At 28.6% G+C, this 144,179-nt stretch overlaps 5 protein-coding genes across 5 annotated transcripts; 1 reads left to right on the top strand and 4 right to left on the bottom strand.

Annotated features, from left to right (window-relative positions):
* Positions 1–8,535: 8,535 nt before the first annotated feature.
* LOC129989334 (acetylcholine receptor subunit alpha-L1-like) lies at positions 8,536–22,080 on the bottom strand. The gene is made up of 7 exons (XM_056097800.1): positions 21,924–22,080; positions 18,984–19,117; positions 16,491–16,535; positions 15,126–15,235; positions 12,909–13,113; positions 12,304–12,526; positions 8,536–8,669 (listed from the first exon to the last, which is right to left on the bottom strand). Exons 1-6 carry the CDS (start codon positions 21,985–21,987, stop codon positions 12,353–12,355), a joined length of 732 nt encoding a protein of 243 aa, XP_055953775.1. The 5' UTR covers positions 21,988–22,080; the 3' UTR covers positions 8,536–8,669; positions 12,304–12,352.
* Positions 22,081–40,420: 18,340 nt separating this feature from the next.
* Positions 40,421–52,624, bottom strand: LOC129961974 (neuronal acetylcholine receptor subunit alpha-5-like). The gene is made up of 7 exons (XM_056075626.1): positions 52,469–52,624; positions 50,175–50,308; positions 48,735–48,779; positions 48,344–48,453; positions 44,842–45,061; positions 42,673–42,831; positions 40,421–40,539 (listed from the first exon to the last, which is right to left on the bottom strand). The coding sequence occupies exons 1-7, from the start codon at positions 52,527–52,529 to the stop codon at positions 40,516–40,518; spliced, it is 753 nt and encodes a 250-aa protein (XP_055931601.1). The 5' UTR covers positions 52,530–52,624; the 3' UTR covers positions 40,421–40,515.
* Positions 52,625–57,832: 5,208 nt separating this feature from the next.
* LOC129961947 (acetylcholine receptor subunit alpha-like 2) lies at positions 57,833–68,068 on the bottom strand. The gene is made up of 7 exons (XM_056075593.1): positions 67,913–68,068; positions 65,624–65,757; positions 64,430–64,474; positions 62,805–62,914; positions 61,034–61,253; positions 60,058–60,216; positions 57,833–58,042 (listed from the first exon to the last, which is right to left on the bottom strand). Exons 1-6 carry the CDS (start codon positions 67,971–67,973, stop codon positions 60,058–60,060), a joined length of 729 nt encoding a protein of 242 aa, XP_055931568.1. The 5' UTR covers positions 67,974–68,068; the 3' UTR covers positions 57,833–58,042.
* Positions 68,069–73,416: 5,348 nt separating this feature from the next.
* LOC129961565 (acetylcholine receptor subunit alpha-L1-like) lies at positions 73,417–84,000 on the bottom strand. Its single transcript, XM_056075061.1, has 7 exons — positions 83,774–84,000; positions 80,771–80,904; positions 78,645–78,689; positions 78,404–78,513; positions 75,699–75,918; positions 74,909–75,067; positions 73,417–73,516 (listed from the first exon to the last, which is right to left on the bottom strand). The coding sequence occupies exons 1-6, from the start codon at positions 83,838–83,840 to the stop codon at positions 74,909–74,911; spliced, it is 735 nt and encodes a 244-aa protein (XP_055931036.1). The 5' UTR covers positions 83,841–84,000; the 3' UTR covers positions 73,417–73,516.
* Positions 84,001–97,647: 13,647 nt separating this feature from the next.
* Positions 97,648–135,717, top strand: LOC129961858 (uncharacterized). Its single transcript, XM_056075456.1, has 7 exons — positions 97,648–97,997; positions 124,459–124,588; positions 125,289–125,383; positions 128,519–128,611; positions 130,671–130,733; positions 131,215–131,295; positions 134,894–135,717. The coding sequence occupies exons 1-7, from the start codon at positions 97,824–97,826 to the stop codon at positions 135,026–135,028; spliced, it is 771 nt and encodes a 256-aa protein (XP_055931431.1). The 5' UTR covers positions 97,648–97,823; the 3' UTR covers positions 135,029–135,717.
* Positions 135,718–144,179: the final 8,462 nt, after the last annotated feature.

Genomic DNA, 144,179 nt, shown 5'->3' with positions numbered 1-144,179 from the left:
GTGAAAGAGACCTTTATTCTAAATTGTCTTTAAGTGCGAAATCTTCTGGTATTATTAATAACAGAACTTTGAAGAAATAGGATGGATATTATGGGGAATCACTTGGATGTAGAATTTTGAAAAGCAATGTGAAGGAATTCCGATTTGCGTTGACAACCAGCAGGACAAGATTGATGAAAATATTACAAATTTGGTTTTGGTTCATGTTGTCTTAAACCAGATTTCCATCTTTAACGTATGGGTTAGAAATTTCAAGACAAATGATGCCGAAATATTATCGATCTGCCAACAATCGGATATGACAAAGCGCTAATATAAAAGCATCATTCTCTGTACATTCATAACGGATATGCAATTTCAAAAATATAATATCAATTTTAAGATACGGAAATCATGCATATTGAATATTTGGCGACGATGGGTGGCTAACCCATATATTTATTGTTATTTCTGCCAATAGTGGGAAAATGTGGTTACTGATTTTCCTCATGAAAAGTGAAGCTGAGTAGTTCTACAAACCTCTACCCACTGTATATGGCATAAAGCATGCTGTTGCGAATTAATAGTTTAATATTAAAATATGGCTCGATATTTGCGCAAGAATCCAATGTTCAGGTTTGAACTCACTACTTCTCACAAGTACGTTTGGTGGTACTGCTACTATTTATAGCTATTCATGCCGTATTAATTTAATCCCATAGATCTTTTCGCTTTTCAATTATCACCAATGATTTTCGATTTCAAAATTTTAAAAGGAAATGTATTGAAAGCTTTCCCTAAACTACAAGGGCTTTCGCTTATCTTGTGCAATTTGAAGTTGAACAATCCTTGCTGTTTGAATATTGTTCGAATTAAAAATCTTATTTTCAGGACATCAAGATCATTAAGAGATGCATTCAATAGATGATCTTTCTCATTCTTTGCAGTTTCATTGCAATTCTTAATTTTATCAAGTTTAGTAGTTTAATTTTATATAGTTCGTACTTAATTATGAGTGTGTAAACAGTTTTTTAGCTATCAGTTGCTTGTCTTTCTGAGATCGAGTAGAATCACTTCAAATATTACATAAGCGTGTTGGAAGATGGACCTAGTAATCTTGTGCCTCGGTCAAACAAGACTTTTACTAGGCGATTCTTCTCTATTAACTTTCATGGATAGCTAAATTGAAATATAATTATCAGAAAAAAACTAAGTTTAGGGAAATAAGTCTTCTGAGAGATTTTACGCTGTATACAAAGAACTAATCTAGAAATAAAACTTAATATAACGTATAATTACATAACTAATCTCTAAACTATAATTGCAAACCCTTGTCTATAGTATAATTTGGAGTGTTAGTCTCGTAAATCCATTAGGCAGTATGTCTTAAAATATTTTAACTAATATAAGAAATGTTTGAAAATTTCAGGCTATGTTGAACTACAGTCGAAATTTAAAGAACATTAGTTGGAGGAATCCTACCAGTAATTACTGGGATAATAAGTTTATTCTAGGAGCTCATATATCTGAGGTCGAAGAGCCAACTTTCATTGTGAAGTTAGGTAAAGACTTTGTTCTTACAGGGAGGGTTCTCCGGTGAGTACTGGAGCTAAAGATGCTTTAGTTTAGTCTTTAACTCGTCACAGTCCAGGAATCTTTATATTCAGAATCAAAATCAGATTTAAATCAAATTCTCCAGAGTTCCGATTAGGTTTTCAGCAGTCTCGGTATCTATTGAGGTATTTTCGGAATAAACAATGGGCCTTAAGATATCTTTTTCACGAAGTGATTCATAATTTGACTGCTGAGATATTGGGTATTAAAATGTATGCCACAGTTCTTATCAGCCCTCCATGAAGGTTTTAAAGAATCGTTAGATGCAACTTTTTGGAAGCTTTACATTTTGAAGGATTCCGTTTTCGATTGCTTGTTGAGCGAACATTTTGGCTATTTCATAACTGGCATGTGCTTTTATTCATATGAATTTTATGTTAGATGCTTCAGAAGCCCTTTGTTCTATTGCGGACTGTTCTATTTACTTGTTATATAATTTCGTTTCTGGGCTTGTTTGTCTGCATGAAAATTATATTTTAGGCTAGTTTTATTAAATATTGTATGTGGATGAAAATGACGTTTTATAGTTACAAACTGAGTGATTAACAAGACAGAAGATCACACAAATTTCATGAATATTTTTATGGTTATCTGTATACATACACCTATGAATATTTCTGGTTTTTCAGTTTCTGCGAATTTTTCCGAATGTTTTTGATGGGTATTCTATTCGATTAATCGCATCTTTTAATTGTTTGTGGGGGGGGGGGGCAACGGTATCGCAACTGTAAAACTGTCATTACATTTTATACTTATAGCTACGAACTTAGTAGAGTTTTTTACTCAAATTGCCTGCACCGCATTTCTGTGTGCAGTCTATTAACCTAAAGTAGTCAGAAAGAACTACTGCTTATTTCTTGCGACTTTTCTACAATATCTGACTTCTGGATTCAGGCATCATACAAATGAGCCGTGGGTTAGCTTTATTATGGTTTCGTAGCTTTATCTTTGCTTGTTGAAAACACTTTAGGACATGCTTTCAATCTTTTTGAATATGGCAAGTCTTTGATTTGACGTATAGTTGGGTGTTGCAATCGAGTTTTCCCCTTCAGTATGAACAGTCAGATGCTTGGATTTTAGCTTCTGTTATCTGAATAAAATAAACCAGCATGCAATGTGTAAAGATTTTATTGAAAAAGTATATTCTGAATTTTTAGGCAGAAAGTTTGTTTTTAGTGGTACAGCTAATTGAAAAACTTCTGCTTTAATCCTTGATCTAGTTTTGGTGTGTTCTTAAATAACCATGACTACGTCATCTTTATCAGCCTCTATTATATTGGACAGTCTGGATGTTAAATGGGGCATTTCAATCTAGCACCCATGGTTTTCTCATCCGTCTGAAGATGCGTTTGCTATATAGCCGGATGAATGCGTGTTTGTGATTTGGTATTAAATCCAATTTAAATACTTACAGAGGACCCCAATCCGAGTAATCAGAAGTGCAATAATTGGCTTCCCTGATTTTGCAATGTTACAGATGACACTTGTTTCTCAACTAAAAGTACCTGCCAATGATGACTTACTTCAATAGGTTGCTTAATAAGATTTGGTTAGTAGAATAGTAGATACGTGCATCAACCCAAATCTTATTCTGCGGTTTAAGAATGGAATCGCTTATTCAAAGAGTTTCAATGTTTTAAATTCTTTCCGCCCATTTTTTTTTCTTCTGCATACTCTTTAATGATCTGAGCGAATTCTTTGCGAGACTCGATCTGATCTAGATTCTGGCATGACAAAGAAATTATCTTGAGTTTCTGGAAACATGATACAATTTCGAAATTATCTGTATATTATTCTTTAGCCTTAAACATCTAATGTAAAGCTCTTCTCTAGATTTTCATTGATTCCCAGAATCTTGTTATTTTTTCATCTGTTAGTATGATGAAATATTATGGTTGTACAGGTTATTTTAAACTTCGAACAGTTTAGACATGGAATGTTGGTTTATACACAAGGCTGAATCTCGTTTCTGTCCAATTCGCCATATAGATAGAATTGGGATTATTTGAATAATCTCCATTTCAAGTCTGAAACTATTTTGGCCTTTTTGATGTATTGTTCCTAAAGTATGGGCAAAGTTTAGCTTAAACCTCTCCAAATTATGGTACTGGTGTTTGGCATAGCATAGCCAAATACCCAGTCACGATTATAAAAATCAAGTTATGGAATTCATAGAATTGTAAACATTGCATATGTGTATATATATATATATATAAAGATAAAAACATCAGTTTTCTGATAATTCACGGCTCTTTTAAAACATGGATTGAGCAGTAACTCTTGATTTGGCTTTTCTATTAAGGCAAACTAGTTTTACAATGTATTATGCACAAGCTTCCTAATATTGTAGTTTTTCAATTCTTACGCATGTATTGTTATCGGGAATGTAATTTAAATATTACAAATTGACTTTTTTATTTTTGATTCCATGTAAAGAGATGCTTAATGTTAAATTGTACTCCACATTAAAAGGAAAATTTTTATTTTGTATATTAATATTTTAGAAACTGATTTTGATTGTATTAATTAAAATCAATGAGCTTTTGAGCTTAGTTAATATTACTTAAAGCAGCAGTTTAATTTGTCAAGTTTTACAGAACTGGAACAAACAAGTTTTATATATGCATTAATGACTTCTGTAGATACTTGTATATGCTTTATATTGCGCATTTCATTTGTACATTTGTATGTTTATACTATAATCCTTTTGTAATGAACCGTTTCCAAATATTGTATTTATGCATTTAATCTCTGCTTTGTATGTTCTTGCAACTAATTCATCTTGTACACTGCGTTTATGAACTCTAATTTTCATTAAGTCATTTGTATACTTTTGACTCAATTTAAAATTAAAATAAAGTTTATTTTGTTTTGATTAATTTTGAGTGTGGATTTATTTAATAAGTATTTATTGTTCCCATTAATAGGTTTGTTTTGCGTATTTGATATTTAACACTTCGGTTGTAGCGTGAATATCATGCGATTTGTATCTTTCTAATTAGACGATTGCTTCCAAACCAAAGTCGCATGTAATTGGATGCTCCAAATTACAATTGCAAGTAATGGTAAAGAATGTGCTAAATCTTATTTTTTATCCGAAATTAATAATATCAGTTTATCTTCATTTAAAAAAAGTGAATCGGATTATTTAAAACGTTGTTTTAAAGTTTTCAGGTAGTTTAAGTGTGGTTGATCCAAAGAGTGGGACAAAGTTAATATCGAATTACAGTGAGTCAAAAGAAAATAAACACCCATGATTGATATAAAAAAATGTTTATTTCAAATATCTTATTGATTTATAGTATAAAGTGCATACAATTGTTAACTTATTCATATAGGATACAACTTGCAAACGTTTAATTGAATCAAAATCTAGAAAGAAATAATTCAACTAAAACAGAAAAGCATCAAATTTCAGGCGCCAAAAAAAAAAGCATTGACATCGACAAAAATAATGAAAGCTATAATATTAATATTTTGTCTGCGTTCCTTTAGATTTCTATCATTGCATTTAATCACCTAGGCATAGCTGTGACAAAGGTTTTTTAGTTCGTGATGGATTTTGTCCTCCTATGACAATTTGTTTCAACTCTTCTCAATTAGAAACGGTTCTTTGGCTGCCATTTTCTCTAGATCATAAATTTTCAATGAGATTTAGCGCTGGTGACTCGGGAGGATGGTCCAGAGTCTTCGCAAGACGTTAGAGTAACCATTCTTTCACAATCTCTGTGTATTTGGGATCATTATCATGTCAGTCAATCTAGTGACAGTCTCAAATTCCCTACACTAGGGGCAACATTATATTTTAAAAATATTTAGATAGTAACTTTGTTCATTTTAGATTCGATAAATACTAAATTACCGACTCCGTCTACCGTCATACGCTTCAGATCATAAGATCCAGCCCTATGCTTAATTATCTTAACTGAATACTTATTACTGGATTCTGTTACAAATAATTCATTTTTTTTCTCAGCACTAAATAAAATATTTCAAAATTCTAAATCCTTATTAAGGTACTTCTTGGCCAACGCTTTTTCTGATTCTATTTCGTGATGGTTTCTTAAGTGGAATCCTGCCATGTAACCCATGTTCATGAGCAGTTCTCTTTAGTGCCTGCACTTATTGTCTTCGTTGATCTTTGCGACCTGCTTTGAGGAATTTTAACAGTACTTGCAGCTGGATTAACATTGATCTCTCTTACCATTGCTCTACCTTCTGTATCAGTAAGTCGTGTTGGTCTTTCTGTTCTCTACACATTTTTAATCTGTCTGTGTTTGCAATATTTGTCCAATTTTCTTCATTGTGCAGAGGCTTCTTTTAATTTTTTTTTTCACGTAAGGATTTATCGTTTTTTTTTTTTTTTTTTTCAAGATTATTATCAATTTTCTCGTTTCTGGTGTTATTTCCCCATCGCAAATTATGTAAATTCCCAAGAAAATCAAAGATATTTCTAGAAATTTATATTCTACTTGAATTTATATAAGACTTGAACTTATATCACCGCATTTTTTTCCTTAGAGGATCTTGATATAACTATAAAATTAAAACATTTGAAGGGGAAAGAGTTACGAGTTTACTTTTTTTGACGAATAAAATTTGAGGCTTTTAGGTTCATTTTTTTGTATTTTATTTTAACTTAATTTTTGCAAGTTGTTCAATTCTGCTTAAATAAGTTAATTGTATACGTCTACTTTATATTATATGTCAATATATTTGAAATAACACATTTTCTAAATCAATCATGGGTGTTTACTTTCTTTTGATTCTCACTATACAAACCTTCTCCATTAATAAAGGATATTTTAAATACCGCGAAAGCTGTTTAAAGCTTATGAATCTAAAATTGTTTAAAATATTTTTTAAAAACTGCAGTAAATGCGAACTAATGTTTTGTAAAAGACTATTAGTTTTATTCAATCATGAATCACTAATCACAAGTATTAAATTTTGAAAATGTAATGATTAGAATTCAAAGAAACCCATGTAATATTAAAATGTACGATAAACTTTTCAGTGAAAAGTTATTTATCTTCAAAATTTATTGTACTTCTCTGAAAGCTCTACAAACTTAGAAAAATATAAATTAAATTAATAGTTTAACTTGTTTATAGTTGTAAAATAGTCTGTTAATTTAATAGTTTAGCACTTCCTTCCTATGATTTATTTTCCTTATTTTAGTCCATTCAGTACCAAAAAAAACTTCGTGGAAGTTAAATACATTACTTTGCAACAAATAATTTATTATAAAAATAGCGATTATATTTTAAATACAACACTTGGAATGCTACAACTTCTTTGAGAAGAAAGCATCTTCCTATTAAAGTAAGTAGATGAGCTGCAAATTGTTATTTATCAATTAACACCACTGTTCTCAATTTTCAAAATACCACAAAAAAACGAATCTTCGCAAACGATTGTTTTTTTTCTAATCGTTAATGAACATGCTTTTTCAGATTCGTTCTAAAGTGGCAACAATTCAGAAATTTCTTGTTAGCCTTGAAAGATTTTTATTTGTTATTAAATTGAAAAATTCAGGTAGGTGATGCTTGTAAAGAAATTCTTTGATTTTTTTTTTCCATGAGTGTTGTTGAATTCAGCAAATTAATGACGTCATTAGGTGAACGATAGTTAATTTCTTTTAGCCTTCTGTAGCTATGTTGAAAATTTTAAATATATTTGAAACACGGGAATATATATAATTTGGGCATGAAAGGGTTGTATATCGTTCTTGAAGACGCAGTATTTGACGTTTTTTTCATTAAAATGAAATATTTTAATGAATCTTCAGAGAAACTTAACGCCCATTTCTATACTTTGTAATCCCTCCGGCTAAATTAAGCAGTTACGCTTTAAATCCAATTTTTATACAATTATCTACTGATCCGGCTCAACCGGCTGTGCAAATTCTATATTAGTGGGCCAATTTCTGTCCTAATCATGGAATACCGGATATAAAGCGAGTTATTACAAAAGATGTCATCGCTTTACAACTTGCACTACTCGTTTTAAGCAGACTAAACTGCCAGTATGGAATTTGTACTGTCGGTTGGGCCGGATTAGTATTGGGAGGGTTGAGGTAACTAATTTATAAAAGGAAATGTTTGTCTGAACACCACATATATGCTCACAATCTGTTACTTTTACCACTATGGAATTTGGCACATATTTGGTAATGAAAAGTCAATGCACCTCGAAATTTGGATTAAATTTTGTCCTAATGTTCTGAGTTTTGGATGTTTTTTCACATGTATTTGCCAATAGTATAGATTCTAATAGCAGTAGAAAAAAAACCAATGTACCGCTAGAGGACAGTTCTCATTCTCATGAAATTTGCACTAATTCTGACGTAATTTGGCTGAATTTTGAGAAATTTCTATTTTTGAATTCTAAATATGGATAAAGAACGAAATGAGATTAAAAAAAAGTTAAAACAACTTCTCGAAATAATTTCAGGGAATGGGGCATGCAGTGATATTAAACTCCTAAATCAATTATATTCATTTTCAAATCACTTATTTATAGACCATTGAGATAGAAGTTCAAAGTGTCTGGGAAATACTAACTGATGTTTAATTATGCACTATTTTGAACTATTTTGATATCGCCTTCAATTTGTCTCGCTTCGAGCCTTACAACACTCGGTTTGAATTTGCCTAGTATTTAGACCAAAAAGCTGTCAGTGTAAATCATTGTTCAAAACAATTTTTCAGGAAATTTGCTGAAAGTTATTTCATTGCCTCCTTCGCATGTGCCAATTTTAATCCAACAAATATTCAGAGATATTTTTAAAACCTATTTATATAATTCTATCGACCAAATAATGTAGAAATTAAATGCACGAGTTTTTCATTAAAGGTTTATTAGATAATTATTGCCTAATAAACTTTTGGTTATTTTATGTCGGAATCCTATGAACTTATTTCACCATATTAAAGGCATTATGAGACATTACTAAAATTTTTTATAAAATGAGATTTATTTTATTGATACAGTTAAAAAATTCAGAATTTTTATCGAATAACACTTGAGCGCTCGCAGCCACAGGTTCGGTCATTTTATTGAAATCAGTCCATCTAAAAAAAAAAAAAGTTGTATTTTTTTTATTAGTAAGTAATTAAAGAACTTTACTTAAATGTAATTTTATATGCAATCTAAGGCATCAAATATCTTGGTTATCTTAAATAAAATATATTCAGGATCCAAAAGATACAGAAAGTGTAATTCGTCTCTCAGAATGGAATCGGTGTTTTGGGTTTAATAAGTAATCGTAAGAATTTAACCAAAGAGTTAAACCTAATTTTAAGAGAAATTGATTTGTTTCCCGACTATTGTATGCTATAGTTCGTGAGATCAATCGATTAATCATATTATCAAATACTATTAACCGATTAACTCGCATGGCTACGGGAAAAAAATTGTTGCCAATTGTGATCCTTGAACATTTTTGACAGCCTGAAAGGATGTTTCGAATTGAAAGATTTGACCAATAAAGCTCAATAGATACATTAGCTCATCACCAGCCGCAATAATAGAACTGCTGATAGCTCCGCAGGTCACGTGATGTCTAGGAGACGTAAACGTGGGAAAAGAGAGGGACAAATGGATTAGTGTAATAGCTTTTTGTTTGATGTGAACTAAACTGTCTGCTCGGGCTTTATTTTCTTATACATATTGTTTTGAATAAATGCATTGTTCATAAACATACAAAATGTAAAATTTAAGTAATTACAAAGAAGCGATAAATTTCAAACATGGATAAATTTGGCTCTTGAGCCATTAACTAAGATACGGCAAATATAATAATTGAACAATAGGTAATTTTAAAATTTCAATATTGGTCTGTTGTATCAAGTAAAGAAAAAAAAGGCTTGAAAATATGTATTTAAAAATTCTATTGTGCTTTAAAAACTATGAAAAGACATCATATAAAATATTAAAAATCTTTAAAAGAAAGGATGAAACTAAACATAGAATTTAAAACTCATTATGTAGGCGCATAAGCAGCAATTCCTTTAAAAACCAGAGTATTAAAGTTTTAAATTTTGAGATTATATATAATATTGGATTTTTGGGGTTCATGGAGATATACAGCACAAATTCAATGTTTTCAATTCCTCACTGATATCATATTCCAGGATATCTTCAAGGCCACCTGGTAATGAGGTCTTGGCTTCACGACCAAAGGCTTACATGTTCGTTATCCGACTCTGCTGAACTGCCATGCAAGCCAGTCTAATGTACGTTAAATCCGAGGACGTTAAATATCCTTCCGCTAATATAATATAGAAGTTGGAAGACAGTGGTGCCAGTTCAAATTCTTTCTTCGTTATTTGGCAGTGGTTCAAAATGCTGAGTCCCATTCCAAAATAGGCCTAGTGTTGCTTTAAAACGGAATGTTAATATAATTAAACCCAGTGTATCCTCTGAAGCATTCTAAATATTTCCGGATCATAATCAACCACTATCAGATTATAATATGGAAGTATTTTCTGGCGTAGAATGTAACGTAGAAGTCACTTTGTTAGTAAACAGTTAGCCTTTTTTCTTCAAATAAGAAAGCAATCTCTAACACAGTTGTAATTAGTTTGGAAATGCTCTGACATTATCCAATAGCGTATTTCCGGCAATCCAAAGAGCCGCTAAATAGAAATGGTGTATCTGCGCGGGGTGGGGTCAGGTGGTCGATTAAAAAACGTTATTAGCTTAGCTTTCAATTTTAAAAAAAAATCCTAATATATTATATTGACAGTTGCATACATTTTGAAAAGCTGAAACTATTAATAAAAGTATAATCACATTTTCATAAAAAAGATTGGAATATTAATAGATAATTAACTAATTAAATTACATTGACATGTCCCGCAAAATATTAATTTTCAATCTTGTATTTGCTTGAAATTTTTAATCTTTTAAATAATTTTTCAGAAAGATGAAATTATACATGTCTGTAAGATAATTAATAATTGTGCTTAATTTTCATGATTTCTCTTAATTACTTTTCCATTATTATTAATGTATATATTTTCATAAACGTATTAAGATAATATGTTGATAAATCGGGAATTACTTGTAAATTAAAATTGAATTGAAATAATTGACCATAAATTGGAAAATTATTAGAAGAAGCACCATGTAATGTGTATTATTTAGGAACACAAAATGCTTGATTCGCTTCTGAGATTATTTAAATTAAAGATGGAAACTTAAGTAAGAAAAGTAAGTATTGAACTAGCTTACACTACGAGCTCTCTGATTTTCTCTCTTGTTCAAAAGGTATAACTTGTTCCTTTTTACTTTCATGTATACGTAATATAGAGAAAATATAGTAATCGTTAAAAAATTCGAATTCACGATTTTAACGAATTTCCACGTTTTAGACCTACCTGAGTTCGAAAAACGCATTTTTGAAAAATGTCTGTCTGTCCGCCTGTGACAAAAATAACTCAGAAACACTTTGAGCTTGATGGATGAAATTCAGTCTGTGACAACGATAACTCAAACGATTTGAGGTAGATTGTTGAATGTTCTTATACCGTCTTTCCACCGAATTTTCAGATTTCTGTCACATTCTGAGTAAAATCTGTTCAATGAAATTACGTCTGTCCATTAATTGAAAATTAACGCGATTTTTAAGAATTTAGTTAACCACGTGGTCTTCCTGGGCGGAGCTAGCTGCCAATCATGTAAATACCATGTGGTCTCACTGCTGATGTTATAGTTCAGCAACGGATTGTAAAATCCTCCGCATTTTTGCACATGCGTTAGGATGGGTTTAATTCTTCAAAATAGATGTGAAAGGAAAGATGAAAGGGGATGTTTACATTTACTAGTATCTAGTAGGCGAAATCCAAGGTCAAAGGGAATACCGGAAATGCACTCATCGTTCCGCGTCTCACCCTTTAATGAGATGGAGTCTTCGAAATGGAATCGTCTCAGAATCCGTTCACGAACTATAGTACATTCTCTTTTCCAGTAGAAGCGAACTGGACTTGTGTACTGGGGGGGAGCGTGACCTTGGCTCTCTCTCTCTCCCGAGAAATTTTATTTGTAGTTCTCTAGGCCTGCTACACTATGACGTAATCATGTGCCTTTTGTTGTTGATGTTAAAAAATAAACCACATAAAAGACAACCGGTGTCCCAGGCAACAATCAGTCTGTGGCAACAATCTTCACTGTGAATGAGTTATTGTTTAATCAAGAAAAGCAAGAATAATTTATTTACAGCGATAATTACAAAACGAAGAGAGCTAGATATAATTTGGTGCACAGGTTGAATTTTGAGCCAAAACCAAATTAGGTTGACTGTCTGTCGGTCTTTACTTTCAGAAACGAGATAATTCAAGAAAGCAGTGACTTCATTATATCAAATTTGCTATGTAATTTTGTGATTATAAGTGCAGTTTCGTGTCAAATTTTTGTTTCAATCAATTGAGAAAAAACATATATAAAATAAGAATTCAATTTTTGGAAACCATTAACGCATGCCAGGGATTAAATGCCAAATAACTCGCCAAACATAGATTCGGTAAAAATGTAAATTCACGCCAAAAGTTAATATTTCGTAAGTATTGTACACCAATGCCATGCAAGACATTCTCTGGCTTGGCAGATTTATTACAGACTATAGGATAAAGTTTTGTGGAGACTTTTCCCGCTGGCTTTATTAGCAAAGCAAAATTTAAGATGCAAGAAAATGATTTAACTCACCTATAACATTGACTGAAACTCGGGTTAAATGACTGGAGTTTCCTTGATACTAGACTTCATTTTCCATGGACACGGAAGGCCAGCGTCTTTTCAGAGTTACATTGAAATGAATTGCGGGGTAGTCTTCTCCTGGGCAGCAGGGATAGAATTGTGACTGTCTGTCTGATTTTATGGTCACGAGCTTCCAGCTAGGATTGGAATCTTCGAAATTCGAAAGGTCGACCTACATAGTAAAGTGATTTCATTTTTTAATAAATGCTTTTTTAGAGCTCATAAATTTTTACTTATAATGTTTGTATGCTTATATTGGGTTTCTAAGGACTAGACCGTTTGACCTAGAACTACCAAATTTGGCACATACACATTTCCAATTTTAAAATATATATTTCGGAGAGTTTTAGGAAATTTTCATTAAAATTTGAGCAAACCTTTTGAAAATGTAACAGTACAAAAATTTCTACATTTTAAATCTCAAAAAATTATTTTTAGTAATAATTTTTTTCTGCAAAAATTTTTCAATATTTAATCCATTTTTAAAAAAATATATACTTTCCGGTAAGAATATAAACAACGTCGCTGAAAATAAAGTGTAAATGAAACCTTACCTCAGATGTATCGAGTTGAGGATTCAATAGTTTCCCGCTGTAAGTCCAGGAACCAATCTTGATTACACATTCGAAGTAGTTTTTCCCTTGTTTCTTTAGAGGGCATCGGCTTTTGATAGTGAAATAGGGTACCCAGAGGACAGATCCATTGTGGTCCACGATGACGTTGGTGGGGGAAGTTGGGAACAAGGCGTCGTCTCGGGATCTGAAATGTGGCGAAAATTTTTTATGTTTGGGAAAAGAACAAAATTTGAACTTTCAAAAAGGTGGAAATAGTAGTTAATTTATGAGAAGTCACAACTGTTACACTTCCTTTTTTCGTTTTTGAAATTGTTTTCAAATTAAAAATTTGTTAACCGATGAATTGGGTGCCAATCGTGTTCTACTATTAATTGGGTTTGCCCGTGGTACCACGATGAATTTTTTAAAATCCGATACGTATAATGTTGAAATATTATCTACAACAAATATATTACAATATAATCATGTTTTAATTGATTTATTTGATGGAAATCATGCTAACCAACATGGCGACACAGCCAAGACGAGTGCTGATCACTGATGATCCCCATGACATTGAATGTGTTAACAAAATGCCATGATGATGAAATTGAGGTTTGTATTTATCCGCGTGAAAGTTTAAGAAAACATGACACAGAGTAAAAGCAATGCTGAGAAAGACTAGTATTATGTGAAGATTTTACAAAATGTGTTGTCAAAAAAATCCAAGCAGCTAAGAAGGAAGACCTGTTCTGTGAAAACCTGTCCTACAAAGTAGTGACATCTACTGCCTCGGTTCATCCTTTCTTTGTTTGAAGTGCTTCAATACGTCATATCGCAATATATATCAATCAATATATCAATACGACATATCGCAATGAAAAATGGGTCTATATTTTATATAAAAATAAAACTATTTTTATACATTTTAAGCTGCATTACTTTCTTTGTACCATTATAGTGGTGATGGTAATGTGCTGAAAGCTTATAAGCCAGTTAACAGCTACGAAACACGGGCAATTGCTTTTGTCTTGTGGTCTTGTTACTCGGCTGCGAACATTGGTAACCTCGGACGATGAACCTTCAACCGTCGTACAGCTGTTGTGGCGCCATCTACCCACAGCAACCGAAAGTCGTCAGACTCACTTGACGCAGCAACACAAAGCCGTCATACTCACTAGGCGCAACAGCATCAGCAACTCAGCCACACACGCTCGACGCTTCTCAAATGCTCAAATGGGTACAGACACATTAGACTTAACTACTAAATACATCACCAATTAACAGCCATATCGTTCATCTCACCTCCGACTCACTGGAGGGAGAGTACTGTGGTGAATGTTTATTAGCCAGTTAACAGCTACGAAACACGGGCAATTCCTTTCGTCTTGTGGTCTTGTTACTCTGCTGCGTACCACAAGGTCCCAGGTTCCATTCTCGAGCATAACAATCCGCTACAGTAATAATGAAAAGTTTATAAGTATTAACTTTTGTTCAAATTATGCTTTTTTAGAAATCGTGACGTGACGGTCATCGGAGGTTCCTATGGTGTCACGGTCGAGTCCAGTGCCATGACATTAAACATTTTAACTAAAATAAAATGGCATTTTAAAACATCCTAAAGTAGCTGAATTACTATTACTTGTGTTAAATTTGTAAAGATCCAAATTTCTATAAAAACTTTAAATCATGACTAATATAATAGTGTTTTTTCAGACACAAATGAAATTTTTTTTGAAACAGTTTTACTTGTTCTCTGTTTCTAATAGCTGCTTTCATTCCCAATTAAATTCGCCTATTTTAAACAATTTGAAGTATTTTTATTGATTCATTTTGAAAAAGATAAGTTTTCCATTGTTATAAAAAAATGAAATGATTAAAAAGCCTTTTTCATTTTTTTCCTTAGATAGAATAATCATTTGAAAATGCCAGTTTTTAAGTTGTCTCTAATAAATAAAGTTAATATTTATTATGGTTGTTGGTTTGGTTACTTTGGTTGAGGAGAATAAGTAGTTCGTAAATACATATTGACAATTTTACTGCATCATTATTTTATAAAAAGAAACTTGTACATTTTACTAAATCATAATAACATCAAAGGATAAGTGGCAATATCATCTGGGATTATGTCATATTATTCCTTATTAATCCTGAAATAATGTAAAATAAGGAAAAAATCCACAACAGCAAATTTTAAGGATTAAATACAGTACTTACGCTGTGTAAACTGACAAGTCTGGTTTCCAAACCAGGCTGTTGGGCAAACGCAGTTCGGTAATATTGTTAAATTCAGAAGGATCCCATTTCAAAAAGTCATCATTCCATTTCTGGAAAAATAAGGTAAATTCTTTTCATTTCTATATAAATATATCAGGTATTCTTGGGTCATATATAATACCTGATCTGAGTACTTCTGAATTTTACCATACTTTCTTTGCGACTCGTTATTTGTTCTTTTACAGAATTCTTGCAGAATAATGCTAACTTATTTTAGCTATGTATAAAATTATTGATTGGATTAATTATGGATACCGAAACAAAAAAAAATCCCATCCGGCAATATTGTAATATTCATTAATAATTAATATGGAGAAAACTGTAACTAAAGGAAAAGGAACAGAAAAGAAATTCTAGTTCTTCACATAAGTGTAATTATAATTTGGTCAATACGTTTGACCAAATATGATTTCTTGATTTCTCTTAAAGACAATTTAAACAACCGTGGATAGATTGCTCTTCAATTTTAAATTAAAAAACACTTGGAAATTTAACTTTTATTAGTATTTTTATTAAAGATATTTATTGATAATAGTAATTTTTATTTAAAAAATAGTACGTTATTACACTTATGAATTATAGAAAACCCAAAAATTTAAACCCTAATTTCATTACAATCTTATTCTTCTTGGTTCCATTTGTATTTGTGTGAGATCAATCCTTAAATGCTAAATAAACATGCAAACATATCGAAGAATATTCAAATATATATATATATATATATATATATATATATATAAAGAAGTGCTTTAATTACTTTATCTAAAAACTTGGTTTCTGAAAAGAATTTCGTGCATCGATTAGAAATTGTCAATAGATTAATCGTCAAATTACAATAGACGTTTAAAATTAGTTAAGAGAAACAACCAACAGAGGTGAAGTTATTAAAAACTGGACAGTAGAAATCTTCAGAAAACTTTAACTTATCGGATGGTTATTGATTTCTGCAATGATTGTTGAAAATATTAAAAAAACAGTATTCAAGTTTTCAGAGCATCGTTGATAAAAGCACTGCAACTAACTAAAAGTAACTTCCAAAGGAATATAACTACTGCGAGATATAGATAAAACTGCATGCTTGTTAGATACAGCTTGTTTAAAAACTGAGTAAAAGCAGAACTGTGATATTCCTAAACAGCGTGATATTAAAATTTCATCAACTTTTGTGTATGAACAATCATTTTGAGATACCTTGTATTATTAAAGCGTTATATTTCTGTATATTATAATCTCATACTTGAAACGATGGAAGAAAATATAAATATATATCAGTTAAATTTTTATAGATAGAATTGTTACACTTACCATTAACATATATGTATCCATCACCAATACCTGAGTCTTTGTATCCTAAAAATATAAGAACACTTTATCACTTTTGCATTTTTTAAGGATTAAATTCACATATTCATTAAAGAATATTTTTAAAATTTAAAGGGATTTTCGATGAAGAATTGAAAGCCGGTATGCAACAAGAAACCAGCAATCATTGCATAAATTGTTGGTTGGTTTTGTTCAGTATTTTCAGTATTATTTTAGCACAAGAGTCACCTATGCAAACATTTTTAGACACATAAGGAAATTGATTCAAAGTTTGTATTTCTTGTCTTGGAAAGTTGAAACAACAATAATGTATTCATTATTACATATACATTACGATTTGGAAGTTCACTTCTAAGAATAAGCGTACAAGAAAATAAAGAAAGAATAAAAGAACAGAAGATAGAAGACTATGAACATGAAGTCACAAAAGTAAAAAGTGGCTGCTATATGAGGTTAATTGCCTGTGGATTAAAAGAAAGGGAGGTACCAAACAAAGAAAAACTCAGATTTAATGGAATACGAATTAAAAGCAAAACAATATTAAATTTCATAAATTACTGCATTAAAAGGCGTAATCGAAATATCCCTTATCCTGGAAGTTTGTGTGTAGAAGCTACAAGCCATCCTGTAAATGCGCCTTTTAAAGATAATATTCATATTTCTAATATAAAGTGCTATGAAAAATAAAAATGGGTGGGTGGGTTGGTTCTCTACAAGTAGACAATTTGACCGAAAGCTATCAAACTTAGCATAATTATATTTTAGAGGCTGAGAATGTGCAATTCCGAGCAATATTTTTGAAATTAACTTAAATTTTAACCAAAAATTAAATTTTTTTTGATATTTTCCTGCAATAATTTCTGAAAATACTTTTGCATAAAAATGATTTATAACTTGTTAATTATTTTTTAAATTTCCTTTTTAATGGCACCGATTGTTTTTCGTACGATTTTTTTGTTTAATCAATTTTTAAACCTATTTTAAGCATGATTTTCCAATAAGAACATAAAGATGACAAGAATTCTGAAAGAATATTAAACTTGTTACGAATTATAATAAAAGGGCATGAAAATTCTGGAAGAACACCAGTGTTATTGATAAAGGTCATTATTAAAATTACAAATACTTTTTTTTTGTTTTTGTTTTTTTATCCTAATTATCAATGATATTAATACTCAGGATAATGAAATATGTAAAACAGAGATTTAAGCTTCTGTTCTTAACATAAATTGTTATTGACAAAGTAAATTTGAAGATAGTAACCGAATTAAATATTTAAATTTATACTTAATAACATAAAAAATAACTTAAATACGAATCACATAAAAACATTATACTAATAACATAAAAAAACGTCAAATTTTACAATGTTTTATATTATAAATTGGGTTACGTTGTTAAAAGGCTAGAAATAACAGAGGGTATTCGTTTTGTGCGAATTTAATAGGAGTTAACAGAAAATAAAGGAAATGCATAATAAAATAAACAGAAAGACGTAAGACTTTTAAAATAGTATGAATTATATATATATCAAAATTTGAAGCACAAAAATATTTTATTAAAGAAAATGTTATAATCAAGTAGTATAAAATATTTCATTGAAAATTTTGGTGAATATTAATCTTAGCGAACTAGTTGGTCGCTAAATGCGACTAGTGACAATATATGCGAAGATATATACGATTCTGAGAGAATACACAAAATGAATTTTAAAAGCCACTCTTTGCATTGCAGCCAATTCTTTTTATCTTCAGACTGGCATTAATTTCTCTCTCTCACACGCTCGCTCGCTGTATATATATATATATATATATCAACTTTGGTATGTAAAAAGTTTGGATTCGCCTGGGAACCGAATCATACAATTGTAGTGTCTAGAGGAAGAATTTACTAAAATGTTAGCGAATTTTTGGCTTCTTTATATTTTTTTGTACACTATTATTTTACGAAGTCAAAACTTGGAATTTATGTCACTTCTGTTCCTTTTCAGATTTTTAAATATTATTTGGTAAAAATCATTAATAGTAAATATTTAGCAATAATAGATTGTTAATAGCTAAAAAATTAATTTATGTTAATTGTACTTAGATTAATTGTAAATAATAATTCATTCCCGTTATTCACAATTGACTTAGATGTATTAACTGTTAATAATTAGTAATAGTTAACTGTTAATTGTAGTTAACAATTAACTTAAATGGTATTGTAAATTGTAATTAATGTTGTAATAATTGTAAATTGCAACCTTAATTAGTTGTAATTGCCAATAATTAATTAATTATAAGCCTTCATTGTTAATTATGATTGTCTTAATTATGATTGTTAATTGCAACCTTAATTAGTTTTAATTCTTAATAATTAATTAATTGTAAGCCATAATTAATTATCATTATCTTAATTGTAATTGTTACTTCACCTATTAAAAGCCTTAATTAAATAACTATTAGCCATAATTGAAAAAAAAAATAAATTTACCAGCTCTCTAATGGATAATGGTGTGATTCCTGTAGACACGGTGATGGTACTGTCAGGATGCGCGGCCGGTCTCACGAACTTGTCATAATCAGCAAAGATATGGCGTCTTAGGTCCTTCTCACTATAGACCCTTTCTGGAAATGAGAAGGCATTATTTTATATTTATCAATAAAACAGGCAAAAAATATAAACGATTACAAGTGTAAACCCCCACCACCACCACGGCTTCATTGTGTATATCATATAATCATATTATATATTGACTACTTGATCCACGATGAGGCATACGGAAAAAACTGAATGAGCGGACAGCCGCGATAGCAACACTGGCGGGAATGATGATTGAGTCCGAAGAGCCATCACGGGCCACGGTACAACCCTTCCTATCTGAAGTACGTTCCATCATCGATAGGAGGTAGCCAACTCCCACCATTTCTATGTACAGAAGGGTGGCGAGAACCAACCACCAAACCGGAAGCTTCTAATTCCCATTTTTGGGGTGTCTCTCGGTGGGAGTGTATATTCATATAAAGATGCTTTGGGTATTTGCTATTGTATTTTAAACAGGGTGATCTCGAATTCATAATTAATCTATTATTGCATAGGAATGTATGGTCGCAAGTGACACGTGGAGGTGGAAATATAGGAAAAAAGAGATGAAACGAAAGACGAACTTTTTATTGACTGCGTTGCTGACAAGTGAAGTGTTTACAATAAGTGTTCAAAATTACATCCATAAACACTCTAAATTGTCATACAGAAGCTGCATTCATCATGAACATAAATTAAGACCACTACTATTAAAAATATTAATGTCCAGTTCATTTATTTTCTAATTTTAAAAGTATTGTAATTTCAGTCTTATCTCATTTTATTTTATTAGCTATGTGAATTCCACATATATTAAACAGATATCTTCTTTATTTTTCAACAACGGAAAAAAAATCCCTTGCTTAAATACTTGATGAACAATGAAAAAGGTTTGAAATTCAAAGCAAAAATGTAATGTATTGTTGAAAATTAGGGCAAAAGGGAATTAAAAAAAATTGCCGGAATTCTGAGAAAATTTGAAATTATTGGATTCATATTACAGAAAAGATATTTTTTAAAATTTGAAAGTAGGGTAACATTAATTTTTAGGCGATAATATTATCACAGGTTACTGCAAAAAAAAAATCAATATATAACTTAATTTTTAATTAATTAAATTTCCAACTCAAATTTCAAAAAAAAATCGCTCCTGATTCCTGATCTTCTGATTTTGATGAAATTACTCCAAAAGGGAATTAGTCAGCGATTTTTTTTATTTGTTATTAATCGTGTTAGGCATCCAGCTGATTCATCAAGACTATGAATTGTATGTGACTTCGGATAAATCATTTATTATATCGCATGTTCATGATTCCACTGAATTGCCTGATATTAAAAATTTGTTGTTTTAATTGCCTTATTTAAGTTCGTTTTATCCTGTATATGAAACATTTTAATGGGTCTGTCCCATGGTATCAAAGGGATATTGAAAATACAAAAATCCGGTGCATCTGTCTTCTAAATTTTGGGATATTATATATTCATTTTTTTATTTTTTTGTAAATTACACAGATATTCTTTAGCTTCCAGAATGAAAGAAAATCACGATATTAAGTATTTGATGAAACAATGAAAACGGTTTGAATTTTAGATCAACAATGTAATTAATCTATTGCGGGAAAATATGTAAAAAAATTAATTGTAAAAATTCAACAAAAATTCGCACGCTTATTAAATTAATATCATTAAAAATAATTTTTTAGATTTTGAAATTACAAAGTTTAATCATGTGCAACAATAGTTTTGAATGTTATAGCAGTAAAAAAAACAAATTCAACTTAATTTTTAATTAATTAAAATTCGAATTAAAAAAAAATTTTTAAATTGCTCGAAAGAACCCATTTTTGACTTCCAATGTATACAGGAGCCAAATTTGGAAGCTGTAGATTAAACGTTCTAGCACAAAGAGTGCCAACATGCACACACATATTCATCTTTACTATTATTATAGATATAGAAATTAGAACCGTCTCATGGGGTAAATTACAAACTGTGTTTGTGTTAGCCAATAAGTTTCAATATTTTCGTTATAAATTAAAGTATCGAACTCAAATTATTAAACCAAACGAAAAGGAATATACAGATTTCTCTTAAATGAAACTTTAAAAAAATGTTTTGTATGCATATTGTACAGCTGTATGTGTCTTTCAGACGCTATTTGTTGTTGTTGTTTTTCAGATCCTAGAATCTTTTGTAAATTCTATTTTCATTTTCTTTTATCGTGGAATCGGAAGAAAGAGAGAAAAGCTTGTTGAATTAAATAAAAATTATTTCGAATTCCAACCAAACTATAACGACATGACTTTCATCAATGTTTTCATTTTTATTGAATATATCAAGGGAAATTCTACCTCCATATTATTAAAATTGATTGCATTAAAAGAACGAACTATGTCATGTTTCTTTCGCAATTATTATCTCCATATTTTTTCAATCAAATTATATCATGAATTTTTGTTGTTTTAATCAAATTTAAAGATTATTTTTTAAAAATCAATTTAAAGAAGATTATTCATTAACTTAGTATTGGCAAAATAATTCATAAATAAATTAAATTTTCATCTGAGAAAGGCAAGGAACAATATTGATCTACAGCAGAATTTTTAAAGTCCTTAAAAACTTATTTTCTTAAATAATCATAAATAAATCTGCATTTATTTTTATGTCCTCTTAAGAGAGTTTATTTCGCAAACCATTCATATTTTCAATAAAACTCTAAATTTAATTTTTCATAATTTTAAATTTAATTTTTAATTTTGCCCAATAAAGAAATTTTTTGTCAAATTTTTCTCACTATTCGATTCATATTTTTAACACAATTTGAAGGAATCAAGAGAAAGTAGCACTTACTTGCTGATATATTTGTCACAGACGAGGCCACAAGGCAGCCAAGCAGAGCGAAAAGAAACATCATCGTGGAATGACTTTTGCTCCCGTTTGTTCAAATGATATTATTATCTCAATATTCGCCTTTTATAGAAACTCCAGTACATGATTTTAAACGGGAAATGCGTAACTATGAAGTCCTGGATCGCAATTAATTGCACTATTACGAACAGTCATGTGGCTGCTAGATTGTAACTTCCTCGACCATTAATTTGATTTTGAACTGGACTTGAAGAATTGCCACTTCAGACGAATTGACGTCAGATGCAGTGGTATTCTTTTAATTTAGTAAAACGTTCATGAGAATTGAATGTCCATTATAATACCTCGATTTGGCATTGGTTTTGTTCAAGATCATTGGGTTAAGGAGAGGATGGGTTGCTACCGATTCAAGCATTTGTTTGATTGTTTGATGTGAATAGAGGAGTGGAAGAAAAAAATTTTAATGACAATATAATGTCCGGTTTACACGGAGAAGGGTAATAAAGTAGCAGAATTTCATTAAGGTTGCAACAGTATGGACATTTATTCTTACTGAAATATAATAACCTTGTGAAAAAAAAAGTTTAATGTAATGTATCGAAAATTCATAATGTTTCAAAATACCATTTTTGACTTTAGCATAAAATATTTTATGCTTATTTCAAAAGTGGTACATGATTTTAAATTTGACTTGAGCATAAAATATTTTAAGCTTAAGTCAAAAATGGTATTTTACCTTTTCATTCAGCATAAAATCTTTTATTTCGTAAATGTATAACCATTTTTGAAGCTGGCAGTCAAAACAATATATTTGTAGTCTATGATTCAATAAATTACTTTATAAAAAGTTGTCAACATCGTAATTAAAGCGAAAAACAAAAAAAAAACATATTAATACGATATTAGTTATATTTGGTTAGTAAGTTTTATATAATGTTTATATTGTTTGTTATGTTGATATGTTTATTACTTTAAGTTGCATAATAATTTTCTGTTTGAAATTCCATAAATTTAAGAAAAGAATTTTATATTTATATATTATCTGCCATGGGTTGTAGGAAATTTTTTGATAAATACAAAATAAAATATAACTTTCAAAAAGTTTTATAAATTTTAATTTTTGTTGAAGTTTAGTTAATTGTAGTTAAACACATTCTCTTACGAAAGATTCAAAAATTGACTTTTTAAAAATTTTCATAATTATTTTTATTCGATATTTTATTAAAACTGACCAACATTTTATAAAATTTAAAAAAACTAATAAATATATTTTAATTTTCAGCATTATTTCATATTTTAGAGTCATTCATTTGGCAGAAAGTCACATTAGTTATAGAGGGTTTCTGATGTATAAATTAATAAAATTATCTATGTTAAACATAAATAGCTTTAATATTTTTCTATATATAATACTTGTGTATACATAATACTCACTCATTTTAAGGAGATATAGAGCATATTTAACGGTATCCGGTTGTATTAATCCATTAGAGGTTGTAAGAGAATTGTTTGCATCTGCTTTTATTGCATTAGCAAACGTAATAATGAAACTTCATAGCAATATACATATTACTGTGTGCTAAAATGGTAGAAAAAAGTGCAGGGAAAAGTAGGTTAATTGATTAGTTGAAGTTATTTTCTATACTAAAATTGCGCGGTAGATGATTTTGGACCACCTACATATATAGAATGTAAAACATGCAGAGTAGAAAGTATATGTGTTAGAAAAAGCCTTCTCAATCTCTAATGTCTCATTTTATTAAAGTATTGTCAGACATTGAAAGGAATCGAAGTTTTCCTTACAATTTCGGGCCTAGTTTTTGTGGTAAAACTCTCTTTCAATGCAATAAAAATAACAAATATTTTCAGTTGTGGCATTTTCCATTCGAATACATCATTTTAGTCATTTTATTCATTTTTTAATCGAAATAAAATCCATTGGATGAATTAAATTCTGTGAAAGGTAACTCCGAGCAGTATAGAAATATGTGCTTGATAATATTTCATACATAAAATGCTTTACCTAATAGATATTTTTCAAATTTTATAAAGCCTAACATTACATGTGACATTTTTAAGAGATTTTCGTTAACGAATCTATATCATCAAAAAAATGCCCAAGCCTTTAATTATAAATCATGCTGCTGATTTAAAGAAGAAAGAAGTAGAAAACTGCTTTAAAAATTTACAAGCAAATTTTGAAAAGAGCAAATCATTTTTTTAAAAAAACCGAATTTACGGCATAGGAGAAACCAAATAACAAAGATGCGAAAGCTTGCGGTATCATCAGCCGTAGAGTGTAATCTTGCGCAAGCTTTTGAAGAGCACTACAGCTATGTAGCTTTTATGAAAAGCCATCATTCAATATACGTTATGATTTCAATAATAAAAAAAAAAACAATTTTGTTGTGCTTACAAGCAATTTTTTAAATTCAGAATCAAACAACGGGGAATTTTTTCTGAAATAGGTTTATTTTTTGCAATTTCTTGAGATACAATTCCGTGTTTAAAGATGTAGATAAAAAAAAATACAAAAATGCAAAATTCAAAAATGAACAGTGACAGGCTTCCAAAGTAGCATGAGTTCTATATTATTAAAAAAAAATTTGTATAGCAAAGTTTCGCATTTGCTTAAAAAGTTTTAAAATATTTTGCCGAGGAAGCCATTAAGTCATAGTAACACAAAATATTTAACTGAAATTTTAAGTAACATTAATCCCAATGGATTAATTGATGACCAAAAGCCGTTAATAATTATTAAATTTGAAATCTTTTAGTATTTTAATTTTTTCCATTAAATTTAATGAATTATTATTTCACTAACGCTTTATTTTTATATCTTAATTCCTTTATTCTTTTATAAATATGTAAATCTCTTATTTTAACTCTATATTGGTAAGCCAGTTTTCACAGTATTTTATGGCGAAAATTTTAAAATCTTTAACTTATCATGGCTTTTTTACTTTTCAGTATGTATGATCATTGACTAATTTATCTTAACACCATTAATATTTTAACAACTAGTGCATATTAATATTAATTTTTTAAATACAAATAATGAATGTCAAAAAGTACATATCAGAAGAAACAAATAAGAGACGTGTTTTAATATTAATAAAATCATTTTTCTTATCTTAAAATATTTTTATGTAATTTATTGAAATATATATATCCAATTAAAGAAATAAATTCATTCATTTTTAATTAATATATCAATAAATTATATAAAAGTATTCTAAGATAAATATCCTTCATTAATATTAAAAAATTATTTATGCTTTCTGATATATGTTTTTCTACATTCATTATTTGTTTATACAAATTAATATTAATAATGCTGTTCTTTACAGTTATTTGTTAATGAAATATACAAATATTGCTTTTTGATTTATGATTACAGATTGGTATATTTTATTTAAAAAATTGCCAAGAAAAAAATCCTCTTTATTCCAAATTTAGATCATATTCTGATAGTTGTTCTGAAATGTTCTAATTAATATTTAAGTTAGCTATTTTCAGTGCCATACGAACAAACTGACATTTGAACTAGCAGTTGCATTGTATAAGAACCCTAAACTCTTGATCTAAGAACCGTTGTTCGCACCCGTTGGCAGGTGTCACATTCCAACGGTCACTAGAAAACTTATAAAATACCGAAATTTTTCACACTCTGGATTTTTGAAATAAGTCCGTGTCTTTATAACAAACATGATATCCGATGAATTAGCCAAAGCTTTAGTTGGATTGCCGTTTCCTCGGAAATTGTATACACTTGCTTCAAGTCCCGAAGTGGTATCTATAGAGTGGGCCCAGAATGGCAATACTGTTCGGATTGATAGTATAATCATAAAAAATGAATGTTTTAATCCGCATGTCTTCAATGTTAAAAGTAACCAGCACGTTTTGAGACAACTTTCGTATTACAACTTCGAGAAAATTGATCAAAAATCAAGGCAAGTCTATCTTTTTTGGATGATTCTTTTTATTTGATTGTAAGGTTAAATTTTATGATTGATTTGATTTCAATGTTTCTTTGATAAAGGTTGTAAGGTAATTTTAATACATTAGAGTTTAGATTTTAGTGTTATAGTAATAGTAAATGATACTTGCAAATGAAGAATATTTGATTATCGCCATAACGCGTTTTGAAGAGGGATATTTTCTTCTTTTGAGGTCATCATGTCTGGTGTACACAACAGACAACGCCGTTATCTATTTCTATTTCTTTTATATTTTTATGAAACCATAATATTGCACTTTTTATTTTACTATTAATATTAAATAATAAGACAGTTGTAGTTATATCTAGAAGCAATTAAGAGCAGGCTCATTTTACAGATTTTGGATTTACAGTTCCTAAATATATTTAAGAATGAATTAATTATAATGCAAAGCTGAATTAATTTTACATTTTGTATGTCAGCTTTTTAACATAGTAATATATAATGAAATAAAAGTTGTAACAATGTATTCATTGGAGTTGTTTCCTAATTGTGTAACTAACTCCATTTAACAATGTTATGAACTAATATTTATCAGAACTGTTTCGAATTAAAATGTTGTATAATAGATATCAAAATAAATATATATAATTAAAATTTTGTATCATCGTATGAGGTTTTGAAATTTTTTACTTATTTCAGCTAAGCCAAAGTTGTTGTAGCTTATTGTTCTTTTCACTTCTCTTCTGCAGAAATTTATATAGTTATTTTTGTACTGGAATCTTTCAACATTGTATATTGCTTTTTTTTTGTCGTGTTATGATTATTTCATTTACTAAAAAATTGTGCAGTAAACATTTAAGTTGAAGAAAACAACGACCGTTTTCTGTATGTTAAATTCCTTATTGAAAACTGCTTATGTGTGTGTTGTTTGTTAATTAAAATCTCAACACACTGTTTAGAATACAATTTCTATTTTTATAAACATTCAATACTAAATTCTACGATAGGGTTTCGCAAATGTTTCTATATCTCGAAATATACAAGAATAACCCTCCATTAACTAACTTTGCCCAAATAGAAAAGCCATTGACTTTAGTTCTGGCGAAAAAAAAGAAGGTTACTTTAATAATTTAAAAAAAAATGTGTGCGGTTGCTTTAGAGTTTTCCCCTTGTCACATAAATCTGTTGAATTGGACTTCTATTTTGTTTTTAGTGTGCACACTACTAACATTTTTTTTTTAGAATCAGCTATCAGAATTGATGTTACTTCTATCACATTCACAATTTTTTATTGATGTTATGAATACTTTATATGATATGAAAAATAAATGTTAAATCATTTCTTTTGTAAAAAAAAAAAAGACCTTCTAATAATCAGAAAAAAATTCAAATACTTTGCCAAAAATCCTTTTTTACAAATTATTTCTTTCACTTTATTGTTGCAATTTAATTTCGAATCATACTTCCTGTGTTATATTCATACTCGTATACAGAATAAAAATGCAGCCTTTAAAAAAAATTTTGAAAGTTGAACATGGTTTTTAAAAATCTGTAATTATTTTATCTGTTTAAATTTTTGCAATCTGTATTTTTTTTAATTTATTGAATGTATATGTTATTTTCTAATTTTTAATAACATCATTTAGTCGATAATTTCTGAAATTCGAATTAATTATTGACATAATTGGTAAGATCAAATTATTTTAAAAGAAATAAAATGCTTTAACAATTAGTTTAACAAAGCAAACGAACATTTTGCTGAAGAAATCTAAATGCATTTCTCAATAACTTTTTCCGTTCAAATTTCATGTATTGATTTTATTTTTATGGAAAATTATATCAGTATTCATGCATATTTTGTTTACCATATTGAAGTTCGAGTGGCGTGAAATTTTAATATACGATTATGTAAAATCCAGCATGTTAAAACTTTAACTTGAAGCTAATGGTTTTTGTGATCGTGATATTTTTAGCTGTGTTTTTTTCTCGAAAGTCTCCATCCATTTGAAAATTATTTATTGGACCAATCTGGCGAAATTTTTATTTTTATTTTTTAAAAATTGCTAGGTCTAGTACTATAAAAAATGAAAAAAAAAATTCGAAAGAAATTTTATTTTTTAGGGCTCAGAGATTCTCTCATTTTTTAAACAATTTTTATCTTCCCTTTTTGTAATTTGGAACATTTTTTTTCCTTTGGTTTCCCATTGAAATATCTTTACGCATATTAAGGTTTGTCCTCAATCACATAGTAACGCGAAGAATAAACCACTTAAGTTAGGATCTTAGAATTGCTTCTTAGATATTAGAGGTTACTAAGAACGGGTTTTTCAAATTTTTAATTAGAAGTTTAATGAAAAAAATAAATTAGAATTTTAAATATTTCCGTTATAACATTAAAGCATATTATCGCACAAAAATTATTTTTACATTGTTTTACGAGTTAAAAAAATTGCCTTTTCAATTTTACCAATTTTTAATTGAATGATTGTATATTTTTCTTTAATTTGTAACTTGATTTTTATTTTAATAAAATTCTAATGAATTTTAATAAAAATCTAATTTTGACTCCTTCATCGAGTAGTTGAGTTACATTAAAAATGTTCAGATCGTGATTAAAAAGCGATACTTTTTTTTTGATTTATTTAAATTGATAATTTTTAATGCGCTTTATTAAATAAGTTTCTTTATTTAACGAATATTGTAAATTTTTGATGCAGTACCTTGCACTGGTTTCAAAAAATACTTATAAAAAATCATCAACTAACATTTTTTTTATTTTCATTTACTTCTAAATATGGAGGTGGCATCTTTTTAATTTCATGAATTTATTTCCGTTATTTATGAAAACAAGGACTTATAAACAATTATTTATTTTATTTCCAACGTTAAAGCATTTTAATTTTTTCGTAAAATAATTAATCAAATTTTTCTTTAATCTTTATTAAAACCAAATAGGAAAATTTTTATTTTCCCATATAGGTATAAAACAGTTTTTTTAATTAAATTTTTGAAATGCAAAACAACCGGAAAACTGTTTACTAAAATTCAGAAATAAGAAGTGACAGGTAATTTTTTATAGTAATTTTTTATATATGCTTTTTTTTTCTTATTATTATTACGGAAGCGCAATGTTCTGGGGGGGGGAGAAGACAGGTAATTTTTTATAGTCTAACCATTTCTAAACGCAGCTCTTATGTTTAAAAACTTTAATCTAAAAAACTCAATTAGAACATGGCATTGCTTTATCGTAACTTCCTTGGTAGTTTTACCGTTCTTACGATGATATCCATCCTGGAATGCTTTAGTTTTATAAGGTTTAAGGTAAAAATAAAATTTACTAGATTTCTAAATATCGTGAGATAACACAGAATATAATTTACACTTTCGAACCAAGACTTGTCGAATCTTATTTGTTACTGCATATGTAAAAATCAAAAACAAAATTTTTAGTCATGCTATGCATCTATATCAAAATCGGTATTTTTAGAAATAATATATTCATACAAATATGTAAATTTTAAGAAATATTGTAAAAATCACAGTTTTTTATTGTTAATTTTATGAAAGTTTACTTGATTTTTTTTTATTAATGAGGGTTTTTTTCCTTTTTATGACATTTTTTTTATGTTTTTGTCAAAACCGAATAGACATATATTGTTTTACAGTAGAACATGTGTTTCTACAGGCTACAAAAATAAATATTAAAATTTAAGAAGTGCACATTTAAAATTAATTTAAAAAAAGTATTTCAATAAAAGCAATGCATTTTTATAAAACAGTAAAATCCTAAAAGATACTTAATTGGTTTCTGCTGAAGTGCTTAATTTTACTCACCTTGGATATATATATATATATATATCAGCTGTTCTCCTTACAACGTTGCTTTCGAATTCCGAAGGGAAATATCATAGAAAGTCGCAGTCCATAGTATAGTGAGATTTTAACTAACATGTACCTTTATATTAGTCTTTTTCTTAGTGACGTTATGTGATTTGATTCAGATGTTAACTTCTTGAACTGGCTGTGAATCAAATGATTTTTTTTATTAGGATTCATATTAAATTTTTGTATTTGTGAATGATTAATGATCTTTTTTAAAGTTGAGGAGACAGTTCGAAGAAATAAAAAATAAAAAAAAAACGTACAGTAAATACAATCTCAGCTCTATGGTAAATACTTTCATTTGTCTTCCCCCCCCTCAGAACATTGCGCTTCCGTAATAATAATAAGAAAAAAAAAAAAAAAACAGATGGTCTCGGATCCCTCAATGTGAACTAAACCGGAAACGATAGCATTTTGATTCGCTTTACGCTGCTATTTCATTTTTTTTTCTCCTTTGGATTTTTGCAGATTCACAACTCTTTTACAATCTCATTCAAACAAATTTATGTTAAACAAAATGCTAATATTCTTAAACAACTTCACTCTTAATGATGCATGCTACATCAACTTTTATTTTCAATGTTTTGAAAATATATTTGAATAATTTAGTAAGATTATTTTTTAAAACTTTTGGCTTGAAGAAAAAAAAATTCAAAGACATTAAAATAATTTTATGGTTTATAATAATAAAGTTTTATAAAAATAAATTAATTTCAGTTATAAATTTTAAGTTCAAAATTATTTTTTTCTATATTCTTTACAATTATTCATATATAATTTTATGAATGCAGCTATATAGAAGTTCGCAATATGTTGAAAGGTTTGAAGTTGTGCTTCAAAAGAAGTTTTTCATTGGCACAGGCTTTTTAATGGTTACTTGCTTTGACTTTTTTATCTCTTTAATTTTCTGAAATTCCAATAATTTTTCAATGAATCAAAATAGCATATAAAAGTCTCTTTTTTCTATCTTTCTTTCATTTTTCTACAAGTCTAAGAAATATATTTATTTTCTCATTCAACTTTTTTTTTCTCTCTAACCATTCCAATTTCAATTATTTCGTGCATTGGTTTGATCATTTTTAAACAATTAGAATGCATCATCAAAATAAGTTTCTATGCATTGTAATTTTTATTAATGGCATCCAAACTTTTGAAGTAAAAAAATATATATATTTTTAAAAGTAAAAAGGAACTATTATGCTTTCCATAATGTAGTGAAAATAACTACATAGTATGAAAATTTATGCTTGATGTTATATTTCAAAATCAGTTTCATTTTAATGAAAATTAGTTTTTATAATTTCCTTATTAAATTGTTGTCTTTACTAGACTTTCATCAAGAAGAAACAGAAGCAAAATTAGAATTTACGTTTTTAAAATTAAAATATTAAATAATTTAGTAATAGAATTTATAAGGAAATGTGTTGTTATAAAAATTATTTTAATTACTATTACTTTCAAACCTTTCTGATAAAAATATAAACAAGGACGATATAATTATTATGTTTCACATTTGTGTTATTATCAAAATATTAATGAAAAAAATCCCTCATTAAATAATATGAAATCCAGTTAATATTAATCCAATTGATCCTTGTTCCTTCAATAAATTAATTCAAAATGTGACACGATTATTGATATGGAAATGTGTTGTTACAAAAATCATTTTAATTAATATTACTTTTAAAACTTTCTGATAAAAATATAAACAAGGACGATATAATTTACAGAAACAATATATATGTCATAATTATTTTCTATTGCCTCTTAAATGTAGATGTTTTTAGTTATTCTTTACAAAAATAAGATTTAACTTTGTCAATTTTTATCATAACTAAATTCTAATTTTTATTATCTTTTTTTTTTTTTTTTGCTTGCTCGACTTTTGGTCTTGAGAGACTTATTTGTTTTATTTTATTAACTATTTGAATTTATCTTTTTCTTCAAGATATTTCTACTAAAATTAATTTCAGAATAATAGTGATTATGCCACTTAATTATGATGATTAGTTTATGGTGATCTTATCAAAATGGCAATCAATTTTAATCACGAATCAAAAGATCTGGACCTGCATAATATGGTTATCAAATTTATATATGAATGAAGTACTCGACAAAAATAAATTTTAGTAAATCTAAATCTGACGATTTTGATAAAACTTTAAAAAAATTTTTTTTCTCTCATTAAATTAAATCTAATGTAATAGTAAATGAACCTAAACTCAATCACTTCTAAACAGAAGGTAAATTGCTGGAATTGCTGGAAGATATTTAATAGATGGATCACAAGCGTGAGATTTTATTTTTAAGGCTTTTAAAAATAAAGACCAAATATGTGCCAAAAAATATAGTAAAGGCTATGAAATAGAATATCCTTACAATCAAGCAAAGAAAATTTACTTTTTATTTCTGGATCATTTTATTAGAATAAGCTCAACCTTACACCGAATAAAATAATGTTAGTAAAAAAAAAGTTATGTTATTCATATAGTATTGTGCTATTTCTCGTTTCCTCCAACGATAGATAAGAAAAAACTCAGAATCTTGTCGTTTATCATACTATTCAGCTTTAGAATTTTCAAATTTACATTTGGAAATTATAAAAGAAATTAATTTTATCATTATAATTTGAAAAGCGTTTCAATTTTTTGAGCAATTTTTTAAATAAATTTCTTTTTTTTATATAGAATTTGGGAATTTAGGCATCCATTTTTTATAGAAGGAAGACGTGATCTTCTTCATTTAGTAACGAGACAATCACAAAAACAAGTAAGTAACATTTATGAGTTTCGAATTATTTGTTAATTTCACTGTAAAAATTTCTGAACCAACTTTAAGAAAACTCACACAAAAAAATTAGTTTCAGTTTTATAAAGATTTCAATTTTAGATAATAAAACATTTATTCATTTGTAAATGGATATTTCTCTTGATTAATAAAATATTTAAATTCTCCTATCATAAGTATTTTATATGAAGAAATATACTAATTAAAGACGTATTTCTTTTGATTAAATAAAAAAATATCATTGAATTTTCTATTATATTTATATTAAAATAAACTAAATAAATTCTATATTATTTCTGTGTAATAACAATGAAAATTATTTGTTGTTATAAAACATTAAGAGATGCATCTGTTGTTTCCAAATTTAAAGTATTTGTTAAGTGCTGTATAAAGGATGTACAAATATGTCACAGTTATTTTAATTTGATGATATTAACTAGTGGATCTGTAATTGCTCAAAATTATACCAAAGCAGAAAAAATATTGATTACAAAGCTCTTACATCTTTAGATTTCTTATTATTTTTATTCTATTATAAAATTCGTTGAAATGCAGTAATTTTAAAGAAACAAACGAGGAATAAATCTGCCTATTTAAAATGCAAACATGATTTTAAAAAAGAAATATTCATATATATTATACGGCATATGTATGATTGCATATATTTCGTATAATATATATGTAACATTAATACATATTATTAAGTATATAAGACGTAGAACATAAGCGTACTTCGATTTCGAAGTGATTTACAAGATAAAGGTAAAATGAATAATTATTTTTTACTTATATATATTTATATATATATATTAAAACTAAATCAGGAAGAATGGTTTCCCCGAAGCGTTCTCGCATTTCTCTAATAAAGGTGTCCCCTACTTCAAAAAAAATTTCAGATCTCGGCCAAGCGAATATATAAGACACGAATGCGCAAATATTTAATTGCTGCAATTTTTATGCAATAATTTTTATATTCTGTAAGGCAAAGAAAATCAAATTTGTATTTTGAATATCTTTTTTGGATCAATTGCAGCCAAAATTAGGCGCAGAATTAAAATTTTTATAACAATATTACATAACAAATTTTATTTATTTAAATTGTGTTTTTTTAGTCATCGCATACAACCGAAAGTATGAACAGATAAATGGCCAACTCTGCCAAATTTATCTCAAAATTAGATAACGATTTATATTTTAGATACTAAAACTGTATATCATACGTCAGCTATCTTAAATGGTTACAATTTTGAATTATCAAGTTTATATGGATAAGATAATTAGATTTTTTAATTCCAACACTTTCTCAAGCCCCATATATGACCTTTTGTGCTTGGTAATATATTTAAAAATTTAAAAAAATTAAAAAATGAATTTTAGATGGGGTGTTGTGTGAGGGTTTGACTGATTGAAACGAAATTTTACATGAAAATACCATTTTAGTAACACAATGGCATACAAAATTCCATTTATTTAATTCCTTGCTACTTGGAGATGTGTTTAGTTACATTTTCTAATGCACCGACTGAACAGAGAGTCAATCACTTGACAAAAACCAAGATTTCGTTCAAAATTTGGCATAAATTTATTCTTAAAATGTTATATCTCTGCACCAAATTTTAACTATTTAGCTCTTTATATTTAGTACTATAATTATATTATGTACTTATATTATGTTTTTAAACGAGGTGGTATAGGCACACTTATTTCTTACCAATGGATTTCGTTCAAAATATGATGGAAATCCACAAATATAACTAAAAGACCGATGCAAAATTTCATCCTCAAAGCTTAAAATCCTGAGTTATTATATTCACGAATAAACGATCGTAATTCTAAAAACTCAAAGAAGCTTGAAACGTCTATTTTTGGTTTATATTGCTTGAGGTAGAATATCTTGATGATTGTAATAATTTCTCTTTGCATATTTCGAATATAGGAAATTAAAAAGAAACCCTTTATCTTATTTCGGAAATGAATTCTTATTCCAAAAATTTTATTTTTTTCAACGTGTAGTAATTTTTTTTTTTTTTTTTTTTTTTTTTTTTTTTTTTTTTTGCTATGCCACTTTTTTTCTTTTTTTTCTTTTTTCATTTCACTAGTGAACTCGTGACCACACCTTTTATTAATTAAGATAATAATTTAGTTCAATTTTTTCTGTTCTTCATTATTATAAAAGAGCTATTTACTATTTAATGGCAATTTTCGTAGAATATTATTATTGAAAAATGATTTTAAATTTTATTTTACAGTTTTTTAGTTACAGTAGTTTACAGTTTCCGATTGTTCTCATAGATGATAAACTTAGAGTTACGCGTATTCATATCTTGACTTATTTATAATGGTCATTATGAAAGCATTTTTCATTTCTAGTAAAAATTTGATGCAAAAGCTTTTTTAAAATTTTTTTTGAAGGACAAATAGTTTTTTTATATATTAGTCACATCTTTTTCATCTTAATATTTTTGTTAATTTTTATGCTCTTTATTAACTACATTGATATCATTATTTTACTGAAACCATTCCTTGTAAGCTGCAGTGATATTCGATTGCAAATGCAGTCATAACAAATGCAGTTGTAAAATGGTGAGATAACTCTTTCCATAAATACTGTTTATCTTTGTTCGAAGTTCGAATTGTTAATAAGGTAAAAAGTATATATATTGTTTATCTTTTAAATAGATAGAACTTATGTATTATTAAAGCTTTATGTCGTAATTCCAAAGGTAAGTGTTCCAAGATTTAGTAGCATTCAGACAGTATTGTAATATTATCTATTAATAAAGAATAAAATCATATTTATAGACTTGATATTTTAGATAAAATTGAAACACGCTTGTTTGTTTGAACATGACATACTTCCACATCTCTTATTAGAAAATGTTTTCCTTGGAACAGCGACCAACAAATGATACTGAAATAGAAATTAGTTATTTATTATTATCTTACAAAAAATAATTTAAATTTTGTTTCCAATTTTCAGATGAGGAATCAAATAAAACCTACCGGCAGACGTATCAGAAGACGATCGAAATCTATATATGACCAACTGCGTGCAAATTTAATGACAATGGAACGTGAATCGTATGAAACAATTAATATGGAAATTTTCTGCCAAGATTCTGATATAAATTCAACACCTAAATTCAAAAACAATCTGACGCAAGCAAAGCAAGATGATGAACAGAAGATTAACAGCACACAAAGTGCCTTAATTGAGATGTCCTTATCTGGTACTCAAGAAGATAATCGTGATGTAATGTTGAAAGACACTCAAGGAGATGCTGTAACTTCAAACCTCAATGAAGTCTTTCCTCCGTTAGAAAATATCCAGACTTCAAATTTAAGATTTCATGATAGAATAATAACGAGAAGTCAAATCAGAAAGAAAAACATCGACATTTTTCAATTACAATCTGGTTCAAACTCCACGCCTAATGGCATAAACGGGAATTTCAATGGACCTGCGGAAAATTCCTCACCTCCAAAGGTTTGTAGTACTTCCGATTGTATGAATGGAGTTCTTACAACTAACAGCAATAGCCATTTTATTGTTGAAAGCAGGACTGGCCATATATTGGTTGAAAACCCCTCGAATAAAATTTATATTAAACCTAATAATAAGAATGCTTTCATTGAACTTAGTATAGAAAATGGTTCTGTTTACCAGTATTCTGGAAGAAAAAGAGTCAGAGATGAAGTTTGCAGGTTCAGCAGTACAGACAATTTAATGCTTGATTGTAGATTAGTGAATGAATATTTCGTTGAAATAGAATCTAGAAGCAACACATGCCTTCCAGTAAAAGTGGCCGTGTTGAAAAAGGGATGTAATAACGAGCAGAAAGAAATTGATAATTATTTTGTAATCAAAAGAAAGGAAAACATTCCAAGTTATAATGATTACGGTGCATTTGAAAATCATATTCTGGGAAACAATCGTGATGATGATTGTAGATTTAAACAAAATGAAGAAAGTTTTGCCAAGAATTCTGAAGGAATACATGAGGTTATATCCTTTAATGCTCCTGAACAATATTCTGCAAACTATAGTTCTCCTACCAGTTGTTTTCCTTTCACTAGAGAAATGACCGTCAAGAATGAACAAAAAAGTCAAAGCGAAATGCATCCATCTGAATTTATTTCCAATGACTATCCGTACCTAAAATCTTTTCCTCCGGATTCGTTTACAAAAATCGAATCTGAACCTTTGCAGAGTTTTAATAAGTATAGTTTTGAAAATATCCAAACAAAAGGTCAAGACTTGCAATCCAATACTGCTAAATGGAACCCGAGTGTTGACATCATTGCTTCTGATCCGATCACTCAAATATTAACAGATTTCAGCTCGAAACAATTTAACAATGACCAGCAGATAACCAATCCATTGCTTGATAGGCAAGAAAAGACTGAACATGTGAATTTAGACCATAACTATACAATCAAATCTTCACAAAATTTGCAATTTGACCTAAATAATTGTTCCCAAACAATTCAGTATGGCACGAATGAAAACAAAGAATATACAGAATTAAGGTCAAGAAGTTTGCCGTTGTCAACAACTTCTTGCCCAGAAATTGGTATGTATGATTCTCAGCCTAGCATTGCTGATATTGAAAAATTTCAACAACTAGCTGCGAATTCTGAAGCTTCAGACATTCGAAAGTTAAACGACATTTTATCAAACAGAATGATTTCGAACGAGCCTTTAAAAAACAATACCGATTTAAATTCTTCTGAAAACAAATACGCCAATTCAGCAAATAACGAGGGAGGCTACGTGGATTCCCAATTTCCTACATGTTCCACATCTGACCCTTATTCAATATTAAGTGATTTGGAAGGAATTCATTTAGATGATATTTTTATAATTCGTGATGATAATCAGAATTGGTATCAAGAAAGGAAGCTCATAATGAACGAAGAGAATTATAACAATATGTTTGCCTCTGTGCCTTTCCGCATTAAGACTGAAAAGCCAGACTTTTAGACATTATTCTCTAGCTTTGCCTTATATTTTATTATGTTTACTCAAATTGATTTATTCTAATTCTTATTTCAAGTTTAAATTTATGAACTCTATAATGAAACAGCAATTTATTTTTGATTTTATAAATATTCTAGCCAATAATGCCGTTAATGACTTTTTTAGGAAAGTTTTTTTTTTATTTCTGCTTAAAAAAAATTCATCAAATAATTATTTCTTTCATGTTCTTTAACCAACAATATCGTTTTCTTTTAATATTTGTGTATATTATATTGAAGTTCATACCTTGTACACAGATGTTTAAATACTGTTTTCTATTTATAATCAAGTGTGATGATTTTAATCATTATTTACAATTTATTATGTTAAAGGTTTTAAAAATTTATTTCCTAATATGCAGAAAGAACTGCTTTGATATATACCTTAAAGTTAACAAATAATATCTGTGGAGTTTTGAAATTATTTACATTCTTTAATCTAACATTTAAATTCCCAAAATTTGAACAGAATTTTAGAAATATTTTTTTAATTGGAAGTTCTTTGAAAAATGGAAAGATAATATTTCCATAATATTATGGTTATTTTTAATCAAAAGAATGATTTTAAATAATGTAGGAATGCTATACAATATATTAATGAGGAATTTCGTTAATATTTTAATCATAAGAAAGTTTGATTAAATTTTAAATCATACTAAAAGACAAATCCTTTTAAAGATGTATCATTAAATAAAATTGTAATTAATTATTATTTTCATGGATCAATTTATTGTGAGTTTATTTCAAAATGCAACATTCAAAGTTAAAAAAAAATTGTATTTTGACTGTAATCATTATTAAATAAAATTTCTTGAAATATTTGTGGAACATGTATTAAAATTATACAAATTATTTGTATTTGATTTTTAAGATTTTATTAAAATTTATATATATATATATATATATATATATCAAAAAATACTGTGAAAACATTAATATCCAAAATATTCTATCAATATCGGTAAATTTTCATTATATTTGTATTACAACCCTTTTTTTTTTCTTTGATCATTGTCAGCATTTTCTTCACATTTTATTATTTTCCATTATTTTGCAAGATTTTTAAAATAACATTTGTTTACTAAAGGAAATTGCAAATGGAACGAAAAATTCATTTTATATCATAAATAAGTTCTATACAATTCTAGAGTTTTAAATGCGGTTAAAGTTTTAAAGTAGAGGGATCTAAGTTTTCTTACTGAATTTAACTGAACGTATTCCAATTGAAAAAATTTAATTCATTTAAAGATTATCTATTTACGTAGCGATAACATAAACATAACAATATGGTATGATACAAAACTTTTAATTTGAGAATATACCAATATAGAAAATCGTTATGAGGCATTCATATGATTAATATTAACATACATTAAGTACTCCTTCTGTAAGAATATATTTGTATAAGAGATCTAACGCTTGTGAAATTCTTAATTTATCACTTGTATAAGTCTTCTTTTATAGTGAGCACATTTGCTTTTATTTGATTAATTGAATAAAATCAACGAATAGTAAATCCCATTTCTTAGAAGATCCATATTAATTAGAGTTTTTTTTATATATAAGCAATTTTTTAAAAAAATTACAAATATATAGTAATTTGATAAATGTGAAAAAATTGCGTTTATAAGAACATATCATTATAATATTAATATAAACAAATTTTTTCTTCAAGTGGTATTATTTAAATCGGATAAAAAAATTTTTGCAAATTTTTTTTATCCTCTTTTTTATTTACTATGTATTACCAGGGTTTGAATTGTCACATTAAAAAAAATCAATTTATTTTTATCAGCTAGAACAAATGAAAGAAGAAGAAGGTGTTTGGAATTATTCTTATGCTTAAATAATTTTTATTTCTTACTTTATTTAGTAATAAAAGGAAAAATACGTTCATTTCTTAACAAAATTATTCTTAATAAAGTTGTTTAATTGAAATAATTATTCGAAGATTTTATCTCAGTGGAAAAAATGATACAAAAATTACATTAATTTTGGTCAATGAAACAAGCAAACTAAAGGAAAACAATCTAAATGAAATTATATTTCTATACTTCTACTGCGTTGTTAGTAAAAATAAGTGTATTACACATGTTTATTATTATAATTTCAAATAGACATTTTTTGATAAGCTCGTGATTTTCTTTTCTATTTTTTTTCTCATATTACCTAGAAATTATGAGTATTTAAAAAATATTTAATCTTTAAAAATTGTTATATGTATTTTTATTAACACTAAAACTTAAAAAATTCCGAAAAAATTAAATATATTTCATTCCAAACAGCAATTATATTTCAATTTTAGAATGTTCAATAGTATTTACCATCTTAAAATGTTTTTATTATAATTATAAACTTTTTATCAATATGTAAAACAATTTATTAGCAAATTATATGAAGAAATATAAAGACTCAGTAATTCAAATTCTTTTTAGCAACATTTATCAATATTATATTATTTTGAATAAAGAATCACTTTACTAATTTCAAAGGTTTTTTCCTATATTTTTCGATTTATATTATTTAGAAATTATATGCGTCGGCAGCTTTAATCGTTAAAAAAACAATAGGCTCTGAAATTGTATTTTATGAATTCATATATGTATCAAATAAAAAGTATATGTTCAAAATATAAGCAAGAGTCTTTGCACAGTTCAAATAAATGTTAATTACAAAATTTAAGACCAATTAAAAATTTATGCTGAAGTATTTAATATGTTTTGTATATTATATAATTATTTCTTTTAAAAATAGATCTCAAACATTGAAATTGATATTTTGAGGAAAAAAAAGTTTATTTTATATATTAAAGAGAAGCCATTTATTAATGACAGTAAACATAAGAAATAAACAGAAATATTACATTTTAATACAATATATAAAATGATAAATTTACATCCGACTCTTCAAAATTAGCACTTGTTCAACAGTAATCATACTTGTTATACCCAAGGAGATGACAGTATCTACAAAGGAAAATCATGATTTACAATAAATTATAAACTATCTTCTTTATTCTAAACAAGATTTTAAATTTGCTGAATAAACTTAATTATTATATGTTTATAAAAACCCAATAACAATTTGTATTAAAACAAACACAAATATATAGATACAAAATTTAAAAATATACTGTTTTCAAAATTATAATTATTTTTAAAAAATCCAAGCAATATTAAAAACAAATTCAGTGCAATAAGTTTAAATTATTACTAAAGTTAAAATTCAGAGAAAAAAATTTCGATTATCTGTAATATATCTTAAATGACTGACTTCTTATTTTATTTTTCAAATGATAGAGAACTTTTTGATAGCATCGCAATAAGTCATTTTAAACAGCTTAGTTTAATTATATTAACATTCCGTTTGCGAACAACACTACGGCTATTATGAGACAGGCTTCATAATTTGTAATTCCGGTTCAGATAACGAGATTAATACCTGAGTTGGCCTTTCTCTAAACTTCTGCATCACACTAATGGGAAGAAGCTGATCAATGTCAGATTTGACATTGATCAGTCCTCACGTAAAGTGGATCTCTAGTGAAATCGGGTCTCGAGCCTGTTGCTCTCTGATCCGAGGACGGGAACTTACCACTAAACCATTAGAGCCCCGAAATTTTAGATGGGGGTACGCAAGTACCAGTTCTGTTCAAACTGCGATAGACGTTTGATTAAAAAAGGGTATTGCATTTAAAGGACCGAAGAAGGCTGATGTCAATAATATAAGTGAAAAATAATAAAATGTGACATATTTAAAAACATTTATAATGTACAAGTGATAAATGGAATTGCTTAAAATAATATTTATCGAAAAGTAAACATGATTAAATAAGTAGAGAGTTAAAATGCACATTAAATAGTCAATAGCCTTTAACAAGTTAAAAAAACCTTATGTAGAAATTTTCTTCCACCATGTCTTGCAAACTAAGAGATGATTTATGAAAAAAATGAAGACAATGAGCACTAAAATTAACATATTCAAACAAAATATAACATATTGTTTATTATTAAAATCAATATGACAAGATCAACACATTGGCGTCATCTCACCAAAAAGGAGATGGTGGTGAGTATAAACGATAGTGTCCTATACGAAGGCGTATCAACTTGACATCTCCTACAGGATGAATAGGCCATAAACCAATACGAATTGAATACGAAACCAAATACGAATTCATACGATTTGAGTGAATGTGACATTCACTTCTTCACTTCTCGTACAGGATGAATTGGCCATAAACCAAATACGAATTCATGCAATTTGAGTGAATGTGACATTCACTTCTTCACTTCTCGTACAGGATGAATTGGCCATAAACCAAATACGAATTCATACAATTTGAACGAATGTAATTTGTTGTGGATCTGTAGACCCCATCCCGGTGATAGTGACCACCCTTACCTTTAACACAAAGTCCAACAAATGACCCCTTCACTTGATCCCAAGCAGAAAAGGCCCGGTTATTTACCGAACGACTGATACACTCATCGCCACGGACGTTCAACACTTGTGGTTTGGTTGTTCATGAGAAGCAAACAAGGTGGTGACAACTTTTGATGAGAACTCTTTCGTTTGCCTTCGAGGGCAGGAAGGAAAAAAGGCAAAAAACAGCAGACTAAGGGCAGGTAATCTGGAAGCCAGACCAGATCGCTAGAGTACTTTAGGATTGTGGGATTGATTGTTACACCTAAATAAGATGCGCCGTTAGTTTAAATAACATTATAACTAAGCATTTATTATGATATCATTAAAAGCCGAAATAAAATAGATGAAAAAATAAAAATTTAAATAAAAGAAAAAATAAAATAAAATCATTAAAAATTCAAATAAAATGTCTAATAAAAATCCAGAATTCAAAGTGAATCATATACAGATTATATGTCTCTGTCTGTCTTAACATTTTTGCTTTAGATTATTGTTCATTTTCCCATTCAAGACCCATAAGTAGGACCAGTAAATAATAACATCCATCATACAATATGCATTGAAAATGTAGATGTATTCATCATGCAATAAATAACATCTGAAAACCCAACTTAAATTTATAAATTGCAGTTCATTTTGTCTCATTTTTTAATATTCAAAGAAACACTTACATATGGGTCCCTTTGAGGCTTCTTATGTAAGAGAATGTCAAATTTGAGTTGAGAGTAACTCACGGGACAGCAGCTGTGTAACTTTTGCTCGCTGCTAGCTGTCATGGCTATAATTTTCCAGTTTTCATTGCTATCTTCAAAAGTTTCGTTTCCAACACCCTAGAAAATTTAATTTATTTAATTAGTGTAATTCAGTTTAGTTTTATTACCTTTCCACTTTAAAACAACACTAAATCTATTTTGGGACAGACTTCGCCATTCTGAGTCACATGCAGATGACGAGGTCGACGCATGAGCTAGCGGCCTCCTCACCATACTTCCGCACTACTCCGGTGAGAAGACATTTGGCCTCGACGTATTTCACGTACAACCAGCCGCGGCGGTGAAGACTTTGTACCTAAAAACCTCGAAGCCTAGATCTTACCTCTAGTCCACTGCGGGTCTTAAAACGAATTGGATTTTTTTTTTAATGTTTTGACATTTTTGTAACAAACGGCAATGGAATGGAAAAAAAAAATAAACGATAAAAATTCACAAATTTCCTTTCAATCTCAATGGTCGTGGGTATTTGTGACATGGCTGTTTTATTAGACGTTACAATAAAAAAAATTTATGCTAGGTTTTTTTAAAAATGCATATTTTATAATAATTTGATTATTGTGCGACATATTGGCGCAATTGAAATTTCTACACACTCACACACATATATATATTTAGCTTGCCGATTTCATTGATTGATTGTTGATATTTCAGATTTCAAAATTGAGTCCATTTCTTACAGAGTCCCGAAATATAATTTAAATTTTATTCATTTTTATTTTATGTAATAACACAAGCGTGTTATAGTTCTTAAAAAAACACATATCTCAAAACAACAACAATAACAACACTCAGGCTTCTCTTAAGAAATATCTATTTGAAATCAAATCAAAACACGACCATCCACTTCCCTCCGCCACACAAACTCTTTTCATTCATATCTTTTCAAAGAAACAATAACGCCAACGGCGGTGGGGAATCTCGCCAATCATTTCTGCAGACGCCGTGTAATGAAATAAAAAATATTTTTCCTTCATACATCAAATATATAAATAGTTATTATGATCCATTTCTGATAAGTGATATAAGCCGATTTATAAGGCAGCAGATAAAAATACCCTTGATTTGTTAGAAATCAAACTTGACCAAACTAACTTTATTTAGTGTGATTAAAAAAAACCTCTCTATATAATTTATAGTATTTGAGAATTTCTGTTAGCTAATTGATGCTTTAACTTTGAAATTCTAAGCTAGCAACCGTTTCAGCGAGATTTCAAAACAAGACCTCTTTACATATTCAAGTCCATTTCCACTAACCGATACATAATTCAGTAATGACATTTTTTTTTGTTTCTTTCATACGCTCTTTTTTCTGTTGTTTCTTATTTACCAAATATGTTGATTTGACTGATTTGACAATTTAATGCACACTCATTAGGTATGATGAATTTCAGGGAGAATGACCATTATTAAATAATATTAAAAGTTATTCTTTTTTTTTTACTTTGACATAGCACATTTAAAAAAATAATGTTACCGTAGTTAAGTGGACAGTGTTTTTTTTAAATATTTTTTTCTTACATAATTCATGCTTATTTTACTCCAAGAAATGTCAGTTACCTAATGGACATTTTTTATTATTTCGTATAAATAGCAATCAGCTTGATAAGAAAATTTGTATATGTTCCCTGCTCCAATCCGCTCTAAGCCCAACGGAAAAATCTGAATGACCAGACAGCCGCAACAGCAATGGCGCAAACGGAGGTTGAGTCCTAAAGGTCATCACCGGCCACTGTTCAATCTCTCCCATGGGAGGTACGTCCCGTCAGCGGCTATCTGAACCCACACCACTTCTGGTGCTAGAACCATTCAACCATACTGGAAGCTTCTTTTCCTCGTATCTGAGGTGTCCCCGGTAAGAGTCTGCAATTATTATATATCTCGTTTGGATTTCACATAAGTGAAAGATAAAGTAAGCGGAACACCACAAAAAGTTATGTTTTTTAAACTTACCTCTTACTTAAATTTCGCAATATATAATGAAATTGAAATGAAATGTTGAATCAGCGATGACAATCTAACATTTTTTTTTTTTTTATTCTTATGGAAAATAAATTTGAAATTACGCACATTTAGAACATCTTGTTCACTCTCTGTTATAATCATTCTGTTCGCATCGTAAGTCCATGAGCCCATCTCGAGAACACAACGGAAAGTGTTGAAGTTCACTTGCCCTTCAACGGAAGGACATCTGGCCTTAAAAGTGAAAGGAGGCGCCCACAACACTGTTCCATTGTGGAAGATGTTAACGTTGGAGAATACCTCTGGCAGTAAAGAAGTGCCGGGAGTTCTGCAATGAAACAAATTATATTTCAGCATTTTGTAATTGATTTTAGAAGCTTTAACCCTTTAGTAGTTTTTGTGGTCTATGATTCCTAAAGGCGAGTTTGTTATTAAACTTACTTGTCTACATGTACGACACATACTCTTCACACACAAGCATCTCATGCTTGGAGAGAAAGCACTGATGTATCCCAAATATCGTGTCTCTCTTCATGTTATACACTTTTTGATCGAGTGTTCTTAATTTAACTCTCACAGAGATCACTTTTTTAATTCGTCATTCTTAGCTTTATCAGACTTGGCGGGGGTTTGACATAGCATCCTAACATTTTCTTATTTTTAAAGGCTATTCGTTTTTTTACATACATCTATTTAATTAATTTTATCGTTGTTTTAATTTGTATGGCAACCATTGAAAAAAACGTTCTCTTTTTTTTTAATCAATTTTTGCTTAGATTTTTGAGTCAAATTTGCACATTTTATTTTTAAAATTTTTTAATTGAATTTTATATAGTTTTTGTCTTTTTATAAAACACTGCACTTCTTTACATGAGTCACATAATTAACTCAGATTTTTTAGTCTGGTATGAAATTGGACCATATGATTCGTGCAGTATGGTCAAAAATGGCTCTTGCGCCCCCCCCCCCCAAAAAAAATCTAAACCTTACAACAATGACAATACTAGTAGTTGAAAAGTTATTTAGTGAGTAAATGTTCCCACTTTCTATTTATCACTAAATTATGATTTCACTTCCGGAGTTATATGAATACGATGCTTAAAAGACCTTTAGATCTGTCTACTCTGTGATACACAGTCATTGGTATCAATGAACTAAATGAAGGCCGAGAAGACTCACCTCCGGACTTTTGAAACACCTCTCACTCCTCTGATGCAAAAAAATTTTTAAATACAGGGTGGTTACAATTAAACTTCCCCTATAACTAACATCATATAACTCAAAAGGGTGAACAGATTGCAACAAAATTTGGTATATAGACTATACAAGAGATGCGCTCGTGGAAATTTGAAAATAATAACAATAATAATAATAATTTTAAAATGTCTCACCAGATCGCGCATTTTCCGGGAAAACATTCAATTTAACACAATAAACGACCAAAACGGAATATAGAAACAATATTAACAATCCAGAATGAGAATTATGAATAATAAAATGTAACACCGGGAAAAGCTGTCTGTTCTAGGGAAAAAAAAAAAAAATGTCGAGATGCTTGCTAAGAAGAGGAAGCTTTATGCAAAACGGATTGGGGTATGAAACGTTTGCAGCCGTTGTCATGTTTTTTGTCGATGTTTCGGGCTATAATGATGACGGTATGTTTAGTTGAACGTGTGCTATTGGTGAAGCTGTTTTAAGAATTCTTCTGCTGCAGTTCGTGCATTTCGTCGTATAAGGAATCTATGGCATGAAGCAATGTGTACTAAAGGTATCCGGGCCATGATTGAGAGATTTGAAGCCGGTGCTGATAAATTCAAATAAGAACGATTGTCAAAATTTTAATTCAACTAATTCATTATTTGGGCTATCTCCTTCTCATTTAATTAACTAATGGTGATTTTTAACAGGATTTTCAAGCGTCTTTAATCTCTGAAAGATAAATAAATGAATACGGAATTCGTACGAGTGCATAAAGGGCATGAGAATATAACATGCTTTCACACTTTGTTTTCAGAATTAAAATAATTAATTCTGATCAAAACACGAAAGATAATTTTCAAAATTATATTTTAATTTTTAATCCAAAATATAAGTCTATCTCACTTCTTCGCATTCTGTGAGTTACAATTTTTAAATCACGCAATTTGTGAAAAAAAATCAGTTTAAAATCATTATTATGTGTATAAAAGCGAGAATAAATTAATTAATGAACGAATTAAGCAGGTTTTTTTATCATCTTAATTGCGGCAAAAGATATTTGAGGATGAGATTTGATGATGTATGAAAATTAGTTGGAATTTGATCACAACAATAAAAGAATTGCTCCAACCTGTGTTTAGAATTGATATTTAAAGAAATATAAAAATATTAAAAAATATTGTATGCGTAAATAACATTGACATCATTGAACAATCAATTTTTAGTATTTTAAAATGGTCAGTGAAGGCTTTTAAGAGATAAAATGCTCTGAAATTATAAAGAATGGACATTACAATTTCTATTATTTTTTATCATATATCTAAGTAAAAATTCCGAGAAATTCTTTCTTAGTTAGCACTATTCCCCCCCCCCCCCCCAAAAAAAGGAGCTAGGCAAATTATAATTATTCTAGGTATACCTTGTTGGACATTTTGAACTATATTTACATCTTGCGTGACGTATTACGTTACACATAGCCATTACTCTAATAGCCAATAAACATTATCATTCTAATAGCAATGATAAAAACAATATCGATTCCCAACTTTCCATTTTATTACATGCTGAGCATGTCACAACATAGAGAAATGAATTGCAGAATTTAAATCAAATAATTGTAAATTAAATTTATAAATAAAAGAAGCACTTGATAGAATGTCAATATTTTTTTTAAAAAGCACTTCACCTTGTTTGTGTTAGTTAAGTAAACCGCTATGATAGTTTAATGAATGTAAGTTATGTCATTCGAAAAAACTTAATTTCTTCATGCCTTAAGTCCCTTAACTGCGAATTGTCTCACATTAAATATTGACGTCACACCCACCTGATAACTGTAACTGTTGATGTTATATAATAATTATCTCTATATTAACTAACGCAGTAAAATGACGTCATATTCATTTTTTTCTGCAAGATCAGCATTGGATATTAAATGAATAAAAAATGCTGACACACTTTTGACTTCTATCGCAAGACTATGATCTGTCTCCATATTAACTATATATTATATTGATGCACCAATTACAATTTAAAACTGTTGGTGTATCATAAGATAAAAAGTTAATGAGCAGTCTGAAAAATTAAACTGTTGAGATGCTTTTGACTTATATCGTATGACTACGAAATATCTCCCCAGAAAGTGCCTGTTGCACCACTTTTTAACTACTATACATCACAACTGTCATTGAATTACTATACTACGAAGTGTTTGTTCTAGGCATAATTGACATGTATATTTCTACATTGTTAATTTTTGATGTTTTATTAACATCTGTTTCCCCTCATTATAAAATACATATTACTTGGACTTGGAATTCTTATGACCACTGCAGTGTTGAATTCTAACCTGCCAGATGATATAATAATTACTAGCCAGATGATGTATACCTGAAAACTCTAAACATGAACTCACGCTGAAAAGAGAGCTACATCAGGTCTCCAAACTTCAGTAGGAGGCAAGGAGAGTTCATCAAGTCCATCGTAATCTGCAGGGTTCCATATGAAGTGGGGATCGTCCCACCACTGCAAAATATAGCAAATATTTTGTATTTATGAAAATATGAATTATTCAATAAGTTTTAAATAAGAATCATATTTAGGACTATTTAACTAAATATAATTACGCATTTAATACATTCGCCTTGTTTTCATCTTCAGTTGTAATTGACTAATAAAAATGTTTTTACGGCAATATCTCATTGGATATTATTAGCTATAAAAAATTTACACATTGCGATGTCCTCTTACGCTGAATTTCAGTATGAATTTATGAAGCAATTCATTTGGAAACTAGGAATTCTTACCATTAGATACATGGCATCCATTGTGATAGTTTTCTCCGTCACATCCTAAATTATAAAAAAAAAAAATTATAAACTATAGTTCAGAATTTGTCATATTGTTTAATAACACAAATATAAACATATACTATCATGATTCAGGATAGTTAATATTAATAGTTAGTGACAAAAAATGTAAGAAATTACCAAGCAAGCAAATGCTCGTTATTGTTGTTGTAAGCACTTTATTCCTAAATTTTATTGGAGGATTATTTGAATATTTTCTAATGCTGCTTAGAATTATCTTTCATTGACTTCAGATTATTTTATAAGCTAGTATTTAATTTATTCCAAAACAGCTTCAGCAAGCCATTTGGAGAAAAAATTATTATTTGTAAAATCTTGGAATAGTATCTCATCTATAGTTTTGAACTTGGAATGGTAACAAAGTCTTTAGAAAATGCCATTCTAAGATCATATACATATATACTACGAAAAAATCATTTTATCTATTCTTTACTATCAGTGCTTCATTTTGTGGATATTAATTTTGAAATCGTATTTCTTCCAGACGCATATATACAACAGAAAAATATCAAACGTTTTATGGGAATTATTTCTAGAATAAGGAAACTCACTTTTATACAAGTATTTTGAATAAAATGTTTTTATATGCTAAAGTCTAAGTGTTCCGGCATTTCTGAGAGTATTTTATAATTATGAATTGTTGTTGTTTATAATGGCACTTGCTATGGACAAGCTAGCTGACGAAGTCAGTGATTTTAATCCAAGGGAGCGTCTCTTATTTTAGTAGCGCCAACTAGGGCCTAGAGTACGTCTTAGCTACTCACGCATCACATTCGCTTGCACAACCCTTTTTTACAGGGGGGTACATTCGCACATCTCACAGATAGAATAGGAAGAACAACCATGCCCGAACCGGGACTCGAAACCAGAACGCCCAGGTCAAGGGGAAGACGCGCTACCCCTATGCCAGGACGCCGGCCCTATAATTATGAATTATTTCCCTTAAATAAAATGTTAAATTTATAATTCAAACTATGGTGTATGGTACACATTAAGTTCTTCTAGAATGCTCGAATTTTGTTATAAATTATTTAAAACTATTTAATTCAATGAAAATGTGGTTAAGATTCTTTGAAGAAGAATCGATATATATTGCTGTTTGCGCTAATAAGGGGTGCAGAACCACAACATTATATCCATTTTTTTTTTCACTTTCTACAAACATCAAAGCGAATGCCTATAAAGATGCTTCGTTTTGAAATTAAAGGCGACCAAATGTTTCTGATTAATCGCGACGATGAAAAATCCTTGCAGTTTTCTTTTTGCCAGTATTGCAAAGTGTTCATTCCCAAATCGGCTAATAAGATTTCAGAAAATCTAAGCCATCCCCAATTGAAATTTTGGAAATCTAGTATCTTTATAAAAATTTTAACTTACCACATCTATGATTCTAAAAGGGGCCAGAACAAATTTCACATGAATAACATCACTGGCCTTTCTGACAGGTCTCACTAGTTTGTCGTAGTTTGCAAACAAATCCTTCCTCAAGTCAGAGTCGTTTTTTACAATTTCTGTAATAAAAATTGCAATGAAAAATCAGAAGAGCAATACAAAGCTTTGCTTGGATAAAGAACGGAAAATCTCTGAACCTATAACATATATAACCTTATAAATTTTTAATTTTTAATAATTATTTTTCTAATACACCCATGCGCACACACGCATATATATATATATATATATCGTGTGTGTGTGTGTGTTACGGCCAAAGCCCAAAATCGATCAATACGCGTTTTGGCCAACGTTGCTGTAAAATTAAAGGCCAATGTCCGATCTTTTCTTGATTTCGGACTTTAGCCGGCCAATTCGCGATGTGACGTGGCACGATCCGCCAAAGTAGGAAGAAAGAAATCAAGAGCATATTGTTTTACACTCTGTTAAAAATGAAGTCTTTAAAAATGAGTACTCCTGTGTACTGTTTTTTTTTAAGTACAATTGTTTCAGAAACGAGTTCAAATATAAGTGACACCTCTGAGTTGATAATAAGCTCGTAATATTTAAAAATATGATATCGTGTTATTCTGCTCTCATATTAAAGCCATAATAGAAATTGTTCAGTGAACGTAACAACGTATTAGTGTGAAGAAGATTAGATTTGCGCCCTTCAAAATGACGAATTATATCTTGAGCAAATGCGTTGCGTATAGTGAATGAAAGAAAGACAAATTGAGTACTCAATTTATCAACTACCTTTAAGGGTGATCCTTAGTCTTTTTCTGCTCCTTAGACCTAATGTTAAAGATCTCAGATCACATTGTCTCCCGAAAAATCGCTTCAAAAATATCAAATTGTTTGCAAAGGCAAATAGCAAATATAAGGACTAATTAAAATAAATATGATCCATCTACCATCATCACATCGGGCTTTGGCAAGGCTTCCCAGCCACTTCGCGAAATGGCCATCCAAAGTAGAATGTACAATATTAATTGTAAGTACTTCGGATTTTGGCCAAACCTCTTGGCCAATTCGCGAATTGGCCGAACTTCGGGCTTTGGCCGTAACATATATATCTTAATCCAATTTAAATTCTCGTTAATTTTTTATTTGTTTCATCTAAAATTCCTCCATATTACTTTATTCAAAATGTTCTTTTATTTCCTGTTCTAAATTCCACTTTTTATTTAATTATTTTCAACGCGTGCTCTCATGATTAATACAGCTCCTAAAATTCAAGACCAGTAAACGCACTAAGAGAAAAATGTCTCATACTTTTCTGTTTTGTTCTGATGCGAGCAGACGTGTTCCTTTTTTCGTCCCCATATACAAACCATGCCCATCCGTTGAAAAATAATCAAAGTTAAATTCCAAACATGCCCTTCCCTTTCTCTCTACATATATGAACGTTTCTTTATATATATTTGTGTATAGAGAGAGATAGAAAAGTATATTTTTACGTAAGTATATATAGAGGGATAGATAGATATAGACGTTTCTTTATATACATATAGAGAGAGAAAGATGTAGACGTTTCTTTTTATACATATAGAGAGAGAAATATGTAGACGTTTCTTTTTATACATATAGAGAGAGAAATATGTAGACGTTTCTTTTTATACATATAGAGAGAGAAAGATGTAGACGTTTCTTTTTATACATATAGAGAGAGAAAGATGTAGACGTTTCTTTTTATACATATAGAGAGAGAAATATGTAGACGTTTTTTAATATAATTATATAAAGAAAGGAAGATATTAAGAAAAGGTTTTTTTTATGGACATAACCCTAATAGCACAAAACGTTCCACAATACTACAATGACTTTACAATATCGTGTAGCTCTGAGAATCTTGAACGACATCATGAAAGTAATACGCATTTTCTTGGTGCTATTAAGAAACTAATTATGCACAGGCAACAGTTTTGCCTTTACTTACGAGTTGATATAACAGCTATATTAGTGAAACATTATTAAAGTTGTATATTTAACAGCCACAACAATAATTCAGCGTAAGTCAATCGTTTTAACGGCACTGCAATAACTGTTTTTTGAAATATTCAATTACATTGTAATTCTTGTCAAGAAATATAATTGTTTTTCTGATCTTTAGAAAACATTTATTTATATTTACGATTGTCATCAAAAAATTTGCGATAAGGAGCAAATTTTCATTTTATGCAATTAAAAATCACTTAGTCATCTTATTATATTAAAAAGGAAAAGAAAAGACTTACCATCCGCAACTACGTTTCCAATTATTAAACACAAAAATAAGGAGAAAGTTAGTACAGCCATGATAGAAAAATTTTGATTGTCTGTTCAAAGCTTTGCGACGTAACGGAGCAATGCATATATATATACCCGGTCTAAATCACAAAATCTTTGATTATGTTTACTTTTGATTTTTTGGATCGATTATCGTGAAAAGATTTTCAAAACAGCACAGAAACATTAAAATTTTCTCATTAATTAACTAGACCCTTATCATCATCATGATGTCCTTCACATAGTCCAGCACATAGGTGAGCGGATAAGGCTAAATTGTGGCCTTGTCACAAGAGCCTGGAACTCAAGAAATTCGATAAACAGAGTTATCGTCTTGAGAGAATTCCACTATTATAAATTTCTAATCTAACTCTTATCTACATTATAATTACTATTAGTGGAAGTAAAATTTCTCTTAATGTGCTGACAGATCAAACAGACCTCATTATTTCATAGGAAAGGATATTTTATGCAAGTAGAGATTAGTTAAGAAAGTAGATACCGTATTTCGTCAAAAACAAATTTGTTTCCATGCAAAGTTTTCGAAATTATAAAAAACTGTTCACGTAAGTTATGGATACCTATTATTTATTCCTTGACCATCGCATATTTTTTTAGGAAATAAGATATTTATTTTGAAAAACAGTTATCCAAACAAATGACATCCTTTGAAGTAAATGGAAATTTAGATGAGTGTGTTTACTAATAGTATGCCGGCGTCCTAGCATAGGGGTAGCGCTTCTTCCCCTTGAGCTGGGAGTTCTGGATTCGACTCCCGGTTCGGGCATGGTTATTCTTCATCTGTTCTATGTATGAATGTACCCCCCCCCCTGTGGGAAGAGGCTGTGCAAGCGAATGTGATGTGTGAGTAGCAAAATCGTACTCATGACCCTAGTTGGCACTACTAAATAACAAGAGACGCTCTCTTTTGGATTAAAATCACTGACTTCGTTCAGTTTCCATGGCAAGTGACATTGGAAACAACAGCAACTAATGGTATTAGTACATATAGTTTAAAACATGAAGTAATTTCATTTGGAGCAGAGCTTGGTCTTTCCTTGGACTTCTTGAGAACACAAAAAATTTAGCGGGCAACAAACCTACACAACGAAATTTTTCATATAGAAATTATAAAAATTTCAAGTAGTTGCCATATCTTTCTTTGCAATATAATAGTGTTTTTATCAATATTGTCATGTCTTAAATATAGTAAAAGAATTTTTTTTTAACTTTTTCTTATGTACATAATATACAGAAAGTATAGCGCCGGCGTCCTGCCATAGGGGTAGCGCGTCTTCCCCGTGATCTGGGCGTCCGGGGTTCGAGTCCCGGTTTGGGCATGGTTCTTCTTCTGTTGTTCTATCTTTGAGATGTGTGAACGTGCCCTCCTGTAAAAAGGGATTGTGCAAGCGAATGAGTGAGGCGTGAGTAGCAAAGTCGTACTCTTGGACCTAGTTGGCGCTACTAAACAAACGAGAGACGCTCCCCCACCGGCTTAAAATCGCTGTCTTAGTAACAGCGGGCTTGTCCATGGTAAGTGTAATAAGAAACAACAACAGAAAGTATAGTAATCGTCAAAAAATACGAACGCGACATTTTGACGAGTCTCCACGTTTTAGACCTGCCTGAGTTCAAAAAGTACATCTTTCGAAAATGTCTGTCTGTCCGCCTGTGACAAAAATAACTCAGAAACACTTTGAGCTAGATGGATGAAATTCAGTATGTGGTCTTTACACTAAATTTGCAGATTTCTATTAAATTTTGAGCACACTCCGTTCAGAGAATGTCTGTCTGTATGGTTGTATGAATGTAAGTTAACATAACAACTGCAAAACTGTAAGAGCTAAATGCATAAAATTCAGTACCTGAATTTAACATCTATAGTATAGGCATCTATCATTATTTAAGTCAAATCCATTGAGGGTTGACCGTCTGTTAGTATGTAATTTCAAAAACATGCCATCCTGGTAACTCAGAAACGCAATGGCTTAAATATATTAAATTTGGTATTAGATTTTGTAACTAGAAGTCTTGTTTTGAATAAAATTTCTGTTTCCATCGGTTGAGAAAAACGTCTCTAAATGAGAAAATTCGATTTTTGGATATTGTTACGGATCTATGATGCTGCTTCCCAGCATAGTTGGTTCCATAGGAGGTCCCAGAGCTTGGCGACAAACTGGGCGACCATTTGGCGACTTGGCGACGCAATTGGCAACTTTGGCACCAAAATAGATTATACACGAAACATCGAGAATTTTCCCGATCCGTCCAGTAGGAACTGAGTTACGCCTCGAACGTTCCCGATTGGTTGAGAGGCTTCTAGCCCCGCCTCCTGAGACCTATAAAAGGAGCAGCCTGCAGCTGCCGAGTAGTCGTGAACCAGTGGAGTGCGAGAATAGTCGGAAGCGACAGAGAAGAGAGTAGTCGGAATCGACGGTAAAGAACTGGCCTTCTAGAAATAAGCGGAGCAGTGACGGAGTGAAGCTAGTGCTGAACTAAGCTGTGCGCTCCTGTCTCCAGTAGAGTCTGGTTGTATGCTGCTGTTGTATGCTGCACGTCTCGGCTGAAGATAATCGTCTTCTGTGCTGTATGTAGTTGTCGTCTTTGTGCTGTCCTGTGTGTCTTCGTGTAAATAAATGTCGGTGTTTTATTTTCTACTGCCACCTGCTGATTGAGCGTTCTCCACATCATATAACTCCCACTATCCAAACGAACCCGGAAATTTCGTAACAATATTATTAACCGCATATCAGAAATTTATCGCCAAAGACCTCGCAAAGGATCACACCAGAGATTCAGTAAAAATGCTAAATTCACGCCAAAAGCTAATATTTTGTGATTATTGTACGCCATTTCCAGGCATGGCTATCTCTAGAATAATACCTCTATTATAAAGTATGCGAGAAAGTTTTTTTGGGGGGACCATTCCAGCTGGTTTATAAAATTAATCAATATAATGAACGTAACTTTTGTGGCATTTTCAATATTTACTGAGTCAATGAATACTAATTGTATACAATGATGCATTGTAAATGTATTAACATCAATTGTCTTACCTTTTATTAAATATATTTCACTAATAAATGTGGTAAAGAAAATTTTTTTATCAAAAACTTTTTTCGTTTTTTTTTACTTATCTTCTGTGACTTATCTCCCCCATCTAACAACAACAGAAAAAAAAAACAATATGAGCAACGAAAATTGTCCCATGTACGGAGAAAGTGTAGGTGCCAATTTTATGATGGCCTTCGTTTCATTCACAATTGAATTGTTTTAATTTAATAGTTACTTGCTTTTGGTGTATTATAAATGTGACTATATTCATTGAGGTCATTATCACCATTTTTCTTAGTTGTAATAGTAATTAATAAATTATTTTGGATACATTTTACTCATATTTAGTCTGAAGAAAAATAAAATGGCAATAAAATTTTAACTCTGCATATTTTCTTAAAACCAATCGTTTTGTTATTATTATACGGTGATGTAAAAATGAAGAAATTTGAGCTTTCCATAACAAAATTTACAACTACAAACACTTAAAAATTCATTTAACCCTATCATCAAAATATTTTAATGAAACTATTTTGGTTAGTATTCGTTAAATAAGTTTCTCTTCTGTGGTTATAGTAATATATTAATTTATTTAAAGTAGCATAAAGATTAAGTAAATCTTTTGATAAAATATTTAATTGGTGATATCTAAAAATTAAACGCCTGTTTTGTAACTCCAATCAACAAGTGCATTTGAGAAAAAAAATTATCTAATTATAATTACTTCCTTTACAACATATATTTCCTCTGCGGCGTGCCAAATATTTAACAGAATTGAAATTAAATCAAAGTTTAGAGTATGTGATGGTCCAAATACGGCAAAGATTTGATACTCTTTTCGGTTAAATTTAATTTTTAGTCTATATGAGTGGTAGTATTGGCAGTGAATTTAAGAAGAAATTGATATAAAATATCATTGAATTTGTCATAAAACATCATATTTTAAGACAAAAAGAATAAAAGTATTATAATTCAATAATTATTTATAACGTTTTCATAAAAAGTCATTTTTAAAAACTGGTTTTATTACATTTATTTTGTGTAGATAAATGTATAAATATTTTGAGATGAATGTATTTATTTATTAAACCAGAAAATAACAAGTATTTTTTTTAAAAAAGAATGATTTTCGCACTAAAAACAGTATTCTAAAATTATATCACTTTTTATGAATGAATCATTTTTTGCATTAATTTTTATTATATTACTTCAATTATGTCTTTAGATAGTATGTTTTATCTTCTTTTATATATCAAAGATATTGTGAATTTTGAAAAAGCTTTTTGTGACTTTGTATTATTAATTATCTTGTAATTCTTACTCTCACCATAAAATTAAGATACCATATTGATAATAAGATATCCATAAAATAATTCAGTTAGTGAATAATATATATATATTTATTTGCCGTAGATATTTTTACTAAAATTTGAGAAATTGGAATAGAAATACTGCAAATTTTGGTTGTATTAAAGGACATATTATTTTGATTTTTAATGTAACTTTCAATGAGATATTTAAATGCTAATATTAACAAAGTGCATTTAATGTTATCATTTACTTTTTATCAATTTTGAGAGACAATCAATGGTTTTTATGTGGATTTATTTAGGCTATTGACTGTTTGGCTTGTTGAGTGCTTGAAAATTTCACGTTTGTTGAGAAGGAATTTTGATATATATTCTTTCCTTACTGAATAATGTGTTAATGTGGTTTTAAATGTTTTATATATTAACAGTCTTCTAATAACAACAAAATTATGTAATATTTTCAGTCATTCGATTAAATTTAACTAAAGTTTTATTTCATAAGAAAAGCTTCAACAAATAGCGAATTTGTAAAAATAAAATAAAAATTGATCTAAATATTTCATGATATTTATATTAAAGAAGTATGAAATATATTAAACTCTTAAAAAAGAGAAATATCTATAAAAAAATTCAAAATATGCTAAAATAAATAAAAATAACCATTATAAAAATATCATAAAATTTTTGAAGCTGCAAAAACAATATTACCGAAAAGTTAAGCTGCATGGATTTTGCAAGAAAGAAAATTCATGAACATTCATTATTAAAATATATTATAAACATGTGATATTTTTAAAAAATATTTCTATGTTTGTTTAAGTGGGTTTTTTTCACATCTTTTTTTTATGTCTCTATTTTTTTAAAATTATACTGTTTATTAAATAAATGAAAATTAATTTTATTAATTTTAAAAGTGTATATGTGCAATTCTTTTTATAAAACGTCTTTACATCAATAATAAATAAGAACTACATCTCAATGTTTTATTACACGTATATGGAAACAATATGAAATCTGAAATATACAGAAATGCTGCTTCATAATGATATACAGTAAATTTTAATTTTCCACAATTCACGTCAACAAAAGCATTTTCAACACATTCGAAGACGAAGATTGAATTTCCTCTGTAATTTTCGAGGGATTTGAAGGTCATAGTTAGCAAACAGATGCATATACCTACATAAGAAAAAAGGAGAAATTTATTATCATCAGATTCTCCCCTCCCCCCGAAAAAAATGTTGCTTATCTCAAGTAATAACAACTAAGAATGTGTGTATGTATATTTGTTTGTTGTCTTTCTGAAGGACAGCTACCAATTCGTCTGTACAGTACCGTATTTGTTTGTACAGGACAACTACCAATTCATCTGTACAGTACCGTATTTGTTTGTACAGGACAACTAACAATTTCGTAGTTATTGTACCAACAGCACCAAATTGGTAGAGATATATTTTTGAAGTAGGTGGTATTTTTGTGGAAATGAGAGTCTTGGTACGAATTCGCTGACATTTCAATTAGAACGTTAGCTAAATTTTTGTAAAAGTTTAGTTATATCCGGAAATTTTATTTACGAAAAGGAGATTTCGACTGGCAGCCTTTTCTCAAAACTTCTACATGCACCACATCATCTGTAGGGTTGCCTTTTTTGTTGTTGTTGTGGTTAATCTTGCATTAATTGAGCTGTTGTGCATCAAATGTATTTTATACTGTGATTTCAATTGTGTTTAGATTTTATTTTATGTGAATTAAGCATCTTAAATGCTTTCTAGATATATCTAGAAATCAGTTTGACCCCAACAGATTTCACGTACTCCAGACAACTTACATGTTGCTCCTTCTACGTTATTTGATCTCGAATTTCGAACTCTCCCGTCCCTAAAGCTGATATCTTATCACTATGTCATATTTCAGGAAAATGCGCCTATGTGCAACAGCTGCCAAGTTAATTTTACTATTTGGCATATCTTAATTGGATGTCCTGTCTTTGATTCATACCGTGCTCGTTCTTTTACCTTGTCTTCAACTTTGCAGGACTTGGTGAGTGAAAGATACCACCCCAAATATTTTTAAATTCTTAAGAGCTATTGGCTTTTTAACTTGTTTATAGGCTTTTTAATGATTCTTTTTGCGTTGAACATTCCTTTTTGTGTACTTGTACATTTCGTTATTGTATCAAAATCTCATGAATCATAGTTTTAAATTTTAAGATGTTAAAACTATTTCCACATAATTTTTTTGGAATTTTTCTTTACATATATGTGCTTATTACATAAATGGGTGTTTTTTAATAAATTTTATACTTTTACCATTTGATTGATGCAGTATAGCCAAATGCGGCTCTTGCGCCAGTAAAACACAGAAAACTAAACCAAACCATCTTACCACTATGCCAGTGCGGCCTCAGTATAATAGTTGAACAATGTAATAGTAGCTAAAATTATAATATGATGCTTAGTTTCTTCTATAGAAAGTATAGAATGAGTAACTATTGCAATCGTTAACAAATTCTTTTTGTATGAGTCTTAACCATCCTCCATGATTTACACCCCAATCCAGAAAGACCATTTCTGGAATTTTCTGGATTTATGTCTGTCTGTAATCACTTAAAAAAACATTAGAAAGAAATAGAAGACTGAAATTTAGTTTGTAGCTTTATATCATAGTATTATTGTGACGAATTTTGGGAGTAACCTCGCATGCAGTATCTTTGCATTTTCGTATATGAACTTCTGTGTGAACACAGTTATTCAAAAAGTAAACGGGACATACATGGGAAATTTGGGATATGATTCTATAAACAGAATGCTTGGTGTGTGTCACGTTTTGAACGAAATAAATTCGTTGGAAAGTAAATTACCTACCTATTAGTTAATTTGCTTGTTTATATAAATGGATAAACAACAATGCAAAAGCGCAATAAACTATTTAAAAGAAATGTGTAATATGATATTTGTGTAAACACTGTAGATTTGTACTTAATAGTGAGAAATCTAATCTTTCAAATAATAGAGATCCAAACTGCTTACTGTATTCTCTTTTCTGTTTGAGAATGTAAAGCATATTATTTTGTAGAGATAACTAAAAAATCAAGGAGAAAATACTAAGACACTTCCAAAAGGTAGTTAATGAAATTTTTCTGCAATAACAGTTTAATATCAAATTAAGATTTAGATATCCAATCACTCTCTTACTTAATCGTCGTTGCGAGGCTTCTTTCTGAGCAGTAGATCAAATTTTACATGAGAATATCTTTCCGGGCAGCAGCTGTACAATTTTTGCTCACTGTGAGCAACCATTGTTTCGATTGTCCACTTTTCGTCGGTATCTTTAAAGGTTTCTCTTGCCATTCCCTAGAAAATATTTATTTGAAAAAAGTCATTTTTAAAATTATTGTTACAAAAAAAAATTAAGGGCGAAACATTTTCCAAAATTGTTTTTCGGTATTTTTTTTTTTTCCGAAATTCTATTTTTTAAAAATTGCTTAATGCATTCAATCAAAACGTTTTTCATAAATTTTTAGGTCCAATCTTCTTTCAGTACAACAATATATCTTCACTAACATACAAAATTGATAAATGCTTATTATTCTTATCAAAATATTTAAAAAGCGACTCTAAAAAAATATATTCAATCTTGTTAGAAATGTTATAAAAAAATTCTCAATTCTAGACTATAAAGCAGATGAAATTTAAGTAGGCAACCAGAAATTTATCCCATTAACACGCTGCAATAAAGCAATCATATTTTTTTAATCAATCATATTTCAAAAGAAAATTACTTTCTTATAACCATTTCATTGATTTGTTTCTAGAATAATTTTAAAGCAGTTTATTTACTTCAATCGATATTTAACAGATATCTAATAAGTTGGAATATTCAATTTCTTATCAATTAACCGGTGAATTCAGCAGCAATCAAAACAGTTATTTCTCTTCTAAACTCTGAACTATTCAGTGCTACCATTGAAATTATTAGTCTTCAACAGTTATCATAGTTAACTAAAAATTACAATCTAAGTAGGCATTGCTTTTTTCCTTTAGTTAACTAGAAATTATTTTTAGAACATCCTGTTCACATTTCTGCATGGTCTTCAATCAGATACCATAGCTAACTAAGAATTACAATCAAAGTATTGTTCGTTTTTCTCGATAGTTCATTGTAAATTACCTGCAGGACATCCTGTTCACGTTCCTGCACGGTTACTCTCCTCACATCATAAGTCCATGAGCCCATTTCGATAATACATTGGAAAGTATTTTCGGTCACTTGATTTTCTACAGGAGGACACCTAGACTTGAATGTGAAAGGAGGAACCCACAACACTGTGCCATTGGGAAAGATGACGACATTCGTGAGAACAGTTGGAAATAAAGATGTATCGGGAGATCTGGAACATATAAATAATCTTTTCAATATAATTAAATCTCAATATAATTAATATCTTTAAATAAACACGGTTAAAAATGATGTGAGATGTGCTACATAAAAAATATTGTGCAAGCTTGAGGTTCGAACTCGCTACGTTAGGGTTCATAGCCGAGAAACAAAGCCACTAGACAAAAGTGCATACTCCTTTCCGGAGGTTGTTATCTGGCTTATGAAGTTACCACCACAATAGGCTTCGTTAGAAATGCTAAATAGAAATACTTCGTTTCAGTAAAAGAATGTTCTTATATTAATTGCAATTTAACCATTTTCACTTTAATTTAAAGCATAAATTCTACGGGAGCTAACAGAAAATCAGAAAGATACATATTATGTTATGGCTGAAGACCTTAAAAATATTATGAATGAATTATATGAATTTCAAAATTTGAAGCTTTAAAATATTTTGGAGAGGAACCTATTAAAATAGGAGTGTTATCTGGCTTTTAAAGTTACCACCACAATATGCTTCGTTAGAAATGCTAAATAGAAATGCTTCGTTTCAGTAAAAGAATGTTCTTATATTAATTGCAATTTAACCATTTTCACTTTAATTTAAAGCATAAATTCTACGGGAGCTAACAGAAAATCAGAAAGATACATATTATGTTATGGCTGAAGGCCTTAAAAATATTATGAATGAATTATATGAATTTCAAAATTTGAAGCTTTAAAATATTTTGGAGAGGAACCTATTAAAATAGGAGTGTTATCTGGCTTTTAAAGTTACCACCACAATATGCTTCGTTAGAAATGCTAAATAGAAATGCTTCGTTTAAGTAAAAGAATGTTCTTATATTAATTGCAATTTAACCATTTTCACTTTAATTTAAAGCAGAAATTCTACGGGAGCTAACAGAAAATCAGAGAGATACATATTATGTTATGGCTGAAGGCCTTAAAAATATTATGAATGAATTATATGAATTTCAAAATTTGAAGCTTTAAAATATTTTGAAGAAGAAGCTATTAAAATAGGAGTGTTATCTGGCTTATAAATTTACCACCACAATAGGCTTCGTTAGAAATGCTAAATAGAAATGCTTCGTTTCAGTAAAAAAATGTTCTTATATTAACTGCAATTTAACCATTTTCACTTTAATTTAAAGCAGAAATTCTACGGGAGCTAACAGAAAATCAGAGAGATACGTATTATGTTATGGCTGAAGGCCTTAAAAATATTATGAATGAATTATATGAATTTCAAAATTTGAAGCTTTAAAATATTTTGATAAACAAGCTATTAAAATAGGAGTTACATAAAATATTTAATTATTAAAATTTTAACGAGTATTAAGATTGACGAACCAGCTGGTCGCCAATGGCGGCTAATATGTTATAAAATAAAAAAAAATGATAAAAAAAACATCGGAGAAAGTATAGCTAAAACTCATATGAAATATGAAATTTTAAATTGTAAAATGAGAAGAAGGCTTATTGTTTAGAAACTATCCAATAAACAACAAATAAAACTTACTTACATAAAAAAATCTTTAAAAAATTTTAAACTTACGCTGTGTATAATGCTATATCAGGTCTCCATACTTCATCGGCAGAAATGGATAATTGATCTAGTCCACCATATTCAGAAGGGTCCCATCTCAAATACGCATCTTCCCATCTCTATTTAAAATCACGGAAATGTTTTTTCATTTTCAAAAAAAATACGGAAATCTGTTTGAATAATTTGTGAAACCTTTTAACTGCCAAAAATAATTAATCAATTAAGAAATCACTAACTATTATAAAGTTATGAAATTTACAATCTTTTCAAAATTACCAGTAGACGACCATCCTAAATACGGCATGATATGTTGAACACAAGATGTTTGAAATTATTTAAATATCGAAATTCTATACAAATCAACTGAAGATCCAGATTTAATTACTTTTACAAATAACCTTGATTTTTTTCAGATATTGTAAATAATTTGATAGATATTTAGCATTAATACGATTTAAATTTCCTATAGTCGTCTACAAATAAATTCATTTGAAACCATTTAAGTGTCATAAGCTTTTGATAAAAATATAATTATAAAGTCCCAAAAATATAACAAAACATTCAATTTCCAAAAAATGTCGATCAGCTCGATGGTATTTTTAACCTATCAAAGAAACGAATTCGAATCGGCAACATCTAGTTTTTTTTAAATTTTGTTTACACTTTTAAACCTAATATTAATAATAAAAATAATCAAAATGAATATATCGGAATATCGATAAAAATTATTATGGCTATGCTTGTGTGGTCCAAATTTACTGCTGGCAACTGGATCGAATTCAATCTATCTTTGAATATAATTGACAAGACGAAGAACATTATCAACTTTTCTCAAGTGCAAAAATTAATTATATTTTGAATTCAGTAGGAAATGACCAAATTTTTGCTTTTTTCCGAAATAATTTCAAAGTAAATTATCTCACTTGAAGTATTTTTATATCATTTTAAAATTCCAAATTTTGTGCTTTGAATGATATTACAACAATTTAAATGATACAAGCAATTTCTCTTCTGTTTTTTTTTTCTAAGTTTATTAATACTCAAATAGATGTTGGTGATTTCAAAATGGATATTTATAGATACTCCGTTACTTAGCAACGGAGAAATTTAAACTCTCCTTATCTTTATTTATAGATATTTTTTTAAAAATATTTTGCTAACCTTTTTTTATTTATAGCTTTTGAAAGATAATTTATGCAATATAAGTAACAATATTTTTTACTGTTCGTGAGCAAGCATAAGAATGAAAAACTGACGTCAGAACATAGTAGCAGAATTCTAGAAGAACATCTGAACAATGTTTAAAAACAAACGGTTAACAATTTATATGAATATCAACTATTGATTTAGTCGAAAATTAATTATTTACGAGTTTTAAAACTGTCTGGTTTACTTCAATTTTTTTTATTGTAATTTAACAAAATGCATTGGATAGTAAAAGGATGCTATGTATTATAATATTTTATTGAAAATAAGATTTTTCATTAAAAGTATTAAATAAGAAAGTTTTTTTTTTAAATCCTGGGCAACATCGAGTATATCAGTTGTTAAAAAATAAGAGCCATTTCGACTCCTGGAATGCAAACAGATTATGGATTAATTAGATTTACAAGAAAAAAATTAAAAATACTTACAACATAAAGCCAGGTATCTAGTTTCACAGTTTTGTCTTTCACATCCTAAATTAATAGAAAAAAATTCAGTTAATTTCAGATTTTATATGCTTTTATTTGTCGAATTTCATGTTTTAAAGATGACATTTTGCAATTGATTGTTCATTCAATTCTTGATGAGCTAAGACTTGATGAAATTTTACACATTGAAGTATTTCTGATAACAGTGCACAAATTTTATATTTTTAAAGCTTTATTTGCTGAATTAATTTTAGTTAAAATTTGATTTTCATAAAGAGACGCCATCTGGTAATTAAATTCAGAAAAAAATTAAATTCGAATTGTACATATAATTATGAAGATAAGATACATTTAATAATAAATGAAAAAAATTAAAACTCGTTAAAACTAAAACAAAAACTAAAAAAGTAAATAGTATATAAACTAAATAATACAATAGAACTAGAATTCAAAAGAAAAGGCTTGCGCTACACTACAAAAGGATAAAAAATTAAAACTTTTTTTTCTAAAAAAAAACACGTTTTTTTTAAAATTATTATACTAAAAAAATATTTTCGTTATAAAAATATGCCTATAAAAAATCGGTAGGCATAAGGAAAAAAAACATTATAAAGAAAATTAATTTACAATGAATATTACAAAAAAAAATATTCCTAAATACTTTTTAAAAAATACAATAAAACTTGATTAATTCAAAAATTATTAATTAAAATTCATAATTAATTCGATTATTTCTCTTATTCCCTTAAATTCGGCTCCATAATATCAATTATTTTTTCTTTATTCGTATTTTATAATAAATTAAATTTTTATCATGATTTCGTCATTTTCAAATTAATCAATTTTCTCTGTATATTGTAAATATGATTAAAATTCCATTTTACTTATTGTATTTTCTCATCATATTTTTGTGAGTTACGCATGATTTTTTTCTTTACTTCTATGTTTTTGATAGAAAAATTATTTACTCTATTCAATTTATTAAAAAAAAAAATCTTGTTAATTTTTATCTCAAAATTATTCTATTCGTCATGTACACCTAAATAAAGGCTTCATTTCCTTTGATTATCTGTAATTTAATAATTTATTGTTTCTTTCGATTAACATCTCAGTAATGCAGTCCTTATAATTTACATCATCATTAAATAATATCATTCGTAGAATCATTACTCTGCCAAGAAACTATCTACTTACTACATCCTTGATTCTTAGAGGAGACAAAGCCACGTGCACTGGAATGACATCGTTTACATGTCTGACTGGTCTCACCAGCTTATCGTAGTTTATAAACAAGGCCCTTCTCAAATCTGTTTCGGTATTTTCATGTTCTGAAAAAAAAATTACAACCATAATTCAGTTAAAACATTATATCATGAACAAAGACACGTCGCTTATTAGGGCAGCATTTTTAATACTATTTTTATTACATCATCATTAAATAATATCATTCATAAAATCATTACTCTGCAAAGAAACTATCTACTTACTACATCCTTGATTCTTAGAGGAGGTGCTTTTCGTTTTGAATCATAATTTAACTAAACATAATCATTATTAATCACAGTTAATAATAATTTAACTAATCTGATAAACAATGGAAGAGATTTTTTTTAAAAATTGGAGTGGCCTACCCAAAACTTTTTTTTCATAATCTCTAATAAAGGTGTTATTTTTTGCACCATAAAATTGACCATATTATAAAAATATATATGTGATTACTCTATTGGCACAAAATGCCAAACAACATTGTTATGATATCTTCCCGATATTCGGCCGCATTCAATGATAATGACGTCGTGTCCGCGTTATCACGGAAAGGGGGTGCAGTAGCTTCTGAGGGTAAAGACCCCTGAGCATCCGATGGCAGAAGTCTGACTTCTATAATAGCTCATATGAAGATGAAACTCCCACATTCGCTTGCACAACCCCTTTTTACTGGGGGGGGGGGCACATTCACACACCTCACAGATAAAACACAGATGAAGAACAACCATGCCCGAACCGGGATTCGAACCCGGAACGCCCAGATTACGGGGAAGAGCGCTACCCTATGCAAGGACGCCGATGCCCGCATTCAGAGCATCGAACAATATCTACAGTATAATCATCGTGTAATAGGGTAACGAAATACTTTCAAATACAATGAAATGAATGTTGAGATTAATATGACTAGGTGATAATGACAATTAAACCGACAATTAAACTAAGCCGCGATTTCCTCTCGTGTGTTAAAAGTAATGCAATTTAGCCCTAATTATAAGGATATTATTCTGGAATTTATATGGAGCCGCGGTGGCCTGGTCGTAAGATCTAAGCTCGTGAGCCGTAAGGTTTCAAGTTTTGAGACCCGGTTCCACCGAAGAACCATCGTCTAAGGGAGTCCGTTGCACGCTAAATCCACCAGGGCCAAACTTTCACCCGCTGGTGTGGTGTGGAGGGCTGTGCGCCAATCTAGACGTCGTCCTCGTCATCTGATCGCGGCCCAAAATTACGAGGTCGATCCCAAAATAACTCCAGTGTTGCTTTACAACGGAATTTTAATATAATTAAACTAAACTAAACCGGATTTTATATGGTGTAACATCTTTATTAGGGAGTATGCAAGAATGTTTTGAAGAGACCCTTCCAACTGTTTTGCGTACACCTGTAAGCCATTACTTCCAGAAATACATGCTTAAAATATACGTTAAAAATGAATAAAAATTGAAACCTACTTTATATTTTTAAAAATTGATATCGATAAAAATTTTTTTTTTTTTTTTTGAAAATTATGTAAAATACATTTTTGAGCTTTAATAATTTTGAAAGTTATCAGGGAAAAAAAAAACATAACAATTTCGCTTATTTTTTTATAAATCAAAACTCTAATTAATTTTAAAAAGCAAATCGCTCCGAGGTGCGCATTTCTATTCTCTAAGGTATGTATGTATTCAGTTTGTTAATTCTAAGTCAAACGGGTTGGCCTGTAAAGCGCCAACACAGATACACAAACATATGCACATTCATCTTTATTATAATTAAACAAAAAGATATAACGTAAAATGTTCATTACTTGGGTTTCAATACAGGATTCTTTCGCCTTTTTTTATTATTTAATAATTCATTAGACTAAATCATTTTATATTTTTAAAGCTTATTTGTTATCATGAAAAATTTTTTTGGGTGAGTTGAGTAATTTGTTTTAGGGGACAAATAAAATAAAAAATAAAAAAAGAGTGAAAATTTCTTAAAAATTCTGCTTCCTGTTATGAACGCGATTAGCATTTTGAGAGTAGTGCAAAATATCCTGTTAATTCCTTTTTCTTTTTTAAATAAATAAACTAACAACAGCAAAAATGAATAAATAAATAAATAATTTATGAAGATTTCAATGTGGAATTTTTGATTTGAATTGATTGATGGAATCTTTTTAAGGATTATAATTCTCACTTAACAACTTCTGATCAATATAATCATTTTGAAAGAAAAATAAAACGAACTCACCATCGGCTAATACGCCTGAAATAGCTAAACACAAGAGGAGAGCGAAACTGGATGCTGCCATGTTAAAGAAGGTTTGTCAACTCAATGCCTTAGCACATGTTTCAATATATAGCGTTTCTAAATCAACGGATTCCATTCATTATATCATATGAGTTTACCTTTGACCTGTTGATTGAGTTCTCTGAATGTTTGAGTCTAGAAACATTAAGTTTCCGTTCGATGGAGTAATTCTCAACCAGTATCTTATCATACTTGCTGACTGATGTTTTCATGCGGTCCCACATATAGGTAGGCGCATAGGACCATATTCCAGAGAAATCTATCACTTCCTTAATAACAGTAAGTGTTATACACTAAGAAAAAGTGATAAGCAGTTATCACTCCAAAAGATCTTTCACAGCGATTAGTTTCCAATTGCTACTTATAAAACACTTATCTTTGTAAAAATTGATATTATTGGAACCAAATTTGCTCTTAAAGTGTTGACGGATTAACTAAAACTTGATTATTTCCAAGAAAACGATTCTTTCTCTAAACACGTGTATCGATTAAGAAAGTGGGCCGTTTAGTGACGGCCAATAACAAAGTTGTTACATTGCTTAATGTCAGAAGGTTCTACATCAAATTGGCTTTCTTATCGTAGTAAATAAGGTCAATTTAACCAATATTTACCTTTTTAATGCTCTTTTTAGAATGAGTAACAGAAAAAGAATTCGTATTTTTACTGCCATGAACATGATTGAATGAATTACCTATGTAAATTGTCAAAATAATCGATATAAACAAAGGAACAAAAATTCGTAGCTGCATCTCGTTTTCCTCATCTTCTAAATATCAGAATCTGTATCGATATCATTTAAATAGAAACATAATTATTTATCATTTAAATTACTGTAATATAAATAGTTTATGTATTTAAAATAATCCCAGTGTAAGAAATGAATGAATTAAATTAAAAGTTTTATTTAAAGATAACCATCTTCGGTGACCAGCTGTTCTCCAATCTTATTTAGAACACTAATTTAGTCCTATCAATCAATTGCAATGAACTGCATCGGATCACAACAAAAGTATTGTTTTAAATACATTGAAATGAGGAAAGTAAAAAAAAAATTAGATAATTATATAAAAAAAGTATTGTTTAAAATTATGTTTACATACTAAACATTAAGCAATCTGATTGATTAACTGTGTAAAGGGAGGAGATAAATCTGTGAAATCGGCACAGATTTTGAAAATAAGATTCTCAAAAATAAATAGACAATAACTTGTAAACATTACTAATATATCTGGGGATTTGAAGCCATCATATGAAATAAAAATTAGAGAAATCGATACTATGACTGTTGTTGGGATACTTTTTCAAGTTCTTTCCATGCAGAAAATGTATTGTTGGGATTTCTTCCGAAAATGAAGGGGAAGTCGACAATTACTGGCATATCTCAGAGCCACGAGGTTTCATATATAATAAAAATTGGCAACATCAGTCTTATGGTTGGGCTTGGCTCTTTAATTTTATAAATTAGTTTAACTGAATAGATAATTATCAAAGCGCTTTTCATTGATAAAATTTAGTAATTTCATTGTAAAATGCATTTTTTTTAATGTAATTTAATAAATTTTTGGAAAGCTTATAACAGTGAATCTTAGCCCAAAATATTTTCTAATAGGAAAATCATATTTCAGTTATTTGATCTGTCTCATTTTTTTCTTTTTGAAAAATAGAAAGATTAAAATAAAAATGAATTGGGGCCTGGCTCTTTAATTTTATCAGTTATTTTAAATAAATAGAAATTAATATCTAATCTATCAAAATCTTTTTTAATTGCCAAACTATATTTAAATTATTTGATCTGTTCCACTTATTTTTCTTCACACACACACACACAAAAAAAAAAAATCGAAAGATTAAAATAAAAATGTATGAACTACTAAATCTTGCATAAATTATTGTTCGCATGTAAAATTTATAAAAATGAAAATTATTATTTACTCCCTATTTTATCTAAATTAAATTAAATAAGATAAATTATCTGTTCATGCTAAACAAAATTATTTTACTTGAACAGATAAGAAAATATTTTAAAAGATAAACACTATGAAGGGATTTATGAATTCCCCCCCCCATAGGAATAACTAAAAACACAGTATGCTATTTATTAAATAAACATTTGATAGACATCGTGTAAAACTTCATTGCTAATTTTGTTATTTTTTAATTGCAATTTGATGAATGAAAGGCTTATAGAATTTTTCTAGATATTTTATTAGAATTTGCAGAATACTGTAAAAAACTGATGATTCTAATTAGAAAAAATTAAATTCATATACTTTTCACAATTTTATTTAATGATAAATTATTTTATAATTATAATTTATTTAATGATAAATAATTATTTTTTAATTATAATTTATTTAATGATAAATGTCTCATTCCATTGGAATGAGACATTTATCATTAAATAAGTCTTATATAAATTTTGAGTATTACTGAAATTTTCAATAATTTTTATGAGTTCAAATTAAAGAATATAAACTTGTTAAGTATGGTTTGTGAAATAATTTCTTTGATTGCTCTTCTATTATGTTTGATTCGATACTGTACCCCAACAAATTAATATAAATTCAATTATTATATATTTTAAAAAGGATTTCCTTACAAAGAAGAGAAAAATCAGAGTTGATAGTTACTAAATCTTTTTTAATTTAGGTTTATTTAATGTTCCCTATTTAAAAATAGAAGTTTTGAAAAAATGTTTCAAAATTAGAATATTTAAAGTTTAAAAGATGTTGTAAATTTTTAAGGAAGCATCGAGAATCCACAGCTCGTAGAATTTGTTTCTTGAGTGAAGAATGTTGAATTCGTTGCGAATCACCAAGCGATATTAGAAAACTAAAGTTGAGTAAATTTGTTCTGGTTTTGTCAAATTCTTGTGTTCAACTGAATCTGTTCTGAGTAAATTTCTTCTGATTTTATTAAATTCTTGTGTTCAACAGAAACTATTTGCATAATTGTAGTTGACAACTAGAATAAGCGATCTAACTTTCGCTCCCGTAGATACTATAAGAATGGGTAAACCCAATGATAGTAAAATGAATGCTATTTGATTAGTTTATCATCATTCGGAACTGATCTTTCAGCTGGTTCACTCAAAATTAGTTGCCATTTGCTCTGTTGTTGCTATTTCTAAAGAGATCAGGTTTTGTGTTTGAAGATGGAAATTGATTTAATAATTTAAATTATTTTTCCCCTGAAATTTACAAATTTTAGGCTTTTAAAACTATACTTTTCAAGCATTTGAACATCTTGTCGGTAACTGCAATTTGGGAACTTAGTTTGACAAAAAAAAAAAAAAAAAAAGTGGAAAGTGTTTTTATGGCCTTGATTTTTTTCACAACACCACAACAGATACCATAAGAATAAAATACACAATAATAATAATAATAATAAAAATCTAAACACATTCGATTTCATTGAATGTAAGAAATATGCTTCATAAAAAGAAATGCAAATTATTGTTTTTATAATACTGTAATAAATTTTTAGAACTTTGAAATGAGAGTTGAAATTACTTCATCATGATTTCAAACAATTTGAAGAAAAATTGCGCTTTAACTTCGATCTTTATGATTAAAAAAAATTCTATATTCTACATCAAAAAAGAATATTTTGATAAAAATTTATAAAAATAATTCAAATCGAAAATGGCGAATAATTCGACACTACTATAACGTTAAATGTTAGCTATAGATTCAATAGAAGCGAACAAACATTTTTCACACAAAATTTATTTCCAAGCTAATTCTATAGACGTAAATGGTGCATTTCATTTTATGTACGTCAAAATTATTATGTCTAATATTTTGTACGTGTTTTGTTATTTAAAGATTTCGAGAAAAAATTAATGTGTTGACTATAAAGCATTTAACTTCGTTTTAATCAGAATTAGCAAGTATAACATTCATATATTAAGAATATCAAAATGAGTCTACTTTTTCTCACATCTGAATTCGTTATTTCGTTCTTTTTATTCATGTTACAAATATTTGAAGTATCATTAAAAAAATAACACAAACCTTTTTTCTTTGAATTCGAAAATGCAGGATGATTCATATTGAATGGAACAAAAAGAATAGAATAGTTTGAATTCTGTAATTGATTTATTTAGATGGAACCAATTTGTTTTGAAATTATAATTATACGAGATTTATCTGGCAACCGGAAAATTCTTCCAGTAATGATATCACCGCTAAATCTTTATCAAAATGGCGTCATCCAGGCAGGAGGAAATGCTATGTGTTTTGGAATATGCCAACTCATTTTCGTTTACTTTTGTTTAAAAGTATTTTCGCGCAACATTTGGAAAAAACACTGCATCCTCACAACATCGGTAAAACAAGCTGCTTATCTAAGAAATCCCCAGATCTAATTCCTTGCGATTTTTTTCCTATAGAATTTTATTGAAATATTTGTGCACATACTTCCGTAGAACATACAGCTACTGGAGCTAAAGAGAACTGACTAGTTGTACTCAAGAGAGAGGTATTTTATCACGAGTCTGGTAGGAACTAAAATACCACATATAAATTTACCATATCGCTGGAAGAGCACAAGAGAACAGCTACAGGCTCTTTAATTACTGTATTTAATGGAAAATTTGATTTATCAAAGTAAATTAACTACAATTTATCAAAGTGAATTAACTACAGATTTCACATACATGCTTGCATTTTGTCCTATTCAGTATGAATCACCTTGTATATATATGTTGTTTCCTACGGCACTTGTCATGGACAAGCCCGCTGTTATGAATACAGCGATTTAAGCTGATAGAGTGTATTTCTTGTTTTTACAGTGAGCCATCTAGGGCCAAAAGTACGATTGCCACCACACACGTCACAACCCTTTTTACGGGGCGTACTTCATTCATGCATTTCATTCACTCAACCACATATCGTAATTTAGACCTGAATCAGAAAACGATCATTGGGGGTGCTGATCACCCTTGATCCAGTACCCCCAATGATATTACCTCGACTTGGAAGACTTTATAACCACGTCAGATTTAAACGCGCGCCAGCCACCACACACGTAGGGAGTCTTCGGCCGGCCAGGTTCGAACTTGCAACCCAAGGGACGCGAATAAAATTTGAACTCCAAATTCCTTTTAGTTTTGCGTTGCTGGCTTGTAGCATCCTCTGGGGGATGTAGTAGGACTATGATGAAAATATCGCTTTATAGCAGGAAATTTCTTTTGTTCTGAACTCTGATTTCAAAAATTTCATCTAACTGTTTCTGATTTTACAAGAAGAGTGTGTTCAAGACACTGGCAAGTTGAACCATGGTATATTGAAGAATTAAATCAGATAAGTACGTTTAATGCACATAATTCTAAAATGTTGACGTGGAAAGTCAGTAACCAGTCAATCACATAACAGATAGAAATGCAAAATGTTCTATTATACATGTCACAAATGACAAATTCTTGTGACAAATAAACACATATTTCTAATCAATATTTATTGACTCATTGGCTTAAAACAACAGTTAGAATGGCTTCTTGTTAACTGAGAAATCTCCAATATTGCAACTCATGTGTCCATCTGCAATGAAAAAAAATAACAGCAATAAATTCAAATGATACATAATTTATATTTCTTTTCGAAATTATTTTTCATAACTTTTTTAGTTTTTATTCCTATAACGGGGATAAATATTAATCCCAACCCTTTTATGCTCTATTTTATTCTTTTAAAAATGGAAACATATGCTAGATTATTGATTCTTCTTATAAACATAAATTTTTTAGAACAATTTGCTATTTGGAAAACGCATGTTTTTATATAATGTCAATTTTCCTGATTCACTTGTTATCTATATTTGTTATTTCTTGTTACTATCATATCTATGCTCGCTATCTATATATATGTTTGTTATATGTGTATACAAGATATCCAAAAAAAGTGGAACCATCTTTTATTTCTCTAATTATTGCACTGAAGCGTATTCTTTCAATGACAAAGTTTCATTAAATAAGATGGAAAATTATATGAAAATATTTTACCTTCTGTGAAGGTTGATAGTAAAAAGTTTCAAACAATTTGTTCCCAATAGAGCAAAATTGTAAATAGTAAAACTGTTTTTATGATATTCATATGCTCCACGTTTCTATTTACAAAATTTGCAGAGATATGCTTATTTTTAAATTTAGAGAGATAAATTTGGATGGAAACTTGTATTTCAGAAATGCAAGTTTATTCAATATAGAAAAAATGTAATGTAGATATTTGTTTAGTAAGCACATGATCCAATTATCTTGACTTGAAAGAAATTTTCTAACCACGCATAATTGTGTTCATTTCGATTAACTGACAGTTTATAAAGAAAGGAAAAGAATCTCGAGGAAATTAACATTTAAGATATTCTAGAGATATACTGAATAAACTACTAAGAAAATAAAATTCTTTGCTCGCAACTGTGCTCTTTCTAAGCGAAAGACATGTTTCTTAACAAGGAGAGTCTGGAAAATACGAACCATTTGTGACGTAGGTAATCATTGTGCTGGATTAGCGGTAAAAGAATTGAAACGTCACTTTTTGAATTCCCTGCTTACTTTTCTGAAATTTATTTACAGAATGGTTTAGTGATAAATTAAAAGATCCTTACTTTCCTGGTGAGAAGAGGGAAGATGGGGCATATACAAATGGTACAAAAATGGACATTGGACAATGGCAATGCATATTTAATACGATCAATGAGTCGTTCATAGCTTAACATTCCAAAAACGACAGTATGAGCAATATTTCAACTTATTAACTGGCATTCATACAGCATTCCTGAAGTGCTCGAACTGTTTTCACCAGTTAAATAGACTATTACACGATCGAAGTCTAGAATTCAACAATTCGGTCTTACTTCAGGTGAAATCATGAAGAAAACTGCTTATACCATATGCTACGTATCTATTACGAAATGCCCTCCATAAGGTAACTTACTCAATCATCAGTTTGAGGCTTCTTCCTGAAGACCATATCAACTACGATGAGCGAAAATGGATGGGAGCAACAGGAAAACTGCTTTTCCAGGCTGGTGGCTGTCATGGATTCTAGTTTCCACTTCCGATTGTCATCATGAAAACCTTCCTTAGCCATGCCCTAAACATAAAATTCGAAAAGCATTAGATCCGATAAAAATTCTTATGATAAGACAAATAGTAATAAGATTGGCAATGCATATAAAAAGCTGCTCAAATACATTATCTTGCAAGTGGAATATTTTATTAATTACAATTATAAATATAAATATACTTATATTTTCATTGCTTTCAAAATTATTTTAATCTGTAGCTTGAAGACCTAAACATCAAATTAATTTTACTTACACTTTTTTCTAGTAGTTGCTGCATTAATTGTTCCTCTTTCCTTTCCATTGAATTTTTGATATGTTAAATAGTTCGAAATACATCTTAAATTAATAATATATCTTTATTTTATTTAAAATAATTTATTTTTTTGTAAGTAAAAATTTTTTTTTTTAACTTTGTACCCTCGACAATTCTAGTAAATCATCTTTGTTTCATATGATCAGAGCCGTCACTATTATTTCACGCTATGCAAACCAGCTAATCTCAAATCGTAAGAGAAACAGATTATGAGATAATAATTTATTTATTTTTGAAAAATTTCCATTATTAGCTCCAAAAAAATGAATTGGTATTAATTTTGATATTTCTAAACCAACTAACAAGCATAACCAACACAGTCAGCTGAACCAAATGAAATTTACCTCCAATACATTCTGTCGAACCTCATGAACAGTGATCTTTCGAATGTCATTGGTCCACGTGCCTATAGGAAAGATACACTTGAAGGTTTCGTCGGTTTCTTGAGGAGGGGTGACAGAACATCGAGATTTGAGAGTGAAGGGCGTGACCCACAGAACTGTTCCGTTCGCGAAGAGGACGGCGTTGGTACTCACGGTTGGAAAGTAATTACTGTCCGAATAGCTAAACATTGGAAAAAAGTAAAATTTATTTTCATCACTATTCTGAGAATCAAGCTGAAGGAAATAAAAGTACAATTATGAATCTTCTTGCAGAAAAAAAAATGTATGTTATCAGTGAGAAAATTTTTGTAATACCATCATATTATCTAGTAATTAAGTATATATCATTATCCTTAAATATTATTATAATATATAATTTTTAGTAATTAAGGCTTTATATTCAACAAAGATACCTCTTGAAACTTTTCCCTTTAAAGTGTAATAATTATATAACTGTAGTAGGAAACTTATTGTCTTTAGAAACTCAAGTAACCAATGAAAACACTTTTGCAAGATCTCCAAAATGCGACTTACTTAGCCCTTTACACCTTTATTACCTTTTAGACCCTTTATTGCCCTTTAGACCCTTTTACAAATGCAATGAATGTTTAGTTAGATTTATATACTGTTATGAATGTACTTGAAGGCTGTTTAGATACGAAATTTAACTTTGATCATACGATGAGGACGTCTTTTGAGCGGACACCTACCTGTTTCTCTCTCTTTAAACTATGTACCTTTATGTAGAAATTTGATTTTGGATTTCAGTAAAGTTTTGTGTACGTCATAGTTTTAGATGTCCGTGAGTGTAATTAGATATAGTTAAAAGCTTTAGTAAGTCTTTGAAGAGCATTGAGTAGCATTTGAAGAGCATAATAGATTTTTTGGAGATCGATGTTCAACATCTCACCGAATATCCGACAATATCAATGACACATATTATATGTGCCATTGATATTGGGATTTGTATATTAGGTATGCTGTTTTTTTTCTAATAGAGAAAAGCTATTGGTAATCCCACTGTTATAAGATTATGAAGAAAAAAAATGAAAAATATTTTCAATAAACGATTAAAATTTCTTTATGCGCAATTTTAAAAGATACTTTTAATATTTAAATATAGCAAGATCATGAAGCTCAGAAACATCACAGAAATGTTTTGTATAACTTATGCGCTTAAAGAAGGTTAATTATCGTATAAAGAAAGATAAGAAAATCCAAGAAAAGAATTGTAAAGATCATTAAATAATTACCTCTTTAAAAATAGTTCCGAGTTTATGTTTATTACATTATCCATAGATAATCATAAAGTTAATAAAGTATATTAATCTATGATGTGACAAAAAAGATTATAAAAAGATAAAAAGATTATACTTCACATCGCATTTACATTCACTCACTCAAAAAGAAGAGAGAAAAAAAAATTGCAAATCTGCCACAAGTGTGAGAAAATCACATACAGTAAACTTGAAAAGAAAAAGCGTGCAGTCAATACTAAAATTTCTATCTCTATATTTCACATCACTCATATTTCTATTTAAAAAAAGTGACATAGTTTCAATTCCAGATAGGTTTTTGTTAAAAGAATCCAAATCATTACCAAACTGAAATGATAGCTCTAATTTGTGTTATGTCAACCAAGAAGTGTGTTATAAAGAATTGAATGGTGGTGAAAATAAATTGCAATTGTTTAGATTTGGCAGACTTTTTTCTGGAATCTCATTACTAAATTATATTTTCTGTAGTAACATTTACCTGTTATGAACAGTTGCGGTAGTGTTCCAGTGAAGCCACGTTTGAATTTTAAAGAAATTTTACCTAATTCTTTTCTAAAATCCTACTTTTGAATATTGTAATAGTTTCCGTCTTTCCATCCAATGATATTTCATGATCAAAATAAACAAATTTTAGCGAGAAAAAAAATCTTTCTAGTAAAATTATGAACAAAAAAGTGAATCGACATATGCGTGGGATATATGAGAAAGACTATCATTGACTTACAAGTAAGATATAAGTATTAAAATATAATACGAAATATATCGAGAACAAATACTTATTTTTGCGTTCTTTTAACATTCATTTGAAAGTACCATACGAGTAAAATTATTTTTAAATCATGACATTGATGTAGGGAAATACAATGTTACATAATACGGTGAAGATTATATAAAAATAGGACAACGAAATTCTCGTATCTCTATCAGTTGAACAAATTAAATTTTTCTGTAAAGCGATTTAAATGTTTTCTAAAAGTTATAACTATCAAGAACTGATTGATCTTAAATTTCTATAATACCTGTGTCACAAAAAGAGCCGATATTTTCTTAACTGAGTCTTAAAATTTTTTAATCAGAATTGCGTAATGCATTCATGCAGAATTCCAAAAAATTCTTCTGAATGACGCATCTCCACTGGTCAAGTAATATAATCTTCTACATAAAGGCGTAAAGTAACAAAACTTTAACTCAAATATTTTATAATATTTTGCTTTCACTGGAATATTCCTTGTACATTGCACTTTAAATGTTGAAATGAGAGGTACATCTGAATTTTACTATTGCTAAACTTGCAAGAACAAAACAAAAACAAATCCAATTTTATAATAATCATTTTATATTGTAAAATGTCATCCTAAATTTTTTAAAGAGAGAATAAAAGAGGCTTACCCGGCATATACTGCCAAATCTGGTCTCCAAATTTCTGAAGCAGGAATGCTAAACTGGTCAAGACCATTATATTCTGAAGGATCCCACGTCAAATACTGATCTTGCCATTTCTGTGGAAGAATGTGACAAGAAATATAAGAAAAGAGAAACGTTAAACTCAAACTAAATTAAACTAAACTAAATTCTTCTACTAAAGAAAAAAAATTAATTTCAATATTTAACTACTTAAAAATATAATTACCTGATAAAATAGCGTATCTAATTTTATAATTTTGTCCTTTACATCCTGAAATAAAAAAATATAAAAATAGGTATACATTTGTAGAATTCAAAATACTAAATTTACTTTTATCCCGAGGAATAACAGTGCAATTTTTTTTAACTTTAAAAAAGATAATTAAAATAGTGGAAACAATTACAAATTTCAATTAAATTATTATCTGCGAATAATATGGTAATGATCAATGACTTAATCTTCAGATTAAAAAGAAGTCCTGAAAAAATATACATCTACTCCACATAACTGAATTGTTTTCAGAATTCAGAAGAGTTAATTATTTAAGAATCGGAAAAGAATTCTTCTCAAGAATTTTTTTCCCCAATTCTTAAGAAGAGGTGCAATATCTCAAAGAGAATAAAAAGATCTGGAAAGTAGCTGAATGATAAAAAAAATGAATAAATTTAATAAAAAACAGCTATATGCAAGAAGTTTCAAAAAGTGGAACAAGAATTTATTTCCTTAAATATTATATCTAGGTACATACTTCTACTTGCAACGTTACAATAAATAAGTGTATAATTGTATGAAAATACATTGGCATCTATGGAAGCTGAGGATAAAAAGTTAAAAAATGAATACTTTTTTATACGGCTCCCATAAAGTAAAATTGCCTCATACATTACATCTGTATTGTCGCAAAATTCAATTCCCTTCTATCAGCAAAATTTGCAGATTATGTTTATTTCTAAATTTATGAAGTTCATCCCAAATTAAGATGGAAACATTAATTTTAGAAATGCACATTTATTCAAGAAGTAAAAAAATGTTATAAGTAAATATTTGTCAAAAAGTACATCTTTCAATCATCATGAAAGGAATTTGTTTCTCATGCATATTGCTTCTCACTTTGATTAGTCGACAGTTGCAATTTCGTTATAATAAAGAAGGAAATAGAAATTTGAGAAATTGAACATTTCAGGTATTTGAAAGAAATAGTAGAATACCAAACAAAAAAATAATCTTTGCTCTCAAATGTGATCATAATATTAAACATTCTAAAAAATAATTTTATTCCAATAAAGAAAACCTTCTGAAATTCTGCTGATTTTTTTCTTATATAAAATAATTCAATTGTATGTATCTACAAATATTTTTAGAAGATTGTAATTTCATACAGAAATCGTTCTTTTTGAACAAGTTTTTAAGCCCTTCAAAGTACTTACGTATTATTACCACCGCAGCTACAGATTTGGCGGTTTTTAAGTGCCGCCAATCACTTTCAAAATTCAACGCCATCGCAGCTACAGATTAAGCTTTCCATTGGCGCATTAGCGCAAAAACCGCCAAATCTGTAGCTGTGGTGGCGCTAATACGTAACAGGATTGCTCTTTATTGGCGCATTAGCGCAAAAACTGCCAAATCTTTTGCTGTTGTGGCGTTAATACGTAAATACCCACTTCAATTAATGGTTAGAGGTATAGAAAAGTGATATAGATTGATAAATTGACCTTTTAATATGTTTACAAATTTTAGAAAAAAACGTAAAATTTTGTGCGTATATAAATGAATGTAAGAAATATTTTACTTATTAATATTTTTACATTATAAGAAGCATATAAAAAAACCCTAATTTTTTAACCTTTCTACTTTTAATAACCACAGAATGAAAGGCAATCTGTTCTGATAAATGTGATTAATCCGGTGATTATATGTAATTATCGGTGATTATTCATAATTACCAATAAGTTGCAGTAAATGTAATAAAATAATGATTATGAATGATCACTGGTAATTATACATAATCACAAATTTATTACATTGTAATATCTTCAATAATTAGGGAATCACAGAAAAATGAAAACTTCATTCCGTTATAATTTCCACTCCATTTGAGTAGGATGATCTTTTTTTCAGAGGAATAATTCCTTATCATTTAAAATAAATGATATTGTAAACGTTAAAATGAGTATATAATTTCAAATATTAATATTTTAATTGTTCAATAATTTCACATATATCGCATTACAAATTTTAATATTAAAGATTTCTTATTAAAAAGAGAGCCTAAAATAAACGAATAATCAAACGAAAGGAATTAATAAAAAGAAAAGGCTCGAATAGGATTTAAAAATCAGAGATGAGCTTACAACATCTTTGATTCCCACAGGAACTAATTCCGCTAGGACTGAAATTATATCGGTAGGATTCCTGACAGGTCTGACTAGTTTATCGTAGTTCTCGAACAACGCTTTTCTCAAATCCCGTTCTGTTTTAGCAGCTTCTGAAATAAAATAAGAAAATGCAGTATGAGATTTAATTTGATAAAGAAATCTTAATTATTTAAAGTAATAATTAAACTTTATAATTATATTGTTTAAAGTAATATTATATATAATTAAACTTTATAACGATGACTAAATTTAATTTAATGCTGTGGCAGCGGTCTCCACTGATACTCTAGAATGCCTTCATCAGTTATGGCTTTCTCTTCATAGAGTAGTGAAGACAACAAAATTTCTATTTTGTGCTTTTCGCTTGCAGCTAAATGAGTACGAATTTTTATGCAATTCTGCAATTTTGATATCACTAACATATATAAAACATAATTAGTTTTACTTCTTGCGCCTGTTTAATTATCATGTTCTTATACATAGGAGCAAACAGATCTACATAAATTGAAAGCACTGGTGTGCAAGGTGACTACATAGTCCCTCCCTGATAACAACACATTATTCCAAAAAAATTATTGTAATTTAGCATATGGTTATTTTGATGCATTATAAAGACGTTTATAAAATTTTTAATATAATCATTAATATCAGGAAATTTCAGAGTGCAATTCTTAGTAGCTCGAAGAATGTTAAGGCGGTATTCCACTTCTCGTCAAGTATTATTCAACATTGGGCTGTAACACTAGACACTGCATTTGTAATCTTTTGAGTATTTCAATATCTTCAACTGATGTTGCAAATACTCTATTCTTTATGTAACTTCCAAATTGACAACAATGGCCGATTTGAATTCATGGAACCAAAGAACACACGGAAATTTTTCCTTAGTTAACGTTATTTTTACAATAATCGAATGTAAAATCACTCTTTCTAATTTCTTCAAATTGACAACAATGGCCGATTTGAATTCATAGAACAAAGAACACACTGAAATTTTTTCCTTAGTTAACGCTATTTTTATAACAATCGAATGTAAAATCACTCTTTCTAATTTCTCCAAACTGACAACAATGGCCGATTTGAATTCATGGAACAAAGAACACACTGAAATTTTTTTCTTAGTTAACATTATTTTTATAACAATCGAATGTAAAATCACTCTTTCTAATTTTTCCAAATTGACAACAATGGCCGATTTGAATTCATGGAACAAAGTATACACTGAAATTTTTCCTTAGTTAATGACGTTATTTTTATAACAATCGAATATAAAATCACTCTTTCTACATTAGTTAGCTATCTTTTTGACTTCAAAAAAATTAAAAACACGATAATTCCATTCTTATTAGCACAAAATGCCCAACATTGTTACGATATCTACACGATATTGGCCGATATTCAGGGTGTCGAACGACTTCTTAGAGATATCGTACACTATCTTGTATAAATAGGGATTGTAAAAAGTTTATAATATTTTTTCAATGGTTCTTTTGGAATAATTTCTTATAATAGGGAGAAGTTTATGATCTCTCTATATTACGTCTTTAATTATGATATAGATTTGTAATACTGATGATATTTTCATCTATACAGCCTGTTCAAGTTTTTGAGCTATCATATTCAAATAAGTATAATTGACTGAACAGACTTCCTTTGTTGAATAAACTTGATACAAAGGTTACATTTTAATTTAAGAACGATATATCAAATTCGAAAGTCAGTAACCTTTATCTGACATTCTACCATATGTCAGATAAAAGATTACTGTTTGGCTTCCTGATATTTGGTTACTATCACATAGGAGGTAAACAAAAACAAAATCAATTTTAAAATCATTATATACATAGCAAAAAATATTGCTTTCAAAGTTTATGAAACTAATGTTTCCTTTCTTGAATATAAATAATGCATGAGACGACTTTAACACTAGGTTTACCAAGGGGTTATTTTGACTCCTCTGAGAAAACTTTTCTTTAATTTTCTTGAAGAAAATTACTGCCGTATTTTATGAGAATATTTTTATTGATTTTTACTTACATTTATAAGACATATAATCGCAAATCCTTTCTTTTTTTTTTTGGAAGAATGTATATAGAATATCTACATTTACCGAAGTGGTCATTTTGATCATTCGAATAAATATTGTTGAAATGCGTAAATTTATATTTAAATATGTAACAGCTTGATAGCGACGCACATAGATATAAGTATAAATGTAGAAATAAGTATGTGTTAGTAAAATGTGTGCATACAAGAAGCAAGAAGATGAAGCCGAAAGTCAGTCTGAGAGAATATAGAATATCTACATTTACCGAAGTGGTTGTTTTGACTATTCGAATAAATATTGTTGAAATACGTAAATTTATATTTAAATATGTAACAGCTTGATAGCGACGCACATAGATATAAGTATAAATGTAGAAATAAGTATGTGTTAGTAAAATGTGTGCATACAAGAAGCAAGAAGATGAAGCCGAAAGTCAGTCTGAGAGAATCTATTATAGGTTGTTAGTAAGAAGACGTGTGAGTCAATGTTTTGATAGAAGATGATGGTAGAAGAATAGATGGTCTTGAAGACCTAGATTAGAAAATAAACACTTTCTTGTTAGTAAACAAACACAGAGGAACTGCCTTTTCATCAAACCACATATCAACAAATATGCTGAAAATATGAAAGTTTTTTCTACTTTAACTTCATAATAGGTCAATTTATGCTTTTTCTAATTAAATACCAAAAGGGGTCAAAATGACCCCCATTGTACAACTCATGGTAAACCTAGTGTTAAATAAAGAATTGTAAAATGTAAAAAAGTTAACTGCATTTAGAATTTTAGTATCAAATATAGAAACAATTCTTGAAAACTATTTTTCAAAAGCGTGAATATGAGACATAGTAATTATACGAAGCATGTTCAGTAAAATATTAAGCTAATACTAAAAGATCTTTTTTATGGTGAAATAAATGAAAGGCAAACTTACCATCAGCATAGCCTAATCCAAATACAAGACACAGGAAGTAAATGCTTCTGGACAAAGTCATGGTCATAAACTTTGCTTTTTTAAGGAAACTCCGGTTGCAGTTTACAGCGAAGCGAATTCTTTATAAATTATTATCTACCATCCTTTATATCCAATTGATGAGCAAATGCCTGATCAAAGTCTTATCATTTTTCAATGACTGATGTTTTTTTTGTGTGGTCCAATGCCTTCCTGGAGCTTTATATTTCAGATTTTAGAAAGTTCATCATTACATGAAACATTCTAGAAGGGGTATGAGAACTTGAAACGATGATTAAATTGTTATCTGTGTAAAAATTATGAACCGTTGATTAGTTTCCAATCATTCTATTTATGAAATTTCTCATCAAAGTCAAAAGAATGTGAGAAATAAAAAGCGATTGTTTTACTTGATCTTAACATGATGAAGGATTACCTCGAGTTTGTTTATTTTACACCAATTAAAGCACATATTTTTGAAAATCTCTAATTGAAAAAAATGAAATCCTTGACAGGTTATGAGTTCACACTCTAAATAATTATTTTTTCTCATTTATGTAATGATTTATTTCCTCTTTCTGTCGCTTCGTTTATTAAATGTATGCTGTTGCATATCGCAATGATATACTGTATTATTTAATTAACTTTTATTTTTTTATTTTTGGATCATTGTTAAATTCTTGCAAAAATATCATCTAATGCGATATATATAGACTTAAGGAAATATTTTGCCGTTCTTTCAATTCAGCATTACAGGACAAGAAAAAAAAATTCAACAAGAAATAAATGTAAAATATTAAATTAATACAACGTATCAAAGTTTTATAAATCAATTATATAAAATTATGTATATTCGGAAGCTATCGAAATTAGAAATACTTTTATTCAGATGTTGGTAGAAGAATAGATGGATGTTGCCAACTGCAGGAATTGTAAAAGTTTTTACTCTTTTTTGGATTACCAATTTGGTATTTGGGCAGTCACAACTGTTTGAAATCAGTCTGTCTTGAGCTAGAAATGTTACGTTTTCCATATCCCAAAACGACTAATGGAATCCTTCAAACAGATAATACAAATGTTCAATAGCATTATGAATACCCTCTAAGAACATCTAAGAAGTATTATAATGTCACACAAGACACAAGAGGAACATTAGGCTGACAGCGAGCGCAGCGGCAAATCACATGCATGATATTATGTCTCAGTGTGGCCAAGCAATTTCATAAGGTGATTTTTTTTTAATTTAGAGACCGACTTAACAAATTCTATTAATGCTCATCTAGGGAGAATACTTTCGACAGAGTCGTCGAGAACAGTAAGCTTTTAGAACAATAATATCGTCATAATTTAAAGGGGATTCAAGTCATTCAATCGCAAAGATCTCTACCAATTGTACAGATAATTTCATGAAACATTTTCCTATGTTTTTATTATGGTAAAACGCACAATTTAAAAAACTTTTTGCCTTTTTTCATTATTTTTGACTTATTTTTTTATAACTTATTCTGTCACTAGGGGCAGTTTAACCTACCCCAATAAATTCAGCATAATCAATTTATTACAGGAATTTACGAGATGCGTTTTAAATCAAAGTTTTTATATACATATATTAGTTTAAAATAAACGGAGTTCAGTTTAGTTATGTTAGTGTCCCGTTTTAAGGCCACTAAGGCTATTTTGGGCTGACCTCGTAATTTTGACCCACTGTCAGATGACAAGGAAGCACCGCGGCTGGTACCTCCCTCATTAAGATTTCAGGCCAAACCAGCTCCAGGACGTTTGGCGCCGACGATTTTAACGTGCATTACACCCGCTAACACGATGGTTCTTTGGTGGAATCGGGTCAGGAGCTTGAAACCCTTCGATTCGATTCCGAAGCCGAGACCATACCACCAGGCCTCCGTGAACCAATAAGCCATACAAATCTCTTTTAGATGATAATTTAAAATAACAACAAAATTCTTAATTGCAGACTGAAAAGTGAAGAAAATTGTGTGCCGTGATAATACATATTTTGTATCAGATTACAAATACAAAATCCTAAATCAATTGCATATCGGAATTTATAACTTGAATATAAAAGAAAATATTCAAAAAAATTATGGTTTTAGTAGAATTGCCTTATTTAAATTCATAACAAGCAATATTTTGAAGAAAAACCAAAGTGTGAAACATCATATACTGTCTCTCATAGCAATAGTGTTTTCTTTAAAGTAAGAATTCCCGTCGTTTCGGAAATATATAAACTAATTAGAAAATTCTATATATGAATTGCGATTTGAAAAAAGAAAAAAAATAAAAAGTTGCAGGACCTTGATGATTGAATTTATTTCACGGTTATTTTTAATCAGTTTGCCATCTAATAAAATGAACTTCGCACAATTTAATATCATGGTTACGGTCTCTTTATCTCTGATTGGTGAAAGTTGGCAATTAAATGTGACAACAGTGTAAGGATTGATTTAAATTGATAATATGCACACGTGCAGTTTATCAGTAATTGATAGACGCGCAGACAACAGTCGAGTCCAGTTCCACTCCATGTTTAGCCGTGAAATTCGGTCACATTGATAAAGTTATGTTTAGATTGAATAGATTATTTTAGAACTACTTGATATTTATTCGAATATATGAGTGATATTTAATGCATTATCTTAAAATATGACTACTAATGGAGTTGACTCTGAAAGCTATAGTTTATTAATTTATTAACTTGCAATTAATTTATACAGAAATGGTTTTCTTCTTTCAGGCGCTTTAATTTAATTAAAGCATTTTTTAGCTTCTAAAAATATAATTTTTCATTTACATATGTATATATGTAATGATATTTTTAAATATAATTTGAATCTTAATTAATTTCCTAATTTTTATCTTAATATAGCACATATTAACTTCATTCTAAAATGTTCTTTTATTTCCTTATCCAATTCCTACCTTTTAAATTTAATTAATCCTATACGCGTTCTGTAAAACTTAAATTCAGCAGGTTCTCACGCTCTGAGCGAAGAGATAAGAATCCTTAAGTTTAGCACATTCTTTTAAAGATACCTAAAATCCCCTATTCTAAATCTACACGTGTCAAAGAAATCCCTATAAAACTCTCATTATAAAATCACTGAGAGAAAAATTTCGGTCTCTTTTGCGTTTCTGTTCTTCACGATGTAAACTGATGTCAGCTTTATCATCGCTTCTTGTACATAATATGCCTCCTGGTCGAAATAAAGCTATCTATATAAGGAATTGAATCTATTTTACCACGGAGGAGCATGGTTTATATGTAGGATGACGGTGGAAATGCATCCATTCACACTGCGGTACAAGCGAAAGTTGTGAAAAATTTTTCCCTTGTCGAGGTGGGCAGTATTAGTAAAGGTGTTTTTTTACTGATTCTTATATGGATTTCTTTGACGCATGTCGAGTAAGGAAAGGAAATTTTTAATAACTTTAGAAGAAATGCCTTTGACTTTTTATCCTTTCTCTTGAATCTTGAATTTTATTAGTGATCACTTTTGTTGGAAATAATAAAAGTTTTAGAATAAAATAGTATAGGTAAATTTGAGATAAAAAGACAGGGATGTAATTAGGATTTAAAATAGTGAAAGAGATATTACGTGTGTGTGTTTGTGCGTGCGTGCGTGTTGTTATATTAGTTTTCGTGTGTATTGTTAATATTTTAATATAATAATACAGAATTGAATTTTTTAGGCTTAAATAATTTTTAATCTACATGAGCAGCACTGCTTAGTAATAAACATGAGGAATTCATAAAGAATTTCCGTATTATTTATAAATCTGTAAATGTATATAAAAAATTTTAAAACTTTGTTTTATTAAACCATTTTTTTTTTTTTTAATATGGGCACAAAAATATCGACTTCTAACCAAAATCTTAAAAAGTATGAGATGCCGAGAATGGTTCTAATTGAAAATTAAACCTTAATGAATATTATAACATTTAAAAAATTAAATATATAAAAAAATATGATTAAAATTTTATTTTACCAACTGTATTTCAAACAGATTAAGTAATAATAATATGATAATTTCAATTCGATCATAATATAAATATAATTTCAATATGATCGCCATGTTTTTAATTAAAAAAAAATCAGCTTTTCAATGCACTGATAAAAATGTATTTTTATAATAAGTTGCTTTTATTTTCTGAAATGATAAAACTTACTCTTCTATACTTATAATAAAGCTCAATGTGTGTGTGTGTGTGTGTGTGTGTGTGTGTGTGTGTGTGTGTGTGTGTGTGTGTGTGTGTGTGTGTGTGTTGGCGCTCTACAGGCCAGGTCATTTGACATAAAGCTACCAAATTTGGTACATGTATACCTTAGAGGTCGGAAATGCGCACCTGGGGTCCCTTTTTTGAATTTTTAATTAGAATTTTAATTATTAATTAAAAACTAACTTTCCCGCCAAAAGAATCTTCCATTTTCCTCACCGCCAACTTTCCCGCCAAAAAAAATCTTCCATTTTCTCCACCGCCAAATGAGTAAGACTTCAGCTTTTTTTTCTCCCAACAGTAATAAGGCTAGGGTTAACATTTTTCGGCGGATTATTTCAAACGATTCTGTTTATTTTCTTAATGTTTTATGCATTTAAATTTAAACATTGTTAATTAATCCATGTTCCTGATTCATTCTGAAGTACTTTTGAATTAAAATAACACAGAATAAAGGAAATTAAAAATGTATAATCTGCATAGCGTTACTCCAACTGGCGTAGAAAAATTCACGCATTTGCGTTACCCAACTGGCGAAGAAAATTTACGCATGCGCATTGTTCTGATTGTTGTCATGACAACCACTATCAACGGATGATTTAAATTATTTTTAGGTTAGTTGCATGCTTTTGTAAGTAAATCGTATTTATGTTAGTTATATATATTTTTTGTATATGCTTACAGTTTTAAGTACATCATTTCTTAAGTAGTTTTTTTAAACCTGTTTTCGCCCGATTATTTTAAACGATTCATTTTATTTTCTTAGTGTTTGATGCATTTAAAATTAAACATTGTTAATGAATCGATCTGTTCATGATGAATCCGAGAAAATTTTGTTGACAAATTCTTGAGATATTACATAAATTAAGAAAGATATTCTTTAGTACCCATAAAGTTTAAACGCTCAGTGACTTTGTTTTCATCATATTATAAAAAAATTTGTTTCAGTAAACAAATATTATTATATTAATTGCAGATTAATCCTTTTCACTTTAATTTAAAGCATAAATTCTACGAGAGCTAACAGAGAATTAGAGAGATACATATTACGTTATGACTGAAGGCCTTTATAATATTATGAGTGAATTATATGACTATCAAAATTTGAAGTTTTAATATATTTTGATGAAGAATCTATTAAAGTTGGAATTGCGTAAAACATTTAATTATTAAAATTTAAACGAACATTAAGATTGGCGAACCGACTGGTCGCCAAAGGCGGCTAGTTATAACTAAAGACTAAAAATAGGATGTAAGCTTCTAAGATGCTTGAAATCATGTGTCTAAACTGATTTTTATAAATACTGAAAAAATTATAAGATATATTTTCTTCACATACAAAATGAAATTAATATGAATATTGTATAAATTCGTAAGTATTGATAAAAAGCATTGCGCTTCGAAAAAACTATCATAAATTTTATCTGATAATCATTGCATGTATTTTACTATTTAAAAATTACTTGCTGGAGAATTTTTTGAATCAATCCTCTTTACAAACTAATAATTTAGATGAATGTATGTGTGTGCGTTATTTGGCGCTCTACTGGCTCGATCATTTGACCTATAACTAACTATTTCATTACATACGTATGTACCTTAGCTGATGAAAATGTGCACCTCGAATGGATTTTCAAAAAAAAAAAAAAAAAATTATTATTTTTTTTTTAATTTAAAATTAAACTGTATTTTGAAGTTTCTCCACGATAATTTCCGAAATATTATTGCATAAAAATGAATTATTACTGCATTTCAAAATTTAAAAATTGTCTTTTTGAAGATACTAATTTAATAGAGGCGTTAATTTTTCCTGAATTTTTATAATTTATTTAAAGTATTATTATTATTATTAGTTAGCCTATTTTCCAACAAAAGATTACGCCTGGCCAAAAAGGGTTCTTGCGCCATAAAATCCAAACAATTAAACCAAACCAAACCACTAAAAGATTACAATGCTGCCTTAAAATTCAAAACATTCTCATTGTTAATTGCTGGATTTTCTTCCATTGCTGAAAGCTAAAGAAGAAAAATTCTGTTTAATATCTGTGTAGTTTACGAGAGATAAATAAGTGAAATTAGGGGTGAACCGCAGTTTAACGCCCTTCTTCGCCAAGTTGCGATAACGCGCCAAAGCTGGCAATCACCGTTTTCTCTAGATTGGCAAACCTATTATCTTTCGCCTTTATTATGCGCTATGATTGGACATCTGCTTCCTCGCTTTTGAACATTTCGCAAAATACGGCGCAAGACCGTTGTTATCAAGTTGGCGATTTCTGAAAATTGCGCCAAGCAGAGGGTTAAACTCCGGTCGTACCGAAATGAGATTACCACGAATTTTAGAAGATGTATAAATCGCACATTTATGTTTCTCACAGAGTTATAATATCATGTGACTGGTCTGCATTAGAAAGATTCATGTATTCAGTGAACAGAACTTATGTAAGACAATTAAAATAACACTACTTTAATGTCTGACAATTTGACAGAATCATGAACAGGAAGTTCATATCTACACGATTTAACTTTGAAATAAAATATAACCTTCATCCCCTGCAAACTAGTATGTTCCCAAAGACGACTACCGAAAAATCTCACTTAACAAACACAATCCCTTTCCAAATTATATATGTTATGTGAAACAATCGTTAAGCGAAATTAAATGAGACCATTTGTTCCATTCCGAAAAAAATATATACATACACAAATTTATAGTTATGTAATTTATTATTTATAATGAATGCTATTTTTACAAGAAAGGTGTCTAAAGACATTTGTCGTTGGCTTATACATTAAAATTTGGCGAAAACGAGATAAATTATTGAACAATTGAAGCAGTAGAAGCGTAACTATTGCCTGATAAGGGTAATGTTTTTGAAAGTACGATGCAATAATTTTCCATGCTTTCAGCGGCTGCCTTATTTCACTGGAAGGTTGTTGCCCTGTTGAGTCTATTATTTCCTCGTCTCCTGAACAAATCTCTTTCGCAAATTTTTACCGTAACACAGAATGCAAATCCATAAGTTCTTTGTTAGTCCTGGCTACATTCTTCTACCAGGTCATCGGATGTTGTTGCGATCCACCTTTGATCCCTTATCTCAGCCAGGTACATAATCTTTTGTACGATTAATTGTCCACTACCGCTTGCTCAATTCCCTCAGAGTCGCTTTTGGCAGTATTATCCGACCAAAAGTTCTTCCATGGAGGTATGAGGGTTTTCTTCAAACAAATGTTCAACACAGACTGATACAGACTAAACCAGCATATGACATCATGGTGTATCCTCGCCACTCGTTTAACATCGCTCATTAAATGAATAACTTGTTTCCATTTTGTTTTGCTCACTAATCACTCGTTAGCCAACTCACTAATCACTCGTTTTGTTTTGCCAACTAATCACTCATTGATTAATAAAGTAAAATTTAGTTCGTGCATGTGAACTTATTCCAGACTCTAGGGCAATCAGACTTCTGGTTCATTGGTCACAAATTTGAAATGTGGTTTATTATCAGAACAGTAGATGCACATTACCTTTCCTACCAAAAAGGTTAACACATTGATAGTCTGTACATCTGTATGTTATGTGAATCTGATAATTATTAACAGCAACGATTTAGACTAATGCAATTTGGATTGTGTTCATCTGACCAAAAGTATAAATTTGTAACAAATTTTGAATCTAATCAATGGAAAGGAATGTTTTCAAGATTCCTAGTTGGTTTTCTTCCTATATTGTTGAAGCATAAAACTGACATGCAATATGAAATGCATGTCAACTTTTACATAGCTTTAGTGATTTACATGAATAGTTTTTTTGCTTTGGAGAAATAACCCACCCAGTATTGAATCGGATGAAAGATGTCCTCTACGTTATGACAGCACATAATTTAGTTCGCTGAGACTATCGCGATGAAGATTTCTCCTAGACGTTTTTGCTCTATTTCGGAGACCTTTCTACCCTGGAGATTAACCATTTACTTCGACAGCAGATGAGAGAGAAAACCGTGCGCTCTCGACTCCTGAGGATGGTGCACGTGAATATAGCGGAAGCCTAGATTGTGCCCACTTAGGAATAATAGAATTATGTAAGAATGAAGGTGGGTATATAAAGGAGGGTGGATATATATAGTGTCCACGAATATAGCAGAGATGGGAGCACTCCACCAAGATCATGGACTTGGCTTAGAAAAGCTTGAAATCCAACTCTAACTATCTGTTGTTCTGCTTGTACATTTGGGTTACAAGATCCCAGTGATAGAGGCGGTCCCGATTCAGTGTAATGCTCCCCGGAAATTAAAATTGGCATCAATGATCTGAGGGTCTAAGAAAGTGAGCAGCTTGGTCAACTGCTCACTCTCCCTTTCCTTGACAAATACTTATGAAATTGATGAAAAGTCGAGCACCAAGTGGTTGGTGACATCGCTGGCTTTCACAGTGTTTGGAAGAGTAGAGTCTAATGGGACAAAGGAATTGGAACTATTGTTAATCTTCCGACGTATACGGCCTCGGCCATTTCATTCCTAGGTATCTGTGTTGCAGAGAATGCTGATTGTGGATTTAAAGGTCTCTGATTTGCAAGACCTCTGGAGTTGTCTTTCACTTTTGTGTTATTATTATTTAGCGGCTGATTTTGTCGGACTACTTCGGGCGATTGTGGCAGCATGGCATTGTGACAGGCCTCTATTAATATTGTGCAAAGACTTCGTTGTCGGTCGATGGGGAGTGTTTCTGCTATATGCGTCTCAGAAACCCTTTTTTTGGCGCAATGATTCGTCATAGAGATTCAAACAACTTTTATAGGGAACCTATTTAGGATTGAATTGGTCATTTTCGACAAATCTAAAAAAAAAAAAAAAAAAAAAAAAAAAAAAAAAAAAAAAAAAATCCATATTTCACTTTTACGTTATACTGGCACATAACTTGTAGGGTTTTGCTGAGATAACTGAGATGAAGATACTACCAGAGATTCTTTAATCCTGTGATTCCTCCAGAGAATTTAGACAATTTTTATGGGGACGATTTTAATAATTGAATGAATCTTTTAAGAGTAATCTAGAAAAGGAAAGAAAAATCACTTTATTTTTATGTTATGCCGGAACATGACATACTTTCAAGATTTTGGGGGAATCATCGCGAAGAAGATTCTCGCCGAGATTCTTTAATCCTTCTGTGATTTATTCAGGAGATTCAGACTATTTTAATGAGGGACATTTTTAGGATTGATTTAGGATTTTGCAGGTCGTTTTCGAGTAATCTAAGGTAAAAAATTATCATTTTACTTCACTGCCCCCCCCCCTTCAGCAACTATAATTCGGTGGGGAAAATTTGTGATTGTCATAGGCTTTTGCCATTGATTAAAACAATAAAAAGTTGGTTGTAATTTTTTTTAAAATTTAACATCCTGGTCACTACTCTATGTCCAGATTTTTTAATTACAGTTTTTGCCTTTCTCACACAAAAAAAAAAAGCAAAATTACTGCAATTTTTTAGATATATTATAATGTCGTAAATAAGGTTTTCATAAAACAGAAACAAAAACTTGCATTAAAATTATTCCAAAGAAAAATCCTAAAATTTTTGAACTATCAAAAATGAATATAAAGCCCCATATTGTATCAGTATATACATAAGTTAGGGAAGACTCTTTTACTCGTAGCAGTTTAATCATCACAAATTTATTTAAACTTGCAAGATCCATCAATAACAGGATAATCAATGCGAATAATCAACTGAGGCACTGATTAGGGAGAAATGAAAAATTTTCTTACATATAGCGCGTGCCGCAATAACTTACGAGCCAGTATTTTGTATTTTCATCAACTAAAGGAAGGTATATTTCCCCTCGGTAGTTGATGTAACTTTAAAACAAAACACAATTTTTTTTAAAAATGTCAATTGTATTTCCATTTAAAAATGTCACTTCAGGAAATAGAAAAAAATATTATTATTGTTTTATTCTGATTATTCTTATATCCACTTCAAAGACTGCAGTCTACTTTTCTAAATTATAAAGAAAAGCGTTTTTCGTTTGGTTTGGTTTGAGGTTTTATGGCACAAGAACCAATATGAAGGTTATACTGCGCCAAACAAGTTTAGTTCTAATTCAGAGTTTAATAAAAATAGTTTCTATAAAAGTGATATAAAAAACATTGGTAAAATGATGATAAATTACAAAAAGTCAAAACGAAGCCATAATGGTAAGTTCAAATTAAGGAATAAAAACATATAGATTTTAAAAAGACAAAAAGGTTCTCATGTGGATCTCTACCAAGTAACAAGGGCAAAGTCACTGTTGTTGTTTTGAGGTAAAATAAGCGTTGGGCATTAAAATAAGGGCATTCAACAGGGATATCATAAACTGTTATTCCACAGTCACAATGTGGGCATGTTGGCAATTGATCATTTAATAACAGATGTCTATGTGTGAATCTAGTGTGACCGATTCTCAGACGAGTTAAAACTGTGTCATGTTTTCGATAATTCAAAGAAGGCCAATTTTCTATGATAGGCTTGCAAGTATGAAGTTTGTGTAGAGTTTCCGAATCCCACTGAATTTGCCAGTTTTTGTAAAGGCAGATTTTTGCCTGTTTCTTCAAATCGCATGCAGGTATGGGTGTTTCTAAAAAATAAGTTGCGGATTTTGCACTTTTTTTTTTTTGGCAAAGCGTTTTTGAGGTGTTCTATAAAAGAGAAAATGAACTAAGTGTGGCTAAAATTTAATAATACTAATTTAATGACAAAAGAATAAAGCAGTTTTTTTTAAATCCTTCTACATCAAACAAATAAAATAATAATTATAATAATTTTGAATGGAAACTCGAAACATTACAGCATTTCATTTCGGTTTCTTGCGTCTGTCTTGTCTAAGCCTGGCTTGATAGCGTCAGTCGCTACGTTTTGAGGTTAATGATTTTTATATCGCACTCTTTACAGAAAGAATGCCAATCTAGATATTTTGACATGCTTAAAAAAAAGAAAATTTCATTGTTGAAAGAAAGCACTTTTTTCTCGTAGTTGTAATAATATGAGTGAAGGAAATGATAAAAAGTACTTAAATTTTATAATGATAATACTGATAACAATATCAGTAATAAACAATAAATATTTTTTTCCAAATTGTTATTAAAAAATAACTCTGTTATTTGAAAATTATAAAATATTGGATTAAAAGTACACCCATATCATTAAAAAATTATGAAAAACATTTAAAAATTCTTTTGAATTTTAAAATGTTGCAAAATTGGAATTTGTGCAACGCTATGTTATGAAGTAATTGATAAAAAACACTAAAATTTCAATTAATTATTCATTAATTAAAAATTTAATTAAAATTTTGGATAACCGTTTGTAATTTATTATTTACTACCTAAAAAATAATTTTGTATCTGGTTTTTTATTTCTAGTATTCTAATCGAATTGTCATAAAAATATAAAAATGTCGAAAAATTACATAATTTCAATTTTATTGTTTTAAGTAAATAATTAAGAATTAATATCTAAAGTAGGCCTCTGAATTTGCTCCTGGATTTTAGATCGGATAATTAAAGGAGAGGAAGGAAAATTTGAAAAATCAAAGTTAAAACAAATCAGGAAAACTTCTAATTTGAGAAAAAAAATTAAATGTTATAGTAATTAAAGAGACCTATAAAATAGGCTTTTGAACATTTAAATATTTTAATTAGATCAGAAATAAATAAGTAAATTTTTTTAATTCCTTTTAAATTATGCCAAATTTCGTGGAATTCTTTTTATGTACGTCTTTTACAGTAAGAAATAGAAGGTAAAAATTTCAAATCGATATTTTTATTGTTTTTTGAAAAATTTCTCTTTATCTCAAAAGATAGGGTTCTCGGAATTCGAGAACGGCAAATAAATAATTAAATATAATTCTGTTCTTAAATATTTGTTCTACGATTTTAGATGTTATAATAATGACAAATTTACTGAAAAAAAAAAAACTAAATCTTAAAAAAAAAATCTTATTTTGTAGCGATTGATTCCAAAAATAATAGCAGGTAACTGGACCATCAGAAATGTAAAGCACTCATAAAAAAATGGCTTTTCTTTTTCAGTTCGTGAATTTTTCGATGAAGAGGAATTTTTCAATAAATAATTAATGCAAATATTAACTCATATTTTTATTAGTTAGTTCCCTCTGTATAACACGCTCTGAAGAGGAATTCCAAAAAATTTGCTGAGATTAAATGAAATTAAAAATATTTTTCAGCTTTATATTTGCTTAAATTTACTTCTAATTAAGCTATCTAAAAGTTCGAAATTTCATTTTATAGATATTCTTTAGCTTTTCCTCTCGAATAAACTTTGATGCTTCTTTTTTTTCAGCTTAAATATTTCGCTTTTTGCTCTCCATCCCTTATTTATTGGATACAATATATCCAGGAATAAACTCCAAGCCTGTTTTGGATAGGCATCCTAACAATTTAAATCCCTAAAATGTTTGTTATTTTTTCATGTTTATTACATAATTAAGCTGCTCTATATGTGATATGGTCATCCTAAAAGTTTAAAGCAATTAAATTGTTGTTATGTACTTTTTTCATGTTAATTGTATAATGAGACTGCACTATACGAGCAACAGTCATCCTTATAGAATCGCTTTTTGTAGCATTACAGTTTTTTTAATCATAAAATTTACAAAAAAATATATTATATGAAAAATATAGACAGGAAAAAATTGGATTATATTTTTATCTATAAAAATAGAAAAAAATTAAAAAATGAATTAATTATTCTTTTTTATTACAGTTCAAAAGCAGATATCTTTTTCAGTTATGAAATAAATTTCGATAAATATATGTTTATTTTCTTTCTAAAACATGATCCTTTTTTTTTTCTTTCTGTTACATTTGAGTCAAAATGTATGAAAGTGGGAGCAACAAACAGAGAAAAAGTAACAGAAAAGTTACCTTTGAACTTCCTTTTAACTTACAAGTCAAAATATTTAATATTTCAAGTTAAATTGTAGTTAACAAATCATTTTATCAAATATTAATAAGATACTGATGGTAGATTTAAAAAATTAATACAAAATGCATTCTATTTAGAACAATTTTAAAAGTCACAAAACTCTTTCATTCTTAAATTTTATAGGAGAATGAAATCCTTTGATAATTTAAGTCGTCTTGATAATACTATAACTAATTTAATTTTTTCGTCAACAATAAATTAAATTCAATATCTTTCTCTTCCTTTTCTTGAATTGAGTTATGTAGTTCTTACTTCATTTTATGCAAATAGGTTTTGAAATGCTTCTATCGTAATTTTAATATTTTTTTCGTTAACTTCAGAATTAAAAAAAAAAAATAATGCTGGGGACTATTTGTGAATATCATTGTTGAAAATGCAAATAATCTCAAAAATAAGGTAAGTGAGAAAGCATTAAGCTCCATGAAATGCATTTTAAGTAATTCCCGAATTTCGAAATCATTTGATAATTACATTATTTCTCGAAACATTCGATCAGATCATTTCTGCTTAAAAACCATTTACAATATATTTTCTATAAACTCGTATCGCCATCTATTGTCAATGAAAATAACTATTAAGATCACGTGACATTTCAAACTTTTAACGAATGAAATCGCACTGTGTTGGTGACGAAACAGGTTGTGAGTCAAAGCTTGGTTTTTCTCTCGCCAAAATATTGTAATGACTACGATGTTGATGAATGTGTGCAAGTGTCATTCCCTCCTCATTGTGTAAAGCATATGTGAATTGTGCATCTACGAATCAGTGCTCCGTTTTTATTTTAAAAAATTACTTATTTTTCTACGTAGAACAATGTCGAAAACCCTATCCGTCAAGAATCTGTCTACTACTATATCTACCACAAAAAATATATCCACGCATGATTTGTTGAAGAAGCGTAAGTGGTATCATCGCCGGCCGTTGCTTAGAAACGCCCTGTTTACAGATCTGCAGAAAGGCAGCTACATAGCATCGATTTATACTTTAGTAAGTAGAGAGAAGTTGATTCAATCTTATTTTGTTCCCTTAGCATTATTTATTATATATAAAAAAAAAACTTTCGTACTTACTGACTATATTTTGCTTATTTCATTCAAATTATCTAGAAAAGGTACTTTTTCCGTATGCTGATCATTATATTAATTTTTTTAATTTTAATAATTTAATAAAAAAATCGTGTCTGTTATTTGTAACAATGTTATAAAAGAAATTGGCTGATGTCTTATAAATTAAAGTACAATTTTAAATAGAACTGAATATAAATACCATTTCCTTTTGTTTTCAAAACCCTCTTAAACATTATCAGGAAAAGAATAATTCGATTAATGAACAGTTCTGTACCTAAACTGTTTAAATCTGAATGATAGTCAAGACATTCAATAAAATGTTCAGAATTATACTTTTTAATTAATTAAAATTCAGTCCTGATTTCATAATGTTCAGTAATTAAATATTGATTCATTTGAAGTGATAATTTAACACTTATAGATTCTAAATTAATGAACAGATTATTTTTAAAATGTCTCTTTTTTATTTTTTGATATATAAATTACTTTTGAACTTAACAAGCAAGTTGTATTAAATTTTCTTGGCTAAAAAGGTATCGTTTTCTTATTTTCATTTTAGAATTTTTTTTTTTTTTTTTTGTCCCCTTGAAAATTAAACATTCAAGAATAACTCACTAACAAATTATATTACATGCTGTCATATTCAAATCAAATCCATACTTTTCTTAGTATTAAAATATTATTCATAACTTTAAATAAAAGAATATTAATTTTTATAAGCTAATATCTTCTCTTGTTAAATAATATTTGTATTAATTTTATATTTATAATATATATAAGTTATATGTTTGTTTCCAAATATATATTTCATTACTAGTTCATAGCATGTTTTTTGTTAAAAATGATATTAAAGGGCTCTATAATTTTATATTGCAATTTTGAGTAGCAATGAGTGAATTTTGGTGTATTGTTATGGAATGGTGATGATTAACATTGTATTGATAGAATAGTATCTGATAGTTGAAGACATAATTTCTTTTTAAAGTGTAAAAAAAAAATATATATATAAAAATTTTCTCTCATGTTATGTATAACAAGTGGATGCTATTTCATATAATAAATAAATAATGTTCAATATTGAGAAGTTGTTTCTTGTGGAATAGATTACTTTAATGAAAAGGAAAAACAATTATTCTTCTTACTATTTATTGTAGAGTATGGAATACGAGAATGAACACAAATTAAATCATAACTTAACACAAATTAAATTATTTGTGCTATAAAATTTGGCATTGATCTATTTGTGATCCAGTAATAGAAAGTTACTAACATTTCTTTCCATTGAATGAATAATTTGGCAAGAGGGGATGCAATGTTCAGTACTTTTTTTTTTCGCGTAACCCTGCCAAACACAAATTCAAAGATTATCTCTATTTATATATATTCATATTTTTTTTATTATATTCAAAATTTTAATAATAATATTGTATTATTTGATTTTGAAATAAAAATATAGTTTGTCGGTGGGAAAAAATATTGTATATTTATAATAATAAGAATTCTTTTTAATAATTTATATTATTTGAAGTGACTTGGAATCTATCCAACCATACGGAAATAGTTTTAATGATGAAAATTTTCCTCTTCAAATATATTCACTGATGTAATGTGCAGAATAGATAATTTGGTACTTACGTATTAACGCCACTGCAGCTACAGTTTTGGCGCTTTTTAAGTACCGCCAATCGCTTTCAAAATTCAACGCCTCTGCAGTTACAGATTAAGCTCTTCATTGGCGCAATAGTGCAAAAATCACCAAATCTGTAGCTGTATACCGATAATTTTTATTTAAACAATAGATAACAAATAAATTATAGAACCAAAATGGTCATAATTTGTAAAAAATTAGATTAATGCTATCTTAAGTAAGAAATTATTTAACTGAGTGCTATTTTCTTAACTGATGGTTTGTTTTTACCAATTCATTTTTAATAACTATAAAATTAGAAATTTTTTTAGTAAAGAAAAATGAATTGGCAGAAAGGAAAAATGGGATTGTAGATTTTCAATAAATGTAGCAAGATGTAATTAAATTGGTGAATAATATTTTTGGGGAGGGGAAAATTTTATTGATATTAGTTCATGCAGGATTATGGAGTTTTATGTAATTGCTTTTTTATGCCTTTCTGATCTGTCTTATTTTCTTCTCTTTAATTTTAATAAGCTTTACATTTGTTGAAACTATTTTATTTTTGCACCAACATTGGCTATGTTATGGACCTAAGAGTTTAGCTCTGAAGAAGTGTAGCGGCTTTAATCAGTTAACCATTTTAATCAACATTTATCCCATTTTCCTAATCCATATGCTTGTTTTTAAACTCCTGCAAATTAAAAAAGATCAAGAAAATAAAAATTTTAATTGCATGATCTATAAATTGATAAGGACTCTTAAGTCCAGTAATAAATACAACAAACCCAGTAACATAAATGCAGAAAAAAAAAGTTTTACTCTATATGCATAAAGTAAAACTGTCAACCTTGCTTTAATTTGTCAGAGAATATTAATGTATATGTTTAATAGATCTTGAATATAATCATATTTGACATTAAGCATTTGAACATTTTTCTGATAGGTACATTGGAACTGCATTTTGAAAACAGTCACTTAACGAATTGCTTTACTTTTGCAGTTACTTTTTTTGCTTTACTTTACAGTTCAAGTCAGTGATGATTTAAATTGGAGCATTTAACCCTTTCATGGGCCTTGGGTATATTACTTCCCACCTACATGATCTTACAAAATACACTTATGTGAAATACAAAAGGGCAAAAAAAAAAAAAAAAAAGGAACTGCTACATGTGTACAGAATATGATGTACCCCTTGTTTATTGCAACATGCTTCTCATCTTTTCATGGCAAATAATCACCATTAAATTTAATTTTTTTTTTTTTTTTTTTTTTTTTTTTGTGACTGTAAATGGTTCCTTGGGAAGTATACTTCCCACCTCTGAAAGTTTAATGATAACATAAAATTCGGTAAAATAAAATATATTTCCTTAAATGTTATTGTTTAATTGTTAATAAAACATAAAAATGGGAGAGAAATTCCAAAGAGAAACAAATGGTCCATGAAAGGGTTAAAACAACCCAGCCTGAGAATATTCATGGAAAAAAAAGCAGATACAAAATCTTTTATCAATAATGGATGTTGAGATTGTAGTAGTAGATATTGAGAGTATGTATAAACAGTGGCATAATAACAGTAGATATTGATGTCTGGAATGCAAATTGTTTTTGGTGGTATTTTTGAGATAAAAGATTATATATCATATTTTGAAACCAGATATGTTGATAGGACAAAAGTTTACATATCTCCTTTGCCATTTATATTTTTTGAATTATTAGGAAGGGTAGAATTAGTTAATCCTGGTGACAGTTTACTGTTGCTATGCCACTAATTGCAGAATCCCAATTGTTTCCTTGAATTTCTCGCTTCATCATCATAACTAAGCTGAATTTAGATAATCTTTTAAATTTCACCATTTCATATGAAAGAAAACAAAACAAAAAAAAATCTGTTATTTTTTAAAGGATTGTTGAAGATTAAAATGCTTTTGAAATATAGAGATAAATCTGGAATAGGATAATTTAAAAAAAATTGAGAAGTAAAAGAATGAAAACGTTAGATAATATGTAATACATTAAAATGAAATAAAAATTTATGCTGTGATTCCGTGATAACATGAGGGAATATTAATTAAGTTGTGATTTAGGATGAAATGCTCAAGAATGAAATGGACTTAACATTATACGTGACTGTGGGATATTGTGTGTTTTTATGACTTTCTGTTTCAGGTGTTAATTTTTACAAAGATCAAAACAAACGCTAATTGGTACATGTTATTGACTTAAGTATTGTAAATACAATGAATTAAGATAAAATTTAATTCATTTCCTTTTTTTTTTATTTCTGCAATCCAATGTGTTATTGTATTTCATTGAAATGTGCTTATAAATATTAATTATTTGAAATTTTATAAAATTTTGCTATTTATTTATTTATTTTTGTATGGTACTTAAAAGTATAGCTTTAACTACTCTTGTATTTTCATAAAAGGACTTTTTTTTTCCCCTAGAAGTATTCCCAAGAATACTAAAAATGCCTTTTTGACAACATACTGTAGATGGTGTTAGAGAAAAAATTAAATTTTAAAATTATTAATTTTTGTTATTTTAATTAATTAAAAAGTTATTTTTATCCCCCCTCTTGGGTTACACTACAAAAATTGGTGTAATAATTTAGGAATTAAAGGATTAATTTATTATTTTTAAAATTATACTTTGAAAATTTTATGCAATTTTAATGTTTAAATATATTTGACAAATTAGTTTCTTTTATTAAGAAAACAAATTTTTCTTCAGAAATAGCTTTCACTACATTTTCCTCCCAATGTTCGTTGGTAAATTAATTTTGTTTTCCACATTTCTTTCAGATATCTACAGTGGGGGGGGAGAAGGGATTGGGAACGAACTATTTACGAAACTATCTCTTTGACCTATAATTTTTTATTAGAATTTCTGTAAAACTAAAACTTACTTCCGTCAATTTCTCGCAAATATTTTGCTATTTATCCAATGCAGTCTTCAAATACAAATATTTGATTTGATCGTAAAATGGTTTTTTTTATTAAGTTCATGTACTACTGTTACACGTTTTCCTCTGTATGATAACCTTCGATTTCGGAGAATAATGAAATAGCAAAAGCTTGTGGAATTTTTTTTTGTTTGATATTTGTCACAAATATATAGGTATATAGATAGATATAAATCAAGATGATAAATAATAATAATAAAAAAGGACATTTTTCCAGATAGAGATTTTTTTTTAAAGCAGATGTTTGTAATATTATAAAACTTAAATTTGCACTCAACGTAATAATATTAGCAAAATAAATTTTAAAAAAAATTTAATTAAAAAAATAATTAGAAAAAGAAAAAAAAACTCCGTTTAATTCATCGAACTTTAGTCCACACACACTCATAATAAATTATAATATATGAAAAAAAATGCGATTAAATTAAAAAAAATTTGTTTTTGATTATTCGTACTATTTTTATGTTAATTTTGATTATCATTTCTAATGACTAAAATTATGTCTGCGTTGAGGCTTCTTCCTATGTTTTCGAGCGACTCATTTGGATTTTCAATTTTATATTGTTTCTGAAAACATTAAGCAGTAGAATCAGCTTTAGAATATTATTAGTCGTTTCATAAAGTTTTTAATGATTTTTCTATACATTCAGTAAACAAAATAAAAATCCGGCGATTTCTCAAAGCAAGGAAATAATTAATGGAAATTCGTTCAATTTTTTTGCCTGTATATTTAAAAAAAATATTTTAATCAAAATTTTTTAACCTGAATTATTTAAGTCAAAGGTATGGGGTAGGAAAGAATCAAAATACTTGAAATTCCGATTTATAATTTATTATCGATTTGATTTATAACTTATTTTCCGTTGTTAAAAAAGAATGCTGAATATTAAATATATATATATATATATATATATATATATATATATATATATATATATATATATATATATATATATATATATATATATATATATATATATATATATATATATATATATATATATATATATATATATATATATATATAATGTTTAAATGAATAGATATCGTTCATTTTATTTCAGTTCCACGTAAAAAAAATAACACAAATGATTAATGCTATATGTAATTTGTAATATAAATGTATAATACACATTTTTCTCAAATTGATATTTGTTTACATTCTTTAAAAAAATTTGGTATTGTTCCCATTACCGCCATTCTCTTATTTTCTGAAGAATTTTGTAAGTAGTATGTCCCGCGGAAAAATAAATTAATAAAAATACCGCAAAGATTCTCATTTCTTCGCAGTCAGTAAGGATTTAGTTAAGGCCAGGAATTGTGATTTTCAAATTTTTATCATGAATGATGTGGATACTATCGTTAAATAAATGTACTAAAAAAATAGTAAGATTAAGCAGTACTAAATTGGAAAAACAATTCATTATATAGAACTAGTCATACAAGTTTTGACTTGTCAAAATAAATGGTGCCCCAAAACTTTTATGCATACTCTCTCAAAATGTTTACCCAATAAAAACCTTGCGTGGCATTAGCGTACAATAATTACGAAATATTTACCTTTAGCTTGAATTTAACAATCTTATTGAATCTATCAGATGATTCTTGGCAATGTTTTTGGCGATTAATCCCTGTCATGCGGTTAAAAATATCCGAAAAACGAATTTATTCTTTAGATGCATTTTTCCCCATCGATTGGTGCAAAAATTTGGACACAGAAACTACATTTGTAGTCACAAAACCACAAACAATTTTGAGTTATCGTGTTTAATATTTCTGAGAGTACAGAATGACACACCGTCAGCAGGATACAAATTAATTCAGTTCTTTAATGCTTTAAGATCTATTCTTGCCATTCGGCCGCTTTATCTCCATTTTTTTCGACTCCTAATAAGAAATGTTTGAGAAGAAGCTTGACCAATGTCGTACCAAGAAGGAAATGTCTCAAAATTATACTTAAAACGACATAAAGGAAAGAGTTGAAGCGGAAAGCTAAATTCATGAAAACCGTGGCAATACAAGAAGCCAAAGAGCAAAATTTGTCTGAGGAAGTTTAAGGATCAGAAAGTTTCTGAAGAAATTTGAAGATGACATTTCTTTTCCTCGCTGCATCTTCCATTAAATTAAAGAGCCAAGAGAAAGAAAGGTGGATCAATTCCCATTCGTTTCTGGATTTGTTTATGAACACATAGATGTTTTTTACAACGAAATAGAATATGGTCTATATCCCCAATTTCATTTCAAGCAGGACATTTGGGTGGACCAGTCAGACCAAACCTATAGAGCGTTTCATGAGATGGAAAGGTTCCATTGCGAAAGCGTGAGTGTAAGACATCTATCTTTCGATTATGGGAATTCTAGGTTTGATGTTTTCCAAGTGAGAAAAAGATTTACTTTAATTACTTTCTTTCCATTTCTTCAATTCTATCCTCAAAATTTAATTTTTGATGAAACGGAAGATATCCATTTCACAGCTTCAGAAGTTTACGTGTTTCGAGTTAAATTATAAAAACTTCCGAAGCTGTGAAAAGGATATCTTCCGTTTCATCAAAAATTAAATTTTGAGGATAGAATTTCAGAAATGGAAAGAAAGTAACTAAAGTAAATCTTTTTCTCACTTGGAAAACATTAAACCTAGAATTCTCCCAATCGAAAGATAGATGTCTTACACTCACGCTTTCGCAATGGAGCCTTTCCATCTCATGAAACGCTTTATAGGTTTGGTCTGACTGGTCCACGCAACGTTTTCCGGGGTACCGGCATGACCTGGGGTTATTGATAGCTGCCAATGTAGATAATTCCTTGTTTTTTGCTGCATCTGTTGCGATTAAAACTTTATTAATCCGCAGATGTTTTATAAGCTTGAAAAAGCTTTCTTATGACTTCATTCGGTAAATTTTAAGTCTGAAATAGTAAATCATGTAAGTGAAAAGTGATTTTAAATAAATATTCTTCAGAAGGAATAAATGGAATGATAGAAATCATAAGAAAGTTTTTTCAAGCTCATAAAACATCTGCGTGGATTAATAAAGTTTTAATCGCAACGGATGCAACAACAAAAACAACAACAACAAGGAATTATCTATGTTGGCGGCTATTAATAGCCTCAGGTCATGCTGGTACCCCGGAAAACGAGCAAGCGGATAATTTAACTCGAAAAACACAAACTTCTGAAGCTGTGAAATGAATATCTCTCGAAGTAGATATCTTCCGTTTCATCAAAAAATGAAATTCTGAGGATAGAATTTAAGATAGATGTACGGGAAATTTTAAGATTCGAAAAAGGAGTACTGAAGAAATATTGAAGTGAAAGAAGTTTCTTTAATCTAGGTCGAACAATGGGGGGTTGGAGAAGATAGGTTGAGGCTGATTTCTCCACAAACGTAAAATGTTTAATGTGAAATCGTGAAACTGGAAATTTGAATTTGTGTTTTAAAGGAATTTCACCGGCCTCTCGATAACGAAGAGGGATTGGTGTCCACTTTGTTAATCCAGTGGCAAATCGAAGTGCAGGACGCTATGTAATTTCCAGAGGAAGAAAACTTGAGTGTGAGGAAGCGCTGAGAATGTGGCCACCATATTCTAGATTACTTCTATTGTTTCGTGTATTATTTTTAAAAGATGGTGAGATCTGGCTTCCCAAGAGTACCAACTATTGCTTTAATGGCGTTTAGCTGATGAAAAGTTTTCTTTTTCAAAACATCAAAGTGATATTTGAACGAAAGATTTGAAGTAAAAGAGTTGGTTAATTCCAAGAATATTAACCTTATCGCACCAAAGTATTGATTCATCACCAATATTTCCATGTCTATCTCGAAATTAATTTTTATTTGAACAATTGATAGCTGAACATTTTTCTAGCTAATGCAAATTGTAAATGCATTTTTAATCTCTGTAAATTTATGTATGAATTTCCATCCTATGTTATGAAAATTTTTACAGCTTTTATATTTTTGCAAGTTATCGTCACTGTAAATAAAATTTTTAGAATTATGAAAACTAATAAAAATAATAGTGCAATTAAATTGAGAAAAGTGCTCAAATGTTTTTCAAAATCTTTGCAGATTGCATAATTATGCAGATTAGAAATTTTTAATTTCCTTTGTTCTGTTATATTTTAATTCAAAAGTACTTCAGAATGAATCTGAAAGATCGATTAATTAACAATGTTTAATTTTAAATGCATCAAATATGAAGAAAATAAACAGAATCGTTTGAAATAATCGGTCGAAAACATGTTAAGCTTACCCTCATTAGCGCGGGGTGGGGGAGACTGAAGCTTTACTCATTTGGCGATCGGGAAATAAAGATTTTTTTGGCAAAAAGTTTTTAATTAATAATTAAAAATTCAAAAAAAGGGACCCCAGGTGCACATTCCCGACCTCCAAGGTATGCATGTACCGAATTTGGTAGCTGTAAGTCAAACGGTTCGGCCTGTAGAGCGCCAACACACACACACACACACATTGAGCTTTATTACAAGCATAGATATAGATAGTCTAAATGAATTTCATTCATTTACGACAAGCTAACGTTTTGATTCAGATGATAGCTCATTTCTTTACTTCTACCAGTATTGACTTTTACATGGCATAAATATTACACAGCGAACTGCGACAGAATTTTGATTTCTTACTCATAAAATTATGAATTTGAAAACTGATTCTAATGAGAAGGCGTCCTATCTCGCAGTTCTCTTGCATACGAAATTCGCTTTGTCCCTCGCTGGTGTGGTATGACAACTTGAATGAAGGGTTGCTGGTTCAGTCATCGTGCTGTATGTATATAGGTTCTATCATAATCCAACCGAAGATAACTCTCATATGTCTCTGTATTATCACGTTAATCTAAAAAAAATAACAATCACAAAATCATCTAAGCTTTATTTTGTGCTAAATGCTCGTCCTGTAATGATAAACGTACTTGGAATACCTATGAATCCACTGGTACACCTCCATCTGTTGTTGATTGTGCAAAGTCTGAGCTGAGAGTTACCATTATCAAAACTTAAGGGTAATTCATGATTAACTGAATCAAAATGTTTATGTAAAATTATCACTTTAAATTTTAAGAAAGTGTAAAAGCTCAAATAACATGTTTCTAAAAATAGAATAGTCGAAACGCTACAGCTTCTTGCCCCTGGAGAAGGTCATTTTTATTTTCATGGTGTATGAAGTATATAGAAAGTATTGCAATCGTCAGAAAGTTCGAACTTGAGATTTTGACGGATTTTCACGATTTAGACTTTCCTGAGTTCGAAAAACATATTTTTGATTTTATGTCTTATCTGTCTGTGAAAAGTTAATATATAAACGCTTTGAGTTAGATTTGGTATATAGTCTTTACACAAGATTTTAGATTTCTGTCAAATTTTGAGCAAAATCCTTTGAGTGAAAATTTGTCTTACTGGACAATTGCAAAATTAAGGGAGCTAGGTGAATAAAATTCGATGCATAGATTTAACATCTATAGTGCAGTCTTAGATTTGGGGGTGACGGTTTGTCGGTCAGAAACATATAAAGAATTTATTGTGGTGAATAGCATATAAGCCAGTTAACAACTACGCTACACGAGCTTATGCTTTTGTATCCTGGTCATGTTACTGGACTGCTAACCACACCAGGTTCTCCCCTCGCGCATCTCAATCCCCTAAATTGGTGAAATCGGACGACGAACCTTCAACCTTCGTACAGCTGTTGTGGCGCCATCTACCCACAGCAAACCAAAGTCGTCAGATTCACTTGACGCAGCAACCCAAAGTTGTCAAACTCACTTCACGCAGCAATCACTCACTCACACACGCTCGCCATAACGCTTGGCGCTACTCAACTGGGTACAGGCCCATTAGACAACAGCTAAAATACATCACCACTGAACAGCCATATCGTTCGTCTCACCTCCGACTCACTGGAGGGAGAGTTTGTGGTGAATAGCATATAAGCCAGTTAACAACTACGCTACACGAGCATATGCTTTTGTATCCTGGTCATGTTACTGGACTGCGAACCACAAGGTCCCTGGTTCTATCCTCGCGCATTTCAATCCCCTAAAATATAATATGTAGAAGCATATATTTTCAGAAGCATATAAACAGGATCTCAAAAGCGCATTGGTATAATGTATTAAACTTAATACTTACACATGTATCACACTTAAATGTATTAAGTTTAATATGTGATTTTGTGACTATAATTATAGTTTCTTGTCTAATTTTGGTTTCAGTTGGTTGAGGAATCATGCCTAAAACAGAATGCTGGTTTTCGGATGTTCATTCATTGTATTATATGAAAAAGACTAAAGTTACTCGATTTTTCATTCTGTAAAATCAGAATATGTGCGGCAAAAATCGTTTAGAGAAATTCCGCAAATTATAGATATATATAGCGATGATCGATTTATGATCTCGCCTTTTCCGAATTTATTGCATTTTTTTTCTATCATATTTTACAGGTTTTGTTCCTTCAGTCTAATCCATTTTGACTTGATATACTCATACATGTCTTTCAGTATCAATTTTACGTTGAGATATATAAAATAAATTTAATGGTCGGTCTATACAGCTGCAGTGATTGTGCTAAAAATATTTTCGAATTATAAATGTTCATAATGCTGTGGGTTTTTTTTTTAAATAAAAATCTTCTTTTCGTAATTTATATTTTTATTTACTTTTTTTATTCGGTGTCATTTTTTTAACTATTTATTATGTAATACAAAGTTGAAAATGTCAAATAATGACATATTGATTTGTAAAAATCTGCTGTTTAATTTTTTCGGTTCGGTACTGTTTATAATTCAATTTACACACAAAATAAATAAATTAAGGATTAGAATATCAGATTAAAATTCGTTCCATAAAAGTAATGTTAGATTTTGTTTATAATCATGATCTTTATCTACAAAAGGGAGATTTATATCTAAACTATGCATAAAATTCTCCAAGCCACAGGAATTCAGATTTAACATCATTCTTAACAAATAGTTTTCGGATTACCTGCGATTCAGTTTATGTACAGTGCTCAGACCGTTCTGTTTTAGATTGTCAAGGATTCATAAAAGTATTATCTTTTATCTTACTTATTGAAATTAGCCGCCTTTGGCAACTGGTCTGTTTGCTGTGAATATTGATTTTCGGATAGATACATTTTAAAAACTAGTTGCAGAGTTGTTTAAAACTTGTAATTGTATGACGAAATCGGAACTATAAACACGATGAAGATTGAAATTTATATCAACATTATTTTAAAAAATATATACCATAGCCTTTTAACACAGAATATGAATTATTTCAAAGATTTACTGCTTACTCTATTTGTATTCTATGAAATGAAACCAGAAAGATGAACTTTGAGAAAAACATATGATTAAAAGAATTATTTAAACTATGGAATTAATTTGATTTTTATTGCAAGAATTAAAAAAAAAAATTATTATTAAAAATTAAAATATATTCTTGAAATTTTTGGTCATGAAATTTATTCCTAAATGATTTCAATTAATTCCCAACTAATTAAAATGTAATCAAAAACTCAAAAAGTATCCTAAGTTCATTTGATCACTCTGTAAAACACGTCTATAGCGAATTCATAAACCATTGTTGCTGTTATCAGTGCTTTATCTTGTAAAGAACCGATACAAGCACATTTGTTATTACATTTTCATTAGTATTATTGAAATCATAATTTCGTTAAGGAATGGTAAAATTAATGAAATGAGAGTTGAAATGGAAAAGAAACAATATTTATGTTTTTGAGACTTATGGTAAATATAGAAGATGTGAATGAATTGACCATTAACTCCAAAGCTTAACAAACGAAGGAATGCGAATTCTAAAAATTAATCGATTTAAAATTTTCTTGTTGAAAGAATTATAAAGAATTATTTTGACTACTTGCAAATATTGAACAGAAATGAAACATTTAAATTATGTATTAGCAGGTTTTTTTTTCATATTCATTTAATTCATTTTAATATTTTTCATACTCATTCATTGTTAATCTGTCTTTCTGAGTTGCACGTGGTCCATCTTCATTCATACATTATCTCTTAACGACAACCTTAATTTTCATTATAGATTTTTCCATAAATAGAGGAACTAAAATTTTCAAATTTGGGAATTCAGGTTATTAGAAACACTTAAAAAAAACTGCCATTGAAATTAATTACTCAAAAATCTTCAAGATTATATTAAATAAAATATTCATAGAAGTTATTAAAAATTATTCATAGCAGTTTAAAATTATTTCATTTTCATAATAATTTTCTTTTTTTAATACTCTTTTCATAAGTAATTATTGAAATTCCAATTGCATTTTTTCCCCATTCTTTTTAAATCAAAATTGTTTTCTATATACTAAAAACGTTTTATTTAAATTATGTTTAAACGTTTCAAACGTTTTATTAAATACTATGTTTTTTACACCAGAACAGTTAGTTTTTCCTGCATTCACTTATTACATATTTGCTTTTGCATCTCGTAGTTGACCAATTACTGTTTTCCATTAAAATAAGATTTACATATCAGATCATTCGTAGCCTGTTCGTTCCACCGTAAAGAACGTTCTTATTATGAAGTGGAAAAGTACTAGTGGACATTTCTCCATGTTGTTGCTTCGCACTGCAGATTCGAAAGGACTACACAAAGGACCCAACCACCGTTATGAAATATTTATGTTTCTTAACTGTTTCTGCCACGTTTCAGTGATTATGTGCCATTGTATTTTAGAAATCCCCACTAAGCTTTCTTCCGAGTAACATCTTTTGTCTGAAAACATGTTTCAATAGAAACTGACCTAAATATCTCTCGCCGTAGAGTAAGGTTTACCCATTTGAATCGGCTGTTCCATAGTGGATATGGTGCGAGTACCTTTACTGGGTTAATTTGTTTTGAATTTTTTAAGGCCAAAAAATTTGTTATGATAAAATTTCTTTTCATAAACCTGTAAGTTAAACGGCCGTCCCAAATGTCATTGGTCGCGAAGCTATATTTAAACCTGTTGGTTTGGAATTTCGTTTATGCAGTTTACAGCAATCCTGTATATACAGTTGTTAATTTTTATTTTGGTATAATTTTTTATTTGAGGATCAGGTTTCAGTAAGAAAGAAGTCCTGTATCTAACTTCTGTTCGTCTAAATTATAGTATTTTCGAAAAAGATGACATACTTATGTATCTCAGCTAATAATAAAAGGGAATGTGCGTCTCTTAATTGTCAAAGTGCCAGGCTGTTGGATCTAGAAATTACCAATGCGGCACAAATATGCTGTTGATGGCGAACATTTTCTAATGTTTAATTGATTAATCGAAATTTTTTCGTCTTTAAAGATTACTTTGGAAAATGTTATAGCCCAAAAAATAATTTATATACTATCTTGAAATTCTGAAAATTACCAATTCATTAATAATTATATTTCTCTATTTGCAGTGTCTTTAGAATTTTCAATTATGTATAAAACATAATATTCTTTTTCTTTGGGGGTTGGGTGGGGGGTTGCTGTTATGATAAGCTAACCTTGGAAATAAAAGTATATCAAAATTTTGCTACTTTGCATCATAGCTCGGGAAAGGCATTATGGGACTTTAACACCTTACTTTTTTGAATATGCCGATACAACTATTGATTTATTCCTTGCTCATGATGTTCAGGTAGCCCAATGTAAAGGAGATTATTGATTTCCTTTGAGATGGCAACTTTTTTGTTTCAATTCTTGTTATTCATATAGTAATTTTAAATGAGTTGAACGGAAGCTTTGATTTTCTTCTCATTAAAATAAAATATTTAGAAAAAATTAAATGGCAAACTTGTGGATATTGTAGCCATGTTATTACGCAGATAGTGTGTACACTCAAAAATATATTATTTCTCACATGAGTGGGATAATAGATCGAAAAACTAGTGCTAGATAATAATAAAAAAAATGGCCTGTAAGGGAAAAAAAAATAATTCAAGGTCTTAGAATATGATTCAGCGTAATTTAGTTGATCTAAAATAAGTCCTCTTTCCATTCTTGCACATAAAATCAAGAATCTGTTGAATTAAAGTGGTGAATTAATTAAAATTTTATATTCTCTAATCTAATTTTTTTAGATGTATATCTGACTTTGTTATTATTTACTTCATTTTTTCAAAGTATTTTCTATTAAATAAATACTACTAAGCTGGTGAATGGTTTGTAAATTGTACGTATCGATGAGTGATTTTAAAAATGTTTCACAACCTTTAAAAAAAATCCTCAAGTGATATAGAAAAATTGATATTATTTTTGAAATTGGCATAACAAATACATAAGTTATATAAATCCTAGATTAAAAAAAAAAAAAGTAAATTTGGTAGACCTGTGTTAGGAACAAAAAGTTGCTATATTTGTTGAAAGGCCCACTTCATTGATGGAATTTGTCAAATTCCAAAAATTAAAATTTAATTAAATGTATTCAATAAAAAATATAGATAATTAGGTACTAGAATATTTTAGACGGCGAAAGGAAATGTATGTTTTACTTACCAAAAAAAAAAAAAAAAGAAAAAACAAAGAATCTCTAGGAAATTAATTTCAAAAACAAAAGTTGAAACTTATCGCCATTTTGAAGATACTCTATCTAGAAGGGATACTATTATTTATATATTCATGCCACTTTTAAATATAATTACGATTAAACAGTTTTATTAAAATTTTTCTGAACTATTCTTGTAGTTTAATTAAATGTCAAGCAATAAGTCATCCTACTTACATTTAACAAGAATTTATCAAGGCATCAGAAGAAACGTCTCTTAAGTTAATATAAATCCAGAGATCTATAAAGGGCTAATAGCAGGTAATGTTTAACAAGTAGTATATTATGATGTATTTTCATTTTTGCTTTGTATATTTACAAACTGTAGTCTCTGTTAATTTATTTTAATACTTTAAATCTAAATTGGATAAATTAAGAAAACTTTTATAATGAAAATAGGTGTAACTTTTTCTATTTGGAGTCGGCTGAATAACTGTGATTCTGAAAGAGTTTATATTCTTTTTCATTTTCAGAATATACAAAAATATAATTATAATGATAGATTCATGGACTAATATATCTTTTTCAAGGCTAATATATCTTTTTTTATTGTTTGTTGAAACAATTCCAGCTTCATCTCTTCTATCAGATGATTACAATGATCTCAAACTTTTTTCACAACTCCCTTGGAATTACATAATTTTTCTGGAGAAATTATGTACCCTTCTCCAAAAACGTACATGTAGCTTATATGTTTTTACTAGTAGATACACTACTTAAACGCTATTAATAATGAAAATGAAAAGAGATGCGACTGAATTTGAAATTTGTATAATGTTACGTTATTTATCTATTTAATAAAAATACTCTGAGCTTGCCGAAATGTCGAAAGAAATAAATTCTAATGCAAACATCTCATGAAGTTGATTTAAAAAATAAATCAGCAATTTCTTTCTAAAAATGTAAAAATAATTATTTTCAGTCTTCTATTAATTCAGCGAAACGGATAAATACGATATGGAACAATTCACATTATTCTTCAATTTCCAGTGTTGATAGTGCGATTTTATTTTTTCTCCTCGATTTGAAAACCACTGCATTTATTAAATATTTTAGCATTTTTTCCTTGTAATAAATTTGATCACTATCTCATCTCAGATAATTGCATATTCTATTTATAAAATAATTTATATGTTTACAAATTATGTTTTTTTTAATTATATGAACATATTTAATCGTCTGCAGTTCCAATGCATATCTCACAAAAGTTGATTCGTTTTGAACCCGATAAAAAGAAAGGATCGTTTTTTTTTGTGTGTTTTTTTAATGTATTTTCTGCCTTTATTTCTGCGATAAAATACTATTGAAATTCACCTGTCATGTTACTCTAAAACAGGATTGCCTTTTGTGAGTAAACAATAATAAATTGGTCCGTGCGTTGAGTTCCATTGTTTTGAATGAACTTGTACTTCGATATGAGACCTTCCATGAAGCAAAGAACTTTTTCTCTTCATAATTTCAAACAAATATCGTTCTAAATCTGGATGTTCTGACCCAGACTTTGTTCTTAATATTTTAGAGGTCACTGATCACGGTTCTTTGTGGCATTAAGATTGGAAAGTTAAAAGATTATGCTGTCTTAAGCACCTATTGTTTAGATATTCTTATTGTCATATTACATTCTAAATGAGCTCTTTCTCTTTTCTTTTTGCATAAATTATTCTAGGAACTATGTGATTGTAAGTCGTAGTTTGGTTAACATATTCTAAAAAGTTTTTGTTTTTCAGAGTTCGGAAATAGGAATTTTCAAATGCGTCTTATTCTTTGGAACTTAATTACTTCGTCTACTTATGGGTACCTAAGATAATAATGAATTGTTTAATTTGTTGTTGATTTTATTTAAGTTTTTATTCAGTAGTAGAAATTAATGAGATTCGGGTTGCGGTTGGCCTTGCTGAGAAGTATTGCATTGAATAACCGGTTTATTCAAATTTAAACATTTACAGGGTACGTAAGTAGCGTCTTTGAAAGTACTTGAAAATTTCTTAATTTTAATGATCCTTATATAAGGTATTTTAATACTTATTTTTTATCTTATGGTTATTTGTACCTCTGAAGATTTAAAAAGAAAAACACGCTATATTTTCCGAATTATATGAATGTATTTTTCTTGTGATACTGATCTTTCCATTTTTAGCCTATGAGTTGCGAAATCTGTGTATTTTCCTTCAGTTTAGGGGAATACTGATATTGTGGGAAAAATATATCCCCTTTCTTTGACTTAATTTTCTTTCGTCTCTTTTTTCTTGTCTAGTTAGGAGACAAAAATCATTTCTTTATCGGAATAATTTTTTTGTATTCCCATAAATAACGTGCGTTTGTTTTTGATTTCAACTGGTTGTTGATAGTTAATTTTAGTAATAGTTGTAGTTTAGTAATAGTTGTTGATAGTTTTTTTGTAAGTATTTTTTTTCTAATAAATTATTTCTTTATTATATCTCAGCATTATCATTAGTTAATTATTTAAATATGTTTATTGCAATAATTTGAAAATATTTTTCTAATCTGCATTGAAAATGCCTGTTTTAATTTATGTAAAATTTCAATGAGGCTGGCAAAAATGATAATAACAATAAAGACGTGAACATTATTGAAGGATTGAGAAAATTAGCAACAGCATCCCGTTTTCGGAGGAATACAGGTCTAAAGAAATTTTTGCCAAAGAATCTGATTTCTTGATCTTTTTACAAAGCGGGAAAAAATTGCCCTATCGAAATGGAAATTTCTATAATCGAATATAAAGCTAACACACTTGCTCAAGCTGAACTAACAAGAAATCTCTCTCTCTCTCCACTCCTTTTCTTTCTTTTCATTTTCGACTAACGAAATCTTAATGTGTTGTGAAAAATTGTCAGAAAATTGAACTGTTGAAAGAACGAAACTATTACGAAAGAGTTAAGTAACAAAATTTCAAAAAAGAAACCACACACACAAAAAAAAGCTATTTACATAGTTAATAAAATTTTCGTATTTTTATATCTTGAAGAACATGTTTATTCAAGATATTTGTGAATTTTCTGATTATTTTTTTCAAAAGACTGAAATGCTAATGAAATAGCGGTATTATGTTGTTTCTCCCCTTTTCTTTTTTCAATACAGCTAACTGTTGTGTAATAAAGTAATTTTAGATTTACAAAGAAAATGCTGTGCAAGATTTTCAACAGAAATTTTTTGAACAAATAACTTCGCTTCAATGTTTACGAAGAATATCCATCAATTGTTAGTGAAATTCTATGTTTTTATACATAAAATCGGATACTTTCTTGCGCAACTTAACTTTAATTTGTTGCAACTTTCATTGCAACATATAATTCTATCATTAAAGCTACTACGTTAATGTTGATTCATATTTTTTTCCCCGGAGTCTCTTATAACGTGCTTATTTACTGAGATAATTTACTTGCTACTAGTTTACATTGAGGCTTTTCATTGCTCTGATATTAGATATATTTCATTTGAAAACAATATTTATAATTTTAATTGATAAGAGAATACAAAACAATAACATTAATACACAAAATAAATTTAGAATTCTTGTGATCTCCCTTTTTTTAATGTACATTGTTATTTTTATAGAAAAACAAAAATTGTTGGAAATAATTTTTTTTTTTCCTTGACCATCATTCATGCATGTGTGCAATTGACCAATACAGTGAAGCGGAAATTTCTTCAGTGCTGACTATGCCATATCGAAAGAAAATTTTAATGTTTTAAATTTACGTCACCTGATTGATGAATGATACTGCATTAGAAGTGGATACAACTTTCGATGTTCAGTCATGTGACTGATTACTAATAGCGTTATTATTGCGATGCAATTGAAATGTCCTAGTTGCTGAAATGTCTCTAAAATGAAGCTATTACTGAAGTGTAATAAGCTATCTTATATAAAAAGAATGTATATTAGTTACTAAAATTATACCTTGCATTTTTTAATAGACATTTAATATGATTTCACTGGTAAAATAAATTAACAACTTTAAATATGGACATAGAACTTACTTAATAAATTTGCATAATGTTTAATATAACATGCTTTTAATTGTATTGTAATAATTATATAAATAACGTAATGAATTTTTTTATTATTTTATTAATTCATTTAATGCTTATTAGATATTTTATTTTCTCTTGGAAATGATCTTACACTTTTCTTGAATATTCATTGTGATATGAATCATGCCTTGTAGTCCAGATTTTTTGAAATTCCGTCTGGAATATTTTTTATATTTAGATGGAATGATCAATTTAAAACAAAGAGTGATAAGCTGAATTATCATGCCTAATTTGAGATGTCTTCTCTAGCCACTTCTTATTAACACAAAGATAGTTCAAATTTATATATAAAGGAATTGAATTATGCATAAAACGACTGCAATAAGGAAATGACATTATATTCTAAAATAATATTACAATGACTATGTTTAGTAAAAATATGGAAGAATTGTACAGAAACATAATAAACGAGTCATTCGGATCATTCTGAATTCAAAAACGGACTATCCTGCTTGATCTGGTAAGTCTGATCAATTTTTTTTTTTTTTTTTTTCCCTCGAAGACGATTTAACATTTTGAAAATATCAGATATTCTTTTGCTAGTTGTTAGAAACCTCCCGTTAATTTCGAAATAAACCTTGCTTTCCTTCATACTTTCCTTCTGCATATTTCAATCGTTAATGGCAGACGGTGCAACTATGCCCTGACTCAGACATCCTTCCCAGCTTCTAATTCGTAATTACCAAAACCCTCTGTTTTATCCTTGAGTTGATGGTAAAACCTTCCTACCGTTATGACCTTCGAAAACGCAGTTGGCCGTCAATGGGCTGTTGCGTACAAAAAGATGAAACGGCGAAAGTTCGTTAACTCTCAGCTGTTTCTACAGTGCTTGAGTCTTCTAAATATGGGATTAATTTCCGGAGCATTTGAATTGATACGTTCAGATTCTTCATCATTTCAGTGGAAGAGGGGAATTTTATATCGACATTTTAATATTTCATAATTGTCTTAATACTTCTTTTTTTTAAAAATTAATTGAATAACTTTAAAAAAAATGAGAATTTTGTATTTCTTAATATCTTAATATGTCTGTTGAAGTATAAAGTAAGTACAAGGAATTAGTTCTGGATTTACACTATAGTGGGAAATACAAGCAATGTTGTACACTGCCAGGATATTTATTCAGCCTTGTCAAGCATAACAATAAAAAGGGTAGCTTTTTTTAATTATGAAATATTGTACCGAGTAAAATGTAAAAATAAGAATTTTGTATTCCTTTTTTTTTTTTTTTTTCATGGCAGTCTTAAGCACTTTATAAAGAAATCGAATGCCAGATGGAATTTTAAAAAAATGCGTGTGCTCTTTTACTAAAAATTGACAAATGTAATTTAAAGAAGAAAAAAGATTGTGTCATGTCTATATAATATGGTATAAAAGTTAAAAGTGGTCACCTTAAAATTTTCATTTTTGGGCATATATGAAAATTATGTATGATTTTTCTTTTTGAAATCTGTTGATTTATTTGAATTCTTTTAAAATTCGTTCGACCCTCTATCTTTCTTTAAAAATTTCGTTGAATGAGAAAAAATATTTTTATAAATTTTTTTCTCCAAAAAATAAAGATTTATCTGTTTATTAACTTCAATTTGAAATCATACTGTTGGATGCTATAATTAAAATTAATTAACATCACCCTAATATTAACTATTTTAAGTAGCATACGGAGATTTTATTCAATCAATTTAAATTGAATCATTACTTCTTTTTAGGACGGACCTACGCTTTGTTACAAGAAACGAGAAAATTATTTTTAAACAATTTAAATTCTGATTAAATTGTTTGTAGCAAATATGTTATTTTCACTGCCTCTTTTTTACGTATTTGCATTTTCAATTATTGTTTCGAATTTAAACCTTACAAGGAATATATATAGAAAAATAAATGCACAAAATCGATATTATTTTCATTTTATTTCTTTTATTACTTTCTCGTATACGTACTAAAAAGAAAGTATAGTAACTGTCAAAAAATTCGAACTCGAAATTTGAATTAATCTCCGCGTTTTAGATCTCCCTGAGTTCGAAAAACATATTTTTGGAAAATATACGTTTGGCTGTCTGTGACAAAGATAACTCAAAAGCGCTTTTAGCTAGACAGATGAAATTTGTTATATGGTTTTTGCATCGGATTTGTAGATTTCTATAAAATTTCGAATAAAATCTGTGCAAAGAAAGTCCATTTGTTCGAATAAAAGTTAACACGGCAATTACAAAACGGAGAAATACAGAAATTTAACATCTGTAATGTAGACAGTCAAATTTTGAGCCAAATCTAACAACGGATTGATTGTAGGTCTGTACTTTCAGAAATATGCAAATGCCATAATTCAAAAACGCAGTGGCTTAAACATATCAAATTTGATATAGGATTTTCTGACTACAAGTGCAACTTTGTGTCAAATTTTTGTTTCAGTCGGTTGAGTAAAACATATCTAAAACACGAATTCGATTTTTGGATATTATTGTTGCGATATAAATTACAAATATTTTATTTAAAACAAACTCACGAGTAGTTTAATAATTATAAATATTATTTTGTAAATAATTGTTAGTTCAGATTGGCAATAGTGATATGTTATTGAATTTTTCAGTTTGTTGTTTCTAAAAACTACTAGAGTTTAAATGAAAATAAGTTGATGTTACTTTGGTAGTATTATTTATATTGTAGTAAAATTTCATTTCATAGTAAGTTTGTCTGCATTCCAATTTTGTTGACGCACGAACGCAACACTATTTATGTATGCCAGGGATTATTCGCCAAATATCTCGCCAAGGATGACAAGATAGATTTCTGTAAAAATGCTAAATTCAAGCCAAAAGTTAATATTGCGTAATTATTATATGCAATCCCATGTAAGGCGTTCTCTAGCATGAAAATTTATTAGAGAATATGTGAGAAATATAAAACTCCTGCTGGCTTAATATTATTGCAGTATTTTATGTTATTATAGATTTCACTGGCATTTATCGTTGTCATGGGCAACGTTATGCTAGTTTATTAATATAACAAATGTCACACCTCACATAAATGCATTTTGTTGAGGAAATAAAACATTCTAGTTGAATTACAAAATTTTACAATATGATGTTTGTATTTGATTTTGAATTGTATTTTTATAATTTGTGAAAAAGAAACTATAAAAGATGTTTATTTCTTAAATAAATTTAAAAGGGATTTATTTTATTATGATAGATACTATCAAATTAGTTTTTCGAATTATTAGACAATGTTTATCAGAATTTCTGATCTTAAAAGATTTTTCATTTTTTTTTTGGAAAATTATCCGCTACTTTTTGGAAATATTGTAGCGGAAAATAATTAAACATCAGCTCCAGATGTTTTTAAAGGGAAACATAAATACTAAAATTTAATTTTTCTATCTGAAATGTAAAAAGAAAAAAAATTATCAATATAGAAACGTTTTCGGTCAACAATACAATGAATCAAAATTGCATTGACGAGTGAAGTGAGGAAGAGGCGTAACATTTTAGTTATATTTATATAAATTCTAATCGCATCAATTTAAATTATATAAAATATTTTGATTTTATTTTCTCGATTTCTTTTCTTTTATTTGTACTTATTTTTTATTTTTTCATGTGTTTATTTTGGATTTTGTCGCTTGAGGTGACATTATCATATAATAATAAATATGAATATAAATTTTTTTTATTTCTTTTTTATAGCTTTATGTTATACATTTCCGGTCTTGATTTCTTTAAAATTCTATATGTCACGGTCTATTTTTATTTGAAACTAACTGCCTTTGGCGACTAGCTGGGTCATCAGTAATATTTCTTGTGTTTAATTTATGTATATGTATATAAAACGCTTATGTGGACGCAAAATCCTGCTGAATTCGGTAAATGTCGTTTGGCAACATGTAGCACCTTTAGTTTTTTTAGCACGTCTCAATCGCAACGTAATCCCTATGGGATGGGCAAATCCATCATGAACCGTACTTTTCACAGGTAGGTACGTTTGCCCGAGAGGGGCAGCTGGGATAAACGTTGGCTTTTAAATGTTGAGTTGTAGCTCAACGCTTATCCCGGTTCAGTTGAATCGTTTTTCGTTGATCACCAGGGAATACGTTGTCATTACTTTAGCATGTGAATGTGGATTTAGTTTTCCGTTCTGTTAATGTCTATTTTTAAACAGAATTAGCCTATATAAAAACAGAATTAGTAATATAGTCCACCTCAGTATTGTTGGCGCTCGACGGTTGAGTCGAAAACATCGAATTAGCAGGAAATGGGGAGGGCCATAAAAGCAAGCCGCAAATCAAGGTTTCCATAGTTGGCGCATTAGCGGGGGGATTTGTCTCAAACATTCAGTTAATTTTTTTTTCAGCTTCTATGATACGATATTTGTGAAAATAAAAAGTCGTGGCGAATGAAATAATACCACAGTTATATGGCTGAATCAATCATTTATCTTATGATTTAATTAATTAATTATCATATGATTAAGTTAATTCAGCATTACTATAATCAATCAAGATAGCTGGTATTTGCAAATGCAGTTTCAGACTTTATATAGATTCCCAGGAACTTAGTGAGAGGTAGGGATGAGGGGTGACACCGCTCCCCCTAGATTTGGCTTCAAATCGGTAATATTTGAAAGGAACTCGAACGTGATATTTTATTCTGCAATATCGATGACATCTAGATAAATGATTACATTGTTAAGAGAAGACAGTAAAATACTCGAGTATTCCGTGAAATACTCAACTACTTCCTCCCGAAAAGTAATTCAAGGTTTAAAAAAAAAATGTGTTGCAACTTTATTGAAATAATTTAATCGAAAGAAAAAGCTGTTGCTTCTCTGATTTTTAGAAAAATCTTTATTGCCTTATATAATAAAATTCAATATTATTTAATCAAGTTTTACATTAGCCAGATGAAATTTCATGTTATTACGCATTAGCTTTCAAACCAAATCATTTTTTCAGAGATATTTTTGTCTTAATTCTATCAAAAACAAAGAATTTCTAATTTGAATATTAACAATCTATAATATTTAAGCATCAAAAATATTTAAACATCATAAGAACCGTCAATAGAGAAAGTTATATATACTGAAAAACCGGGATGCAAATCATGCAAAAAAAAAAAAAAAAGCCACAAAGCTCATGAATGTTCAATTGTACGGTGTTCTAGTCGAAACACCGGTCGCTTCTGCAGCTCTTTTGATCCGTTGACAAAGTGGGATACTTAATTCGTTTTAAGAACATTCATTTTCAAAATACCTCAAAACATTCATAATTATTTTTCTTTCTTTGGAAACAATGCGATTCCCAGGCATTATGGCACTGATATTTAGATGGATTTAGATTAGAAATATAAGAAGTCGGAAAAGCACCAATAAACGCAAGGCACTCGCAAAGCCAATCGTAAACAAATAATGACGCTTCACGAAGGAAACTTCTTTCGCCAACGCATGATTATAGCAACCTTGGCTCGTCTTGTTTCCAACCCGTTTTGAAGTGGACTCGTCTGAAGTCGAACGCCAACAATCGTGAGGTGGACTATAATAGTAATAATGAAAACAGTAGAAAACAAGTAAAAGCCACCTGAAAATGAATTGTCTGAAATATTGTTTTGATATATTTCTTGTTTTTTTTGCTATAAATTTTATTAAATGGTATTTGTATTAAATATCCATTAAATAAGATGAAAATTCACTGAAAAATATGTTTTAAGTTAATATGTCGACACCTTGCTTGGAAAACGCATCCTTCCACTCCAACGAAAAACGATTCAACTGAACCACGACCTCCGTAATTGAACCGTGATAAGCTTTGAGCTACAACTCAACATTTAAAAAACAACGTTTATCCCTGCTGCCCCTCGGTTAAACGTCCCTACCTGTCGAAAGTATGGTTTGGGATGGATTCGCCCATCCCTTAGGGATTGACGTTGCGATTGAGACGCTAGTATGCTTTTCCTTCAGTAGAAGAATGAGAGACAATAAAATTGCTCACGGTATACAATGTAAAGAGTTGCGCTTTGGAAATAACTTAAAATCGAGCAACTAAACATTATTTTTGCCGTTCTTTTGTGTCAAGCTCTCACAAAAAAACATAATTTAAATATCTTCATTCAAATCCTTAAGTGTTTTGATATGTATTAACTAACTTTTTAGCATCAAGGAGGTAACAGACTGTGTCGCTGTATCCCTCACCGTTTATATGATATTATTAGTTGGATAATGAGAAACAAAGTAGTTTAATCGACGATGGATAATAATTTGAAATTATTGAAAACATGAAGTTAGGATAAATGGAAGTGTTGAAGAATCATAATAAGAAGATCTGGTCGAAACGAGCGAAAAATCGGTGCATCGCCAGCAATCGTGCAAAACAAAAAGCATCGTCACTTTGAAGTATGGCTAACCACGCAGAATGCTCTATCATTATTGCTCAAGTACAATTTTAAATTATATGATAAAAATGTTATGATATCTTTTTGTGATTAAATGTGTTCATCAGTGTTGATTGGCATGGCTAATTTAATACTTAACTAAGCATCAAACTGTGAAAGTGAGTAAAGGCTTCTCTTTCACAATATGGTAATTTTACTTCCTGATTCCTCTATAAAATGCAGAGATAGAAGCAGAGTCTTTCTTCCACAGCTTTCGGTAATGGAGTGAAATCATTTGAATAAATAATTATTATGAATTTATCCTTAGAATAAATAAATAATTTTATCGCTAGAATAAAAATTATTGCTAAAAAAATACAAAAGCACATTTTTAAAAAATTGCAAAAATTTAATAAAAGAACACATGAAAATGAAACTGTTTTGGTAAATTTATTTTCCAAAGTAACCATGGAGAGGAAGAAGAGGGGAACACTGCCAAAATATTAATTTTTAAACATACTTTTAATTTGAGAGTATTCACATGCTTGTTTCCACTCTTCAAAGAGTATCTATATCAAGTTTTATACTTCTAGGGTCAAACAGTGTGATCGGTACAGCACCAGCAGATACATACACAGTTCCTTTTTATTATTAGAGAAAAAATGTATTTTAGAATCAAAGAATTAAAAACAATTTACGATTTTATAATGATTGAACGATTTTTATATTACATTTCTTTGTTTTAAATCCTAGAGCTTATGTTATGATTTGAAACTTTTAAAATAATTTTTTTGTTATAAATTTACTAATTTTTTTTCTAGGTCCAGAGTATCTTTACTCAGATTTTGGCAATATTTGACCTTTATGTGCTTATTGAAGCTAGCCCAGGTTCAACACATTACAGATATTTTGGAATCAATTTCCTTTTTGTCTACAGTGGAAACAAACATAGTAAGTTTTATTTTTTTAATTAATTTTTCTAAAGGGTTGTTTGGAGAATTACTATGGTGTAAACCCAACAGTCTGTTGTAACATCACTTGAAAGAATGTGACTGTATTAAAAAAAATATCTTTTAGAAAGATGTATGATAAAATTTTAGGATATAAAGGAAACATATTGATGAATAGTTATTGTTTCTGGTATTTATAATCTATTTTGTGTCAATATTGATTTAATATTAAAACTAATTATTAAAATAATTAGTTTTTTTTTTTTTTGATTATTTAGTTTTTGTTATATCTGAATTACTATATTAAAATTGTTTGTCGATTTGAAAAAAAATCTATGCATTAGTTATAAATTATATTCAAACAAGATTTTTTTTCTTTCCTTCTAATGCATGTACCATTTTATATAATGATTGTATCATTTGATTTAGATATCAAACAATTTCTTTTTATTGGCAATAAATTGAAAGATTGAGTTTACTTTAATGTTAGACAAATGTTCAATAATTTCTTTGATTTTAAAGAAATTATATCTGAATTCTTAATTGAAATGCAAGAATGGCTTTGATAATGATTTTATGGAATTCTGATTTTCTGTGCATTTTAATAAAATAACAAATTGTGTCAAATAATCATGTATTTCTTTGAAACTGAGAAGGCTGTATTTTTATCTCTGAAAGTTTTTTTTCTTTTTTTTTTTCAGTCAGAAACCTCTTAATATTATGCTCAGTTGTTTCATTCTTCCTTGCAATATATATGTTAGTTGTATCTGTTATTTTGATGAGAGCTTTAAGAAAGGTAAGTGTGCTAATAATATAAATTTTATTTCACGAAGTTTATACATTTTTACCAACATTTTATGTTGTTTAAATTTTTAATGTATAGAGCAATTTCATAATACAGAACACCCCTCTTACTATCCAGCCTAGTGTGGCAGAAGGGCAGGCTGGATAACAAAAAAGCCGGATAGGCTGGATTGTCCTGATTTCTATGAAATCATTTCGTTGCCCTCCAATATCAGAAGACAAAGTTTTCGTGCTAAAACTCATTATTATATATAATTTCTCATTTATTATGGAGTACTAAGCAATCTACAATCTCAAGCTAAATAGTATGTGAAAGTGGACCAGAGAATCATAGAAGCAGTTGTCAGTTTTTGCTGTTACACCAGAGTCTAGTCGCTGTATTGAGTAATTTCTCCTCTCCAGTCACTACACCTTTTTTTGTTTGTTTTACCACCCATTTTGAAATCTTCACTGTGGTAACTTAAAAAAAACAAAAACATTAAGCATACCCCAAGAACAAATTATGAATACTGTACGTACTGTGTAGTTATAATCAGTGGCAACAACTGAGGTACATTACTCACTGATGAAATTATACACAACAAGCAGAATGCTGCTCTTTTTCTGTCTCAATTTTTATTTTGTACAAGACACATAGGATCGTAGGATACGCCCGCTTCCAATGCCTTGGCAGTGTTGCCAAGTCTGACTTTCCTTATTTAATTATGATAAAAGAAAACTAGGCCAGATATTATGGAAACTGGATATTCAAAAGTATTTTCTACATAATTTCATAATGTAAAATTTTTTTTTAATTTGTTTTGAACAAAGAAATCTGAAATTTATGTAACGTTCAGTGCAAAATTTCCAGTTGAAGGCACTAGAGGGGGATCCACAGACAGGTTGATTAAAAAGTTTATTTTCCTAAAGTAATTTTTAAAAAAATATAAATTTATTGAATGATAAAAAATACATAGGATAATATTAACACTTTATTAAGTATAATTGACTCTTAGAATAGCTATTGAAATCACTTATTTAACAGAACATTTAGAAAAGGAAGCACTTCTTCATTAATATTAAATAAAGTATGAATGCAAGATAATCTGGAGTCATAATAGATGAATAAAAGCAAACACATATTTACTGAATTAATAAAAATAAAAACCAATATTGACCTCAAATAAATCATTAGCATCTGAAAGAATGTTTGTAATATTAAAGTAAATTAACCATCTTATTAAAAGAAGGGCTTTGCAATATGCACTGCCTAGGGTTGTAAAATATTTAAATCTGCTCCTGGTAATGTTGCATTTCAAATTAAGGTTATATTTAACTGTCAGTTCAAAATTGTAAATATAGTTTTCAGAGGATCAAGTTATGATGTTGAGTAAAAATTAATTTTCTGGCTTGAGATTTTGGAGCTAATTTCCATATCATTAATTTTGATTCTATTATGAAACTATGCCTGCATGTAATCTCCTATTCAAAATTGATTATATTCCAAACCAGTGATTAAAGAAGAAACTTTATGTAGAAAAAAATAATTTAAATAAAGGGGCATTTTTTAATTTGCATTTTAATTTTTTAAATTTTATTTCATTTATTTTTTGGGGGTAATATTGCACTGTTGCATTTTATCTAGCTTAAATATTTAAAGTAAACAATATTCTGATTTTTACTTTATTTAATGGCTTTCAAAACAAATGTATCTTTAAGATATATATTTTAAAATTCTTAATTTCATCATTGGAATCAATTCAAGTAATTTGATATTATATGAGTTAATCTAACTGAAGAAGTAAAAATGATTTTTATGATTATTTTTTATTGCAGTTAATAATTTTTCTTTGCTACAGAAATTTTTTAAAGTTACTCTTTGTTTCATATTCTTCATTCTTATATTTACTTTCTATAATTAATGTAGTGCAACTATATCTGGGTACCTTTTTAGCATCATTGATTGTTCATTTTATCTGCTACTGAAATTTTATATATATGAAGTATAATGATGCTTTATTTTGCTTGATTAAACATATATTCAAAAATAACGTTTTATTTACCTGATTATTTTGAGTTCTTAAAATACAATGAATGGTTCTACCTCATATCCTTGCCAACTAATCTGATTGCCAATACTAATATGTACAAAAAAAAAAAAAAAAAAAAAAAAAAAGGGCAAATGAACATCTGTATATACTTTATATATTTTCTTTTGTTTAATTCAGATTGTTGTATTTGGTTTAATACAAGCAGACTTTTAATGATAAGAATAATTATTAGATTTATTTGCATTTTATTTATAATGCCAGTTATTTAAAATAAATAAAGGTGCACCAAATGTTTTAACATTTTTAATTTAATATTGCTTGGTGGTGAATCATAATTATGATTGATATAATTGATTGCTATAATATATATTTGCTATAAATATAGTTTGGAAGATTAATTAATTTTCTGACATTCCTTATGCTAATTTAAAAAATAACAATGCAATGTTGAGTTAAGAAAGCATTGAGGAATAAGAATAAATGTTTTGTGAATTATATTCTAGTCTGCTTATATGCTCTTTATTTCAATCATTCTTCAGTTTGTTTATTCATAATTTTCCCTGCTAATTTGCTTGACTTGCATTTTCAAAAGTTCATATGATCTTATTCATGTTTTCATATGATCTTGTTGATTTACATAATATTAATAACCATTTTTATAAAATATTTCTTTGAAAGTATTATGATAGTTGAGCCTGAATGTAATATGAAGAAAGTGAAAAAAAAAATGATACTCTGCTTCTCAAATTATTTTTATATTAAAATGTGTTTGAAATGCCTCAATCATTTATAATATTTTTTTTATACCTAGGTTTAAATAAAAATATTATAAATGATTGAAGGGGTTAAAATGGAAGATTTATTTAAAAATATTTTTAAGGAATTTATTTCTTTATTTAAAAGATATCAGAATGTTTTTTAACCCTTCTACATATGATTTTATATATATATATAAAATGAATATTTAAATATTTATATTCTGTATTTAAATATTTATAAATATCCAGATATTTATTCTATACCTGTGTATATGTTTTGATTGAGTTTTTTTTTTTTTTAATCCTTATAATGTGACTATTGTTTTATTATTCTTTTAGGAAGTGGAACAGAAATTTAAGCCATGGCTTATTGCAGCAGTTGTCTTTACAACATGGAATTTCTGTTCAATATTTTTTAAATCTATTGTAAATGTATGTTTGATTTCATTCTAAAGTATGAATATATACTTTTATTATTGATTGAAAAAATTGCTAGTTGAATATATTAAGTTATTAGTGGAATTTTTATTACAAGTAAAACAAGCGTTATAATTAAATAATCATTCATTGAAATTGGGGGGGGGAACTCTTACACATAATTATTAATTTTATTTTATGAAGAAATAGTGCTGTGCTACAAATCACATTATATTTATTCTGTATTTGAAAATTCATTTTGAATTTGATTGAATGATTTCATTACAAATAAATATCAAGTGTAAAATGTTCACATGTTACATACATGATTTAAATTTGAGTGTGATTTAGATGTATTAAAATGTAAATTGTATTAATTATATGATAAATGATTTACTATTCAGTTAAATATCAATCTCATGAAACTATTTCGAAAGAGTTTTTATTTACAATGCAAACTTTTGTTCATTACTTAATCCTAAATAACAAATTATGATATGAGAAATACTGAAATTTTTAAAAAAATCGATAAAAACTTTTGACAAGTTAAAAAAAAACCTTAATGAATGAAAATTCTGAATTAATTTTTAATTTAGTATTAATCAAATTTTGTGCTTTAAACACTTACCATTAATACAATCAACATATAAAACTCAGTTCTGGAAATAGGTGAATTGATTTATCTTATTTGTATATAACAGAAATAGTGATATAAAACCTACACTATTTAGCTTTTTAGCAAATTATAAATCTAAATCAGCATTCATGTTTCTGTTATTGTTTAAATTTATCTATCCTTTAAACTCAGCCACAATGGGAATCTACAAAGTTGTTATTAAAACTGTTCTAAACACATGGTATTTATATATTTTTTCATTGATATTCCTTTGTTTTTCATTGGTTATTTCTACCTTAAATGCCCCTATTGCAAAAAGTAGCAAGTATTAGAGGCACAAAAATAGTTTTATTATATTAATTATTTTTTTAATGTTTTATTCCATTTAATTTCAAGCCCAAGTATTATGGATATAGTAAAACAAAGTAATATTTTATTAATTGGATATTTTGGGGGTGCTAATTGAATGCTCCATTTTTACTTTATAGAATTAAATATTAAATTTTGTTCTCAGGTGTGGCAGTGAACTGACCAACTTTGTAAATCTTTATTAATTGTATAAAATAATTAATAGTTTCAGTTTTTTATTAAAAGCCTATTGTATTAATTTAATTTGGCTTTTTTTTTTTTTTTTTTTTTTTTTGTAGTACAACAGCAATATTTTTGGGAAAAGCTGAAAAATAATTTTTTCCCTCTTTCCTTTCCTTTTTTTTTTTTTTTTAATATTTGAAAGCAGAACTGTTAATAAATGTTATTAATAAAGGATTTCTGATCATGAATATTTTTTTTTAATGTGCTATCTGGATATAGGACTTCAAAGTCATACTTGTAATGTAAGTCAAAGTCATACAAAAAATCTATTGTAAGAGGGTTATTTTTGTTTGTTTCTAACATCTTAACATAATAGTGAAAGTCTTTTAGCTGCTAGATGATTGCTGATTAAGGAATAATTCATTTCAAATTAATTTTAAATTTTCAGATTAATTAAAAAAAATTCCCTTGGCTATTTTATGCAGATTTTTGTGAAAAACTATGTCTTAAAAAAAGTGTGAATTTCAGTGTCTAGCAGCATTAGATTTTGAAGCATTTTTCCCATATCTCTATAAGCACAAATTTCATGGTTAAGTTAATTGACCTTAACACCTCTATTAAATTTTAAGAAAATGGTATTGATAAATATTCAGATTTGGCCACTTATCATTTTAATCATTTGGTTACCTGTAAATAAATCAATTAACTTTTAAAAAATCAAAAGCCTTGATTCTCTACAGATAAATCCTTCCTCAAATAATATGAAACAAATGTCAATTTATTTATTTATTAATTTTTTGTGTGAATTTTTAAATTTTGAGGAAAGAAACTTATTAATTATTGCTCAACACATTTTATTGTTAAAACATAATATACTGAAATAATTGTGACTTTAATCTTTCATTAATATTCTTTTCACAATTTTAGGATTTATATTATGGATATCACCAAGCAATGCTGATCATATGGACACTTATGCTGTTCTTCAATGTAAGTACTGTTTTAATTTAAATCATGTTTGATATTTGAGTCTTTTTGGCATAAGTAAATTTTTTAACTATTATTGTTAACTAATTGGTCATTAAAGTTGAAAACTGCATTAGAGAATTTATCATTTTTCTACGGAGACAAAAACTGAGTTTCTGACTTTTTCTTTTTGCACTTAATTACCTTTATACCTTTTCTGTATTGGGAAATGTATAATAATATGATATTATGTATTTTGTTAATTATTGTTATTTTTAAATAAAATATCATTAAAAGTTAATTAATTTTCTTATTTTTATGTTTAAACTGTTATAAAGTCTTCACAGATTTAAATTTCTTTTGCCAATTAATAAGTTAGTAATTGTGGTACAAATATTGTAGATTTTTTCAAATAAATTGAAAATTATTCATAATTTTACTCAGACTAGATTGTTAATTTTATGAAGACAGCATAATCAATAGAAAAATAATGGATTATTTATAGGTGTTCTTTATACTTGTGGTTTTATCAAATTATCAGGAATTAGCAGATATAACAAGACTTGAAGACATGGCTAGACTAAAAGTGAGTGTTCTTTCATGACATATTTTTGATTTATGGAAACATTGCTGCTTGATTCTTGTTTTTGTAAATTTGTTATATATGTTCAGTTTGATTTTATTGCATTTGTAAAATAATTTTTCATTAATTAAATTCAAACATGAAATACTTTTAATTTCTGAATTCTGTGGATTTTTTATCACGCTTATCAGAGTTTAATTACTACAACTTGAATTATCTAACATAAATATGACAGATCAGCTTTTATTTAGGAAAATTTCACCTTTAAATTAATTTCCATAGTCTATTTATGTTTTTGGCATCAGTGTCATGAGTATGTTCCATGAATTTCTCATCATGGTTGAACTAAGTAATTTAAAATTCATCTTGTGATTGAAAATTTTTATATGACATCTAAGAACATTTAAAATGTGATGCATCTGAAAATATATTACTTTATATGTATGAAGAGTTTAAAGAAATATGTAGTTGTTCACAAGATTTATAAGAAATACAGAACTCTTCGTATGTCTGGTTTTAATATAAAATATGGATTTTTTTTCTATTCATTCACATTGAGATGAAAATCAACATAGTCTTTTCTCATTATATTGCATCTGTTTCATATATTTTATACCATATTTCATATCTTATATTTTTTGTAACAAAAGAAAAGTTCTGTTTGTTACAACTATTTGTAATGTATTATATATGAACTTAGCATGAGATTTATTAAGAATCATTGAATTGAAAATTGCCTTTGAAGTAATCTAACTTCAAAGGATATGTATTATTTATAGTTATATATAATTATTAACACAATAAAAATACAATTGCATTCTGTAATATGAACAGTATAAGCTTTTGTTTATTCTAGATATTCAAAATTGTGGTATATTTAATATTTTTGGTAACCAGTTTGTTTGTACTTAATATTGGCTGATGTCATGACTAATAAATTATTAATGAGGACTGCATTTATTTGAAATTCCACAGTTTTATTTCATAAGATGTAAAAAATGAATGAAGTGAAATCAGTCTATTGCAGATTGCTGTAATAGATAGAAAAAAGTGCATGTACTAAAATGTAAAAGCAGAAAAGAAAATCATACTTCAGGGTTAATGTTCAAAGAAAGCACTTAAAAAAAAAATCTTAACTATAAAATTAGAAAAAACTTGATAGTTTAATGGAATATTGATATTTGGTCCCATTTTTACTTTAATAATAAAAATATTGTTATTGGTTGTTATTAGTATTAAATTGAAAAAAAGTATTAAAATTTGAGGAAAATGTGAAAAATCTGTATCATTAAAAGGGCAATTTTTTGTGTAAAAATAATTTTTATGAGATAATATTTTCAGAAGATACAACTGAAAATAATCAAGAACTTATTTAATTTGTTATTAGTTTTTGAGTTTCAAAATGTTGACATTGACCCTCTTCTCTTGAAAATCATGTATCCTAAATCTCAATAGGATTTCACAGAAAGTTTTAAATTTGCAATAAAGACAAGCAAATATTCATCTTTTTCTCCTTTGTGTGAGTGTGTGTATAATAAAAGTCTTGCAACTTTATTGTAACATGCCAAATATAATTTACACAGTTGAAATTTTTAGGCCTCCCCTTTTATTGATAAATTTTAGGCGAAATTGACAAGTTGGAAACTATTATCATATAGTAATTGACAAGACATTGATCTTCAGTAGCTATATATCTCTGCAAAAAATTGTGTTACTACTAAATCGATATTAATTACCTTCTGTAGAGTTTTAGTGCAGATCTTATGGTAAATAATGTTTAGGTTTCAGCAATTCTTCTTGAAATTAAATTATAAAATTCAAAGCTTTACTCTTATTTTGAGATATGGTATTTTATAGTTCATTATGGCATTAATCCAAGCGCTCATTGGAAAGAGATTGAGGATTTTTAGAAATATCAACTTTTTAATTAAATGCAACCATCAAATATTCTGCATAACTACAAGCCACACTAAAATAACATTGATTATTGATTTAAATTTTAATCAATATGATGCATTCAAAAATTAGTATAATCTGAAACAAAATTATTTTTTAATTTTTAGATGGTTGAATGCATGATGTTGGCAGAAACTGAATGTATAACTTAATATATGCCCTGCAGTTGCTTCTCAAAAAATTTAAATAATTAGCATTTAAATTCAAAGGCTTATCATTAGATTAAAAAAGATAATTAAAAGAAGCTTTATCTATAAATTGAAATAGATTTTTAATTGTATAATTTTTCAAATTTTCTTCTGTTTTTAATATTAAGATTTTTGGGGGGGATGGGACAAAAATAATTAGTATAGTATTTTCCACTGAATTCTAATGTCAGCATCAGCATCTGGAGATAGATTTTGTTTTAGGCAGTATTTCTACAATTTTTTTAGTATCTCGAGAACTTTTTGCATAATTTTAATTTAATTTTACATTTATCATACTTCTCCCTGTTTAAGTGTGATACAATTCATTATTTTATGGTTCAGCGTTTATTTATTTAATTAATTATTATTATTATTATTTTGTTCCAAGCCTGTGTCACATCTGAGTTAGTTTATGGTTGTATCTTAAGATTATTTCCTGAAAAGCAAAAAGGTGCAAATTATTAGAATTTGTTTAAAGAATTATTTAGTGTACTCTAAAATGAATAAGCCATCAAAATGTTGCAATAAAATTAAAAAATATATAAGATAACAGTAACTGCAACACTATGATCATTATCTTAGCAGAAAAAGTAAAGGAACTGTAAAAAAGCATGTTTTTGGAAACTATGAGAGGGGATCTGCTTTTATTACTGTTGTACAAAATGGGAATTAGCACTAGTATTAGCACAAAAGATATCTATAATTAACTGACTTGAGATATCGATCTGAGAACTATACATTACTGTTGCAAGTTGATTAAAAAAATTGTGAAACGAGGGGCTTCTCATCATGATGAGGGAGGCGATTTAAAATTAATAGAATCTCTCAAGGAAGTGACGTAACTTTTATTAAAGTCATCTCAGAACAAATTTACATGAGAAGTCTTTACAAGAATTCCATCATAACCACAACATGCTCCAAAAAAAAAAGTGCTGAAACAAAAGGGTACACAATTTTTAATTTATTGTTTTATAATGTTGAAAATAAATTAAAACTTCATTAGAATTTGGATAAAAATTTAAATTATTTTTGTTCTGTTGTTACAAAACTTTGAAAAAAATAATAGATATCTTATAATATGATTGTGTCAATTATTGTAACATAATGACATGGCATATTTTATAATGTTCTACTGATAAACATAATAAATTGGCATTAGAAAAGTATTAATTTTTTATGCAGAATATTTTGTTTGAATTGCTAAATTTTCTCTTAATTGTCTTTTTTTGTAAAGTTATTTTGAGTTTTCATTTGAGAGAATTTGTTTTCTTAAAAAATTGACTATTTATTTATATATATATATTAAAACAATTTTGTTGTAAACAGTCAATTATGGGGTTCACTTTTATTTCATATGAAGGTGTATAGACATAATAAATATCAACAATGAAACAAAGCTATTAAATATAAGTAATAAATAGAAAAACTCTTACCTATAAATTCTTTTTTTTTCATAGACTGGCACAATGAGTAGCTTGAACACTACATCACACAGTTTGTCTCATTACTCAGTGAACATGCTTGGTGGTGCTCAGTCTAGAGCTTCTACTCCTCATGGAAATCCTCCTCCTTCCGGTTTTGCTGTTGTCTGATAATGTCATATTGATTTACACTTTTCTGTTTTTATTAATATCAGGATCTGAAGTCATTCCTTTTTGGAATCATTTTGTTTATGTATTTTCTTCATTTATTGTGTATTTTATTCCATATGCATGATATTGGTCACATGCTTGCATTCATGTGAAAATGATTCAGTTGAATCTTATTTGAGACTTGAGTAATAGTAATTGTTTATTGTACTTTTTTGTTTTTAAAATACTATCCCGGTTTTTGTATGAACCAGTGACTTCGTTGTGTGAAATGTTTTTGTGATATTTTATTTTAATGAATATGTGCAGGTTTGGGATTTCATTAAATAATTATTAGAATTATATATATATAAGTATGTTATATTTGTTGCAGAAGTAAATATAGAAATTTAAAGTGTGAGCTTTTGTATAAATTCACATGTTTGATATGTAAGATTTTATGAGATAAAACATGCACTAAATTTTTAGACCTGACATATTAGGTATGTTGAGGTATTCACCTTTTCCTAAGTTAGATACACCTCTATTAATACATATTCTTGTAATGAAATTTTTATGCAATGAGGTTTTTTAAAAAAGTATCTCATATTATAGTATATATTATCAATATTTTTTTTTGTGTGCATTTTAATAACAAATGCATCCAAATATTAAATCTAGATAAACACAAATTTTAACTGCTTTTTTCTTTAAATATGTCATTTCTGACTTTGTTGTGATTGTTTGTATTATTAATAAATGCTATAATTTTATAGTCTGAACTAATTTCTAATAAAAATTTAAAAAAATATTCTCAGTGTGAAACTTTTAAAGTATCAGTTTACAAAACAAAGTTTTTATATTTTAAAAACAATAAAAATAAATATATCTGTAATATTTAACACACCATATTTTTATAAGTACCATAATTGCATAATATGCAAAGTACCATAATTGTATAAGTTTTGATTGAGAGTTTTGCATTTAGGAAGAAAAAAAATAGGTTTTTTTACTGAAATAGAAATCTTTAAGTTTATGAAGTTATTTTCACATATCGTTGCTTTTAATGTTAAGGCAGATTTGTCTTAAAATCAATTTGCATACATTGAAGCCATATTTTCTGGCCTCTCTGTGAAGCATTTTAAAATCTCATATTTAATGGAGAAATGTATCATTTTACATCCAAGGCATTTAATAAGTATTTTATTATTGTTCTAAGTTTTATGTGTGATAATTACAATTAGAAAATTTTTACTTTACTTGGGTTGATCTTTAGATAGAAATAAATTCTTGCTCTTTAATTAATGGAAAATTTTATGAAATATGGTTTCAAATGCAGGCAATTATAATAAATTTCTTTTTTTAAAAGTATGTGTATACTGGTGTAAATAAAATTTCAACTAGAAATATCCATTCATATCTCCCTTCACAATAATATAATTATGCTTCATGTATGGTACTATATATATATGCATGAATGTGCAATTATGATATTCAACTTTTTCTTTCACATTTCCCTTTTGTAAGAAGTGAAAATTTCATCGCAGTCAGTGATAATTCAGGTCAATTTAGTGATAGCATGTAATAAGTTGTATAATTTATAATTTTGTTTGGTTTAATATTTTTGAATGAAATTCGAAAGTTGAAGTAGATTATATATATGAACAGAGTTTATTTTAGAAGTTAATAATTGATTTACTTTCCAAAAAAATGTTGAAACAAAAATCATATAATAATATATAAATAATACTTATTTTTACATCATTCATCTTTGATTTGATTGTTCATAGTTTTTTACATATTCTAAACTTTTGTTGTTACTTACTTATAAAACACTATTTTAATGATCAAGACTCTCATCTGAAAACAAAACAGTAATTATTTACTTAGTATTTTCTTAGGTTTCCTCTGATGTAAAAAAGGTAATCTTTTTCAAAGCTACATTCTTTATACTGATATAAAGTAATAAATGTTACATTTATGATAAAGTGAGATATGATGCCTACATCAGTCACTGAACTATTAAGGTCATTTGTATTATATAATATTCCCCATGTTTTCAAACAGCTAAGAAATGTTTTTCATATAAAAATTAGCTTCTAATGTTCTGTTACAACACATCTTTTTCATCATTACATAGACATTAGAAATGGAAATAATTGATTTAAAGTGGTCAGAAGTCAATTTTTCTTTTGTCCAGTGATTGTAGTTCATTGCCATTGAAGTGGATGTCATATATTGCATCTTCAAATTAACAAATTATGTATGATGCATTTATGAGCAGATTCGTAGATACTGATTATCATGTTTACATGCACTAGCATACATATTGACTACATACTATGTACATAACAAGATTTGAAGTGCTGTTGATGTTTATCGATATTTTTGGATTTTAATTCAGATCTCACTTATTTTCTTCATTCAGATTTTTATTGTCTTAGAAATTTATGTTATTCTTAAATTTTGAATCTGTTGTGTAATATAGTGATATCAACCCGGTAAAATAAATTTTACTCTAAACACTAGTCAAAATAATATTTTATGATTATGAATTGACCTTATAAAGTTGACTTACAAACAAAATGTGTTTTCGGTACTGCTTTTTGCTTTTTTGAAATAGGTATTGATATACAAACTACACTGATATAAAGGCCATTTCAAAAATGTTGTGTAGTAATATTTGTTTGAGTTATTCATATTTTTAACAAAAATCTACCCATATGTGTTAATTTTTTCATTCCTCAAAGACTGATTTTGTTTTGATATAAAAAACTTTTTTATTCTTTATACATATTTTTCTATATAGCATTTAAGTTTTTCTTTTATATTTTGTGGTTAATGCAGTCACTATTGACTGCTTTGTGGTTTATTTTAAACAGCATTCCATTGTACATATAATGTTTTATACATTTACTAATGCATATTACTGCCTCTGATATACAATTTTTTTCAGTGTTTTTTTGGTATCAAATATTTTTATATGGCTGTTTGTACATTCCGTCCATTTTGAAATTAAAATGTAATGTGTAATATTTTTGTTGTTGTTATTTTCAGAATTAATGTATTGTGTAATCAGAAATCATTATTTAGAATTTGTTGTAAGATTATCAATCAATCATTATTTTCTAATTTGAAACTTCTCGAAAGAAAAAAATGTTTTAATTTCTTAAAAATATAATCATATTCAGTGCCTCAACAGTATTTTTTTTTTAGTTATTAAAATTGAAACCTTTTTATTTTGATTGTATTCCTTTTTTTTTTTTTTGTAATATTGATATGATGGGGAATTTTCATGTTTATTGTTTTGCACTTAGAAAGCAAAGGACGTTGCTTTTTTGTTTATTTTAGAATAAAGATATTGAGACATAAAATGGTTGTGAGTTTTAAAATGTAATAAAATAAACTTATTTTTATGCACATAGTGATTTATTATTGTGTCAAGATTATGAGGTGTATTTAGTATTTTTTCTCTCTTCTTACTGAGTATATATAATTGCATCAAACAAATATTCATACTGTTGTCTTTACCATATCATTGTCCCCTTCCCCCTCATTCTTTTAGTGCAATATTATTGTATTTTGCAGCTCATGGAATAATAGTTGTGGCAATTAGGTATTTTTGCCCGGGATGCTCATAAAAATGTTAAAAAAACTCATATTTAAATTGATTTTAATTCTGAATAGAAATATTCAAATCATAAAATTCTAAATTTTTATTGCTGACTTTACTTGAAATTTTACAGTTGTGCACTTTCTAAATTTTAACATACTGATTAATTTCTTTAAAATACTTAACATTATCTTTAATGTTAATCTTATCTTATCTTAATGCAATTTTTCTTTGTGAGTGCTAAGTTTGGTGTATATACATATATTAAAAAAAAAACATATGATTGCTTAGGTATGCAAATCTTGTCTGATGTCACTATTTAAAAGTTAGAAATGATATATGACCAAAAGGTTTATCTAAACATATTTGCTATTAAATTTTGAGTATATGATTTACTGTATTTGTCATTTAAAACAGCAAAATTTGATTTTTATATAATAAATATATTTAAGAATTTCATGTCTTGCAAATTAGTTATATTTTAATAACAAATAATTATTGCATCATTAGTGTATCTGTTTTACAATTTATAAGTAAGTGGGATTTATATTTGCTCAATGACTCCTCTGCAGTTTGTTATAATATGAGATGAAAAATGAAATGTACTGAGTACAAAAGCACGTTTTTCACTCTTTTTATATTAGATTATTTTAAATGCGAATGATTCTTTAAAAAATTGAAAGTTAAATTTTAAAGTTTAATGATCAGATTATGTCAAACTAAATCAGAATTTTGAAGTTTCTTATAATTCTAGAGGCAATGTATTTGTTTATAATTTTAAAAGTTGCATCAAGTAAATAATTTATAACATATTTTTTGAAAAATATAATAGAATATTAGTGAATGCTTTTTCTTTTGCTAAACAAATTGCAATTATTGAATCGTTGACAAAGTTAAATATTTAGTAAGGAATTTTTCATAACAATACTTATGTATTTCATAAGATAGCATTTTTTTTCTCTTTCTTTCTTTCTTTGGAAACTAAAAAAAATGTACTCGCCACCCAAGCAATATAATTTATAAACCTATTCAAAATAATACTGGTTGCATCTCCCCCCCCCCCCCGTTTATATCTTTGTGAATTGCTAATCTTATTTAATAATGATTTTCATGTTTACAATTTAAACATGATATTGCCATACGGTTTAGTGTTTTTTATATTTACAACTATGTATGTACATATGATGTGCACTAAAAGGGGGAGGGCTTTCTTTTGGAATTACTTTTAATTATTGGGTATAAATTCATTTCAAAATTTAATAATTAAAAATTTTACTGTTAACAGAGACTTATAATAAATATATTGCCCAGATGTCAGAGTTATATGGAAATGTTTTACGTTTTCTATCAATGTTTACATTCTTTGAAAATTGAATTATTAGTTTATTGAATATATAGCTAAGTCAAACTAAGAAGGCAATTATAAAGTAGATAGAAAACATTTATCTCTTTGTTTGTTATTGTTATAATGATGTTCGTTTATAACGATATTAATATATCTTTATAACGACTTATCGATATTAAAAGGCAGCTATTCTAAGTACTCAGCTTAAAGAAGCGAAGTTACTTTTCTTTCTTCCCCCCCCCCGACATATTGTGAGAATTTAAAAGTGTGTTTCGTATGAAAAGATTAGTATGCTGTCAACAGTTGCAAAGATCAGACCCTTGGTGAAGTTGAAGAAACTCCCGGCCAATAGAATGAAAATTGATATATACAGATCTGGTGTGTCATGAAAAGTAGCTATAAAATCATATAAAGCTACTAGAGAGACGTACAGAAAAAGAACTTCTAAACTTAGAGGTATGAAAAAATGTGGCCAAATAGAAGCTTGATATTGAGCTCATATAGATATAGATCTATACAGTTTTTAATCTGCATTAAACTAATTCATATATTTCAGTCTGATATCTGTCATATTGATACCACATGACTTAAAAAAATAATGTCTCATATATATATAAACAGGCACGTGCTGAAAATTACTCCCTTGCAGATGTAATTTCCAGTAAGAGTTAACTTATTTTCTAATTTCAACTTTAAAAAATGTGATGGCAACACGTTGAAAAAAAGCGGATTTTTCCCCCGTTCGTGCGAAACTTGCTCGTGCAGATTAAATTTTAATTTGTGCAAACAAGTTGCTAAAAAATATGATTAAATTCTTTTTTTAAAAATTCATTAAAAATAGAAATTTAATTTATAGGTTAAAACATTAGTATCATTGAAAAGATTATTTTTTGAACTTCAATATGATCTAATAATCAATTTTGTATTGTAATATTTTCGGAAGAAAGCCAAAATTGTGTTTAATTTTGAATTAATTAAAAATTCAAAAAAGGGCACTGAGGTGCACATTCCTGACCTCCAAACTATACATGCCAGATTTGGTAGCTGTAGGTCAAATGGTTTGGCCTGTAGAGCGCCAATACACACACACATTGAGCTTTATTATAAGTATAGATAACTGTCCAATAATACTACTTTTTTTAGCTGTCACGTTTTCTGATAATAATATTTTTAATGTTTCCTCAAAGACTTGCTCTACTTCTTAGATGATTATTAAAATTTCTTGCGAAAATGGCATACTTATTTTTTGATTATCTTGGAAAAGAAATTATATTCTACAAACGTCGAAATGAGCCTCTTCATTGTTCAGGACCCCAGACATAAGTAGCAATATTTTGTAAGTGAAAATTCGTTAAACATCGATTTTGATATCTCTTTCGTGCAATTTCATTAGCTGAAATGGCAGGAAAAATCTATAAATAAACATTTTTCACCTTAATCATTAGAATTTGAAGATCATTATGATAAACGTAATTAAAAATATTGGCAATGTATCTTATTTGGGTAAATGACTGTAAGATTTATTAATATTCCAGACAGGTAGAGTAAAAAAAAAACTGAATAAAAGGAAATGTTAATTAAAAAATATTAATTAAGGAGTTTTTGATTTCATGATTGCTAAACACTTAATTTTGAATTTGGGAATTAATATGTTAGTTTATTGATAAAATGCAATTGTTTGCTTTTACATTATATTATTAACACCATCTCATATATAAAGGAAAGAAAATGATAAAAATTGCAATCGGTTTAATTAATTCTACTTCTAATAATGAAAGACGAAATATCTATAATAACAATAAAAAGAGCTGGGTTAAACGTAGGTCAATAGTTCTTTTGCTTATTATCATAAAAAGGGGGATAAAGAATAATAAAAAGAATTTGCTGTACATTAGAACAATATTTTTATTAATAGAGTGCCAGAATATAAATTCTTTTGAAATGGAATTATATAAATACAAATTAGCGTGGTGAATCCTGGTTCTCCCCCCCCCCTCTTCTTCTCTTTTTCTTGGCCGTTAGATATGAAACGTTTTGATGCAAGTACAAAATTGTTGAATTTTAGGGAGATGGAAAGTGATCTCTATTTTAAATAATGAATTTAATTATTGGAAATAGAGATCGCTATTATTATCGTTATAATGGATATTTGGTACTTACGTATTAACGCCACCGTAGCTACGGGTTTGGCGGTTTTTAAGTGCTGCCAATCACTTTCAAAATTCAACGCCACCGCAGGTACAGATTAAGCTCTTTATTGGCGCAATAGCGCAAAACCCGCCATATTTGTAGTGCGGTGGCGTTAATACGTAACATGAATGCTCTTTATTGGCGCATTAACGCAAAACCCCCCAAATCTGTGGCTGCGGTGGCATTAATACGCAAGTACCGGATATTTTATCTGAAGAAAAAGTTGTTGGTGATCCATTCCAGGTATTCCGGTTAAAATTTGGTGCCAATTTCTGCATATGTGCATGCCACGGTGAGAAAACATTCTGTGGTATCGTGAAGTGCCATATCAGTTTTACCACATAAAATGTTATTAAAATATAACGGCTTTAAAGGCTATTAAAATTTGATCCTCGAAATTACATTTTTAAGGAAATCATGAGCACCAAGTTATGCTTAAGAGACTTAGCAAATTTAAAGCGAATAAATATTCCTGAAGAACCAACGGGTAATTAAAGGCGGCTAGTTTTTGATAGGTAATTCCCACACACAGAGTGTAAATGATTCATGTTAAGAAAGTAGTATAAAGAGACAACAAGTTAGGGTGAAGAAATTTGATGTTGATAATAAACTGAAGTTGAAAGAAAATTTATAGAAGCTTGATCTAATTCAGAAATTGCTGAGTATATATGAGGATAAGGAAGTTGTTGAATTAAAAAAAAATTTGCTATAAAAAAGAACACATTTTTCTGTGTGATGATGACAAGAATAATTTTGCTTTATTCCAGTGGTTCTCAACCTGTGGGGCGCGCCCCCCTAGGGGGGCGCGAGCACACGAGAAGAGGGGGCGCGAAAATATCCAAGAGAAAATATTATTTAAAAAAATTGATTAACTGACTGAAAAGAAAGCACACATACACATAGAAAATAAAATACATTGCGACATATTTAATAATTTATTAAAGTAAAACAACTTACTAAATCAAAACTTACATAATCAAAACATACTAAATTAAAACAAATTTAATAATTATTAGTGACTTCCTGGGGCCTGTCTTGCAGAGCAAAGTTTTTCGAAGGAAGGCTTAATATTAGAAATAACCACTCTCAGTTCTGCCGAGATTTATATTTTGTCTTCACGTAGCCACAGCAGAAAATCCAGTTTCACAAAGGTAGTATGTTGAAAATGGTAATAAAATACGAAATACCTTTGCATTTAAAATCATCCTCTACTCCTTCCCAAAATTCAAATATTGATTTATTACTAAATTGTCTTCTAGTTTCGCCACTTGTCGTGAGGTCTATGAATTTTTCTTCCTCGTCAATTTAGTCCTTCAGGAGTCTTATGAAATGGATCCCTAACCCACTCGGAACTTGCTATCAGTTTGCCGTCAGCAAGAAAATATTTTTTTTAAATTCTTTGTCAACATGGCTAAATGATTTTCAATGGTTACAAAAACAACTTTTACATATTCTTCTTCAGCCTTATAAGTTTTATTACAATCATCCACATTTGCAAACATTGTTAGGTTTTTTTTTGCTTTAAATTTCTGCTCTACAATTCCAATTTTCTACAAAAGCATTAACTTTATCACTCGTATCCAACATATATGTATTTGCTTCTTGGAGTTGAAGATTCAAATTATTTATGAATATGTCGGCCAAATTATTATGTCAAAATATTATTTTTCTCGAATATGTCGGCCAAGTAGCTCAATTTCATCACAAATAAACCATCGCGAAAATTCTCAGTCTCCAGTCTGTTTTCTTCTAGGAAAATTGCGATTTCTTCTCTTGATTCATAAACACGTTGGAGAAATTTCCCACGTGATAACCATCTTGCCTCGCAATAAAACAGTAACGCTGAATGTACTGAACCCATGTCTTTACAAAGTGCGGAAAAGATTCTCGATTTCAGGGGTCTCATTTTTATATAATACTACGGTTACAACCATAGTTATCACAATATTCAGACCAGGATTCATTACTTTCGAAGCCAAAGCTTCTCTGTGGATCATGCAATGTGTCCAAACGCACTGAGGCGATTT

Source organism: Argiope bruennichi, chromosome 2 (genome assembly GCF_947563725.1).
Source record: "Argiope bruennichi chromosome 2, qqArgBrue1.1, whole genome shotgun sequence".
Classification (NCBI taxonomy): Eukaryota; Metazoa; Arthropoda; class Arachnida; order Araneae; family Araneidae; genus Argiope; species Argiope bruennichi.
This window is presented reverse-complemented; position numbering and strand designations above follow the sequence as displayed.

Excerpts from the sequence above, each read along its gene's own strand:
- LOC129989334 (XM_056097800.1), bottom strand. The coding sequence starts at position 21,987 with ATGATGTTTCTTTTCGCTCTGCTTGGCTGCCTTGTGGCCTCGTCTGTG. Across the intron at positions 16,536-18,983 it reads CATTATCCATTAGAGAGCTG|GATACAAAGACTCAGGTATT; the intron begins GTAAATTTATTT and ends TTATATTTTTAG. Across the intron at positions 13,114-15,125 it reads GACTTGTCAGTTTACACAGC|ATCCCGAGACGACGCCTTGT; the intron begins GTAAGTACTGTA and ends GCCACATTTCAG.
- LOC129961974 (XM_056075626.1), bottom strand. The coding sequence starts at position 52,529 with ATGGCTGTACTAACTTTCTCCTTATTTTTGTGTTTAATAATTGGAAAC. Across the intron at positions 50,309-52,468 it reads TGGAAACGTAGTTGCGGATG|AAATTGTAAAAAACGACTCT; the intron begins GTAAGTCTTTTC and ends TTTTTATTACAG. Across the intron at positions 42,832-44,841 it reads GTGAACAAGATGTTCTAAAT|GGTGTTGGAAACGAAACTTT; the intron begins GTGCGTAATTTC and ends TAAATTTTCTAG.
- LOC129961947 (XM_056075593.1), bottom strand. The coding sequence starts at position 67,973 with ATGGCAGCATCCAGTTTCGCTCTCCTCTTGTGTTTAGCTATTTCAGGC. Across the intron at positions 65,758-67,912 it reads TTCAGGCGTATTAGCCGATG|AACATGAAAATACCGAAACA; the intron begins GTGAGTTCGTTT and ends TTTTTTTTTCAG. Across the intron at positions 62,915-64,429 it reads TAGATACCTGGCTTTATGTT|AGATGGGAAGATGCGTATTT; the intron begins GTAAGTATTTTT and ends GATTTTAAATAG.
- LOC129961565 (XM_056075061.1), bottom strand. The coding sequence starts at position 83,840 with ATGACCATGACTTTGTCCAGAAGCATTTACTTCCTGTGTCTTGTATTT. Across the intron at positions 78,514-78,644 it reads TAGATACGCTATTTTATCAG|AAATGGCAAGATCAGTATTT; the intron begins GTAATTATATTT and ends ATTCTTCCACAG. Across the intron at positions 75,068-75,698 it reads TTCGACAGAATGTATTGGAG|GGCATGGCTAAGGAAGGTTT; the intron begins GTAAATTTCATT and ends TTTTATGTTTAG.
- LOC129961858 (XM_056075456.1), top strand. The coding sequence starts at position 97,824 with ATGTCGAAAACCCTATCCGTCAAGAATCTGTCTACTACTATATCTACC. Across the intron at positions 124,589-125,288 it reads CTACAGTGGAAACAAACATA|TCAGAAACCTCTTAATATTA; the intron begins GTAAGTTTTATT and ends TTTTTTTTTCAG. Across the intron at positions 130,734-131,214 it reads CACTTATGCTGTTCTTCAAT|GTGTTCTTTATACTTGTGGT; the intron begins GTAAGTACTGTT and ends GATTATTTATAG.